We start from the raw sequence: 102,576 nt of genomic DNA on the forward strand, positions 1-102,576 counted from the left end.
GAGAGAGAGAGAGACCCCGAGTGTGGAGTGGGGGGCAGGCAGAGGGAGAGGGAGAAGCAGACTCCCCGCTGAGCAGGGATCCTGATGTGGGGCTTGATCCCAGGACACTGAGCTCATGACCTGAGCTGAAGGCAGACACTTAACTGACTGAGCCACCCAGGCACCCCAAGAAGTGTTTAGAACAGAGCGTGGTACATGGTAAACGCTCAGTAAATGTTATTAACTGCTATATATTCTGTCCTGGGCCTTGTTGTATACACACTTTTTTTTTCCCTAGATATTGGGCTTGGATTAAGATAAAGAAGGCCCTTTCCTCACAAATCTAGAGGGACGGATGAAATGTTAGATGGCAAAGTTACAATTTAAAACAAGTTCAATAGACTAAATGTAACCTATAAACTGTGAACATAACACTTTCAGAGGTGAAGGTCAAGGTCAGCTCTATGCTCAACAAAGTCCAGGATGAGGGAAAGGTGACCTAAAACCCTGTTACTGCAGGAAACACACAGATAAACTACAGAATGCTATGATGGTGTTGTTTTTTTTAAAGAACAAAGGACAAGGGAGATAGCAATTCCAGTCTCCTCTGGGCGCACCCCATGTCTAGAGGATTTTATTCCTATCTGGGAGCATCCAGCCTGTCTGCAAGACATCTTCAAGTAGGAGCATGTCCAGGGGCTGCCCGGATGGGGAAGAGTTTGACAATCCCATAGCTTGTGGGCCAGGTTCAGNATTTGTGAACATTTAGACAAGGAAATAGTTAATTGGTGCCCAAATATACCCTATTATATAATATACCTTGATATCCTTACACTACTCTATGTGTGTGTGTGTGTGTGTGTGTGTATGCGTGTGTGCGTGCATGCCCAGCACAGATTCCCTGGTCAGCTAATGTGAGATTCTCCATAGAATACCTACTCTAACTAAAACTTCACAATGCACATTAGCATATTAAGATCTCCATGGTAAATGAACTAATTTAGTTTCTTTAACCCAAGAACCACTCCTTAAAACAAACAAGCAAAGAAACAAAAAAACCCCAACAACCTATTACTGACAGCGGGTGTGTTCCATGAAAGACANGGAAACCAGGACTATTTAGCCCAAAGAAGGGAAGACTCGGAGGAGGCCTGTCAACCATTTCAACATATTTGACTGTCTGCCACGGGAAAGAGGGATCTGATGTATCCTTTGAGGCTTCACAGGGTAGAACAGGTCTGATGGTTTGAGTTACAAGGAGCAATTGAGAGTGGAATATGGAGATGAGCTAATAAAGAAGAGGCCTGGACCACCCCTTGAGGTGGCAAGCACCTGTCATTGGGAGACCCCCTACAGAGAGGAGATGACCCCCCCCCCGCCCCCTGCCCAGCACCTTGTGCCAGAGGAAAATTCCCAAATGGGGAGGAGTAACCCACTGGATGAGAATTAAGTTTCCCGCCTACTCTGAGATTCGCCTTTCTGTGAACAGAGTCTGGTAGGTTCGGGAGAAATTCCTTTGAAGAAAAAAAATTCACGAGTCTGTCTGGAGGGAAATGCAAGGGGTCTTTGAGAGTTGGTCTATNTTTTGGGAGTTGGTCTATTATTTCTGGAATGATGGCAGTGAAAGGGGCTACTGCCCACCCTCTGGTCTCAGCCTGCTGGCCGGTTACTGGCCTGTAACCTCTTTCATATCAGGGACAATGCCTCGGAGACAGAGCCATTTTCGGAAAAAAATAAAAAGAACTGAAGCAAGTCTATGCATTATATAGAAGGCAGGCACTTGTTTGGAGAGTTTGTTTTATTCTCTTCCCTTGGTTATTTTCTAAACAGCTTGGCAGCAGGACCTATTGGAAATGGTGTCTATGCTCCCGCATGTGAGTTTCTAAGCATTATAGGCACAGATGTTTTGGAAATCTAAACAGGCTGTCTGAAGCTGCTTTTTCAAGTGAAAGACTGTTTTCAAGTAATGTGGCAGTCCATTTGGATGGAATATTTAAAAAATATTCTGTGTTTGGATAAAGACCAGTTTTAACTCCTTGGCCTGACCATAACTTTTTCATGAAGATGATCAGAAGAACTTCTGCGCCGTTGAAATCTGGGGCACAGAGAATGGATTCTACAGCAAAAGAGAAGCCCCCACCCCCAAACCCTTTGTTTCCACCCCTGGAGGACCTTTCTCCTGACTTCTCTTTTTCAGGGTGGATTTAAATGGACTTAATAAGGCTTCTGTGCCTGAATGATAATACAGGTAGACAGAAAAACAGGGCCTGGGTCTTCAGGAAGCTTAGAATCCAAATCAGGAAATAGGTTTACCTGCACAAAGTGACTTGAGGTTAATTGTAAGGCAATTAGCAGATAAACAGGTCTGGCCACGGCCAAGGTGGAGACAAGCCATGCTCACCACCTCACACGCCAATGCAATTTTTTTTTTCTTTTGTAGAACGACTCATATGACGGCAGCTTCTTAGGAAACACAATTACAGAGAGAGGTAGTTCCCGAGTCTGTTACATAAATCTCAAAGTGCCACGGCTGAGACAACTGCTCTACTTGGCCTCTGCTCCTCAGGAGGCAAATTAGAAAGTATCAAGGAGGAGCTTGGNTTTCTTTTGTAGAACGACTCATATGACGGTAGCTTCTTAGGAAACACAATTACAGAGAGAGGTAGTTCCCGAGTCTGTTACATAAATCTCAAAGTGCCATGGCTGAGACAACTGCTCTACTTGGCCTCTGCTCCTCAGGAGGCAAATTAGAAAGTATCAAGGAGGAGCTTGGTATGAACTTGCTGGCAGGAGGACACGTGTACCTCTCACTTGGCTTTGAGCAAGAATGGAAAGTAGTGAGAGTTCAGACAACTTCATTGAGTAACCCCAGTTAATTCATGCTCGTCAGATGAGTTGATAGAGACTGTCATTCAGCATTCACGTTTTGAGTCTTTTCTATGGGCTAGTATCTGTTACACGTGCAGCACCTGACTGCAAGGGAGAATTCATGCCTGTGGAGGAGACAGATTGGTGAACACAAATCCCGACACACTAGATATAAAGAATTAACCAGGGTACCCTGTTTTCCAGCCACAGAACAAAAGGAATTCTGCAAGAACTTCTTTGCTTGTCAAGTCTTCCAATTGGAGCCTTGAAAAAGTCTTATTTTCTTAACTTCTAGTACATGGTGATTAAAAAGAAAGCATTGATAGGAAGGGGTAAACTGCATTTCACTGGGGGTTGGGAGAAGGAAAAATGCATATCTTCTTTTTCTTTTCTTTTTTTAAAAGGTTTTATTTATTTATTTGAGAGAGAGAGCAGCAGAGGGAGAGGGAGAAGCAGGCTGCCTGCCTGCTGAGCAGGGAGCCTGATGCCGGGGCTCGATCCCAAGACGCTGGGATCATGACCTGAGGCGAAGGCAGTCACTCAACTGACTGAGCCACCCAGGTGCCCCTTCCTTTTCTTGTAATGATGACCCATCTGCAGGGATTATGTAATTATTTATCCAATTCTCATGAACGTCATTAACGACAATGTTTTCCATGCAGTGAAAATTATGTAAAGGGAGGGAAATTGGATGTTAGACTCACCCTCTGAACCTGAAGGCCTCCTGCTGTGTCCCTTGCCTGAAGGACAGGGGCTTCAGTAAGGAAGTTGGATGTGGTTCACCNTGACAATGTTTTCCATGCAGTGAAAATTATGTAAAGGGAGGGAAATTGGATGTTAGACTCACCCTCTGAACCCTGAAGGCCTCCTGCTGTGTCCCTTGCCTGAAGGACAGGGGCTTCAGTAAGGAAGTTGGATGTGGTTCACCAGACACATGTACTCATTGCATTTCTTTTAAGATTGCAACACGATACAGCCATTCTCCCTTTTCTGTCAGGATTCTTCCCTCATGAGTTTCATTTCTTCAGAGAGTGTTGGGACGATAGCCCCTGGTTTTAGGCTGGACACGCAAACTTCTCTTAGAGCCTGTAGGTCTGTCTTTATTCTAGAGGAGACCATCCACCTGAATGCTGAGCATGCATTAGCATCTCACACAGAGTCTTTACCAAGGACCCCAAAGTATCTGGTTCCTTCTCGCAGAACTTTTCCCCTTTAAGTTAAAAAACCATGTCTACAACTTCAATTTCCTTGCTCCCAGCTGTCTGTCTGCACAAGAACTGATTATCGCAGTGAACAGAGAGCTTTGGGATGGGAGATCGTTATCTGAGCTTCTGTGAGTCTTTGTGGTCAAACGTGCCCCTAGAATACTGCAATGGCAAGAAGTTTCTTATCAAAGTCCCATTGCCTGGAAAACGTGGAGGCATCTTCAGCCTATCCTTCTTCTCTATCACCTATATCCCACTTTCTAGCAAACCCTCCTGATTTCACTTCTGTGGCGCCTGGTGTTTTCTTCCCATTGTCGCCACCCCAGTCCAGGCTGTCATCTCACCACTGTATCTCCATCCAGTCCCCTCTCTGCTGCTCAGAAAGCTACTGTGCTGCTCACCGCTGATGCCAGCCGTCCCACCTCCTCTTTCTGGCCTCCAATGCCCCCCGCCATCAACGCATCCTAGGCCCCTTTCTCACTGCCGTATTTCTCCTGATTCATTAACATGCATTCCCCACTCTTAAAAAGAAAACAGATTTGCCACCACAGGGATGTGACTTCAACTGTCTGATTTTTTTATTCTTTTAACCATTTCTATAAGAGATTATTTTTTTCTATGCCAAGCATGACACTCTGTGCTGATGAGTCAAAGTTCTATAAGACATAGTCCTTGGTCTCCAGGTTGTACTGTGGAGTATGAAAGATCTGGATTCAGATCTTAGCTCTGACATTCGCCAGCTGTGTGATCTGCATAATCTTTGAATCTCAGGTTTCTCATCATGAATGAGATAATGTGCCTGATTGACCCATATTGTTGGCCTTCCATAAATGTTGGGTTTGTTATTGTTGCTGTTATTGTTATTAATGAATCAAGTCACCCGACTCCTGGAATTGATTCATTGTAAAGAGCTAAGGCAGGAAAGAAGGACCTGGTGGGCCCCACCTGCGGTAGACAAGAGAACTGTGTTTAAAGTGAGCTATTCCCTGGTACTGTCATGAAATAATTGAGAAGAATTTGGCGGGAAATACCAGTTTGTTCTTGTGCTGGATCCTATTCTGGCTTGTGTGGCTCGGAGAGGCACGTTTACACTCAAGGGAGGGGCCGTTCTCCTAATCACCTGCCTGAGAACATCAGGAACACCTGCATTTACAGGATGTTTCCCATCTTTACACTCTGGGCTTCTGTTTCTGCTATGAAACATAGCAGATTCTGCCTGTGCTACAGAATAACTCTTCTGTTTCCTAAGGTCGCGTGAGCTCCTGGAAGGCAAGGAATCTTTTATTAATATTTATGCCTCCCATAATGCTATAGGCGTCGGTGCTTCAAAAGTATGTTATATATACTTAGCCTGAACTTCAGTGAGCCCCCATTGTTTATCTTGGTTCCAAACTCAGCCTACCGCCAGAGTTCTCCAACAACTTTATCTTCTGCTGTTTTCCAGGGCTGCTTTAGACAATCCTGTCTTCTTGTGGTCCTGGGAAAACATAGTGCTTATTGCTTTCTTGGCATGGAATAGAAAATTTCACAGGCTTTGGGACCAAGGACACCAGCGGCGGAGGCCAGTTCTGTCATTATTGGAGGTATGTTTTTGGGAGAACAAGCCTCATGGTCAGTCTGAGACTCAGTCTCATCTATAAAATGGAGAGCATAAAATGTAAACCTTCCTACAAAGTACCTGTAACATAATAGGTGATATATAAATTTTAGTTCCCTTCCCATTTTTCTCTGCTGTTTTCCCGTCTTGTGGAGATGCTATTTTCCTCTCTGCACCCCATACCCACTCACTCCCCCACTTCTTTTTTTTTTTAAAGATTTTATTTATTTATTTGACAGAGATAGAGACAGCCAGCGAGAGAGGGAACACAAGCAGGGGGAGTGGGAGAGGAAGAAGCAGGCTCCCAGTGGAGGAGCCTGATGTGGGGCCCGATCCCATAACGCCAGGATCACGCCCTGAGCTGAAGGCAGACGCTTGACCGCTGTGCCACCCAGGCGCCCTTCACTCCCCCACTTCTAATGGTGTGTTCCTGTCCCACCCCTGTCACAAAATCTTCACTTACTGTTCAGCTCACATGGATTTCTCATTCATTCATTAATTCGTCAAACATTCACTTAGCAGTTTCTTTATTGAGAACTTGATTAATATTGTCTTAGATTGTTGTCCAGTTGCTGCATGTATTTGCGACACATTTATATTCATATTTGATACATGATATTTGATACATTCCTATTTGATATATATCATAACGATAGACATTAGTCCCGCTCATCAATATTTCTGGTTCTCCTCCTTGTGGGCACACTAGGATCACACTTCTTGCCTCTTGACGTCAGTCATGACATGTGACCTGCTTTAGCCAAAAAGGTCAAGCAGAATTGACAAGTGTCACATTCAGGCAGAAGATGAAAAGTCAGTACAGATTCTCCCTCTTCTTCTCCTGCTTTGCCGCGACACTCCACAAAATTGTTGAGCCTCTGTTAACCTGGATCCCCGAGGATGACAAGGATCAGAGACTTGCCCCCCCCCATGACTTATGAAAGACACGTAGCATATATGAGCATTTAAGCATTGGTTAAGTTTCAGAAATTAGCCTAACGAGGTGTCTTGTTTCCTGAGTAAGACTAAGCACCAGGACTGAGACTTCACTTGCTTCTGTGGGTCTCGTGGTACCACTGGAGTATGGTGCACATACCAGGCTCTTGGTGTTGGTTAAAGGAACATGTTTTAATTCAGTCATCACACCTTAGGGTTGAAGGGATAACTAAGGTCACCTAATATCAACATTTACTTGTTTGTTTGAATCTCTTCCATAACTTTTCTGCCTGGTGCTCAGTCCATTTAAATAATTCTAGTGACAGGAGTCTTCATTCATTAAAAAAAAATTATGCTAGAATTCAGTCTTACGTTGATCGAAAACTGATTTCAGTATAGCATCCTTGTTCTCAACTACCTCTCAAGCTGTAAGGAAAACATTGGCCCATGCGCCCAGCAACTCACTGTGTTGGTGCAGAGGGGAGGGGTGGCTCCNTATTTAAATAATTCTAGTGACAGGAGTCTTCATTCATTAAAAAAAATTATGCTAGAATTCAGTCTTACGTTGATCGAAAACTGATTTCAGTATTGCATCCTTGGTCTCAACTACCTCTTAAGCTGTAAGGAAAACATTGGCCCATGCGCCCAGCAACTCACTGTGTTGGTGCAGAGGGGAGGGGTGGCTCCCTCTTACCTGAGAGAAGGCACATCAGTGAATTTCATGACTCGGGTTGAATATTCCTGTTCGAGAAAAGCCTCAGAAGGCCCCAGGTCACTGTGGAACAGCTCTTAAATATATTGCTGTGACATAGGCATCATGTGAAGGAAGGTCTTTCCTTTGGCCTCTCCCAAACTGCACAACACACTGGTGGGGGTTCGAGGCAAAGTGGGGGCTCTCTGTGGTTACAAACTGGGAGGACAAAGAATCACTATGTGGAACTCCACTCACTTATCCCACGGATATGATAAAGCACTCCCAGCTGATGGCCACAAAACCACGCAGAGCTGCTCACCTCATCAGCCCTGGCCTCGGCTGTGCTGCGTCTGGCCGCAGACCCTATGCTTTCTCCAGGGAAAATTCCATGATTAAAAAGACGCGGGAGGACCCACTTGCAAGGATGCTGCTGACGTGGACCTGAATAGAAGCCTGGAGGATGGTGATTTATTTCTCTGAGCTGCATCTCCGGGCTCTGCAGCCAGTGGCGGGCTCTGCAGAGGAACCGTGTGCTCCGCCCTTAAGAGCACTCGCAGCCTCAGAGCTCTTCCAGCGTCAAGGAGTTTAGAAAGTTGAAAGCTGAGCAGAGGAAATAATATCACAAATTAAATGGCTTTGAACCATAACAAAATGAGTTTTCCTTGGAAACTGTTTTGTTTCTTTAAATCAAAAACACAACCTCTCAGACTGTGGAGAAACACGACCCAGAGACTCAGGCAAGGTGGGCAGCCTGGTCCTCCTTTCTGCCCTTCCCTCGGACTTTCCCTCTGCTTGTTCACTCCAGGAGGCATGGGGCAGGGTCACATTGAAAGTGGGTGGCACGCAACTCCTTCGACAGTTGCACAGTCCCCAGAAAAGCATGTCACTTTCTGAGACCAAGAGATTTAGTTCTCTTCAGGACACTAGAAAGAGGAGAATAGAAAATATGAGGAATTTATTCAGTTCCTCCTCCAAACAATGACCTAACCTGTCAACTTCCCAGGCACTGGAAATGTGAAGAGGAATAAGACTCAGTCCCTGTCTTCAAGGTGGAAGAAATACCCATTCAATAAATAATTGTGTTTTGATACATAGATATTATTCATTATATATTAATATACTGTATATTTGTTACTAAATATTAAATATATTTGTTATAGATTTATAGCCCTAGAGCGGCTTTCTTAGGAATAATTCACATTGGTTGAGTGCCACTATGTGTCAAGAGTTCAATATTTCTCAATAAATCCAATGAAAGTAGAGATACCACTACTCTTCTCCCTTTATAGATGGAGAAACTGAGGCATAAAGTGTCTAAGTAAATGCTCAAGGTCACAGAGCAGGTAAGAGGTGACACCATCACTAGTACCAGATCTATCTGTTTCTATCACCAATGGATTTAACTGTAGAGTTATGTACACACACCTTACTTAACCCACCAAACAGACCTGGGATGTGGGAAATCATATTGTCATTTTACTAAATGAGGAAACGGAGGCAGAGATAAAATAATAGCCTGCTCCTCGTTTCATATCTAGTGAGTGGCAGAGCCAGGGCTTGGTCCCAGGTTTACGTTCAGCAGTTAAGCTCGGGAGAACAGTTTTAGGCAGCTGGTTAGGAAAGCTCAGCAGAGGAAATAATAGCAGAGAAGGAGCTTTTCATGTCAGGGAGACACTCAGCATGGTGCCTGGAACCTACCACAATCTCAGTAGGTGTTTGTTGAATAAAATTTAATTTGTCCTTTAACTCCGGATAAATGAAGAAACTGAGAATCAGAGAGGTAAGTGACATGTTTGAGTTTGCATAGCTAGTAAAGGCAATGAACTAAAACTGGGGAGTAAGAGGATTTTGCAAGAAGACAAGAACCTGGTTATTATAATGGGGTGAGGCAGTATACCTGTATTCATCAAGACGTGTGTGTGTGCACGTTTCTATAGCATCTCCAAATCTCAGTGATTGAAAAGTCCATAAACCAAAGGTCTATTTCTTTCTTCTTCTTTTTTTTTTTTAAGAGAGAGCTAGAGATTGAGCCCAGGGTGCGGGAGAGGGGCTGAGTGAGAAAGAGAATCTTAAGCAGGCTACACACACACCATGGAGCCCGATGCGGGGCTCCATCTCATGACTCTGAGATCATTCATGACCTGAGCTGAAATCAAGAGTCAGATGCTTAACCAACTGAGCCACCCAGGTGGCCCCTCAAAGGTCTATTTCTTACTCAGGCTTCAACCCTGTAGGTCGATGGGAAACTCAGCTCAGCTTGGTCACTCAGGAGCCAGGCTGACAAGGGCCCTGCCCTCTTATGATTCCACCATGTCTACAGAAAACTTGCGAGTTCACTGCAGCAGGGAAGAAGAGTGTGGAGAGCTGCACCCTGGTGTTTGGATTCTTCTGCCAGAACATGACTCACATCACTTCTGCTCATTTCTCATTGACCAAAGCAAGTAAAGTGGCCACTCCTAACTTTATAGAGGCTGGGCATTGTAATCCTCCCTTGCACCTGGAGTGAGTAGGGAACTGGAAATAATGGCGAACACTAACCGTGTCTTCTTCAGTGGCAAGTGGTTATGTGGGGAGACTCTGGAGTTGGACAGTTATATCTTTGAACTCCATCTAAGACACATACTTGCCATGTGATCTTGACTGAGTTAGTCTCTCTCAACTGCGGTTTCCTCTTCTGTAAAATGGTGACAGTAGTAGTAACATGTGAAGCCCTTTGTCCAGGGTCTGGCACAGTATAAGCCCTCAATAATGTTATCTACATCTATGAGGTCACAAGCACTTGGAAAGTATGGCAGTAACATTTGTGGCTTAAATAGTGTGAGCTGGGAGAGGGAGGGGGCAGCTATGAGGGCAACTAGGCTGGAGGCAGACACATCAAGGAGGAAGCAATTGAAATATTCCAGGCAAGAGATAATGCGGCTTACCACAGGGCAGTAATTGCTGGGAGAGGAGGAACAGGTTTGAAAAAACCAGAAGCTAAAACTGGCAGGATGATTGTTGATTCTGAGCTGCATCTTAAGGTTGCTTAACTTCTCTTCACCACCTTAGCAGTCCACAGGGAGTGAGGCACCATGGCAAAGCAATGGTATCTTTGGAAGCAGCGGTAGTAGGCGGAGCCCAATACTCCTTCTCTGCTCCCACCTTAGCCTGAGAAAACCTGGAGTGGGTGATGGTGGGGTGGTATCCTTAGGAGATGTCAGACTTCACCTAAGGCCAGAGGGAAAGAATACAATGGGATGAAGTTTCTGAGGATGCAAAGGGATGAGAGGAGGGTACCTGTGTTTGTTGGGACCAGGGATGAATAACATAGCGCCATGAATACTTATCAGTGGATTGATATGAAGCCACCACCCATACCCCTTGGGCTCTAGATCCCCTGAGGAGAGGCCAAAATGTGCAGATGTGAAGTCTGAGGGCTGCCAGTGCCTTGACCACAAGACCACAGTGTCTGGTTTCTCTGTGTGATCCCAGGATCTTGCACATGGCATAGGGGTCAATGTCTGATTAACGTTCATTAAGTTGGAAGGGAGATTGACTTTAGAGAAGAGAGCAAAACTGAAAAGCCCTCTTCCCAGCCAGACCTGTGTACTAATGTTGGACTGAGGACATTAGGCAATAAGTGTCTCCATCATCTGAAGCTGGAAAATGTGCAAGCTTGTTCTTGTAAATTCTTCTTCAGACATTATGAGGTGTGACTTTTATCATTGTTTGTCTTTGAGCAGGACAGGGAGTGTCCCTGAGCAGAGGGTTCCCTGGACAGCCTCCCTGACATGGAACTAATAGAGTTTCTGAGGAAAAGACCTTGGGAGTGAGCATGTGGAAGTCTCTCCATGTTGCTGTGTCTCCAGAACAGCCTTTCCTACCATGAACAGCTGTATGCTTGGAGAGTACCAATATCAGCCCATTCTAGCACCAGTCCGAGGAAAGCAATCACAGAAAGAGAAGCAAGTGGCTACGTCTGTGTCTGCAGCTCTCTGCCTTATGTCTTCTTTGATGCTTTCTGAAAAAGCGCAGAGGCACTTTCTTTGCTTGATCTCCTTTGGGTTACCTATCAGGCCCCTCTACTCCCTATGGGTAGTAACCTAAAGTATCATATCCTAAAACATAATTGACAAATATTCCCCCTGCCCTTACTATTTAACCCCTAGTAATACCCCATAGAGCTAGTATCTGTAGAACACACTCTGGGAAGAACTGAGCCACCTCTAGCTGTCTTTTCAGAGATCCAGTGATCGTCATTAACATTAAGATTTTCTGTTAAATAGGGGCGCCTGGGTGGCGCAGTCGCTAAGCGTCTGCCTTCCGCTCAGGGCATGATCCCGGCGTTCCGGGATCAAGTCCCACATCAGGCTCCTCTGCTGGGAGCCTGCTTCTTCCTCTCCCACTCGCCTGCTGTGTTCCCTCTCTCGCTGGCTGTCTCTCTGTCACATAAATAAATAAAATCTTAAAAAAAAAAGATTTTCTGTTAAATAAATCAAGATAATACCACATGTGAACCACCGAATGTATATGAGCCAACCAGTCACTGGTGTCAGATGAGTTAAAATTCTCCGTGACTTTTCAAGATTACAAGTTATATCTCTACATGGCTGCCAGGTCAATCTTCTAAAGTGCAAAAGGGACTTCATGGGCTAGCCATTGCCTACGGGATAAAATCTAGATTCTGGAGAACAATGTTCAAGCCTCATCACGAGTAACTGCTTTCCCAGCATCATCTCTTTCCTGACTCCTAAGGACATCTTGGACTCCATTCCTCCAGTTACCCAGAATCCCATGCTTCCCTTTGCCTCCCTGCCTTTGTAAATGCCCTTTTCTGTGCCTGGGACTTTCTTTTGTCCTTCTAGTGTGCTCCTACTCATTATCTGAGCCTCAGCTCAAATTGCCCCTCTTGTGGAATGCTCTCCTGGCTTCCTTAAGCAGAGTTAAAAGCTTTCTTTTACCTCATGTTACCTTTTGTCACATTCACATCTATTCCATTACTCACTAACTGGATTGTGTCTGGTTTTCCCACTAGACTGTGAGCCCTCCGAGGGCAAATACTTTGTCTTATTCATATTTTCCCTCCAATGTCTAGCACGTAGTAGAAACTTAATACATGTTTGTTGAGAGAATAGATGATTAAATGAAAGAACAATAAAAGTAGAGAACTTTGCTGCCTGGACAGATTTGTAGCTTGTGTTCAATAGTCCAGGAATGAAGGAAAATGAGCTTCAAATTGCTTGGTCACCAGCTGATATTTCTTACCAACAAGGAAAAACATTAAACAAGTGGAAAGCATTGCAGAATGATGTGATCCTTAAAGAGTAGTGAAACCCTTCAGAGAAAGGTATCAGGAAGGCACTTAGTGTTTCCTCAGGAAGGACTTTGTTTTTCACCCATATCAAAGTTTCTCTAGCTTCCATAGCTTCTCCCTCTTTGACTTCTTCCCTACTCTTTAAAGTACGTTCATACATTCCATGTTAAACAAGAGAAGAAAACAAGTAACCTCTAATCACGCCTGAAGTTCCACTTCTAATACCCATGATGAAACTTCTCAGGGTCATGATACACACAAAGTATTTTGACTTCCTCAAGGCATTTGACAATGTAGCTCATGGAATCCTTGCAGACAGGACGGGGAAAGTGGATTAAGGGTTTATGACAATCGAGTTTAAGGAGCACTGGTTATAGATTGAAACTAATCTGGAGGCAGGTCTTGGTGGCAAGCCAAGTGGCTCTCTCCCATGGCCTCATCTTCCTTTAGGCTCCCTGTTCTGCATTCCGTTCCAGCCATGTTGGCCTCTTTTCAGCTTCCCGTACTTTTTGGACTCTCTTCACCACTAGACCTTTTGCAGAAGGCCTTTGCCTCTGCCTGGAAACTTCTTTACTTTCACCTCACCTGGTTGGTCCCACGTATCCCTCACCTCACACATGAGTTCCTTCTCCCCAACTAGGTCAAAACCCTTTGTTATGATGCTCAGTGGCCCCTCCTATTTCTATTTGTAGCACTCCTCATGGCTGCAACTTTATTTATTTGGGGGTTATCTTTCTTCTTCACTAGACTATAAGGTGATGTTTCTTTTCCCATGTCTGATTTTCCTTACTGGTGCATTCTCAGTTCCTGTACAGCTCTTGGCTTGGATGAACAAATGAATGAATAGGAAAGCTACAGTCCAAGTTAAGCAAATGCAAGACCTGAAAGTATGTGAGAGGCTGCCTGGGGTCCAAAACTGACAGGAACAAGCAAACAAATATGTCCAGACAAAGTGAGTTTGCAGTGAATTCCTTGGACCAAGGTCACATATGTTGGCATTTCTTTTAAAACTCCAGGTTGGCCTGATTCTTCAAGTCACATCTCTCTGGAGGTTGAGAGAATTGATCAGTACGTTGGATCACCAGATCAGGCAGGATTTCAGAAAGAACACAAGATCAATGATGGTTCAAATCATTGAGCATCTCTTATCAGTCCTACATTCTATCCTCTAGGGGGAGCTCTAGGCTTCTCCTCCTCTCACCAGGTGACCAAAGTAGTAGGGGTGGGGCTCCTAATGGGAAGAATAATGCAATTATAAGTGGAGCTGGACCCAGCAAATCCTCTTTTATTCACTCCGTTCCACAGTTTTCTTTTGTTCTTGGTTTCTTTTCTTTTTCTTCCCTGCTGTGTTTGTCATCAGATGGGCTTGTTTGGATGAGTTCACACAAGTTCTACAACAGTCAGAAGTGCTCCAGTCCAGGTTGCTAGGGTGGGAGACATTATAGGGATGGGGAGGGGGGCAATGCTATACTTAGGAGTAAAGATCAAGCTTTTGCCTGGTGCATTCTTGGTACCTTTATGACTTAAGCTGTCATCATGATGAGAAGCAGCTGTTACAAGACATAGCTAACACGTCAGTGAGCCAGGCACCGTGTTAGGCTCTGTAACACCATGACGGGTTAGACATAGTTCCTACCCACAGAGGCTTTCTATCTCACCGTTTAGTCAGCCACACTCCTATGTTTAACCTAAATCATCACTGGCAGAAATGCAAGATGGAGGAGTTCTGGTTTAATAATAGTAAGAAAACAAAACACAACAAAAACCCAAGGAATTATAATTTACCATAAACTCAAGATGAAAATCTGGAGTGATGTGGCAGCTGAAAAAGTTTTTGTAATTTTAGGCTCCATTAATAGAAATATACTATGTGGATCAAAGGAGTTAATAGTCCCACTGTAATTAGTGCTGGTCAGTCCACATCTGGAGTACTGTGTTTCCTTCTGGACACCACATCTAAAGAGAAACATGGACAAATTAGAGTGTGTCTAGTTACGGCTGCCCAGGATGGTAAGGGGGCTGGAAACCCTATCATACACAGATAATTGAAGGACCTGGGAATGTTTAGGCTGGGAAATAAAAGACTTAGGTGGGAGACATAATAGCTATTTTCAAAGATTTGTCATACAGAAAGGGCATGGGCCAACTCCATGTGTTGTTACAGAGAACACTTCTCAGGGATAGCACTTGGGTGAACTGGTGGAGATGTTGGGCAAAGATTTTTTAGTTTGACACGAGGAGAAACTTTCTAGCATCCAGGCTGTCCAACAGTGGACTGGGTGTTCTCTTTTCTTAGCACTTCCCCTTCTTGTCTCCTTTTCTGCCTCTTTCCAAGAACTGGTTTGCAGGTTCTCTTTTCCTCCTAACGATCTCGAATCCTTGATTCTTCTTGGTCATGATGGAACGAAGACTTAGAATTTACTTTTGTGTGAGAGAAATGGTAATATTGACAACTGACACTCTGCTCAGTACTTTACAGTGGTGATACTGATTGCTTAAAGCTTAGTATGGAATAAATATAGTCGTCATTCCATTTTATAGAGGAAGAAACAAAGCTTAGATAGCTTGCTCAAAGTCACATACCTAGTGCTGTGGACTGAATAATGTACCCCTAAAATTCAGATGTTGAAGCCCTAACTCTCAGTGTAACTGTATTTGGAAATGGGGCCTCCAGGGAAAAAATTAAAGTTAAACGAAGTCTTAAGGGTAGGGCTCTGATCCAATAGGGTAAGTGTCCTTATAAAACCTCTTCCGTTTCCTCCCCCTTATGCCCCTCCTCTCTCTCTCTTCCTCTTCCCTCCATGGGAGGACACAGTGACAAGGCAACATCTATAAGCCAGGAAGAAAGCCCATACCAAAAACCAAATCAGCCAGCACACTGATCTTGGACTTCCCAGCCTCCAAAACCGAGAAAAATTAATTCGTGTTGCTTAAGCCATCCAGTCAATGGTATTTTGTTAAGGCAGCCCAAGCTGACCAATTCAGTCAGTAAATGGGAAAGTCAGGATTTGAACCCAGAAATTCTACTTTAATAGCCTATTCTAGCCACTCTGCTCTACTTGCCTTTTTTCTACCAAAACAGAAATGCATGAAAAAACAAAAAACAAACCAGGCAGATTAGGGGTTAGGACCTAAGTGGACTAAAGGAGTAGGATGTTTTTTTCCCGGTGACCAGGGGGCAGAGGTACATGGCAGAAATAAATATGTAGCTTGTGTGAGTGTGTTGAGGGCAGCGTTGCTTGGTGTGTGCTCCTGGACTTGTCACTTCTTCTACCTGAACTGTGCACAGTGTCTTTGTTAAAAGAAAACAGTACTCAGATCCACCCCATGGTCCAGATGGTCTGCACGTGTCACCAGGCTGAGCCTACTTTATTTAGTGGCATGGCCAGGATTCTGATGTAAATATTGCCTTCTTTCTCTGACACTCTCCCCTGATGCCACAGGGATCTGGGTACTCTGTTTTAATTGTGTCTTTATTGCTTTACGTGGGACGAAGTCCTTTATAATGAGTAAGACAATTGAAAAGCTCTTTCCTCCTAAAATCCTCTATGACTCACCAAATACACTCAAACCACAACTCAATAAAGCCATGATTAAAGTCTATGTTGAATAAATCTCTCAATGAGAAGAGTTTTGCGTGCTGTTACCACAAGTCATTCAAACCCTTTGATGTATGTTGGGCCCTCTTGCTCATAGACCTCTGTCCTATCATCACTTTCCCCAGCCATGAATCTTAGGCTCGTGTGATTTCTCAGTGGAGAAGAAGTCTTGTCTAATAGGAGGCACAGAGGGAAGGCTTCCTGGAACATGTGGAGAAAAACCAGAAAAGTGACCCAAATGGAAGGTAAGACTAGAAGAAGAAAATCAGCAGCAAATGGAAAGCTTTCCCAGCTGGAATCCTTGCCTGTGCTGAATCCATGGGCTGCTGGAATAAGTGAGCAAGACTGATTTAGAGGGAGTTTTGCCCACATTTTTGTCTTCTGGCTCTTGTTCTGTGTAGAATCATGTTGTGGGAAAAAAAAAAAAAACACAAAAATACAAACCATCCTTCAAACAGTGTCTGAAACAAAATTCTTTCCAGAGATAAATTTATATTTACCACCTGAGGCTGTAAGTACCAATAGCAAGAGGTTCACTGAGTTATATGAAGATACGATTTCTGGTATACACATACAACATTTTCTTTGATTTTATTGCTTCCAGCAACTATTAATTCAGAGTGAACTAACTGGCCATCTGTTGTGATAAACTTGAGGTGGCTTGAATTCTTTGCAATTTTTTTCCAGCAAAGCTCCTCGTAAGGCCATTGAAAGCCTCATTTCTTTGTGTGTTCATGATATTTTACTCAAAATCGTGGTATTTTTACTCAACGGGTAAAAGAGAGATTGTAATTCCAGCAGCAACTATCATGGATCCAGAAAGGAGCCACCTAAATAGAGAAGAATAGAACTGGCTGTCATTTTTAAATAATAGTCTTCAAATAAGACCGGACGTAAATAAACTGTATATTGCCCTTTAAGGGTGAGAGCCAGAGGTGGAAACTCCACATATGGCCATCAAGAGATCTGGTTTGGGGTTTTCAAATGCTTTGAGTGCCTCCTGACATGGTTGGGCCATGGAATTAATCTATTTAAAGCTGAAAGGAGACAAACTCTGAGACCGATGGGAGCTCCTTGCTGTACACACTTAACTGCGACATTTTTCATTTTTACAACCATTGCCGATAGCTATATCGAGTGTTATGTAAATCGTCCCAGGGAAAACAGTAAAAACAGCCCCTTGGGGAAATTTTAGGACAGACCAGAACGTCTCACACTGTTGAGGATGACTTTTCATCCCTCTGTTATCCAGATGAAGAAACTGAGGGTCAGAAAAGGATGGGAGCTTGCTCAGATTTATCTTGAGAGGGAGAGACTCTGTTGTGGTGCTTTGCTTGTCACTGACTCTGTTTCTGCAAGTAGGACCGAGCCCAGTACTGTGGGGCAGATGCCCCTTTTCTTGCCTCGCTGCTAAATACCCCTTTGAGACCTGACTCTTTCGACCCTGCCTTGGCCTCTGGGTTCCCTTTGGGACGAGTTCCTACATCTTCAGGACTTGGTTGGAGCCTCCCTTGCTTTCTTCCCAGGATTCTATGTATAAGTCAAGTCTGCCTCTTGCTGACGTCTCCCCATCAAGGGTGGGCAACTGTGCTGAATCAGATCCCCAGGTGATTCAGGTCAGCATTAAAGCTTGAGAAGTACTTCCCAGGGCAGGGTCAAGGTCAGGGGCATGGGCCAGGAGTTTGGAACTCAGTAGGGGTGGGATGGGCATGAGAGCAGGTCAGGACAAGCAGGGGGGTCGGGGGGAGCAAGGCGAGAAGCAGGATGGTTGCTGCCAACACCAGGGGGTGCCTGAGCCTGCCCCTTGCGCTGGGGTGTGGGGCGTGGGGATATATCCGGACTAAAGGCTCTATTCAGCTTCCTCCTTGAATGTAGGGGTCTGGAGGATAGGGACCTAGTTTACCCTCTGTCTCCTCAGGGCCTCGCATGGCACTTACACAGCAGAGATGGACAGCTGAGCTGTCTGCCCAACGAAATCGGTCCCTCAGCCTCTCCTGTCAGTCACACAGCCTGGGGGAATCAGGGTGGCCAGTCGCCAGCGAGTTTGCATTTCCCTCCAGGGTCTCCCGGTAAGATAAGGACATTCTGGTATTTTCTTTAGCAGAAACCACCCAGCTGGATCAGAGAGGGTCCATCATCAGAGCCCTTGAAAGCCCAAGCAGTGGCCAGAAGACCCAGACTCCCAGTCGGGTGTCGACCCGTCCACGGGCCACCTCTGCGCAACGGAAAATGGACCTGCTAAGTTCTTGCTTTTATTGCCGAGAAAGCTGGTGCCTAGCTGCTGGATCCAGAGCCCTGCTGTGGAAGGGAGGTGGGGGCTCCTGGCAAGAGTTAGCGCTAAGGTGCAGCCGAAGGAATGTGAAGGTCGTGGAGCCCGCTCAGGGGATTGCTATTGCAATCAGAAGACGGCCCAAGTCAGAGCTCCCAAGTCCTTTGAAGGGATGCCAGCCTGGACACATGTTTCCAATTATCATATGCAATCTTGAGACAGCGTGCAAGTTGCACTTTCATTATGTCAAAGTGAAAGGAATAGCAAGGGCAAGATAAAGGGGGAGAGGCCGCTGGCCCGAGACTGCGCTGAGCTGTGGCCACGAATGTCAGCCCCCGCGGCTAGTGGGCCTCCAGCCCGAGGCCTTCCCTGAAGCCAGGGGCTTGTGGTGCCCACTTGGAGGGCCAGTGTTTTTCCTACTTAGTTTGGGCATTAAGAAAGCTGGCTGATAAGGCTGGAGGAAGTTGCATCTTCAAGAAGCCATCTGACCAGCTCTTTGGCATTTGGGCTGAAGATGAAGATTTTGTGGCCAGCATACGAGGACCTTGTGTTCATCCACAGGATTTCACAGGGCTCTTCCCTGGATTTCCCAGGGTCTGTATTTGCAGGAGAAGCTAGTTCCTTTGCCAGCCTGTAGGTCAGAATGAGATGGCGCTCCTGTCTCTCCCGTCTAGGCTCTGGGCAACCTCTTGGGTGGGCTTTACATTGTGTGCAAATCTAGGAAGAGCCCCAGAGCAAACGATAATTTCATTCAAAGACTTTTCCCAAAGTTTTTGAAGTTGCTTCCTTCAGGAAGTCTTCCCTGATTTACTCTTTGCACAAACTGCTTATCACTGTTGCTGTTGTTTCGAATGTTTATCTGCACTGATTTGTATGTTCCTCTGTGTTTTTAAGTGAGTGTGTGGGTGCATGGGAGTGTAGCAGGTGCACTTCCCGGCTGCTTCGTAGCTCTCGGGGGCTCTCTTTGTATGTGCATTTCTGTGTTGTGTCTATAAGTGGGTATATATGTATATATAGTGTGCATATTTACGTGTGTCTTATACGCAATAATTTCCAGTGTGCCAGGCCCATACAACTCAACAAAGTAGGTTCTATTATTATCACCCACATTTTCCATATAAAAAAACTGAAGTGCAGAGAACTAAGATCATTTGTCTGATATCACTCAGCCAAGCTTGCGGTGAGGCCAGGATTCGACCGTGGCAGTCTGAATATGCTCATTGCCATGACACCAACCTCTGGAAGCTTTTTGGATGACTCTCACTCCGTGGCCTCAGGAAGGACCTTGTCTTTAACCCCTTAACCCATTTATTGCTGACACAGGGTAGGCACAGACAGGGCAGGGGGTGTGGAGGTGGTGCAGGAGAAGATGGGAATTAAATGCTGTCTTACCTGCTCTAAGACATTGATTGAGTGCCTATCCCATGCCGGATGCCAAGGAGAACACGGATGGAACGCATCTTGGATTTTAAGGAGCAGCCCGGGGTCAGAGGGAGTCTCTTCAGGCTTCTGCTGCAGGAATTTGATCTTGGCCCTGGACCTCCTGAGCTGTCTTCACAAACCCAGGTGAATGCCGAGAAGGTCACAGCTTTTTTGGTTGCAGACCCAAGTGAACTGGAACAACAAAGATCCCACGTGCTTGGCACATGGAAACTCTCAGAACCAAAGGTTTATAAACTTGCCAAAGGCCGGAGGAGTAAACACGTCCCGGAGAACTGTGGAATAGTCCTCTGACTGTGATGCATGCAAACAGAAAGCCCAGATTTCCCGCACTCGCCTTAAGGTGTTTTAGAACCCAGAGGCTTGCTCGGAGCTTGGCCACGTGAACGGCTTACTGCCGAGTCCCGTGCAGGCACATAGCAAGCTCTTAGTCATTGCTAACTGTCACTGTGAATATTGCCTGTGACGGAATAAACCCATGATGCATCCACGAAACTGTCCGTTCACGCACCTCCTCGCCTTGTTGAAAGCTGCTCCACCCCCTTCTAACATCCTCTAGGTTTCCGCAGCCAACTCGCTTCTCACAACTGAAGGGCCAGGTGCTTGTGCGTAGTTACATACTGCCTCCTAGAATCGTCTCTGGGCCCTCCGAGCAGAGTGCTACTCTTATCCCCCGTTTCACAGATGGAGAACTGGAAACTCAGAGAAGCGGAGCAACTTGCGTAAGGTCACACAGCCGAAGCAGAAGCCCCTGGCTTGTCTGACTCCAGAGCCCACGCCCTTCCCCGTGACGCTAGAACCTCTAGAACGTAAGTGGCCTTCCCGAGCCCGGATTCAAACAGAATCGGAAGCTGAAGAACTGCTGTTCTTGCTCCTGGCCTTCTGGGCCTGGCTGCGCTATACCCATACTCATATTCCATGACGTCCATGGACCAGATGGTTTCCTTTACCCGGTTTATACCTCCGCCAATAAACCAGTGTTTCGTGAGTACCAGTACAGTTGTTACTTTCCTACAATCAGCACAGGAATTGTTCCGTTGAGGATAAATTACGTTGCCTTACACTTGCATGGGACGTGGCTGTTTACTTTCAAAGACGAGGTTTTGCTTCGTGGTCACAACTCTGGGAGATAGGCATGATTATTTTCATTTCATGGCTGCAGGATCTGAGACCAAAGAGGAGCTGTGGCTTGCCAAGGCTCACAGATAGGAATGCGGGAGCGGGGCCTAGAACCTAGCGCTGCTGACACCGGGCTCCCTGTTGGTGGCATCACACCCGGCTGCTTCCTCAGTGCCAGGGGCCTGGGGGCTCCCACTCTTCCATTCAGGCCCGTGGAAGAAGGCCCGAGGACACCGCTGAGCTGGGCTCCTGTGATCTTCATAGCCCACACCTGCACTCACTTCTGCACCCCCATTCCTAACGTCCCCTTTTCTCTAAGGAGCAGAGAACACGTGGCCCAGGAGGGGCAGACCCTGCCCCTGTGTCCTCTGTCCCCCAGGTCTGGGGTGGACTCTTCTCCCATAATACAGATTATATAGAAGAAAGGGGTGAGACTTTGAAGAAGAACATTTCCGTATCTCATGGGGATGAAACTAGCTGTTTGCTGGCTGCTGAAAATCTGTCTGTCTGTGGTAGGTGTTTTGCGAGTGGCCGAAGCAGCTCTAGGGCTGGCTAGTGCCCCAGCTGGGGGAGGGGAGGTCCGAGGGACAGACCTGGAATATAAACCAGAGCCAAGCACCACAGCTGCTCTCATCTTCCAGAGCCAGGAGTTCCGCTTTGCCTGGAGGGCTGGGCTGTGTCAGGCTGAGGATGAGCCCCGGTCTGCTCTCGTTTTCTTTGGCATGCTAGAAGGAGGGCTTCCGGCGGAGGAAGCTGCCGAGGGGAGGGTGTCTGCTCTGACTCCCGGGGAACTGGGGGAACTGGGTGGGAAATCTCAGCGTGGAGAGCGAAGGAAGGGCTGGTGGGGTCCGCAGCTGCCGCCCTCCGTGGGACACAATGGGTGGTTTTGAGCTGTTGTTTCAACATGTTCAGGCGCTGGGCTCCCCGATGACCTGGGCCAGCTTCTCAGGGGCAGCCGGAGGCCAGAGCTCCCCGCGGGCATGGGGGCAGAGTCCAAGCCACACCACCCCCGGGCTCGGGGTTGTTTTTGGACTGCTCCTGCTCTCTTGGGCTGCGCTGATATCCCCGCGCACGGTGTGCAAACACTGCCTCCCACGCGGTGACTCGGGGGCTGGGCCTCCAGCTCCACGCCTTTGGGGAAGGCCTTGGTGTGAGTGGGGTAAGGGGGCCCTCCTCTTACCTGACCCTCGCCCTCCATCCTTCCTCGGAGTTTTAGAGGCTGCCTTCCCTCCAGGCAGGCCGGGAGCGTCCAGAATATGTATTTTAAATGTCCCAGCGGCCTGCAGTGCGGGGACAGCTCCCCAGACTCTTCATGCCCATGTAGCTGCTCACAGACAAAGCTTCGGGGCTGGGTGCTTCCGGAATGCCTCCCTCACTGCCTGCCCTCGCCACAGCCAGGACCCCGCAGGCCTGCCAGCCCCAGGAGGAAGGCCCCCAGAAATGGTCTGCAGGCGAAGCCAGGAGGGCTGAGGCCACAGGCACTGGAGGCCAGGGAAAAAGCCGCAGACACAGGCCAGTGGGAGGGCTCCCTGTCCCCAGCCTTTATCTGACCGAGTATCTCGGCACGCAACGTTCTGCTTGATGTTTCTTGAACATAAATCTTTACTCCAATTGCAGTAGCTTCGATAGGAGAAACAGGGCGCGTTTCATCATGCTTTCACCCCAATCAAATGTCTCCCTTGCCAAAGTGCTCTACGTTTCCCATTTGCCCTTTTTGGATTGGGTTGGGGGCGGGTGGGACAGATGAAGTTACAGAGGAGTGCATATGACCATTTGCTTTTTTTTTTTTTTTTAATCCAAGGGACCATTTGAGTCTAAAAACTAGAGTAGGCCTTTCACTCTGGGCAGGAAGGGTTGGCTAGGAAAGCAGAAATTCCATTTCAATGTTAAGTGCTCCTCTGGAGGCGGGGGGGAGGGGGGGGGGATGTGCCTTCAGGGAAAAAATAAAAACGTTACAGGGGAAGGTGGCAGCTTGAGGACAGGTGGAGCCCTGCTCCAGGTTGTCCCCTGGGGTCTCTCTGTCACCCCCATCTCTGGCCAAGACCTCTTGAAGTACTACTCAGTGTTGATGAATACAATCCCCCAAAACATGACTACTCAGGGTGTTGGGGTTCCTGGAGGCCCGGGATACTGACTCGGGTAAGCACGACACACCTTCCTCCTCTTTCTGCCCTGGGTGCCCCCTCCTCAATCAGGGAGGGGCAAGAAGTCATTGTTCCCTTCTGGCTTGGCTCACCTTTCCTCTGCACCTCCCTGGCTTTTGTGTTGGTTCTCACTCTGTTTACCTCTCTTCTCCCCCCACCAGCTAGTCTGCAGCTCCCTGACCCCTCCCACCTTCGGTCACTTGGGGAAATCCCCCAATTAATTCTTTCTGGGAAGATCTCTGGCCCCTCTGATTCTAGGCCAACATTGGGGCCAATGGAAGCTGCTGTGGGGCCATCAGTGGGTGGCAAGACTGTTGGAGGCCCTCATGTTTTCTCGGGTAATGAAGTCTTTCTGCAGGAAGCCTCTGGAGGACCCACCATTGGTCCTACGGCAATCTTAACATGCAATCAGATCTACTATGACAGCTCTCATGAGATTATTTCATTACCATTCTTCCAGACAGCATTTCAGCCAAAAACAGTTCTCCCCATAAAAACTAGCCAGGCTTATAGGCCTTTGGTGCAAGTCTCATCCTACTGTATTGTGAGTCCCTCCGGGACTCTGAGGTGGGGGACCTGCTTCTGCTGAGGCTCCATAAACTTCCCCGAGGCCCATGCTTTGGGGTGGTGGGCCAGGTAATCCAAGGATTAGGTAGCTTTGGCTCTGGAATGCAGAGCAAATTTGCAATCCAGCAGACTCCCCTTTCTAATCAGGTCCGGCTTAGGCGAATCTGTGAACCCAGTCAGCCTTCCCTGATGTTTGCAGAGCTGGCTGGGGTAGGGTGAGAGTGGCAGCCAGGGGATGCTGTGGGTAATTCACCCTGCAAGACTTGCAGATGGTCACCCTGGGGAAAATGACTGGAGTGCCAGCACACGGGATGCTTCTAAAAATTTAATAAATAATGACTTTTAAAAACTGTATAAACTATAAATTACCATGCAGTCCTTATAATTTAAAATAATTTACAGGTTGAGGTAGGGAGGGGCCCAGGAGGGTGTGGAGGGGGAGCTCGGGGAGGGTGGGGGCCGTCCTGCAGGTCAGGCTCTTCTCCCAGCCTTCCTGCTGAGCACGCACACGCAGGCTGTGTCGATCCGGATAAACCGCCAGGCAGCCTGCTTGCCGTCCATGGTCAGCGCCTTGACGAAGGTATGGGTCGTGGTACAGTATGAGTTCCAGTGCTTCGAGTCAATGCCCCTGCACCCGCTGTCCACGGGAGTGGGGTCCCGGCACTTGGTCTCAAAAAAGTACTGTTTGAACACACTGTTGTTAATGTTCACCTCTCCCAACACCATCACCTCCTTGCCCTTGATGTCCGTGGCGGTGGTCTTGTCCCCCACCCACACGCTGACGCTGTCGCACACCGAGAACTCCCCCCGGTGGAAGACAGGGTGGGACGACGACCGCTTGCTCCTGTGAGTCCTGTTGACCGAGGCACTGCCGGCCTCCAAGTCCAGATCCTGAGTATCTGTAGCCACAGGTGGGGGATGCGTGCTGAACAGCACGCGGGGTGAGCGCAGTCGCCGCTTTTTAAAGAGTTTGGGGTCCACAGTGATGTTGCGGGTCTGCCCTGCCACCCTGGCAGCTATCGCCCCCGCCGGGGCACTGCGGGCTCTTCGGAGGGCTGTGTCAAGGGAATGCTGAAGCTTAGTCCAGTGGGCTTGGGGGATGGCGTGTCCTGCTGGGACATGGCTCTCGGGATGGGGTTCTGCCTGGATGCCGATCAAAAGAGCTGTGATCAGAGTGTGGAACAACATGGACATTACGCTATGCACCTGGAAGGAAACAGAAATGGAGATTAGCCTACGGGGCACTGAGTTCTGTACCAAGGCAGTGTCTGGGTCTTGACCTTGCAAGGGGATCACAAGGAGGTTTGTTTCACCCGGGAGTCTAAGGGCAAGGTGACCCTGGAATTCACCGTGCAAACTGTGAGAGTGAAAGGGGCTGCTGGCCACAATGACATAGGACAAACAGGGCTGGCTCAGATGACCTGGAGGTATGGTTACGCCATCAAGGGGGTGGGCTTTTTCAGAAGGACAGAGCCCCTGAAATTCTGCCCTGTGGCACCACGCAAACTTGGCAGCACCCCATACAGGGTCCCTTGAGGGCTGTGCCTGCCAGCTTGAGGCAGCTGTGGCAGGCGGTATGGCTCTGACACCTGTCCTTAGCACTGTGTTGTGCCCAACGGCTTGACTCCCCTGGGAAGGCAGCGGGAAGGATTGCCGGGGACTTGTCTTGAAGCCTCAGCCCTGCATACACCGTCTTCAGATAGCAGCCCCGGGTCAGCTCGGAGATCTGGTGACCTGGAACCCTTGTTACAAATGCACAAAGCATCATTTTGGTGAAAAAGTGTATAGCTCTGGGACTAGCATTGCCAGCCTGTTCAGCCACTAGCCAGCACTTAGAAATATCAATGCTGATAATAGCTCCTTGTTGTGGGACATTTTAAAACTTTTCAAGTGCATTCATTTCTAATTTCTCATTAGTCTGTGACTTAGGTTAGGATTTATCATCTTTCTTTCATATACAAGGAAAGCGACCCACGGAAAATTAACCAACAGGCTTAAAGTAATCAGCACAACCTAGACTAGGAACAGAACCCAAAGCTGACCCTTTCGAAGCCAGTCTATCCTTCCTTCCTTCCCCCTCATTTTGTCTTTCATTCTTTTTTTTTTAAAGATTTTATTTATTCATTTGAGAGAGCAAGAGAGAGAGAGAGAGAGCACGAGCAGGGGGAGGGGCAGAGAGAGCAGCAGAATCCCCGCTGAGCAAGTATCCTGATGTGGGGCTCGATCCCATGACCCTGGGATCATGACCTGAGCTGAAGGCAGACACTTAACTTACTGAGCCACCCAGGCGTCCCCTTGTCTTTCATTCTTAAACATGCTTTTTCTTTTTATTATTTACTCCTATATGAGAATAGACCAAATGGCAGAAATCCATCTGTGCCTAAGAGGCAGTGCAAGCCCCTTTGAGTATAGGCCAGAAAGAGCTCCACACTGCATCAGAATTGCCCACCAGTGACCACCCCCAGGGCAGCTAACTATGGAGGGCCAAGTCACACCTGTGGATGGATATCAAATGTCACCTTCCCTGTGAAGCTTCCCTAAATCTTGGTAGGGTTAGAGGCATCCCCTAGAAAGGGTGCTCCAACTTCCTATTCCATCCCTTCACTTTTCCCCCTCCCCATTCCCATAGGTCATTCTGCACTGGATCTGGGGTTAGAAAACCTTGTTTGGATTCCCAGCTCGGCTACTTGCTAGCAGAGGAAAGTCATTTAATCTTTCTGAGCCTTAATTTCCTCATTGGTAAAAAGCGGGCAGTCACCACTGTTTCACAGGGCTGTTGCTAGGATTGAAAGGTACCCCGCATCTACTTAATTCCGAGTCATTCCAATGTCCTGTGGTCAAGGACTTTGTCTTCTTCAGTCACACTGCTGCTTGTTCACTGAGCTTACTCCTTTTACGCCTTTTCCTAGCACACTCATTACCTCGATTGGGCTTCTTTTCAAGCCCAATGATTTGAGCCTATCTCCCCACTGGCTGCAAGGTCCACCTGCCCTAGTCACTCCATCCTCGGTGTGTGCCTCTCTTGTCCTCCATGGCGGCTTGTGCATAACCCCATCACTTTTCCTAGTGCGGTGGATAATCGAGTACATGTCTGTCTCCTGAGAGCACTTTAGAAGCTGTGCCATTGGAAGTTATATATTTCTGGGGCCATGTGCATTACCGGCATACAGTAGGTCCTCAAAAAATATAAGGAGAATGAATGAAGCAGTGAAAGGGGATGGCCCGAGAAGCTCACTGCCTGCCTTCTTTTCGCTGTGGCCCATGCTTTCTTTTGGATTTTGGGGAGATGGCTGCATGCTGCATTCCTAATCTGTTTCCAAGTGATGCATTCTTCTCTTCAATACTGTGCTTTTTTTTTTTTTTTCAGCTGGAAATAGGCAGGTCTTTGGTAAGATACCAAGAATAAAACCACCAAATTCTTTTCTCTTGGGTTACTTTGAAAAACACTGGTGTTTACTCCAGTCCTCCAGCCGGCCACGCAGAGGAGGTCGTGGCACATCGGGGTTTTGACCACAGCTGGTTCTGCTGGCTAACGGTCTGGCAGGTAATTGTCCAGCCAACTGCTACAGTGAGTCACTACGGTTGGTTGGCAGCTAAGTCAAACCCCTTGGTTTGCTCCTTTTCTTTCTTCTCAATACATGGTATCTCTCATCAGATAGAAGAAGGGAGAAGAAACGAAACTGAAATTCATCCATTTCTATCCAAATTAGTAACACTTAGAATTTGGATAGGGAAATGGAAAAAGAAAACCGCTAAAATTGAGAGTTTTGATGGTAATAAGGGACATACTGCTCCCTATTTCCCATGACCAGAGATGTCCATGTCCTCCTCCAGTCTCCCCTTTGGTAAGCTCATCCTCTTCCAAGGAGTCCGCCGAGGCTTCTGTGGGATTGATGCCCATGTGGGGATCTCCAGCCCAACTGCTCTTTTGAAAGCCAGTTCTGAACCTCCAGCAAGTCTCCACGGATACTGACGTTTTAAACGCAAGGCATCCAAGCAAAAATCTTCACACCGCCACTGCTCATTTGGATGCTCACTCCCCGCCCTCCCTGTACTCCACGGCAGCAGCCCCATTGCGGGCCGCTCGACGGTTTAGGGCGGAGTTCCCCCAGCTGCTATCTCTTGTGAACATCTCCCAGCATTCCACCCTCCTAAATGGGTTTCTCCAAGCTTTTCCTTCATTCTGACACTGGAACCACCATCCCTTTGCTCCCCAGCTCCAAACCTCCGCTCATCGCCGGCCTCTGCTGCTTCCTCCTGGCCCTCCCCCCAGCCCTTTGCGTTCTGTTCCGGTAGGAACTCTTGAAATCGTACCTTCTATTCTCACCTCCTGTTCCTAGTTCAGGTCACAGAACAGTCTCCCAATGAATGCTCTGGACCCCCATCATTTTCTTCCAGTGCCTACTCTCCCGAGCACTGCTCTGATCGCCTCACCCTGCCCTGAGGGTCCGGTGGTGGGTGGTTTTCTGGGGAGCCAGGAACCTGGCAGATCGTGCCCTCCTTCTTCTCTCCTCCCATGGCTTGCATTCCAGGCGAACGGCATTGCCTGCTCTGTGCTTCCCCACCATTGCCCTTGGTTCTGAGTCTTCTATGCAGGAATGCTCCCCCTCACCCTCCCTGGGCCTTTTCTGCTCCCCACCTCTGTTGGTTGGAGTCCTTCCTGTTATCTTTAAGCGCCCAACTTAAGTACCACCTCCACTGCTCCTTCACTCCCCCATGTGACTGCTGATTCTTAAGGAACCTTCCAGCTTGGACATGCTCCGAGTTGAAGCAGCCGTATGGGCTGCTGCTCTGCCCAGCGTTCTGCAGGCTCTACTGGATTGACCTCACAGAGTTCTTTACGTCAAATGTGACTTCACGATTCACTGTCAGAATAACGCATGGTAGCGGAGGGCGTTTAATTACAGTGGAGATTTGCATCAGCGACAGATAGTTTCATTAAGATTTTTGAAAATGTTGCAAATATATAAAAGTTTTTTTTAATTGCCTCACCCATAATAGCACATGCCCCATAATCTTTTTTAAAACTTTATTTTTTATATTTAAAATAAACTTCCTGGGGTGCCTGGGTGGTACAGCGGTCAAGCGTCTGCCTTCGGCTCAGGGCGTGATCCCGGCGTTACGGGATCGAGCCCCACGTCAGGCTCTTCTGCTATGAGCCTGCTTCTTCCTCTCCCACTCCCCCTGATTGTGTTCTCTCTCTCGTTGGCTGTCTCTATCTCTGTCAAATAAATAATAAAAAATCTTTAAAAAATAAAAAAATAAAAAATAAAATAAACTTCCTAGCTTTTTTTAAAGTGAGAATATTGCCATGTCTGACATTTTCTCATAATGCAGTGACAATATCAAATATTTTTAATTTTATTTATTCATTTTCATTAAGTTTCTTATTTTAGTTCCAGTAAAGTTCATAGTGTTATATGAGTTTCAGGTGTATAATACGGTGATTAAACAATTCTATACATTGCTCAAGGCTCATCATAAGTGTACTCTTTAATCCCCTTCAGCTATTTCTTTTTGAATTAAATAAGTCTTCCTTTTTAAAAATCATCAATGGAGAAATAAAGAAAAGAAAAACAAGTGTGATTTCTATTCTAGTGATATAATGAACAAAGCACAATTAAAGGAACATTCTCTCCTTGGTTGATGTGAACCAGGGAGTGAGTTTTATTTATTTATTTTTAAGAACAACCTTTGAAGTCTTTCTCCCAAAGACATGACAGTCCTCGCCGAGGCTCCACTAAGCAGAGCCCCGTAAGCTGGACGATCAGCTGGGGATGACGCCGTTAGGGGCTCGCATGTGGGAACATGTTCTGTGTCACGGCTGAATGTTCTGTATTCGTCCCGCTCCTAGCCTGAGTGGAGAATAAGTGACTAAGAGAGTGTGTATGTGTGTGTGTTGGGGGGGTGCCTTTTATCCAGGACTCCCCAACTTTTGTGCCCTGTCTTGGACCAGTGGTACGGTCTGTGGATTTCCAGTGGTTCCTATGCTCCAATGATAACAGAAATTTCCTGCACCAGGTGAGTGATCATCACACAGACTTGGGCTGCACCTGGTGAGATGACGCAGCTGCTGGAGCTGAGCACCTGGCCCGCATCCTTGTGGCTCGGAGGGCTGATAGCGCCTGGAGGCTGTGCCCGTGGAGGTTCACTGTCCAGGGAGTGTGATGATTCCTGCCTCAGGCCGGGGGGTGCCTAGAGCTGTCAGTGATTCTGGGGCCAGAGATCGGATCAGGGAACCGAGGTCATTAGTGTTAGTGACGCCAAGTTCCTGTGGCTGAGGAAATCCAGCCTCCTCTTCGTCCTCCTCTATTCTACTTGCCACGTTATGGGAGTGTGTCGGGGGTCATTTTCGACGTACACTTGGCCTTGCTCTAAATGTAAACACACTGCTGTCTTCAGTTGGAAAGCCTGGGACACCCCCGGTTGTCAGGGCCTGTGTGGAGTGTGAGAGGCATTCTGTGGCTTCTCAAGTCCCCAGGGAGCTACCCCTGAGGCCAAAACAGAGAACAGCATCGGCAGGATAGAAAGCAGTGAGCGCCTCTGCTGGCCTCTCCCGGGGGAGGGTGGGGGAGAGATGGCCGGGGGCGGTGGGGGGGGAGCTTGGACTGGAAGGGACATCAGAGATGCTCGAGTTCAGAGGTTCTGGGCATCAGAATCGCCTGGAGGGTCTGCTAAACTGCAGGTTCCTGGGCCCCACTCCCAGAGTTTCTGACTCAGTAGGTTAGGGTGGGACCCAAGAATCTATGTTTCCGACAAGCTCCCCGGTGATACTGATGCTGCTGGGCCGGGGACTGCATTTTGAGAACTAGTGATCTAGTCCAATCCTTGAACTTGACAGAGGAGAGACATGGGTGTTGAGGAGTCTGAGTGACCTAGGGCTCTGCGGCTAGTGAGTGGCAGGCTCCGCGTGTGGGTGCTGGGCCTCGCTCAGCCTCAGCACCTTCCCGAGGAGAGAGCCCTGTGGCCGCACACGCTGGAACCCACGGCTACACTCAGTCACCAACATCAAAACGAGAATTCCATTCAACAGACTGTAAGGTTTACCTTCCTCATGCCACAGATCTGGACACTGGGGAATACCTGGATATTCGATTATTTTCATATTTGGTTTATCATTCTGGGCATCAGGTAGATTTGGTCCAAAAGTACTTCACGTGCCCATGAGAGAAATATGCAGCCAGAAAGCTCTAGAGGCACCTAGAGGCATCTGCAGCTTTACTGGGAATGGGATCTACGGATCTGATGTCTTAAGACACACATCTTAAAATGAATGACGGGAGATCGTAATTACCATCGTTATCGTTTATTGGGCATAAGTACCTCACTAACCATCACAACAAACCTGGGAGGAGGCCTTATTATTCCCATTGTACAGAGGAGGAAACAGAGAGGCAGTAAGAGTGAGTACCCCGATGTGGGCACATACCCGGAGGCAGTGGAACTCAGCGCTGGCCTCTGTCCCCAGATCTGGACTTCTCCCCACCCTCTGCTCCATGGTCCAGGGCGTAAGAGTGATCAAGGATGCTTCGTCTCACGAGGTTGCCTGCTCAGACAGACCAGGAGCTGTGTGGAGGGCCTGACTGATGCTCTCTGTCTATTTGAGGCCCTGTGTTCTGCTACTCCAGAGGGGGGCGGCTCAGACTCTTTACATGTCCCTGGAAGCTGTGGGGCCAGCTGAAAGCATGGGGGAGTTCTTTTCCAGTCGGACTAGGGAGGACCACATGTGCTGGGTCACTAGGACCCTCCCCAGACCCCTGCTGGTCAGCAGGTGATGTGACTTCCCTACTTCGGCCTGGGGCTCATTTCCAGCTGTCCCGGAGGCTCCAGAGCCAGGACCCTTGGTGAGGCAGAAGGCCCTCAAGTGCTTACCTCGGTGTGGCCAGGACAGAAAGCTGCTCCCTTGGAAAAGCCGTTATTGGGCCCGGACGCTGAGCTGAGCTTGGGTGCAGCATGCCATCCAGCCCCCTGGACTGCACGACCACGGGCCAGGACTCTGTAGGATGAGACAGCTGCCATTAGATGGGTGCTTCACCATATTTTCTAGCAGGTGGATAGCTGTACCGTAGGCAGGAGGGGACAGATGTGCCAATAGGACAAACCCCATTCCCTGAGTTCTGGGAATCAGCACCCAGGAAGGACCTAGAGTCTAGCTACCGAAATTGCCAGGGGCTGACCTTGCACGGACCTACGGTGGCACCTGCCTCCCATTCTTGTGCCAAAGCACTTGGTTTCTGCCTGGATGCAGTCCATGCGTCCCAGTGAGGGCTTCTAGTCCCACCCCAGAGTCCTGCTCCAGCAGACCCCTAACCCAGCACCAAAGTGGAAATTATTCTGTACAGTACACACATGCAGATGTAGTAGACCCAAGTTGGGACCAGCCTAACTTAAGATAAATTATACAGAAGAAAAAGTCCTGACAATTGAGAACAAGTTGGTACTTTGATAAAAATCCAGATGAGTTATGGTGGCAAATATGACAACCTGACCACTGGGTAGATAACAAAAAACTCTTATAGAATTGGGTTGTGACTCTTAGAGAACCATACCAAAAGTCACATTTTATATGACTTTCATATATATATATATATATATATACACACACACACACACACACACGGTACAACATATATATATGACTTTCGTAAATATATATATATATGGTACAATAAGAAAAAAAAACTATTCAAGTTTAGGTTGTAGTTCCTAGAAGCAATGGAAGTTTTCTATTCTCCTCCCCCTTCTATAAACCTTGTATATGTAAGTACTTCCTTCATTCATTCAACAATCTTTCCTGAGCACCTGCTATTTGTTAAGCACTGATCTGGGTGCTGGGGACCCAGCAGTGAATAAGACAGACAGGGTCTCTTCTCTTATGGAGCATACAGTCTTACATAAATAAACAACATATCTTCTGACTCTTTACATGTCATGAAGGAAATAAGCAAGGTATGATGATAGAGGGTGACTGCGGGGTGTAGCGAGGGGATCCTGTAGACACATTGCTCAGTGAAGAGTTCTTGGAGGAAGTGGTCTTCAGGTTGAGATCTGAAAGATGAAAAGGAATGAGGGAGAGAACTTTCCAGGCAAAAGGAACAGCCAGTGCAAAGGCCCTGAGGTAGAAACAAGTCAAAGATGCTGAACATGTAGAGAAATGAAATGGAGAGGAAGAGGGAATCAGGTCTACAAGGACATAGCTGGAGCTACGGTTTTATCCTAAGGGGAACAGGAAGGGAGTGGAGGGCTCTAAGCAAAAGAATGACATGACATTTTTAATGAATGAATGAATGAATGAACTATTATGTCTATTGTAGAACTTGTGAAAGATTGAATCCCCCTGCCCAAAAAAAAAAAGTTCTAGAATGACATCTGATCCTTCCTGTTTATATTCTCTTTCCAATTCTAAAAACCCCTTTCCACATCAAGTATTTTTTCCAGTATGGACCCCCACCACTTTTCTTTTCTTCCTTCAACGCCCTCTCATCTTGTACTACAGAAGCAAATGTCAATGAAGCCACCAAATCCCTAATCACACAGAGGAGGTAGAGGACAGGGAGGTAGAAAGAGCATCTGAGGTGGTTTTCCTGCTGTTAGAAATTATGAAATTAAGAACTGGGGTGTTTCCATTCTTCTTCCTCACCCGCTCCACTCAAAATATCCTTTTTGCCTCAGAAGCACCAGAAAAACCTTCCAATAATCAATTGGGATTCAAGTCTAGAGATGGAAATTTACCTAAACACCCTTTAAAAATGTTGGATTCTGTGGCAAAATACACTGTCATACTCTCTGGGGGTTGGGGTTAGCACTGGAGAGGGAGGATGGCATGTCCCCAGGGTAATAGGTGGGCCCCTGGGAAAGAGGGTCTGGATCCAGTCCACAAATTCTTCATCTGGGCATTTGGCCAAGACTGACTGACCATTAGACTGGAACCCACAGAGCTGCATCCTGGTCCAATTCACTCTGATTCTTGGGTAAATCACTTAGTACCTTTAAGCATCTCTGAGCTTCCTCCTCCACAGGACAAGGAACTGCTATGATGATAGCTAAGGTCTCCAGCTCTGATCACCTGTGGTTCTACAAGGTCAATTCATATTTTCTGGCCTGTATCCCTAATGGATGCTTTCTCCCACCCAAACACCAGAATTCATTTCTTTTCATTAATTAAACGGTAAAATTTGCAGGCCCTGTGCCAGCCACTACGTTAGGTGTTAAGGACACAAAGAAGAATGTAACACAATATATAACTTCTGAGAGCAAATAATCTAGAAGTGAGGAAAGGCAAACACAAGAACATGCATTTAAAGTGCAGTGTGATAAGTACAATGTCTATTTGACATGATATAGAAACCTAATCGAAGGAGGAACTAGTTTTATCTGGCCAGATTAATGGGAGACATAGGTTCATGGAGGATGTAACATCTGAACAGGGTTCTTAAGGATGAATAGAAGTTCACCAGGGAAGAAAGGAAGGAAGGAAAGGCATCACAGAGCCCCCAGAGGTCAAGACTTGGCTAGAGGTTCAACACAGCTCAAAGGGGGCTTGGGGAAAGGAACAGTGATGTGTCTTATACCCATACTGCTTATCGTAGTAGGTGTTTACGAGCTTGTGGAGCTCACTGCAGTGGCCTGCCCACTGACTGTTATTTCCTGTGTGACATAAAAGGCCTCCACTTTATCTCTATGGAACAACCAGGGAAGTAAAAATGAATTCTTTAGAAATATTCTGGATATTCCATTACATGCCAGGATGGCCTCCAGTTTCGATGATAAGGAGAGAGAAGGTCGATCTCAAATAAAAAATCCCACAACTTCTAGGCAGAACTGTCTTCTTGGGGGTTTGCTCTAGACCTGTCACAAAAAGTTCCCTGGCCCTATAATGCAAACTGGGCCAAGCCACTTTGGTGTACCAGAATCACCTGCCAATCTAGACTCCTGAGAGCTATATTTGAGACACTGTCTAGCATCTCCTATGCCTTTGACCAAATAGATAGTTTGCTGCTGGAGAGAATAATTCCCTGCCCAGAATACTGAAACACCAAATGATTTTCATAGATGCTGCTGTCATTGTGTTTAGTCTTATGCTAGTGAAGGTTGGGGCTCTAAAATTAAATCTGATTTAAATATTACCAATTTCTAATGCAAAGATATGAGGGAAAGCAACACAAATGCTTATCTATTTTAAAACCCTGTCTGTTCTCATGAGGTAATCACTTAATCAGATGGCTCTCACCCTTTTACAAGTGCATGAAAATAAAGCCAAGCTCATTGCAGACCCATGTTTTATTCCTACTTCCAGCACTTGGTGGAATACTCTTGAAGTCTGGTGTATCTCTCCTAGATCAGGACAACCCTAGTCTGTCAGGGTCTCATGTTTAAGGCAGTGATTCTCAAAGTGTGGGCCATAGAAGTATCAGCAATAACCCAGAGCTTATTAGAAATGCAAATGCTTAGGCTCCACATAGACCTAGCAATGCTGAGTGAGACCCTGTGTTTTAGCAATCCCTCAGGTGATTGTGTGCACACCTAAGCTTGAGAATCATTGCTTTAGAGGGTCTACTCTCCAGCTCCCCATGGGGTGAGGGATCCAGGGTCAAGCAAGAGGGTCAACCCAGAGTCAGTCTACTACTGTGGACTGCCTGCTTGATTGGAACTTTCCATATTATTGTCCATCTTATGTCGAGACCATGACCCCAGAACCCCGGACCAACCAGCCTTGAGTCAGCTAGAACTAGAGGTCCTTCTGAGGACAGCCTGATGTTAAGCCTACTTGAATATCTCTCTGCTGTTGCCTGCCTCCGTATCCCCTTCACTTTTTTAAGGTCTCAATGCGACCTTTTGGTCAATTTCAGTTAAGAAGCTTAGACAATGGCAAACTGTTGAAAATCCAACTTGATATACAGTTTGAGGAAACTAAGCCTCTGCTGGAGAGTTAGCAGGGAGTGAGCGGCATCAGCTGCAGCAATTGCAACCTGCTAACTGTCAATCAACATCCTGCAAAGTCCTCCATGCTCAAACTTTGTGGAAGATTTCACCTGCCTCCTAGCTTCCCCTTTTTGCTGCCCTCCTCCCCCCAAATCCTCTACTGCAGTGGCTCTCCACCCCAGCTGATCCCCGGAATCACCCGAGGAGCTTTCCAAACTCCTGACAGCTGTCCCATCTCCAGAGATTCCAGCTTCACTGTTGTGGAGTGCTGCCTGGGGATCATTATTTTATAAAGCTCTTGAGATGATCCCAAGGAAAAAGCCGGGGCCGAGAACAACTGCTATACAGGATGAACAGGAAGCTTGACATTGTCTTTGACTGAGCTAGCAATTAAGAGAAATTATCAAGAAATTAATATATCTCAGAAAATGGAAAGTGCAGACCTGGTCACATTTAGGCAACAAGAATACAGCTTCCAGACTCTCCACCCTCTGCCCGGCCAACTGTCTAGATATAATTGATGTTCATGAATTGGAAGGTTTTCTTTTTACTCCTTGCATGCCGCTTAAAATGTTGTTTGGTGGTTGGAGCTATGGGTAGCTTATTATTAAGCCCAGGGATTATGTGCTGGCGATTTTGATACCAAAGATTCGGGGATGCTTGACCAAAAAGACCTCTTGGACCATTCCTCGCACGTACTCGGAAGCAATGAATGGCTAGTCCCAAGAGCAGCTTGAGCACATCAAAGATGCCAAAACAACTGGTGTGAACTGCAGCTTCCTTTCTCCTAGCTTCCACCTGCCAGAGTTCTGTGCTGGGAAAGCTCACTGGGGATGTTGGGCGTCAAGGATGTGTAGTTGAGGGTATAATAATAATAATAATAGTTGGTGCTCTTGCTGTGATTTTCACTGCTGTGATCATTCCGCCTTGGTTCTCTCCTTTCTCTGGTAGTTCTTACTCTGAGCCTGTATGCAAAACCGAAATTTGAAGTCTTTCATGTTGTAAGTCTGTTCTTCTAATTTTTAGCCTAATCAGAAATTTTCCAGTATGGAACATGACCGCGAGGTTTGCTGACTAGAAGCTCTTTTTTTGGGGGGGGGGATTCAATTTTGGCCACTTAGAGACAATTTGATGTGTTTTAACTATTTAGTGGTTTTGGCAAGTCCAATAGGAAAATGGCGCATCTGGCACCAAGGGCTTAGGGAGACATCAAGGTTCAGCAAAACTGCTGTTCTTTTTGACTGAAAGTTTCAATGCTAACAATTCTAAACTGTCCTGCCACGTTTCTCTAAAAGATAAATGGTCCTCTGGCTCTTTGGGAGACTCTGAGGTAAATTACAAAACCCCAGCATTTCTCCAGGGAGTCAGGCAGCTTAAGGAAGAAACCACCGAAGTTGGCTGACCTTGAGCTTCAGAATCAAGGAGCATTTGCTACAAATGTGCATGGCCTCTTGGTGTGTGTTGCTGGCCACAAGCAGCATGGTATTTACCTGGCTGGATTCATGAGCTGTGCAATGCCAACACCGCAGAGAGGCTTTCAAAGCGTGGGTAATTAGAACATCAACGTGGTGGTAGGAGATAAGACATTTAAACACACAGTAGCCTTCCATTACAGAGCTGAGGGCAGTGCACTTTTGCAAGAATGTACTGCTAAATAACAGTCCTTGTACTATAGCCCATCGGCTTAGTGAGACTAATGATATATCTATAATCGACATTTCAGTGCCAAAAACAATCCAATCGTTTTTCAAACTTCTCTGCAACCCTAAGAAAATATCTCCTTGGTTCCAACTGGCTGATCCTTAAACCACAAGAAAAAGATCCATTTCAGCCCTGCTTTTGGCCTTTCCCTGCCCCCCGTTCCCATACTTGGGACTAAGAGCAGACAGAAGTATTGGGGGAAAAGGACTCTCAGGTTGGTTGGAGTCAAAGGTTGTTTTCGATAATACCAGCACCTAGCGAGGTTTCTAACTCGGTGTAGACCTCGGGTGACCACCTGGGAAGGAACGCATGAATGAAAACAAAACCTTGCTGGTGAATGCTAACTCGGATCCAAGCCCTTCCTTCTACTTGCTTTATAGGATTAAATGTCCTCAGCTTCTCTTGAGCTAGCCTTTTCCTCTCAGTGTGTGGTATGTTTTCCAAGCAATAGGTCAAGCAACGTTACAGCACATAAGTCTATAATGCAATTCAGATGTCGCTTCAGAAACAAAGACAAGCTAAAGGTCTACAGTTCTGAGACAGACCGAGAAAAGTCCAGGCCTAACAGACACACAGTGCTCTAGGGCTTTTCAAAAGGCAATTGGTGAGGGATAAGGCACAAGCTATAGGACTTGAATGTAAGGATCCCAGTAAAACGTCACCTTCACTGGTCCATGACACACACTCACCCATGAGACACCCACACTTGTCTGTGAGACACTCATTCATTTGTGAGATACCCACACTTGTCCGTGAGACACCCACAATTGTCTGTGAGACATCCACACTTGTTTGTGAGACACACTCGTCCATGAGACACACTTGCCCATGACACACCCACACTTGTTCATGAGACACACTCACTTGTCTGTGAGACCCCCATACTTGTCCGTGAGACACCCACACTTGTCCGTGAGATGCACTTACTGGTCCGTGAGACACTCATACTTGTCTGTGAGACATCCACACTGGTTTGTGAGACACACTTGTCCATGAAACACACTCATCCATGAGACACCCACACTTGTCCATGAGACACACTCACTTGTCCGTGAGACACCCATACTTGTCCGTGAGACACACTTGTCCATGAGTCAGGGCCATTTCTGTTTGAGCAGCTGGACCTCAGTCTCTGCAAACATGGCCGCAACTCAACCACCCTGCATCCATGAAAACCTGGATCACGGTAGCCAGCACCAAACACATCACAAGGGGAAACTGAGTCCCAAAGATGGGTCGGATGCCTTCCCATACCATACCACTCTGGAGTGACAGCTGCCACCTTGTCTCCAGCTCCCTCACTCTTCCGCACTGACATTTCCTGGCTTGTCTGCTGACTTCACACTCAGAAAATCTGACTCAAGGCATAAAGAGATAACTCAGCCCAGCTTTGCCCAGGCACGCAGCACATGCAAATCCTATGTAACCCGAGGCTAAGATAAGAGCTGGAAATGAAGAATTTATTTCCATGTGTGTGTTTGTCAGGGGGCTTTATGCTGTTTTAGCTACTTCCTGTGTACGGCTTTAACCATCCCAGGCCCAAATAGGTTCCTACCACACGGTAACGTATATCCCTGATGGGGGATGTCGGAGCGTCACTGGAGTGGCTAACTATAATGAGGGGCTATTTGACGGGCATTTTCCAGCTTATTTGAAGGAGTTTCATCTAGCTCTTTCATTATCTTAGGAGAAAGGTCAGGGGAGATGAAAACCTGCTGTCCCTTTGAAAGTCCCTTGATTCGCATATAATTATATTCCAGAACATTCCCAATCTTCTAGTGTTTCTTCTTTTAGGTTTTATTTGACCATGACATCATGAACAAAAGAAAAAACTCGGCACTGCTGCAATTCAGTCTGGAGCTAACAAGAGACTCACAGCACGCATCTGTCTCTGGGGACCCAGAACACTGTGGGTAATTGGAAATTCCAAAGATGAGGGCAGTTTCAACCACTCGATCACCACACACGTGCACACACGCATGCGTGCACGTGTGCACACGCACACACCCACACCCCAGCCGCTCATCCTGCTGTTTCTAAAGAGGTCAATTTAGATTTAAGATCTGAAGAACTACAAACTAATTTATTTCAGAATCTCCGTTGTGATTTTACATAACGACAGACTGTAAAGAAAGGGCCACCACTAATTCTGCAGTCTGGGTGCTTCCCTTGACAAACTGGCCTGCTGACACACTGAGGCCTGGGGGTGCTTGCATTTCAGCCCTACCCCTTATCAGCTGTGTGACCTTTAACAAGTGCCTTAACCTCTCTGTGCCTCAGTATCTCCCCTCAAACACCACAATAATTCTATCTTGCACATTGGGCTATTGAGAGGATTAAATAGAATGAGCATTTAGCCCAGTGCCTGGCACCTAGTTGATGCTACGTAAATATCAGCTATTCTAATGACTATCATTAAATACATCCAGCTAGAATCAAGCAGTGGGTTACTAGCAGGCTGGGTGTAGAATGGAAAGCAATGCCTTGTGTCCATCTCATGTCCCATGTCTGGCTGTCTCTGGCAGGAAGGATCCTGCTGTTTGTCCCAGTCTTGGTTGGAATGGCTGGCCAGGCACATGCTCAGTGGCCCCGTCTGAGCAAGTGTAGAAAGTTCCATCTGCAGCTGCAAGATGATTATCTGCAATCACTCCAACAAAAATGCTGAGTAACGAACTGAAACGTTTGTTTTTGGAATGATCTGTTTTCTTCAGCCACGTGGCAGTCAGAGGGAGGAAGCTGCTCCAGCTATGACAAGGGTTTGGGGAGCACAGCGCTCTTTGGCCATCACAAAAACGTTGCCAGGCCCTGTAGAGTTGATAGCATCTTTGCTTAGGGTCATAGCTGCCTTACAGAGAAAGTGAATCACAAGGAGAATACAACGCGGAGGTATCCTCGTGGTTAAATTGATGCTCAGGTATCCGAGGGATATGGAACAAATCTGGGCAGCCACTGGATTGATGACTTCTTGAGATCTTCAGGGTTTTTCTAACCACGGGCTGTCCCAGAGTAGGCACTTAATGAATGAATATTGAACAGAATTGAAAACTCTTTTCCCACAGCTGCACCGGTTTATTCAAAGTAAATCATTGTTTCCTATTATATTGGGAAATAACAAGTGGTCCCAGTTTATATTCCTGGATAACTGGTGGTAGAAGCTTCACTGAAGGAGAATGCCCCACTGGTGGGCTGACAGGTGCAGTGCTGAGGAACTAAGTGTCTTAGCTCTCTGAGGACCCTCATCCCAACTCCGTTACCAGCGCTAAAAACACACAGGTGTTGTGCAGAGCAAACTCCTGATTTCCAGCTCCCTCATTTCTCTTGTCCAGAATTTATTTGGGGAAAGCTATGCTCCAACCCAGCCACTGGTTCTATTGTGCAATCTAGTGGGATGGTAATCACTTCATTGTTTAGTTACAACCCAGGAAAAGATGAAAAAAAGAGAAAAAACCAGAGCACACACACACAGAACGAGGGTGGAGGCTGTGTGATGATAATGAAAACCATTTGTTAGTACTTCACTCCTTTCTCTGTGAATCCGCCGGGTTCCTGGCACCAGGCCTCTGTCTATGCAGGGAGCTGCACCTCTCAGGCCTTCCGGGGACTCATCCGCCATGAGTCCCCATGGCGGACGTCCAGTCTAGTCTAGTCTAGAGTGTTGCCCTTTGTCCTCAGGAGGGAGGGCACTTGGACTGGCTGTCCCAGCTCCTTCTGGGCCCCAGCCACTAGGCCTGGCTCCAGCTCTCACCTCTGTCCCAGGGCACCTCCCCAGCCTGTGGAATTGTGCATTTACTTCAGCTGTTTTTAAACACTGCCTGAGTCAGACTGTGGTCTGCTCTGTGCAAGAAGGGCTCTCCTCTGTGCCTACACTGTGTCCACGTGCAGTCCTGGCTTTCTATTTAACTGCTTCAACTTTTCCTTCTCTCCTCGGACCTCATCTCCATATTCCCAAAATACAGACTCAAACTATTTTTAGGGTAAAAAAAATAAATAAATAAAAATGTAAAAATAAAACAAAAAAATTTCAACAAACAAAAACCCCCAAAGTCACAACCAGTAGAACAGTGTGTATCTATCTGCCTCAGCATGTCTGTTTTGCTTGAGTCGTCCCCAAGAGAGGAATCATCTCGAAAGGCACAGGCTGCAGTTACAGGCTTGGACCTGTGCACTTGAGCGCATTAAGTCCTAGTGCGTCATTGCCCACTTCTCTCTGTCCACTTCTCAAAACCATCACAGCATTTGTCCCAGTCATGTCTCTTATTCAGACCCATGGAGCATGGCAGCATCTTCTCAATCCCCTCTGCCACCACCACCGCCATGACCACTGCCTCCTCCATCACCATGACCAAGACCATTGCCACCATGACCACCACCTCCTCCATCACCACCACCACCACCACTGCCACCATGACCACCGCCTCCTCCATCACCACCACCACCACCACTGCCACCATGACCAACCACCACAACCACCAAAGGCTTAAAGAACCTTCTGGAGTCAGGGAAGTCTGGCCAATGTTCCCCAACATCTCCTCTTAGGCTTTCAATAGAATCAGAGGAACCAGAAGAGAGCCACGCCTGGAGGTCATTTATTCTCTCCAGAGTAGTTAAATGAATTGTTTAGGTCCATATAACTTCCAAAGGAGTGGTGAATAGAGCTGGGTCTAGAAATCAGTATTCCTGCTTTCCTGTCTGTTCCATTATACGTTTCCCAGCACCTATTTTGAAAGCTGCTTTTTCCCCCTCTTTCTCCTGAGATTTTGTTGTTTTGTTGTTGCTGTTATCTTTGTATGGCCAATAATGTAGACAACAACATTATTCAGTTTCAACCTTGATAAAATCACCTCAAAAGAGGAATATCTATGATGGTCCCTAGGACATTATATACAGACACAGACACATTCACAAAGGTAAATAAGGAATTATGTACCTTGGTCCTCCAAAACGAGGCAGGTTCTTCCATATGCCTAATGCATTGTATTAAGGATAGGTGTACAATTTTTGCCAATACCTTTAAGGATTTCTATGTCCTGACATCTGAAGACAAGTGGATTTTGTGTTTAGGCTCCTGAAGGGACAGAAATCTCTTCCTGACCCCTCCCTTCAACCTCCAGAAGGAGGTACTCCTCCGACTAGTCTGACTCCGTAGCAGTGATTGGCTCCCACTTGTAAGAGGGGAGTTTCCTGTGAGCCCACGTAGGGCTCTCTCCCTGCCTTCTGTGCCAGTAGGAGAAGGGGCCCGCCAGCTGTCCCAGGGGGAGGCTTGGCCAACTCCCTGGCATAGTGAGTACATCAACACTGGAAATTTGAGTTTGTGCTTGGAGGGGGTGGGTGGGAGAAAAGGCAGGGGTGGCATAGAAATACCCCCAAAGATTCCCCTTAGGCCTCTCCAGTAGGCTGTCTGAGAGGCATTAATAAAGATAGAATTAGCTCTATGTTAGGTGTAAAATTAAATGTAATGTAATATGATGTATTAAAGTATGTTAAGTATTTTACTCTCACAAACTGTGGGTTAGAAGTGAATACACCTGCTACCACTAATAATATGGAACATTTATTGTGTATTATGTGCCAGACACTCTACTGAGGGCTTTCCATCTTTTAAAATACTTACTAGAAATCTCTGAGATCAGTATGATCCCCATTTTACGGATAAGGAAACTTAAACTCCGCATGAGGTGGAAAAGCACAAGGTGACACTGCGTAGTGGATGGTGTGACGCACAGGGGCCCAGGCCTCTTGCTCTGTGGTGCCCTCCTCCACACCTATTCTAGATTGCTCACAAATCGGACCATTCAAAGGAGCGAGAGCTTCATCCTCTGGGTTTTGTATTGAGTATTGATTTCTCCTTCTGTGATGCAGGTAATGGACAGGTAGAATGTAGCTATTCCATTACTTCTCATGTATTTTTTTAAATTTCTGAATTTACCTAACTGCTTTTGAAAATCTAGTGCTGACATCTATAATTTTCTAATTATAAAATACCTAGGCTTCTCCACTTGTCTGTCAGGAGACTCTCCTTGTTTACAACCTTGAGGGAACCCACAGACCGTGCTCTGTCCTCACCGAAATACTCTAACCACCATGAAATGGACTCTGGAAAGACCAGCTATTCTGACAGAAAGGCACGCACAGGGGTGGGGCAGTCGGTTAAGCATCCAACTCTTGGTTTCAGCTCAGGTCATGATCTCAGGGTTGTGAGATTGTGTTCCCATCTGGAGTGCAGGGTCTGCTCCAGATTCTCTCTCCCTCTCTCCCTCTGCCCCTACCTCTGCTCTCTCCCTCTCAAAATAAGATAAATAAATCTTAAAAAAAAAAAAAAGAAATGGAGGCAGAGAAGATGGATGCTTAGAATGTGCAGTTGTTTTCTTCCTGAGTAATTTATAGACATTGGAATGTAGCCATTCCACTCACTTTCATACATTTTCTGGATACGATTTACTCTTAATTGTGAGACCATGAATAAAAGCCACAGGCAAGACAGGAACTACTCACTCTGGGCTGGGATGTGATTCTCTGCTGGTTGGCTTTTTGGGTGTGAAGACCAAGCCAGGGGCTGATGGAGCCAAGTGGAGTCTGTTAATATTTCCATTCATGGACATGCAATAGAAAACCATCTCATACATTTACAGGAAAACATCGAATATAATATCGTTGTTGAGCTTAATCAGAACCAGAGTAAAATTCCAGTCACTAAGAATAGAAACTTACCCTAATGATTTCATTTTTAGTCCAAAATATACAGTGTTTTCTCTGCCTGCTCTGTTTGTCACTTTCTAAAACAAGAAATTACCAAGCTATGACTTTGGTTTGAGGGATGGGTAGAAAGTAATAAACACTGAACAGAAATGCAAAGAGATCGAATATCAAGGGTCCTTGGAGGATGAGCGTTCAGAAGTGGATTCAGTCTGTGAATTGTTGACTTTATTTCCCAGAACTGTGTGTGAATTACTCAATCAGGGCTCAGTTGTCCAGGCCGCATGCTCTCAGCAGTGAGTACTTCATACAACCGAAGTCAATCAAAAGGCAAAGAAGAGGAGTTGAATTACTACCAGTGTTTTTTGATTTTTTTTTGTTTTTTGTTTTGTTTTTTGTGTTTTTTTTTTTAGGCAGACATGGTTGTTTTCCTTGTTAGCAGGTGAAATGGTTTTTTTCCGAGGTGAATGAGAAACTCCCTTTATGGAAAAGAGAATACCTATGAGGACTCGTGCTGCTATGTGTGCACCAGATCAGGGGTTTCCACTGGAAGCTCTGGGGTGAAAATCTGACAGTCTTTTTAGCCCACCGGCCCACAGCCTCCAGAAACCCTCTTTAAAAGACACAGGGTCTCTGTCTTCTTTTAACATCTCAAGAACAGCGTGAGCAGGAAAGTACAAATCACAGGAAGGCTCTTCAGCAGTGAGCAATGGCTGTCACCTACAGGCTGACAGTGACATTTTGGCAGACACATCAGAAGGGCACACACTGGCCATGAATTAAGCGGCTTGGCCAAATCCCCACAGGGCACCATGGGGGATCTGAATAATGCTGGCACCAGGATGGGCCTGGCTCTGGGGCTGAACCTGCTGTTTCCAATTAGGGGCCAGCCTGGGGCCGAGCCCAGGTCAGGGACAGAGGGAGAAAACGCCTTTCTCATTTCCCATCAGCTGGGAGCCTGAGGGGTGTTTGTGGCATGAATAGATGAGTCCTGGACAGATGGTATCAGACCAGCCAAACACCTGCAGGACAAACTAAGTGAGCTGGGATTCGCCCCACCCTTAGGAAACCTGATGTCATTATCGAGGGAAACTGAAGAAGCAGAGTGAGAAAGATGGAGCCACAGCTGACCTTTGAACAACATGGGGGTTAAGGGCACCCACCCCTTGTGCAGATGAAGATCCACACGAAATTTTGACTCCCCCAGAACTTAACTACTGATAGCCTACTGTTGACCAGAACCCTCACCGATAACATCAACAGATTAACACACATCTTGTATGTTACATGTATCACATACTGTATTCTTACAATAAAGTGAGCTAGAGGAAAGAAAATGTAGTTAAGAAAATCAGAGGGAAGAGAAAATATGTTTATAGTGCTGCACAGTGTTTATGGAGAAAAGTCCACATGCAAGCAGACCTGTGCAGTTCAAAGGTCAACGGTATTGTAAGAAGCAATCGAGAGAGGAACGGAGTGGGCAAAGCAGAAGGAGGGTCAAGAGAGAGACCCACAGGGCAAATGAACAATAGCAAGGAGACGGAGAGTGGCCTGGAGAGGAACCAGAGAGAGCAGGAGATAGAAGAAAGAGAGAGAGTGACGGAACATTCCGAAGATGGCCTCAGCCTCAGCTGTCGTGAGGTGGAAGGAATCCCTGCCTATAATCGCAAACAGACTTTCACTCCTCAGCCTAGAGAAAAAGCCCAGGCAACAGGTAATCAGAGCCATTTATAATTAGCAAGTCCCCCCCTCTCTGAAGAACCCAGATTTCACTGAACTGGCTTCTGGTAACCTTACAAGATAATCCCGACGATGTTTCAATCAACAGTCCATTAGAATATGATTTTTGCTGGAAAAATTCCAAATTTGAGCCCAAACCCAGTGATAACATTGCCTTGGCAGAATGACACAGTGATTTCATTCCATAGGTTAGGATAAGGCCACATCCCAGGGTACACAACATCTTCAACACAAAATCCTTCATCACAGAGCCGCAGTGCTGGGAGGGCCAGACTGGCCCTTAAAATAAATGAGATTGAATGACCTCACCATTATCAGATTCAGAGAAAATGACTTGGAAGAGAAATTGTGAGGGAAAAGGACAAAAGGACAATATCAGGGGAATTGGGGCTTCCCATTGATGCTTAGATCCAGCTGGAGTTGGTTATAGTGTAAACTTTGTTTAATCAAATCCTCTGTCATTAATAAAACCCCAAACCAAATCCAAACACAGATAAATGATGATGTACTTGGATTTCACATTGGTTTGCATCATTGCTTCCCCAGGTGCCATCCATAAATCTGGAATGCAGGCTGCTGGAGCTCGAGCTGCAGAAGAGACTGGCTTGGGGGTGTGCCTCCACCATTCCGCTGGTGCCCTGCTGTTTCCCTGTTTCTGGGCTCAGGCAGTCTGCAAATGGCGGGGACCACAGCCCTTCCCTCCTCTGCACTGTAAGCATTAAAGGCAAACCAGGAAGGCGAGGCATCTGGAAACCACTCCAGAACAAAAGTGACTGGATGAATGGGAGATATTACAAATTCAGGAAGGCTTTCGAGGGGAGAGGGAGAAGAGCTGCTCTCCATTGCTCCAGGAGACACAGCTGGGATGAATGGGCAGAACTGGAGGAGAAGCAGGTCCTCCCTCCACACGAGGTTGCTCCTGACAGCCAGACAAAGGGATGGGTGGCCCACTGAGCTAGAATCCCCTGTCATGAGCCATGTTCAAGTCAGGCTGAATAACTGTAATGGCTTCTCCTTACAAAAGCATTAAACCTGTGTGGATTCCGTTATAAGCAATCTGAATGACTACAAGAGGGAGGGAGGGAGGAATAAGGAAAGAAGGAGAGAGAATGGATAACAATTTAAGAGACAGTGGTTCTTCACATCATTCCACCAGGTGAGCACATGAGATGGAGACCATTCTTCTACCAGCATTAGTTCCCACTGACCTTTCATTCTGTGAGCCTGTGCGTGAATTTACCATCAGGGATTGGTATGTTTTAAATGGGATGGCCCCTTTGCAAGCCAACGACTTCACCTGGTGCTCAACCAGAGAAAGACCCATCTGTTCTCACACTGGAGGAAAACTAGCTGGTTGGACTTATTGGGGGCATTATGTTATTCTCCAATGTGGGGTCTTCCTTAGGGTTTTTTTTTTTAAGATTTCATTTATTTATCTGAGAGAGAGAGTATGAGCAGGGGGAGAGAGAGAAGCAGAGTCCCCACTGAGTTGGGAGCCCAACATGGGGCTCGATCCCAGGACTCTGAGATCATGACCTGAGCTGAAGGCAGTCACCAATTGACTGAGCCACTCAGGCGCCTTCCTTAGGGGTTTTTGAAAGTCCATCTGGCCACACTTCACAGATCTCTTGCATGCTGACTTTAGAACACAGCCCCCGCATGAAAGCAGCCAGGCTCTGATAGGAATGCGGAATGCTAGAAAAGGGTCCTGTTGGCAGGAAGGGCAGACAGCTGGCCTTTAACAGAAGGTGGGTGATGGGGGGAAGTCTTCAGGTGTACTGAAGCAATTAGGGTAGCCCCTGAGCTTCCTTCACACTCAGACAAGACCCCTTCCATATACACTTGAATTACTCATCTGTCTTAGTTGTGGCTAGTAACATATGTAACTGCTCCTTTAGAAAGCCTGGTTTTGTTATTATAATAAAACTAATTTTAAATAGATGCACATGTTAAAGACAGACACGGGAAAAACCACTAGAAGGAAATCCAGCACATGTGAGCAGCGGTTGAGTTAAAGGGATTATGTGTGATTTTTATTTTTTATACTTTCCTACATTTCCCAAAATATTTTCTAAATATTTTGCAGTGAGTTGCTGATCGCTTTTATAATCAGAATGATGTATTGCAAAACTTNTTGCTGATCGCTTTTATAATCAAAATGATGTATTGCAAAACTTTGACAATATTATATTTAAAACTGTAGAAGTGTTCATAGATTTTATCTATGAAACCCCACTTTTGAAACTTGATCCTAAGAAAGTGATCCTAAAAGGGAAAAAATTATATTCATGACTTTTTTTTCCTAAATGATTTATAACTGCAAAATCAGAAGCGAAGTATTCTTCGATAATGGGGTAATTAGCTATACTGTGCAGAATCTTTTTTCAAGAATTTCTCTGTAGTCACTATCTAGGAAAACTGTGAAGACAATAAGAACAGAGGGGACGCTTGGGTATCTAGTGTGAAATGGGGGGGGCAGGTTAGAGAAGACGGTGCATGAAATCACTGTATCCAAGGGAAATCCCATGTGGACAGACCAGGCCTGGAAGTAAATACATAAAATGAAAACAGTTGTACTGAGTGTTAGAACTCTGGGTGATCTCCTTCTCTTCTCCCCCATATTGCAAATGGTTTATAATGTTGTTTTAATGCCTTTATAATGAAAAGAAAGTCCATAAACCTTTCCATATGTTCTTTCTGTAAACCCCTCAGGTGTCAGGCAATAGCAGACACGCTCCCATGTCAGTGTTGCCCCCATGGTGCCTAGTTTGGGCTTCTTCATTGTGCAGTGGTCCCGTCAGTGTCGCTGACTAAGGCCCCAGGCTCATTCTATGGCTTTGGGTAGGTGGGCGTCGGTCGGGGGCACACTCAACCCGTGAGAGCCTCTTTCTTTACTCAAGCTATAGTTTTATCACGTTGAACAGAGAATAAGAAACACACGAATGGTTCCAATGTGTGTGGACACTCTCCCTATATTTGGTAGTTCTTGGGCATGAATGCAAAGGCTTGAGGAGTCAGATTCTCCTTTAGTTATTGTTGACTTAGGCGGTTCCATCCTCCGAGGCTCACATAAGGTTTGGATAAAGTGTCAGCTCCTGATTATCTGTTCTATGGAAGGAAAACACTGGAAACAAACCACCAAGCTATTTGTTGTGCACATCATTTGGTTGTGTTCACCCTAGGCTTGGGGTAAGAGGAGGAGGAGGAGGGGCAGTGGCCGGAAGAGGAAGGGAGCTATTAACATTTAATAAGCCTGCCACTTGCTAGGTATTATACTAGGGGCTTTTCGGTGGCTGCTCACTTACACTCATCAGACAGACAAGAGAACTGAGACTCAGAGAGGTTAGGTAACTTGTCCTAAGCCACACAGGCTAGAAAAAAGAATTATCTAGTTCCAAAGTACAGGGAGCATTAGTTTCCATTCTCTGGGCACATCCTAATTGATAATCCGCAGAATTAAAAAAACATCTAGAACTGATTTTAACAACCGGGGGTCCTTTTATCATCCGTGGTTCCCAAGCAGGGATGGTTTTGACCCCACGACCCCACACCCAGGGGGCATTTGGCAACACAGGGAGATATTTCTGGTGTCATAACAGGGGAAGGGGGGAGGTTGCTACTGACACCTCGTGGGTAGAGGCCATGAACGCTGTTACACATCCTATATGCACAAGACCACCTACCACAACAAAGAATCATCTGGGCCAAAATGTGTTGAGGTTGAGACGCTGTGCCGTATCCTAATAGAAGCCAATGTAACTTATCCCCACTACATTCACTTCCTTGCTCACTTATGAAATGAAATCTCTGGAGTTCTAAACAATTCTGAAATGCATAAAGCATCCGAGGGGCTGTCTGTTGACTGATCATACAATTAGGAACCACTCAGCATATGTAAATCAAATAAATGTGCATAAAATCTAGACGACAATGCCAAGTTTAAATCTAAAATTTATGAAGGGAGTTTACAGTGAAATTGCCAGCAAGAAATTAACAGCTCCCCAAGTGTTACCGATTGTGGCTAACCCTAATCTGTATGAAATTCTACGATGAATAGCTACACATTCACTTGAGTCTCAGGATTCCCATACATAAAATCAGAAACTTGGCTGTTTTCCGATTACAAGGTCAAATCACTAAATTTTAACACTTAAGCGATGTCTATAAGCCGAGAGTAAATTGCTTTAGTTTGCTGTGGCCTGCATATTTGGAGGGGTAGGACACATTAATTTTGTTACTTCTACGGCATTAAGACAGCTTCTGGAAAACGAGAGCCATGAATTATTCAATATTCTTACGGTTCACCGTAATTTTGTAGACATAGGGTTGTACAAATATTTGACAAAGACTCTTAGACACTTTGCAAAATTTAAAAGGACTAAGGGATCATCTAGCTTAGTCTTTGTTGTTTGTTTTCATTTGGTTTAGTCTTTAATCAACTAACTAGTGTTCATTGAATAGTGGGTCTACTGTGTCCAATTCCATGCTCAGTACCATAAATACTAGACAAGGATAAAGTATGAGCTTTGCCTTCAAACAATAAACAACATAGGGGAGGAGATAAGACCAGTGCACAGGAAATCTTTAGCGTGTAACTTGAGTTCTAAATTGTGTTGTATAGACTGTCAACAGCAATGCGGTTCAGAGAAGACTGTAATCACAAGAAATTGTTGATATTTATCTTTCCCATTACACTGACAGCTACCAGAGTGCAGGGACCTAGACACTTTCATCTCTGTATCTGTCTCAGTGTCCAGACAGAGCCTGACCTGGAGAATCCACTAAATTAACATAAGCTTAGGAAGCGAATGGATGATCTGAATAAGAAGCAGACCTTAACCTCGGCCTTGAAGTCCCAGTTATGTCTAAACCAGTGTTTCCCACCCCCAGGATGTCCAAAGAGGTTTGGTCAAACAAGGGTTCCATGGTCAAATGCATTTCAGAATTGTTGGGCTGGAAACAGCTTTCTTTATCAAAGTATTCCAAGTGCCAATATGCACTGGGAATCTCTGGAAGAATTCACTTATGTGAGGTCAAACTTACTTGATCGTGGAAACATTCTTTTTGCTGAAGATTTGGTAACATAACTTTGGATCAATAGACCAAAAAATCCACTTTGAGAACAGTCTACGCTATCCAAAGAAAATGGCTTCTTGAATTGCCCACTGCTTTGATAAGCAGTACAATGGAACCTCAAAAATTAGGATTTGGAGATTTTCTAGAGAGAGGAAAAAGGAAGTCTTGTCTCTCTAAGCCAGGCCTGTGTAAAGGGTAGACCAGGATATTTCTTACGTTGCCCTTAAGGAGTTTTGTAAGTGGCCTCAGCAGCCCTGGTTTCTTGAGTCCTGCTTTGGCTTGTTGTTAACGGCTTGAGCCCTGGATGCACATTTTTCAAAAATTTGGATGAATCTATTCTTAATATTCCCAATGGGCTTGTACTTTTATTTTGTAAATGTCTTCTGCCCTGAACTGCTCAATTGGGCTTGATAAATTCTCAGCAGATTGCTGGCCCCAGAGCCCGAGATGATCTGGAGCAGCTGCCGCTTGTTTTCCTGCAAATCTGCACTTGCTTTGATTTCGGTGGGTTTCCTTGCACAGTTTCCAATTATAAGGATCACTTACGGGCACCAATCCACGAAAAAGGTAAAAGTAAAAATACATAGCATATTAAGTTTCTTTACCTTATTAAAAGCTTTTCCTTTTTTCCCTTTCATATACCTTTCAAATGTATAGTTGTTTTTCCTTTTCTCGTCAACTTTCGAAACAAGCCGTCCAGATCCCAAAGGGTTTTTATTAAAAGACAAAGCAGTTTAAAAATAATTGATAGGGAACCGGAGGGCTGAGTAACATTCTGCTCCCACCAGGAGAAAACACAAGCAGACAGTGACACATTTTGTGAATTATTTCTATTTAAACATTTGAGCCTGAGGATACAGTTGAGGCAGTGCGAAATCCATTTTCGCAAGTAGCTTTGATTTTAAGATAAATTTGTAAAATGATTCCTAGTACATTGTGTCATGTTCTATCCCAACGTACAATCTTGAATTTTGTTTCTGGATGCCTTCCAAAGGCTCTGGTTGTTGGGAAGGGGCCTTACCACAGCCTCACCGACACGAGGGCCTCTGGGTATGGGTCCTGAGGGCGGCATTACAGAAAGACCCCCGTCCCTTCCCCGCAAAGGTACGCAGGCGACTTCAAAGCCCAGGAATCAAAGCCCAGGAATCGAGTTGTCAGTTTCTGTGGAAGGGTAGCGGAATAAGACAGGAGCGCAAAGCCTGGTGTGTCTGACTCACCGAGGTCTGTCTGCATGGTGCTGCGGCGGCCGTGTGGTTTACCCTTCCCCTCCAACACGGACCCCGTGACCCTCGTGGCTCAGGTCTAATCAGCCCCTTTGGTCACATTTGCTTCTGCTGCTTTCCCCAGAGCTTGGCTCCGAATGCACGGGCCTGGCCAAAGGTCGCTGCAGAGAGCTGGGCTGTGTCTGCACCTCCCTGTTTTCTCCATCACACAAAGCCCCGTTTGTGTGTGCCTTCCCCCCAGAGTTGCTGCCCAAGTTCTAATGAAACGCTGGGACCATCTCTCAGGAAAATGAACAAAGCGTTTGGGCAAAAAGCCTCTTGTAGATGACATGAACTGGATTTAAGTCACATAATTTGTGGCTAGTTGGTTGGCAATTGTTCAATTAATTCAACAAACGTGTAATGAGCACCTGTTCCGTGCAGGTGTGCCACGCTTGGAACCACAGGAATTACAGAGGGGAATAAGGTTGGTCTAGTCGGGGTCATAAGAGAAGTATGCAAACAACTAAACAGAAACACAGAATCAAGTATATTGTTGAATCACTTACACAGCAAATATATAATGAGCACCTAATATGTGGCGAGGCACTGCTCCGGATACGGAGATACGGTAGTGAACAGAGTGGAAAAGTTCTCTGCTCTCAGGGAGCTTAAATTCTAGTAGGGTTAGGCAGAGAACTAAGAAAAAAAAATAGCCAAGAATATGTCAGTCGGTGGTAAGTGCTGGAAAAAACAAAGCGTGGCAAGGCTTGGGAACTGTAAGTCGGGGAAGTGCTAGTTTGGTCAAGGGAAGGTCTTCCTGATGAGGTCTTTCTCTTACAAAGAGGCCTGTGTGAAGTATGGGAGAGAGCTATGAAGAAATGTGGGAAGAACATTCTAGGTAGAGAAGATGGCCAGTGTCAAGGTCCTGAGGCAGGAACGTGATTGGTAGAGAACAGCGAGCGTGCTGGGGCAGAGTGCTCACCCAGGAGAATGCAGAGGATGAGCTCTGAGACCCACCCATGGCCAGCTTTCCTAGAACTTTATGGACGCTTGTGAGGCTTTGGACGTTATGCTAAAGGAAAAAAGAACCCATTAGAAGAGTTTGAGCAGGAAAGCAACAAGAGCTGATTTATTTTTAAAGGAGCACTCTGCCTGAGCCTGCACCATGGACAGCAAGAGCAGAAGCAGGAAGACAGCTCAGGTGGCACCTGTCATAATCTGGGTGAGAGGTGGTGACAGTTGGGGCTAGGATAGCGATGTATGGGAGACAAGTGGACACTCTGAGCGACATATATGGAAGGAGAGAGGCAAATAAATTCCGTACTGGGCTTTGAGGTGGAAGAGAATCAAGGATGACTCCAAGGTTTTAGCTTCCACTGGGTGCAGAACATCGGGGAAGGGGCAGGTTTCAAGGGCAGAATCAAAAGTTCAGGTTTGGACATGTTAAATTTGAGATCCCTATGGAACACACAAGCGGAACATCTAAGTAGGCAGCTGACACAGAAATCTGGAGCTAAAGGAGGAGGTTAAGTGCTGTAAGTGTACGTTTTGGAAATACCTGGCTTTGGAACGTGTCTGGGATAAGGAGCCTGGAGAGCTACTACACTGACGTTTATTATGTGACTGGACTTCTGATGTTCAATCTTCTGTGGAGGAAATTAAACAAGTCTCCTCTCTCTGAGACCCTCCTTAACCCCTGCCCTGCCTCCCCTGGTAAGCCTCTGGAAGCTTCCTGAAAGCAGAGACTGTCGTATTTAGCTTCCTATCCCTTACACTGCGGAGCACATACCTGGCACATCAGAGGCCAAAAGCCATTGTTGAATTGGATTAGCAAACCATTTACCAAGTACCTACTACGCGCCCAGGGCTGCGGCGCCTACTGTGTGATATTACTAGTGGTATAAGGCACAGGGCGGAGTCAGTGTCATTCTACAATCAGCCGGTAGAGAACCCGAGACACCATCTGTCAGAGGGAGGGAGGCACCAACTATCAGGGCCCCAGGGTCCGGTTTGTGATGTCAGGTAAGTCATCCCACCTCTGGGCTCAGCTTCCCCATCTGTTAAATGATCTGGACTGATCATCTCTAAGATTCCTTGTGGTGCTAAATTCCAGCCTCACCACATGAGGCTGGAGGGCTTGAGCTGGGCCCTGGATATTTGTTTCACGCTCACATCCATTTCAAATGAGATGAATTCAGAAAAGAAGACCCTCGATATCTGCTCTTTTGCCCACTTATTTTCTGCGGTTCTTGGTATTATCTTTAAAAGAAAAGGAAAGTGAAATGTGTGTATTCATTTCATTTAAACAAATTCAGTTTATTTTCATATAAATGGCTAACAATAGCTAAAATTCATCAAAAATCTGGTATATGCTGTGGATTGTAAATACTTGAAATAGATGATCTCGCTTAATGCTCATAAGAGTTCTATGGGTGCAGTTGTCTGCTTTGTGCACAGAGGATGAAACTGAGGCTGCATATATATATTATATATTTGCTAAGGCAAACCTCAAAAATCAACCAGCTAACCAACAAACTCACACCAACTTAATGTTCTACCCAGATTACATAATTTTAACCCAGAAAATCTCAAAGAAAGTCAATACGACTTAGATTAAACTTCTAAACCTTAGAGCAATTGAAATAGTTTATTACCTAGCTAGAATTTCAAGATAAACTTATCTTGAAGGACATTGCATTTAAAGAAAAAGATCTCCTCATAACCTCAGGAAACCTTGGAAAATTCTTTGGGGATTGAGTGGAATTTTCTCAAACAAGTATACAAAATTCCAGATATGCCATCTTGTTTTTTGTTCTAATCCCACCTACTCAGAGATAACTAATATTAACATTTAGAGCACATCCTTCTAGAACTGTCTGTGGTTTTCAATTTTTTTGTACTACTTTAGCTATCCAGAAGTACTTTTTTTTGACCCAGACTTGTGCCCTCAGAGTGTGCGACAGAGAAGAGAAGGCCCTTCTTTCTTGCCCAGTTGGTAAAAACGGAGTTTCACACGGCAGTGAGGAGAGGGAGGCATGGCTCTTGTAATTTTCCAACATGATGGCGCTTGCGTGGAGGCACCATCTGTTTGCAGGGCAGCTCTGAGGGCTGGACATCTGATTTCAATAAGCCTGGAGAGTGGTTCCATCCTACAGCACATTAGTAGGCAGTCACATCTGCTCTATTTCCACAATCCAGAAGCCAACGGAAAGTTGGTCTCGTGGAGCCTGTGGTCCAGCTTGACAAGAGAAGACGGTAGTTGCTGTTGGGTCCGGTCCAATCCCTGTGGAGGTCAGGTTTTGACCCAGAGCCTTCTGGAGCTCAGAAGTCAGGCTAGTATTGTTCTTTATCATTAGTTGTGTTGTCTCAATAGGAAAAAAAAATCTATGAAGTCTGGATGCAGAATTCTCAAGTCTGGAATTCCTCCCACGTATGGAAAACAAGACTCACTCAAGGAAACAATGTCACTGTGTTTGTCACCCACATACTTTGGGATCTGACCACAGAGAATAATTCGCACTTTATCTGAGCACTCTTCACCTGGGACTGTCAAGGAGCTGCCACCCAGTGGAGCCAGTCAGGAGACCCCACTCAGGTGACTCTGGCAGCAGAGCCAACACTCGGTGCTCACTGTATAACTGGAAATGCAACCCTGCCGCTGGCAGGAGCCCCATGTTTTCTGTGATCTCTGGATAATTATCAGCAATAAGATGTTTTATTTAACAATATTTAGACAATGAGCATCATAACATCAACATGTTAATTACTTCCATGTTAATAAGGAGAGACTCCCTTCGCCTCTAGACAGCATGCATCTCGGGGGAGTCAACCAATAAAACATGCGTGGGCTCCAGGAGTCATTAAGTGGGCTACACTGGTCCTCACCTTTCCCTCTCACAAAGGGGGCCTCTCCCCTGTCCCCCACGCCTCCTGCCTTCCCTCTTCTCAGCCAGATCATAGGGAGCCACCGTGTGCATTAGCCGAGGGTGCCCTTCTCTCAGGCAGATGCAGCCCCCTGCCAGTGGGAAGGCTGCATCTGCAGAGTCCCCCCCACTCATCCCCATGGCTAGACACCCCATACAGTACACAACCTGCACAACCACACCAGAGTCTGTCCACTGTCCCCACCACCGATGACTCGTCAGGGGTCCGCTGCGGACTTTCTCACTGACTCACAGCACCCAGGCCCGGACCCTNTCTTACTATCTATCTGCGGGAACATTCTGTAGGGCCAAGTCCGTGGGAGGCAGGAAGAAGCTGTGATGCACAGGGTGGATTCTGTTTCGAAAGCCCAGTCCCCCCTCCCCCCCCCCCCCCCGCTTTCCTGCATTACTGGGGGTGGCTCCCCTGGAGCCAACCTCCTTCCCCACTGCTTCTGTGATCTCCGGCCACCCTCCCCTTCATGGTCTCCTTCGTACTCTGAACACACAGCACCGACCAACACAAGGGCTCTGGCAGCAGCACCTCCCCACCAGCCCGGCAGGCAGCCCCCCTGCTGGCCTTCCACTCACACTCTCTCTCCCTGGGAGGCCTCTCTCCCTCCCTCCCTCCACGCATCCCTCCCCGCCACCCTTGGCATGCAGCCGGAGGATCTAGAAGCGAATCCGACACTAGGTGTTAGTAGCTGGTAATGCTGCCGTGATCACTTTTGGTTTTGCTTTTAACGGAAGCCTCCTGGAGACTCACTGCCAACCCAAGCAGTGGTGCCTGGAGTGTGGCTAGGGGCAGATGATGCTGGGGGGTTTCACAGGCCCCGCTGAATCACGCCTGTTCATAACCAGCTTTCACAGTGAATCCTGGCTAGGAGGCTTCCTGGTGTCGCCCAGCTTTCAAAGCAGATTGGAGGTCCAGGTGGTAAATAAATGGCTGAACTTTCATAGCATAGGGGGTGCTTCCCCAGCAGGGGCCAACTGTGGTAGCCACTGGCCCCTGCTCTGGAACCGGAAGGGAGCAGCCGGAAAGGGATTCTCTCCATCTCCAGTGCCCAGCTTCTTTCCCCAACCAGACCCCACGGCTACTCTCTTCCTTTGGGATTCTCCATCTCACAGCCCTGACTGCCTTCCTCACATGCACCTGCACCACCATCCACAGCCACTGCTTGCTCCCTCGTGTTCTTTTTTTTTTTTTTTTTTTTAAGATTTTATTTTTATTTATTCGACAGAGAGAGAGACAGCCAGCGAGAGAGGGAACACAAGCAGGGGGAGTGGGAGAGGAAGAAGCAGGCTCATAGCAGAAGAGCCTGATGTGGGGCTCGATCCCATAACGCCGGGATCACGCCCTGAGCTGAAGGCAGAGGCTTAACCGCTGTGCCACCCAGGTGCCCCTGCTCCCTCGTGTTCTGTCTGCACAACAGACGCCATACGCGGCATGCGCACACATGCACACGTGCCCTGGAAACGAGGTGTTTCCCCTGCAAATCCTGTCTCCGAGATGCCCACCCGTCCTTGCTTTCTGCTGGTCTTTGTAAGGACCCAGAACTCACTTTTTCTTCTGGCCACTCTCCTCAGAGAATTGGCAGTGGGGGTGCAAGGATAGCAGCATCGGTTGTTCTAGAAGCTTGACTAAGTCATATATATGGTGAACGCTGACCTGCACTCACTCAGTGTTTCCTGTGCCCAGAAACACTGGGAAAAGGAGCAGTGGTGCCATCCCCTAATCCCCTTCAGCCCCTGGTTCTTGTGCCCTGAGCAGCCCAAGTTATGTTAAGGAAGAACAATGTCAGCCCAGCAGCCTCAGCCAGGCTCCGAATTCCTGAGGGGTCAAAGCCTGACTTGAAATCTGCCCAGCCAAGTGTCTCATACAGTGCTGGGCCCGCGTGGGTGGTTGATAAAATATCATTAGATGGCAGGGGGGTGACGAAGACCGCAAGAATGGGCTCTTTCTTGCTTGCTACTTGCTTGCTACTAACTTGCTGGGATGTCCTGGATCCCAGGAGAAGCCAGATGGCCCAGGGTCTGAAGTAAACAGCCCTAAGGCCCAAGTAACTTGTTGACAGTGCCTTTCTGGGAATAGGCTCTTTCTTCAAGGAGTTTCTCAGGAAGGGGGTCGGGCGTTCGGCCAGAAGGGCAGGGTCTGTGCTACCCACAGCTAGGAAGCAGGTGGGATATACGGAGCCCATGGTGTGTTGGTAAAATTGGGTCTCCGAAGGGAGCGGAGTCCCGATTTGTAGCACCTATTGCTTTCGGTTGAGTGAATACTCCCGCCAGGGCCAACTGGAAACTACTAGGGTGACCTCACTGAGTGTGAGCCAGGAAGAGAAGCTTACTGGGGAGCAGGTGTGAGCCTGTTGTGAGCCAGCCCCAGCCATACCACCGATCGAAGCATTTTCCTGGACAGGGCAAGAGGACTGTCCTTTATCTTGGGAGCATCTCCCCTTCAACCCCTGCCTACTTCGCAGATCTCAAACGAACCTCAAATGCCTGCAGCAATCTTTCCTGCCCTGCTAAGGCGCCCTCTCTAATGGCACGTGGATCTCTTACCAGAGTAGAAACTCCCATTCCTTTGTGGGACTGTTGATCACTGTCTCCCTGGCTAGGCTGTGAGCCCTGCGAGGGAAGGAACTGTGTACAATTGTGCCCCCTTGGATCACCAGCGCCCAGTACAGCACCTGGCACAAAGTTAGTGCATAAGAAACAGCTGCAGACGAGTGAAAGAAAGAAAGGAGCTGAGGCCTGACCTAGGCTTTGCTCCAGCCACTGTGATCATCCTCTAGAGGGTTCATTCTCTAGCCTTTTGGTTTTCTTTCCTTTTTTTCCCATTCATATATATATCATATATATGATATATTTATAATGATATGTTTATATTGATATATATGATATGTTTTATACGTGTTTATATATATAAGTATATATATATATAACAAACACTGCAAGACTTCAGAAGGGTAGTGCATTTTCAGATGTTTGCAGCCATCTCAGCAATGTGTCCACTTTTTTGTGTGGTGTGTGTGTGTGTGTGATGTATGTACGTGTCCATACGTGTTCACATGAGTGTGTGCATGCCTGTGTGTGTCTGTGAGAGAGAGAGGAAGGGAAGAAAAAAAATCTTATAATGAAATGTTTTTGTTTCCTTTTCATGTTCAAGGCTACTGGGTCATAGAAGAATCCATCTGACAGCCAGCTCTGTGGTATTAGATTCATTTCTGTCATTCTTTTCCCAAAAGGCTAAAAGCTTCCTTGGAATTAAAAAGGGAACTAAGAAGTGCCAATCAGCTCATAAGTGCCTGTGGGCAGGACTCAGTTGTAAGCATCCCCACTGCCCACAAAAGCCCAGAACAGCACAGTGCACACAGCGAGAGCTCAGGGATGGACACCTGCTGAATACTTAGCTTCGAGACAGACCTCACCTTGGTAGTAAGAATTAGTCTTCATTACCAGTTTTGGTGGGAACAAAATTCCTTCCATGTTGACATGCTTGCTTTGGGACACATGGATAGAAACAACTTCAGAACATTTTACTCATTTTGGTAGTTTTGATCATAAATGAGACAACTTAAAATTTACTTCTCCCCAGAGTCTAAGAAACGTAGAAGATGCTTGTCTCTGGGGTTTCTTTTCTGTCTGGCTCCAGCACGTTCTGGCAGAGCCAATGGCAAAAGCTAAGTTCGGAGCCACTTTTCCCTTTGCTAGTTGCTGAATACATTCATTTCAGGGGCCAAGGCTCCCTTGCTTTTGTGACCGTCCCAGGAATGAGAGGTGAGAGCCAGATAGGACCACCTCCAGGCCCCTGGTAGGAAGGGAAAGGGGTTGTTCCCTGTCTGTGCCTAGCATGCCATTGCCTTTCCATGGGACAAAGCCACATGGAGGCAGTGAGGAGTGGATCCCAGAAATCTGTGGGAGTGATTTTTAGCTGGCTGCAAATGCCCCATGACAGGAACAGACCCTGGGAGAGCTGTCCTGGTCTAAATTCTGGAATAGGGCTGAGGAACTCAGGCTGTGCCTTTGTGTGTAGAAGCTGGACCCGAGGAAAGGGTTGGTGGAGGAAGTCGTATGGGGAAAACGGATCGTGATTATGATAACAACAGCACTAAACTCTTTGAGGCTTATGTGCCAGGTGCTCTGTTAGCCAATTTGTAAGCATTATTACCCCCATCTCGCAGACGGCATAACCGAGGCTCACGCTACAAATGAGAGATAGATCACACTGACACTGTGACACCGTTGTCTTCCTTGTCAAGGGATTTAAGCTCCATTCCCTTTCTCTCTCACTGTACAAAGACCTTAAGCTCTAAAATATTTCCAGGAGTCCCTGACTGATACCTGGAATTTAACTTTCCAAGATTTTAATAATTCAATGCTGTTTGAGGGACGCCTGAGTGGCTCAGTCGGTTAAGCGTCTGCCTTCGGCTCAGGTCATGATCCCAGTGTCCTGAGATAGACCCCCATTGGGCTCCCTGCTCAGCAGGGAGTCTACTTCTCCCTCTGCCTCTGCCCCTGCCCCTGCCCCCCACCTGTGTTCTCACTCTCTCCTCCTCTATCTCCCTCACATAAATAAATAAATAAAATCTTAAAAAAAAAAAAGAGAGTATCTGCTATTTGAAGAGGTTTTATGTGCCAAATACTGTGTGGTTACATACATTCTGTCATTTAACCACTACTTTATAGAGGAGGTATTGTTATTATTATTATTATCCCAATTTTACAGTTGAGGAAACTGAGAATCAAAGGGAGTTTATATGATGTCCTTAAAATCACACAAACAAAATAAATAAAGTCACACAATAATTAGGAAGGAAGGCCCGGGGCCAGCCTTTTGCTCGCTCTGTTGTCTGCGAGTGGCTGGCTGCCTTCTGATGGAGCGAATGTGATGGCTGCTAAAAGCATTTGTGCCTAGGATAAGCATCAGTCTGAGCCCTTATCAACCATGTATTTCTCAGTATGATGAAGGGTCAGAGGTCATCTTTTGATGGAGAAGTCTGAAAGCGTCAAACCTCTGTATACCAGGAAGGGATCTAATGAAGGAAGGGGTCCCAGTGACAAGGTGGCAGACAGATTCTCTGAGGGAGCAAGGAAGAGAGGGTCACTCGGCTGTTGCACGACTTCCGAGGTGATGTGACAGACAACCTCATCACCTTCGCCCCAAGGAAGCTATGAGACCACGTCTGTGGGGAAATACATATTTCTGTGGACTGAGTCAGGGCTAAATTAGACATTAGGGTAATGCGACACATCTGAATTTCATCACCATTACATCATCCTTTAGACCTTGTAAACGTTCATAATGATATTTTCGGTAGGCTGGAATAAGCTGTCTCCATCTGAGGTGTATTACTTTAAACCTACATTTAACAGACTAATAAAATGAGGTGTTGGCCAGCTAATCCCCTGTAGTCATATCCTCAGAAGTATCCAGAGAGCAAAAGGAACCAGAGTTATGAGTAAGTGTCCTGAGGTAGCTGTGAGGGTACAGACCCTGACCATACTGTGTCACTTGGAGATGGGGGGACGACCAGAGCTGTATATTTGGGACCAGGCACTTCCCTCCCACGGGAGACTCCATGATCCATTACCTTGGCATTCCGAGACCTTAGAAAATGATCCATGGTCTGAACTGACCCCCTACCCCTGCCTCAAGAACTGGACATCAACATCCTTATTGTTAGGTGGCACAGGGGGCTGATCTGGGGACGCGGGGAACATCTACTCATCACCTGCCATGTGCTAAACACAGACTGACTTTACATCATCACATGTGACATTATGGGAATTACTTTTCTTAACTGGAGCATAGGACCAATGTTTGACCCTGAAGACTATCTTGGAACCACGATTTGCATAATTCCCTTATGTAGTATCAACTCAACACAGGTCAGTGTATCTGTTCAGGTCCCAGTCTCTGCCAGGCTGTGTGGGATGCTTGATTTCACCCCTCACTGGCCTTCCCAGTGCTCTAGGTCCTACTCAGCCCCTCACTGGGCCCCTGGAAAATGTTGGTAGAAGACCCCCTCCAACCCAGTTCCTTCTCCAGGAATGACCAGTGGCCCTTCAGGATGAGCTGAGCCAGAGATTTTTCCCTGGAGTTGGCTACTCTTCCCTCCCTCTATCCTGGGCTCTGCTTCTGACCAGAACCAACCTGAGCTTAGATTTCTCCCTCTTGCTCCTGTTTTTCTCCCACTCACCTTCCTTCCCTGATTCCTGTCCTCAGTTACACATCTCAGAGCCCTCCAGCCTTGCCCTCTGTCCTATTGAATATTAAAGTTCACATCCAGTTCTGGACTACAACAGCTCCCCTGTACATTTACCACAGGAGGCCAAGCCTCCAGAGCCCTGCTCCATCTGGGGCCCCTTAGCTGAAGGGGACTCCACAAACTTGCAGCGCAGCCCATGTCACGCCTCTTCCAGGAAGCCTTCCCTGATATGCAGGATCCCACTGATGTCCTTTCCTAACCTTCTGTCATAATCCATGTCTGTGCCATACTCATCAACTTGATTCACTCAACAAACACCTATTGAGCTCCTATTATGTGAGGCGCACTTGAACACAACAAAGTTCCTGCCCTCATTCTTATGTTCCTGTGGAGGAAGCAGATAATACAGACACAAACAAATACTAGAACTAAGTACTGGGAAATAAATAAAGCATGGTAAGAGACTACAGCCTACTGGTGGCAGGGTTTGGTGGGGGGTAAAATAGATATTTTAAATTAGGGCAATCAAGGGGCGTTGGGGTAGCTCAGTCAGTTAAGCATCTGCTTTCAGCTCGGGTCATGATCTCAGGGTCCTGGGATCAAGCCCTATGTCAGGCTCCCTGCTCAGTAGTGAACCTGCTTCTCCCTCTGCCTGCTTCTCCCTCTGCCTGCCACTCCCCCTGCTTGTGCTCTCTTTCTCTCTCTGTCAAATAACTAAATACATAAAATCTTAAAAAAAATAATAAGTTAGGGCAATGAAGAGGTCACATCTGACCAGACCTAAATTATGAAAAGTGAACCATGCAAAGAAGATCTGTGGGCAGAAGTTATTCAAATAGAGGAAATAGCAAGTGCAAAGGCCCTGAGGCAGTAACCAGATTAGCGTGCTGAAGATATAGCAAGAACGTCAGTGTGGCTGCCACACAGCAGGCAACGAGAGGAGTGATGCCGGGTGTCAGAGAAAGGGTCGGGATCCAGATCATAAGAAGGCAGGGTTTCTCCCATTAGGGTTTCAACCCTACTGACATTTTGAGCCAGATAATTCTTTGTTGTGGGGGACCATGCTGTGAATGTAGGATGTTTAGCTGCATCCTGGGACTCCACTCACTAGATGCCAGTGTCACCACCCCCACCCTCCCTTGTGACAATTAAAATCTGTCTCCAGATGTTGCCAAATGTCCCCTGAGGGGAAATCACTCCCAATTAAGAACCACTGAAATAGGGCCATGGCAAGACTATGAGTCCATAGTGTGAAGCCATTGGAAGGTTGAGGCCTGGGAAATAATGTGATTGACATCTCTATTTTTTAAAAAGATTTTATTTATTTGTTTTATAGAGAAAGCATGAGCAGGGGGAGGGGGAGAGGGAGAGGGAGAGAATCTCAAGCATACTCCCCACTGAGTGCAGAGCCCACTGTGGGGCTCCATCCTACGACCAGAGACCATGACCTGAGCTGAAACCAAGAGTGGATGCTTAACTGACTGAGCCACCCAGGCCCCCCAGGCATCTTTAAAAGGGTGCTCTGACCACAGCTGGGCTAAATAGCTGTGAAGGAAGAAGAATGGAGGCAAGGGGCTGCATGAGGAGGTTCCTGTAGTAGTCTGGGGGAAAGGTGACAGCAGTCTCGACCAGGCAGTGGTGGGATGGTGAGCAGTGCTTGGATCCAGAATTTATGTTGAAATCAAGACTCACTGGTGGATGGGAAGTGAAAGGTGACAAGGAAGATAGAATCAAGGATGATTTCTAGATTTAGGGTCCAGACAACTGTGGGGATAATGATGTCATTATCTAAAACGGGGAAGACTAAAGTAAGACCTAAATTTGTGATATCCAAGAGGATGTGACGGTAGCCCCTAAGAGCTGGGAGCCCAGGGGAGAGGTCCGCGTTGGAAACAGACACCCAGAAGTGGTATTTAACACCTGGGAGGATGAGATATCTCGGAAGAGAGTGATACAGAACGGGAAGGAGCCTGGACTGAGCTTCAGGGCACTCCAACATTTAGAGTCAGGAGAAGGCAAAGCCAGCCAGGGCAACAGAGAAAGGAGAAGGGACATGATGTCCCTGAGGCATTTGGCCCGGTAACTCCATCAGCCCGGTCACCAGTCGGGCAGCTCCTTAGACACAGCCATTTGTGTTCAGTGTCAACAACCCCTACAAACCCAGGTTGGGGCAAGCAAACAGCTCAGCAGAAGTCACCGTGTTTAATCCATACTAAGAAGTGCTATTAGTCCCATTTTCAGCAGACGGAACTGAAAATTGAAGAGGTACAGTAAGTCACCGTCGATCACACATGTTTTTAGCCCCACTCCTGGACCTGGAACCCTGGAGAGTCTGATTCCACATTCACACTTTTTCCACAGTGCCCTTGGCCTCTTGCATGAGGGGCCCGCTTCATGCCTGGCACGGGCTCTGTTCCCATCGTGGCAGGAACAGCTCATTTCTGCCCAGGCTTATGTGAAATGCTTTCACGTCTGCCGCTGCATTTGGTATGGGCAGGAGGGAGCTAGGATCACTCACGCAGGGCAAGTGACTGGCAGGGTCCCCCCACCCAACCAAGGGCAGAGTCAACACCGGTACCTGGACTCTCGGGCTACTTTTATGTCTCTCGTTTTACCTTTTATCCCCATGGCCAAGGTGCTTCCCCCAGTGGGCAACCATATTCAACGCAGCCCTATCCGGTACACAGGGGCAATATCATCACTCTCATTTTATCAGATTAAGACTTGGAGGCTCAGAGAGGTTCTGTATTTTGCCCAAGTTACACAGCTAGGAGAAGGCTGAGCCAAGGGTAAATCCCTGATCTCCTGAATCTCAGTATGACTGAGGTGAAATAAGTCTTTCCTGTCCGACTTAACCGTTTTTTCTTCCTTATATAACAACTCTCCCAATCCCTGAAAGAAATAAACTACAGACAGGTTTGTGGCATTTTCCCAAGCATGAGTTTGCCAGTCAGAATTCTGTAATAGGTCCATAATGGGTTCGGAAGTTGAAATGATTAGGAGGCGGACATTCTGTCACGAGCCAATTTGAATTCTTCTTTTGCTTAGCTGGAAAGATCCTTTAAAAAGAACCTCTGAAACGGAGTTTTGCTTTATGAAGCCCTCCACTTCCTGACATGTCCCGCTCTGTTTCAGAAAAATTAAAAACAACAACACTTAAAAGCCCTTCCCCCTCCCAAATATTTTCTTTCATTTCCAAGATACAGAGACGCTGACACGTGGGCGTGAAGTCTGGAGTCAGGCTTTGGTGTCTGACCTCCTCAAAGAAGAAAATGAAAACATTTCTGGGTGTTCACACTTTCCCCAGGAAAGGACAGACACAACGCTCTTGAACCCAGATGAAAAGAAAGGTAATTCATTTCATGCCTAAGAAACATTCTTGGTGGTGTGTCATGTTCTGGGACAATTGATTCCATTTGTCATTGCAAGTTTCAGAAAGGGTGGAAATATGCTCTTCCCCCCCCCCCTTTTGGACACAGAAAAAGTCAGCCAGCATTTGTTTTTTCCTCAAAAATGAAAACGACAACAACAAAACCAGGTGCAACGGTGATGTATTTCAACGGGCTCTTGGCTGCCTTGCTTGCAGTCCTCTCAACTCCAGCACTTGGCTCCAGATAACCCACCTGCTTGGGGGAAGGGAGCTGGGTCTGGTGCGCAAACGTCCCTCTGTGATAAACGTTAGTTACAACGTGCAACTGACCTGGTGACATTAATTTTATAGGGAATAGCAGAATGGGTGGCGGAGAGGAGAGAAGAATATCTTAGAGAGATGAAAATTATCCCTAGAACCAGGTCCTCTTTCTCCCCTTCTGCCCCACTGCCCTGAAACCTCAAATAGAGATGTCTTAAGTGCCCAGAAAGGAACGTTAAATCTTTGGTCTGGACAGGAACTCAGCATTTGAGGAGATGTCACTAATAATCCTCTCTGAGTCTTAGTGGTGAAAATGGGGCCCAGTGGGAGGGCATTTTATGAGGAGAGCGTTGGAATGAGCCCCAGGGGAGCGCGGAGACACACAGACGAGGGGGGAAGGCGAAAGTTCCACGTGAACAAAGAGGCAGGCAGTTTGTCATCACTGATCTGTCTTCAGGGCTGCATTAGCGAGGCTCTCAAGAAAATTGGGACATGTCACCTTTGCGGCCCCAAACCAGAATCTTGGCATGGGTCACGGACCCTCATGTACATGTAGCCTCCGCTGGGAAGGGAAGGTCTGGGGTCAGTGACAGATTGTGGGCTGGGGCGAGGGTGGAGATAGGATTAGGGTTTGGTTTGCCTGAAGCTGGCCACTCCAGTGTCCACATGAGGAGACTTTAAGCTGTTCATACCAGGAGAGAAAGTTTAACCCCCCGCATTGGGCCAGCCTGGAGCCTCGCTCATGAGAAAATGTTAGGCTCTCTGCTCTGGGCAGGACCTTCTTTAGAATTTTGACAATGTCAACATTTTAATGGCATCTTAGCTCTGCTGCCCTTATAAAAATATACTAAAGGGGAAGGATGTGATTTGTGGGAACAGAAGCTCCTTCCAGAGTCACTGCACCCACACTAGGACCAAAGCATTTATCCTGGTCACAAGGCCAGGCAAGGCAGTGATACCCCTCCGACAGCTCCTGGTGACAGAGAAGGATGTCTTGTGCCCCTCGGACAATGATGTCATGGTCCCAAGTGGGGAACAGAATCACCAGAAGATGACTTTGCAAGCATGAAATGGGAGAAAGGTGATACAGGAGCTGAGAACGAAGACAGGAGATGATTGTTGCTGTCTCTTTGCTTGGTTTGCCAGAGAAACAGCAAAACTCAGGGATAATCACATTTAGGGAAGAAGTCATAGTTCTGATGGGGCTGAGTAGTGATTAAGAAGGAGGAGGAGGAAGGAGAAGGAGGAGGAGGAAGGAGAAGGCAGATGCTAATAGCAGCTCTCACCTACAGAGGACCCCTTTGGTGTCAGGCACTTCCTACAACTTTGTCATTTAATCTACACAAGGGCGCTATGAAGATGGAACCCATGTGACCTCACGGAGGAGGGCAGTGATGCTGTGCGCACTTAGGTCACCGAAGATCACACAACTGGGAAATGAACTCCCAGTTTGTCTGGCTTTGGAGCTATGCCCTTTCCTAAACCATGCTGTCGTCTATACCAGGCTTTTAACCTTTTTCAGTGACTCACGGTGAAAAAATTCATTTTCCATCATGATCTGGTTTGCACATATGCAGGGTAAGCACATATACAATGAAAACAAGTTTCATGAATACTTTTCCTTTGCTACATGCGACGCATTCTGATTTTTTAACAATTTTATTCTAATCTCTTGCATTAAAAGAGAGAGAGAGAGTTGTACCACTAAATTAGTTTCGCATTCCCTTAATGGGTCTCAATCTGTACTTTGAAAAACACTTTCCTTTTCTCTACTCTATGGCGTTGACTTGAAATGTTTTTCAACTTCCTGCTTGATCTTGCTGGATGCTGGGCAGCGTGTTTGCTTCTGAGGCACGCTGCTAATTGTGTACTCTGGACCATCCCTCTGGTGGAGGGGTCATCATTAATCAAATATTTCAGAAATTACAAATATCTGACAAAGCCGTTTGCTTGGAAAAGAGTCAGTCCAGGAAACCATCCAGAAAACATAACCGCTGATCTCAAGCACCAACTAATACAATATTTTAAAAGCAGCTGATGCATGTTTGCAAAAAAAACTCTTTTCTCTGCTTTTAGAACCTAAAGGACTCATCCGCTTTCATGGGGCAATGCACGCTGGCCATCTCACAATAAAGTCAAAGGAAGGGAAACAGGCAAGGTGTTGTGCGGAATCCATCCACCCACCATCAAGAGTACTGTTGCCCTGCTTGGGTTTTTGTGAATACACCTAGGATCTGAAATTAGAATGCTTTCTAGGGGAGTGTGCATGTCTCCACCCTGGTTTAGGATTTTGGGGACAATTCTGTTTCGACAGCTAGGGACAGTGACAGGGTTGGTTGAATCAGATTTAGGTCATGGAAAGTGAAGTCCAGATCAGATGGCTCAGCGCGAGTCAGCCCCGACGAGCCGTGGACTCGGTGACTTCACTCCGAGCAATGTGCACACTAATTGAGAAAACATGTTACCGTGATGGCCTCATGCAAAAATCCAGATTTACGAATTTTTTTTTTTATTCCTAAGAATTCCTTGAATATTTGCCGTGCGTGTCTATACAGCCTCCTGGAGTACTTTTCCTTCTTCCTGAGTGGAGTTGTGTTTTTCTGCTGTGGCCCGGGTCAGATTTTGAAAAGGGTGGGATCCTGACCGAGAACAAGTAGGCACGTGGCCAAAGGCCTTGGGCAGAAGGAGGAGGAGGGCAGAAGAGGAGAAAGATAACCGACACCTTCTGTCCCTTTCCTGGGGCAGAAAAAGCAACTGAGATCCGAGTCCTTGAAAAGCAACCATCCACAGAGCTCAGCAAGAGATCCTTTTCCTTCATGCTTGTGGCCCTGCATTCTGAAGACCCTTTGGGCTGGCCCAATCCCCCACCCCGACACCCCACTCCCAGCATTACAAGCAGAGCTCAGACTTCCGGGACACTCGCAGGTTCTGGGCTAAGTTTGGACTTTCCGGCATTCTCTTCTCTCACCTCACGACTGCCCTCTGCGATTGACATTAGGATTCCTTTTTTACAGATGAGGAAACTGAGGCATACAGGGATTAAGGAACATGGTCATAGAACCAAGAAGAGGTGGAGCATGGATCTGAAGCCAGTGCTGTCTGATTTTGTGCCAGGGCTTCTTCTAACCAACCCTGCCCGCCTGCAGGACACGGCATCTCCAGGACATGCCACCTCCAGGAAGCGTCCCTGGAGTGCACCACATCATTCAGACCTCTCCCATCCTGTGGCTCTTACAGCCACCACATTAGCACTTCTTCCACTTGTCCCCCTTCTGATGTGCTCTCCACTGCTCCAACTGTGTTAATCTAAACGAGAAGATAAACAAGCCTGCGGACACATTCTGTTTGGTCTGCATGGATGTTTGTGAAGTGGAGAAATTACACATTCAGGCTCCAAGTTTTGACTTTCCTTGAAAAGTTGGGAGATCTGGCCACACTGGACATATCATCCTGCAGAGCAACAGAGGGCCTGTCCCCTTTCGATGGGGCATACTCTCTGTAGTTTACTGTGGTCCCCACCAGCCTCTGGACTTACTCCACTTACATTAGCTGATGAGCCCGTAAAGCCATTTTAATTTTGACTGCTGAGCAAGCTCCTTGGGTGGGATCATGACCTACCTTTATCATGAGCCATTCCCCCCAACCCCAGTGCCCAGTTCCCCGGCTAGCGTGTTAATAAAGACGCTCACTTGGGAGAAGGAAAATCAACCTGATGGCCTGATATCTGGGGGACCTACCTCCCCCAGTGGTGTGGGGACTGTCCCCCTTTAACCGAGGTTATATGTGGTTCAGACAAAGCTGCTCAGCCACAGACCCTGGGTACAGGGGGCACAACTGCCCTGCTGTTATAGAAAATCCACTTCCCCCTTCTTCTCTTGTAAACTTGGTAAGATACATGAAATCCTAAAGACACAAGTGGTTGGAGAAGGAGGCGTTGGTATGTGGGGTAAGGAACCGAAACACTCTTAAAGCTGCCAGTACAAATGGCCATTCTCAAGAAATGCCTTATTTAGAGAGCTCTGCATAACACTGCTGAAGTAAAAGTCTTAGGAGAAGTTTGCCGTTGGAAGAAAAAATCACAGGAGACTCTCCACGTGTCTCCTTTCACCCAGATATTATGAGGCAAAGATCACTCGGAAAAGAAGTGTTTGGTGAAAATTCTATCAAAATGAGAATGTTAATTACAGAAGGGCCAAATATAGGTGGGTAAATTCCTAGAGAAGCCTTTGATGCTACCAAAAAGATTTCGTCTCCCAGTGAGGCCAAGTTTTATATATGCAGAGATATAAAAAGTGCAAAGATGAGATCGTGTGATCTGAAGTGGAAAAGCATGAAGGGAGACCTCCCCATACTGAGGGAGAACACGAGGAAGGGGAACTCACACCAGCAGAGGGCCTCTTGTGTGCCAGGCCCGTGCTGGTGTGTGTCCCACTCAACACGCACGACAGCTGATGCAGCAGGTACTCCTGTTCCTCCTGTTTCACTGCCAAGGAGCCCATAGGAGAGATGCCCTCCTGCTGGGTGATCACCCCCTTCCTCTTAGCCACCTAGTCCAGCATCTGTTAGGCAGTGAGAGCCCAGCATGGCTCCAACTTCAAAATCACTGTCCAAAAGGGACCCTGCGTCTCCTGGCATCTCCCACACATGGCAGGGGGTCCACCTCTGGTTATTGACATGGATGAGGTGGTAGCCTAGTGCGTCCACCACCGAGCCAGACGTGCTCAGGGCCAAACACAGGACAGCAATTCCCCAGACTGAAATGCAAGTCACTTCAACCATGCCTCAGATCCAGGAGGAGGTGACACAGGCCCTCCCTCGCCCCCCAGCCTGGGTTGAGCTCTCACGGCTTCCACCAGACAGTCGGTCCTCCTCGGGCTCACTTGGGAAGAGCATGCGGTAGGCAGACACAGGATAATGTCACCAACCCGGGCTACTTGAAGGAACAGCCAAAGGAAATGGGATGGGAAAATCAGCCCATCTGTACCGAAGAGCAAATACTTTGTGGTTATCGGGAAACGAGTCCAGTAGTCGTGGATCGTAACTGCCATCGACGTGGAATGGCTTCTGGGTGCAGCTGGGGCCGTTCACTCCCACTGACACGGGAGCCAGGTCCTTGAACTTGCAGGCTCTCCACCTGCACAAGCCATGCCGGGCGGTGTCAAAACGTCTCATCTGCTTAGCCTCGTGGTCAATTCTCAGGGAAACCCTGACTGTCTGACTCTGACTAATGCTACTACTAAGGAAAAGCCTCTCTGCATGTGAAGGAGGTTGGCCCAACTCTTGGGCAACTTCAAAAGCACCGCTGCTGGTCCCACTTGACAGATTGCATCACCAGACTGTTTTGAGCCTCGTTAGAGAATCTCCTGAAGTCTCCTATGTCCTTTTCTTCCCCCTCATTAGGAATCAACTCTGAACTCTGCCAGCCCTCCGGCTTCAGGAGTGTTCTCTCTCCTGGTACTTAGGGGTGTGTAGCAGGCAGGTGTTTCTATAGTACCCTCCAAAGATAGCCCTCATCTTGGCCCTTGGCACTAGGAATAATGAACCGCTTCCATCTTTTGTCCTATGGTGAGAGTTTGGGGCAGGGTTAAGAATGACGTGAGCTGTTCTCCTTGAGAATAAATCCAGTACACAAACCACCTTGCCCGCATCCCACTGCTCGCTGACTTTTTGCAATCAAATGTCCCATTTCGGATTCCCATTTATTCTCACAGCTTGGGCACGGTTGTATTAATTTGATATCAACATGTCCCCATGTTGATTTAAGTGAGGGCAGTGCTGGAGAGAGTTCAGCTTCTATGTGCTCTCATTCAGGGAAGGGACCTCCTGGGGCCAAAGTGAGATCCATTTAGTAAAGGAGGGAAAGATTCCCTCCCAGAGCTGTGGACACCCGGGGCAAGCAGTCTGCTGGTGTTTTTAAGAGCATATGGCCGAGAAAGAAAGCTGCCATGCTCTAATACCACCTGTCCCTTCCTCCCACTCTTTCTGGGTTTCTTTTCATGTGGGTCATTGGTAGTCACACTCCACTGACAAAAGGCAAAGAGTGATGCTTGGCGGGACCACAGCACTGAGGTTCCTGCCAGTGGCCTCCTGGAGCCTGGTATGCTGGTTCTTGGAGATGCAGCCCAGGGCTGGACTTCTGAAGCCCCATTTCAATGATTCAGTAATTGATGCCCTGACAGTAGGGCCTAGAAGAAAGGCCCTTATCGGTAATTTCCAAAGGAGGTTTGACTGGGGACAGTATTATCCTTTTAATAGGCATTTAGCCATGTGTGGGGGCAGGGGGTGCATTTTTGGTTATCACCATGCTTTCTGGCACTTAGGAGGCAAGGTAGGGGTATTAAACTTCCTGCGTTAGTTAAGTAGGTCACACTTAACCAAGAATTGCCCCCAAATGCCAACAGCTGCATTGGAAAACACTATTAATTCAATACAACAGTCCTATAGATTGGAAAAGTGAAGCCTGACAAGTTTAATTACTGGTTCAAGGTCACGAAGATTTTTCTCTCTCCTGTCTCTCAACTCAGGAAACTACCATGGGATATTTGCCCAAAGTACAGCAGAAAAATGTAAGGGATCATCTCAAAGTTTCTATCCAATTCTACTATGTCAAAGTCTGAGGCCAGCAGTCTATAGAAGCGCCTCAAAAACATGTAAGCAGACAATAGAAGAATAATGAAAACATGAGGATGCACGAGAAACTCTTCTTTATTGTATGTTGTCATTATTCTGGTCTTGGCCAATCATTGTGGCTGAAGGTCTATCCTCCTTGGCTCCAAGCCTCCTCCTTGGCTCCTCGGCTCCGAGGAAGGACAATTCCATCCTCCTGCACACCCAACCAAACGGCCAATGCCTGGGCTTCTCCAGCTGCATTTCTGCCTCAGGACCACCCTGGTGTTACTGCCCTTTAACGTCAGGATGTGAACCGTCTGTCCACTGTCAACAAGCAAGGTCCCTGGGAATGGGTTGGGAAGGCTCTTCCATCTACATTCATTTGCCTGATGCCACCACACGTTGTTCGGTGGAATTGGTCCATCACAGAGTTGATTTCTCAAGACTGGCTAAGCCTGAGAGCTGACGGTGTAGCTGATGATTTGCAAGATCAGAGGTGCCAATCAAAGAAAGAGAACTCCTCTGGGAACAGGGGTTGTTTGCTCAGAGATACCCAGAGATTTTAAGGGAATCCTCAGCAAACCTTCCACTGGCCCCTGAGAGCAGAGTATCTGCTGCCAGCAAAGGTCTCCGAGGCCTGCTCGGGACCCGGAAGTCCTTCCAAGTTCTTACTGGGAGAAGATAAATGGCTGGGGCTCTGGTCCCTGGTCTTGCACTGATGTCTGCTTGGGGGCCTGGCCTCGCCCCTGCTCCGGGCACAGTGGGGAGAGCAGTAGCCTGTCTCCCTGTAATTTCTCTGCAGCTCCGATGCAGTTACGGCTGCAACAGGGCCGTCAGTGAATGCTCTGCAGTAGTGTTTCCAAGTGAAGAGGTGAGATTTTCTCATCAATTTAATCTCAGTAATGATGAGAAACTTCCCTCAGGCTCCAGCCCTGCCCTGCCATGCCCTACCCTCCCTGCTGATGTCGGCAGCTGGGGCCCCCTTCCTGGCCAAAGCACGGATTTCGCCATGGAACAAGAGTGTCAGGCCTCCCTCTGACCAGCGCCCCCCCCCGCCCCCCGGCTGGGGGAGATGTGGGGTGGGCCACAGGAGGAGGCAAGAACCTCACTCTTTTGAGAAAGGCTGAGGGTACAGAGGGAGTCACCAAGACTAGGATGACTGTCCTGAACGGACCCAGTTTTCCCGATTCGCTAGCAGGCCTAGGCTGCTTCAGGGTAAGATGGCTGCCCAGGGAAGGCGTGGTCCTCGCAGCTGGTTACAAATCCTCCGAGGTGCTCCTACAGTTCCACCAAGACATGTATCCCCACGCCCCAGAGACCTTGGCTTCCCGGTTGTGGTGCCTCCTAACATTTTCCCCTTCAAGGCTGCCCTTTTTTTCACCTGCATAAAAATGTTGGGAAAAGGAGAAGGAGTTTGGCAGCATGTGACCTTAACCCCACCCCCTCCAAGGACCCAAATACAGGAACACGCACTTCTGTTAGTCAATGCCAGCAGCACCAGTCCCAGCCCCCAGATCACTCCTCCCCACCATCGTTGCCCAGTCCCGCAGTCCCCTCTGAACCTCTGGGAACACTGCCCATCATGGATCACACTGCCCATCATGGATTGACATTTGGGTTGCCCAGGCTGACATATGACTTATTCCAGAATAAGACCCACAGAAGGAGCCCATCCAGATCTAATGTAGACTTTCCTCTGCAGAGGGAGAAAGTTTCAGACGTTCAGTAAGAAAAGAAAAAAAAAAAAAAACAAAACAAAACTGTGAACACTGTGCAAGAAGGGCTGGTAGGACCCAAGTGCTACTGCCCTTTCTGCACTGCTTGGAGAGGGAGAAGTATTTCCCCTCCAGCAGCTGAACTGACAGCTTCCAGAATCTGAAGACCCTGCAAAGAAGTCACTGGTGGGCCTTCCACCACTGTCTGAATTTGCAGAATGCAGCTGGCCATGCACGTGTAGGGGAGGAGGGGGCTGGCAGTGGCAGTGGGTGCGCCCAGAGGATGGAGCCAGGACAATTAATCAAGTGCCTTTTCTCCAGGATTTCCATTGGCCTCGGATGACAGATGGGGCAGAGACACCCAGGAGAGCACTATTTTGGTTTCCAGCTGGGAACGTGCACTAAGTTTTCCTTAATACCCACAGCACCCAAAAGGCTTTGCTGTAATACACTTTAATGCATGAAACACCCATAAATTATCCTTCAAACTGTTACAACTTCCAACCTGGAACAACTTGGAAAAACCAGCCTAGCAAGCAGGATCTTTTTTAATCTCTCAAGTCACAAGGTAAGAGAAAGTTCAAGCAGAAAACACCTTCCAGGAGAATCTCAGAGATTTTTTTGAAAGAAGGAGATTTGTAATCAAACAGAGCTAAGCCACTTGTTTACATTGGCTCAAAGATGCCGATTCCTGACCCCTGGATCCTCTCTCTGCCTTCCCTCAATCCTTGCCGCCTGGACCCATGGCGCTGCCCGCCCCAACCCTCCACGCCGGCTTCTCCTACACCTGGCAGCAGACAGCTGGAGGTGAGACGTGTGACCCAGGTAGCAGGGCTGAGCCTTGGCGACCTCGGTCCAGCGCCGCTCCTTGGAGGTCCCCTGGTGCGCAGGCTTCCTCTGTCGAGTCCCGGGGCCCTCACTCGAGTCTCCCACCGCTCCAGCAACGCGCAGAGGAGCCCGAAGAGAAGACCCTTACCCGATTCTCTGCAACACTTCTAGCGCACCCTGCCGGGTTCGTCCCCTTACCTGGGGGCGGCGTAGCACTTTCCGGATTCGGCGCACACACCAGCCCGAGCGCGCTGCGCACTGGCCCTCCGCGGTGCAGACCACCGTTCCGCCCGCCCCGGCGCGCCCGCAGCCCGTGCATCCCTCTCTCCAAGCTCTTTCGCGCTCCCTTACTCTCGCGCTGTCCCCTTCCAGCCCTCGAACTAGCAGTCCCTGGCAGCGCCGTGCGGCTACTGCAGGCTCCAGGTTTGCCTCCCCGGACTTGGGGACATCGGGAGACCGGGAACTCTGTGACCAAAGAGAGAGAGCGCTGCTCCCCCCGACTCGCCCGCCTGCCCAGGCTCCCGCGCTCCCGCACCCATTCGGGACACTCCTCTCACGGCTGCACTTCAGCCCGCGGGAGCCTCGAAGGTGCCCGGAGATCTCGCCAGACCGGGATCCATGCACTCTCTCCCAGGGAGCCCAGCCGCGCTAGCCCGCGCCCCTGCCCGCGCTGCGCCCCCTCTCCGGGCTCGGCTCGGGGCAGCCTGACTCACCGCTGCGCACCCCTCCGGCTCCCAGCGCTCTCTGCTGTGCATGAGCGCCGAGCTGCTCTAACACAAGCTTCTTGAATTCTTAGCCCCTCCTCCCGGACTCCTGAGTCACTCACTCCAAATCCTTCCCCCCACTGCAACCCTCCCCAGCCCCGGCTTCGGCCCCGCACCTGCTCTGGGGGGCGGAGGTGCCGGGCTGTAGGGGGTCCTGGGTGCTAGAGGTCAATCGCTCCCGGGAGGACTGGGAGGGTTCAAACCTCCAGAGGTCAAAGGCAAACGCACGGAGGTCGGAGGGGCCGCGAGGGCAAAGCCTGGACGGGGATTTTCTGGGGGCACCAGGAGGGGGTGCGGGCTCCGGACTCCGTTGGGTCCGCGGGCTCCGGACTCCGTTGGGTCCGCAGGCCGTTGTGGGCGGAGTTGTCCGGAGCTCCCCGCACCTCCCCACCCTTGCCTGGAGCGTTGCCTGCAGCCAGCGCTTCGGGGGTCCTCCCGACGTCACGCTCGGTGCCCAAGGCTTTGGCTGCCTCTGCTCCAAGCAGCGAGAGAGAAGACCTCGAGAGCTTTCGGCTTGGGACGCCACCCATCGCCCCGGGAGAAAAGAGCACCCACGGGAGCTTGGCGAGATGCAGTTGCCGGGGCTCCTCCAATTCAGGGGAAGGCGGCGGCTCTGAGAACCAGAACCAGGTAATAGGCCCCCAGGGCAGGAGCGAGTTGATGCAGGGACAAGATGCGGGGACAAGAGCTGGAGTACTTAGGCGGCAGGACCTAGACTCAGGGCTTCAACTTAAGGGCCTGGGTTCCAGAAGCTTCCTTGCTGGGGTCACTGACCCTCTGAAATTGTAGGCGAATTTGTATGTCTGTGTTGGATGCGTGCATTTTTCTGGGTAGAGGGTCTGCAGCTTTCTACAGTTTTGCAGGAGTTGTGTCACTCTAAACTGATCTAGGCAGAAAGAGCCTGATGCCCTGCCTTAGGCCCTAAACAAATTCCTTTTTATCCTCACAGTGCAGACTTCAAGTCAAGCTGGATCTCTGGGCTGTCTTTCCAAGATTTCTTGGGTTCCTGGATTCAGAGCCTTACAGGGAACCTCCTCCGGACCTGTGGCCTGCCCTTTCCCACCCCAGCCCCAAACTAGCAAGGCAGATTTTTCACCAAGTGCGCATCATTAGGGGCGCCTGGGTGGCTCAGTCGTTAAGCATCTGCCTTCTGCTTAGGGCGCGATCCTGGGGTCCTGGGATAGAGCCCCATGTCGGACTCCTCCGCTAGGAGCCTGCTTCTTCCTCTCCCACTCCCCCTGCTTGTGTTTCCTCTCTCGCTGGCTCTGTCAAATAAATAAATAAAATTTTTAAAAAAGTGTGCATCATTAATTGTAAGGTTCTGGGGGATCAGTAGGTCTTTGAAAATTCACACCCCAACTCCCTCTGGGGTGGAGCTCTTCAGATGTCTTCACTTCATCCTTGAATAAATTGTATGCTGAACCCCCTACCCTGTTTCTGATGCCACAAGGAGAAACAGATGTAGGGAGAGAGACAGAGAGAGGCAGAGACCCCCTTTCTGTTGAAACCATGCCTGCACAATTCAGGTAAAGGTCACCTTCAGGTACTGGGATTTAGGGAGACACAGGGGTGGACTTCCTGTTCTAAGTCCAAGAGTGGCCCTTTACCCCCAGCGCAGGTCACTTGAGCAAAGTCAGGCTCTGCTTAGGCACTTCCAACCCACTTGAGGCATACTGGCCTGAGTCCTTCCCTTCTTTCTGTTTGTACCTTTGCCCCGATACCTAAGTTCACTCCATTGATGCACACTGAGAAGGATGAAGTAGGAAGAAAGCCCCAGAATGGAAGGTCAGTCTTAGATTTGGGATGACCTCGTTATTTCCCAGCAAAGGTTCTTCCGCTTCTGAGTTGTTCAGATACACACTGGGGGCTGAACACACTTTGAGGGCGGGGGCTGACAACTGGGGACACCATAAATGGCCTTTCTTCAGAGGTAGCATCAGAGTCTGGGTGATGCATGAGGAAATTTAGCATTGTCAAATAAACAAAGGGATTTCCAGACAATAGGACAAATTCATTCATCAATCGGGTCCTGTAGAAACTTGTTGGAAAGCACCAGCCCTAAGTCTTACCTAATAGCTGCCTGCGAATTTAGGGATGAGGTTGAAAATTTTAGAATAACAGAATTTGGTTGTTGAACGCAGCGCTTTTGTGTGCAAACTTGTGGCGTCACCCAGAAGGACAAAGGGATTTGGGGCACTTGTGGTTCTCTTTCATGTGGTGTGTAAGAGGGAAATCTAAAATGATGTAAGCAGAATATAAGCCTAGATGCCCCACCCCCCCAAATTGTTGATTATATTCTGATGGCACATGTTGGTTTAATAAGAACTCTTTCCATCCCTGACTAGCTCCGTTTCTGTCCCTGAACTTTAAGGATCTCAAGTAAATAAGAACACGGAAATAACAAAAAATAAACACTCCAAAGATCACACCTACTGTGTCCCATGCCCTGACTGTGAGACCGCCCTGATCGGAGAGCTCGTGCTCTTGTGGGAGCTGGATCATTAGGCCCTACCTGTGTTTATCACAGTCTCGCCAGGTCCTAGCACAGCTCCTGGCACACAGTAGGTGCTCAGTAAATGCTTGCTGAATCCAACAGTGGTCAGAGCTATCTGCGGCTGCCAGACAACCTGTTCACACTGCAGTGGTTTCCGGCAGGTTGCCGATCAGGCCGGCCTTGGCCCAGAAGCCACAACTAGGTGTGTCTTCTCTTGCCTCTTCCACTTGCACGAAGGGCCTCCAAGGGAATGTCCTTCTCCTGGGTCACTGAGACAAGGACTTGAAGGCCTGACCCGCTACAGGAAATGCAAAACCGCTGAAGGGACAGCGGGTGGAAGGAACGGTGCAGACAAGCAGAGGATAAGAATGTTTTTCTGTACTCGATTTTCTCGAAAGAGCTTTTTATCTAGGGTATCAAAATAACCAGCAGTGGATGCATTTGCTGCCCCGGAGGACAGACGTGGTGCGCAGCAATTGTTATTTCTGAGGCTCCGGGAAGCTGCAGCCATCGAGGCCTCATCAACAGGGACCCTGAGCTGAGCACGAAGCTCCTGCCTCACCCTTGCTTCGTTCCAGAAGCCAGGACAAAGTGCACAGGCTATTTAAAACCGGGAGGCTCGGCAGCGATCTGCCAGCACTGATGGAATTGCCGGATCTGCTCGCAAGACGTGGGCAACAGAAATATTGTCCCAGTTGCTGAGGGAAGTGGTAGCTGCAGCTCCAAGTCAGGTTTTTTTTTTTTTTTCCTTCCTTCTAATCAGAGTGGAGAAAAACTTGAGGAGAGAAAACGTTTTGTAATGCTGACTGAGACGACGTGGCCACAGAATCAGAGATGATCGCTCCTGCCGCCTCATTGACACAGGAGAACGCAGGGGCCCCGGGAGGGACAAGGGCTCCGCCAAGTACAAATGGCCAGGGGCAGGCCCAGAACTTGGCTCTGGCTTTCTACCACCCTCTCTGAAAGAGGCCTGGTGGGAGACCTCTGCCCCCCGCCCTCGTGGGGAGGCTGGTGAGGGAACAAATGCGGGCCAGGGTGCGGACAAGACTCAGGGTCCCTGTCTTCTCATGGTGGGGCATCCCTGCCTGCTCCTGGGCCCCGCCCCTGGTGTCCTAGGATCTTCCGTGTCTTCATCTCTACAGGGTACTTGTGGACATTCGCTTGCCTCTTCCCTCTCAAAGAAACTGCGGGCCCTCCTGCTGCCCAGTCACTGGATTTCTCAACTTCCTTCCACTATCAAATTCCTCAGCAAAGTGATCTACACCCACCGTTTCTTTGGCTCCCCTTGACTTCCTGCAATCTGGTTCCCATCTTCTTCCCTTCCCCTCCCCTTTCCAGTACCGAACTGCCATTTTCTCCTTAAAGGTCACCAGTTGCAATAACAGCACCGCCACCAACATAATAATCGCACTGTTTCTTAAGCGCGTGCTGTGGTTCCGGCCCTGGGCAGGGCATCTTCCCGGCTCAATGGGTAGATATCATCTGTTTGTGAATAAGGAGGCTAAAGACTAAGGAGGTAAGTCTCTCGCTCATCCTAAGTTCCTTGGAGGCAGTGGACTGGCCACGTAGAGGTGTGAACAAGCTCTTGCTGCTTAACTCCACTCCTCCTCCAGCCAGCCCAGCTCAGCGGACTTCGCCTGTTCTCCGTCTCCGCTGTTGATGACTTCTGGCACCTAAAGCTTCCTCTGAAGGCATCTGTGGCTGTGCTGTCCTGGCTTACCGTTGTCCTCTCCGATTTCTCCGTCTGCCCTCGGAATGCATGCGCTTTCGTAGCTCATGCCTGGGGTTTATAGTCTTCCCCACTCTCAGTCCTCCTCATGCTATAACTCTGAACCCAGCCCCTGCTCTGACCCTTGCTCCTTTGGTCACTAGCCTTTTTTGAGCATTCCTGTTTGCAAAGTGGTACCGAGGTGCTTGTTTTAGTCCATCTGCCCAGGCACTGGCAAAGCCTATGCAGCCTCTGACCCTCCGCATCCCCATCCAATGTCTTTGGTCTCAGCTAAGCTGCCAGAGCCCCCCCAGGGGTCATCACTGGAGCCTGTCAGAGAATCTAGTGGGGCTCAGGGTAGTTCGGCTCTTCTCCAGCAGGGGCACCGCAGCCCAGGAGAGCTGGCAGCCTGGAACCTGGAAGATTTAGCTCATCCATCCCATCTACTCTCTAAGGTCCTGTGACCTTGGGAGAAAGATCTATCCCCTTTCAGCCATGATAACTCTCATTCCTTGTAATTATATAACTAGATAGATCAAGTAAGTCACTTCGGAGCACCTGCTGGCTGCCAGTCCTGGTCTCGGTGCTGGGAATTCAGCAAGGGAACAAAACAGCCTCTAGCCACGTGGCACTTAAATTCCAGTAAGCGACTCCATCCGTCTGATAAATATTTATCTAATGTACGTGGTATGCCAGGCCCATAAAGAGGAAGTTGTGATCTTGGTGAGCTTGGTTTGGAAAGGGGGGTGAGACATAGAGAGACCGGCAGTAATGATGCAGGCGATGATCTCCTTAGTGCAAAGAGAGCGGAGCAAGCCTCCCGGCGGGTTGGAGTCTGTGCTCTGCTCTCCTGACCCAAACAGCTGTGAGCCTCCAACTTCTGACCGCTTTCTGTCCCCACAGGGCCTCCGGTGACCCCATGGCCACCACGCGGACAGTAAGCTCAGGTCTTCATTGGTGCTGTCTTCGGACACCTCCGTGTTGCCAGAGGGGCAAGCCCTCGGTGCTCCTCCTGAGCCTTCCCCGCCCGCCCAGTGCTGCCCCAGAGTTTTCTTCCAGGTCCTCCCCACGTAGACACTCACTACTGGTGTGGGCCATTCCTGCTTGGCCACCCCAGAGATGTCCCTGGGTCAGGGACCCCTCAGTGGTCAAATTCTGCCCACAGAGCATCTCAGCTACACTTTAGTGTCCCGTAGTGTGATGTCGACAATGAGGGTTCTGTGGTGCTGAGGCAGGGAGGAGCCAGCTCCCGTGGAGGGGTCTGGGGTAGGTGGGCTCTGCTGCATTGTGGGTGGCTCTCTGGCCCCTCCGTGCTCCAGCCAAATGCATTCATTACAATCCTGTTCTGGGGCAGGATCTGTGTTAGATGTACGGAAACAAAGATTCAGAAATGCTTCATGCTGTGTATGAACGTGCTAGCCACTGGAGAAGCAGACCCAGAAACTGATAAGAACTAGCCCAGGGAAGATATGGAAGCTCAGGGGGTGCAGCATTTGACTAGCTTGGAGCTTCAGGGACCCCTCATTCTTGCCTCATTGCATGAGCATCAATTCCATAGTCCTGAAAATGACACGAAGCCCTGGGTCGTCCTGCAACCTCATGGCTCCTCATCCTCCTGTCTTGCTATGTCCTTCTCTTTGCTATCACTCCATCCTCGGCCAGTTTTGTTTGTTTTAGCTCATTTAACAAGCTGCTCCGGCACGTCTGGGTCCTATATGCCATTTCCAGGGCCTCAGAAACAGTCAGCCCCCCACCTCCTTCTTCATCTGACCCATTTCTCTTCCTTTGAGACTCATCTCTTAGAATCTTAGATGACACTTCTGATGGGGTGCTTTCTCTGGTCCCCCAGGGAAAGAATTGGTGCCCTTTTCAGGTACTTCTGTAGCATTCTGTAAGCAAATGCTCAATAAATATTTGTAAAGGAGGTATTGTCTGAGCGGCACTTTGAAGCATGAGAAAGAGCTGGGGAACAGTGCAGGGAAGGGCATCATTTCAGACAGAGGAGAAAGCTTGAACTAAGGCGTGCAAGTGCAAAAGAGCACAGTGCATGCAGGAAGCTACAGCCAGTTCAGAGTCGATGAGCAGGACACTGCGATATGGAGCCAGAGTAGTCACGGATGACGAGGGCCTGGATTATGGAGGGTGGGGTCAGGTGCAGGGAGAACAACTTGGGGTCCAGGCAGAGTGATCATCCCTCTACATCATCTCTGGTGAAAAACTAGGGAGTTGGGGTATTGATCCACCAATTCCCATTTAAAAATGGTTGAAGGTGATTTCAGAGGAGGGGAGAATAATCTTCCGTCACTACTCTCTGCCTCCGGGGCTTCTGGAACACACTCCTGCATCCAGAGAAAGCCTCCAAGTGCTTACAGGAAAAAGCCATGAGCGTGCACCACAATCGTGGGGTGGGAGGGAATGGGCAATGGCACCAATACTTTATACCACGTCCTCAGCCTGATGCCCCGGAGTCTTTCATTCTCTCCTCCCAGTTTGCTCTCCCAGTCTCCTAGGATAAAACATGAAGTTTGATCCAAGTGAACAATGATGATGGCAGCCTGAACGGGGCACTGGGAGCTGAGCAGAGAGAGGAGACACATTCAAAACGAATACAGGGGGGAAATCCGTCCGGATGTGGGGAATGGTAGAAGGCGGGGTGAGGGAGAGAAAGAGGTCTCTTGCATTCACCCTGGGTTCCCAATTTGTCTGACTGGTAAATGGTGGCACCAACTGCCAGCTATGGAGATGGGTTGTTTGAAGAGGGAGCCTGTGGGAGGGCCGGGGCACAGAGCTCTTCAGTCTAGGATTCTATGGGATCTGTGGAATAGTCAGGGGCATATGTGCAACACGAAAGTCTGGGGGTCAGGAAAGGTGTTAGGGCTAGCAGTCTCAGCACACTGCACGCAGGCTGAAGGGAACCAGCAGCATTATCTCAAAGTCTCCACTGCCGACTTCCCGACGCCCTGCCCTTCCTCCACTGTGTTGGTCCCAGGCCCGCCTTGGGGCATCTCCCAGAGGCCTGGGCCAGGGAAATAGGCCACTTCTTCCAGCAATCTCTTGTTCTTTCCTATCTGTTTCAGTAGCACTCACCCTGCACCCGCCACATTAGGGACAGGCACAAGAGTGGGCCTACCATCCCCACTAAACTATAAAATCCTGCCAACTCTCAATTCCTAGTACCCATCGTAACACCTGGAGTATAGTAGGTCCTCAATAAATGCATTTGATATGACTGAATAAGTTGACGCCCAGAGAGCTTGAATAACCTGCCTGAGGTCATACAGCTAGTGAATAACTAACCTAGTCTTTTGGCCTATCAAGCCCATGTCCCCAGTACTACACCGCATTGACGGATATTTGGGGAAATTCCTAAAGAACCCAGTCTTGGGTCTCTAAAATCATTTTTGCCTGCATGGCAGAAGCTAAGAAGACTATACTGCTGGATGTGCTGGCAGGCTTCATTCCACTGTAACCCTTGGCCGTGGGGTTCCTTTAGCCCCACTCTCCCCGCTGTCGTCCTATTAAGGAAGCAGCAGTTCGGACCCAGCAGGGAGTTGCTGGGACCCCTTTCAGGTACTAGAGGTGTGCTTCCTCAGCATGGGGCTGCAGGCTGCAGGGGGACCAGGTGTGAGACACGTGTCACCTTTTTGGCAAGAATCCATTCCAGCAGGACTTCACTTCTGCCAAACTGTGAGTCTGGCAAAAATTGCCTCCCCCTGGGAGCCTACCAACCACCCTCAGGTCTTAATCCTACTCTCAGGAAGTGCTGGGGATCCTCACGGGCACCAGCCTGAGATGCACCGAAATCTGTGGCTCGTTCGGGGACGCCTACCATTCGGTGGGCGGCAGAGCTCATTCTAAAGGGGAAGAGCTAACTTGTAGATTGAGAGAAGGAGATACTTGGGGAGACACAGGGTCTGGAAGGGGGGCGGGTGGAGCTGAAGTCATTTCTCATTTGGTCATAAACCAATTGTACAGATTTCCATGGATGAGGCTCTTTTGTCTCTGGACCTTCACACACGCTCTTTCCTCCTCCTGGGACATTTCCCCTGGTCTGCATTCCCTTCACTAAGCTGACCCTGTTTCTTCAATGAGGTCTCAACACCGGTGACTTTGGAGGCAGCCTGACTGCTCACCTCTGGGATAGGCTCCTCCTCGGTGGCCCCATCGCCTCCACAGTATCCACACTTGATTATAAAGTCCTGTCTGCTTCATTGTTCCCCTTCTCTCTCCCCCAACAAGCTTCTCTCTGGGGTGGCATCCCCAGCCCTCAATGCTGCCCGCACACAGCAGGTGCTCCGTTCTCAATTGTTGGTTCACTGCAGGTTTACACGTGTGCTCTTCAACTCTTTCTTTGCATTTCTGGGGATGCAGGTCGAACATACATAAGCACAGTTTGTCCTTAGCTTACACCTCTGCCCGAGAGAAGCAAAGCAAGCCGGGCCTTTAGAACCAGAAAGATCTGGGTTCATTATTCCAGTTCCTTCGCTTATGGAGCCCAACACCTGTAAATTAAAAATGATGGGTGCCTATCAGGCACAGGAGAGATTCTGTCTAGCAGTGCTCAACACAGACCCGGGTGTCTCCCCTCCTCCACGGCACCCCCACGTGCACCCGCCCCGTGCATGCACGCCCTGGCAGGAGTGAGCTGGATGGATGGCAGCAGCACACGGGCGGACCGGACTGAGGGAGACTCGAGTGCCCCTCATCACAAGGTCAGAGAAAGAGAGGCTGCCGGACGCTTGGGGACAGCAGGAGGCGAGGCTGCAGACCGGAACTGGTCTTCTCCTGGCTCCTAGCTCCTCTGGGCAGTAGGACGTCCTCGGGCTGTCTTTCCTCCCTCATTCTGCAAGCCTGCAGAGATTTTTTTTTCCCCCCAGGAATGGAGATTCATTTATCGTCATTCTAATTTTAAAAGTTCCCCATGTGCAGAGATGACTTTGATCTTCAGCAGGAGTTTATTTCTTCCCATTAGCATCACATTATACAGTCTCGGACGGATTAATCACAGCTATTGTTCTACTGTTTATTCTACACGCTGTATAATTTTACTTTCAAAATGTTATTTTAATTAAGAAGGAAGTGCATTAGGGGAAGACATTTTCCTGACAGACGGGCTTCTCTGGCCCCACCAAGCAGGTGTATAACCCTGCTGCCTGCAAGGGTAACGTCTCCAGCAAGGAGCTCAGGGAGGAAGTGAGTCCTGGCCTCCTAGGATGTGATGGGAAGACTGGGAATACCTTGGTTGAAGCTGAGTTATATATTTTCCAAGAAACTTTCTTCTTTGGCTTTTTTATATGCATTTGTATTACGCGGTGTAAAACCCTAAATGTGTCTGGCTTTTGATAGAAGGCTGCATAGACATAGACATTGGGCCTGTGGCCTTCACTGTTTCTTCCTCCAAGGTCTGAGTCCAGCCTGTCTTAGCCACTTATCATCTCTGTGACCTTGGGCTAGTGATTTAACCTCTCTGAGCATCAGATTCCTCAAAGGAGGGAGATCCCCATCAGGGTTGCCTATGGAAACTCCGGGAGGTTTACACAAGACAGTGAGGGCAAGGCACTATGGGATGTTTCAGGGCAATGATAAGTGCTCGGTAAAGGGATCAGTATTGATTCCACAGATACATTTCCTTGTGCTCAGATCAAGCTAGGGGTGACAGGAGGGGAGAGGCAGTCTTCACCAACCTGACAGTTTTGCAGAGGGCCCACCCCAGTTTGGAAAAGAGTAACCGCTTTGAAACCACAGAATCCAAAAACACATTTTGACTTCACCATTTACCCTCAAGTTCTGGACCCGGAGCCAGAGACCAACCCAGTTGGAGCAACTTGTTCATTTTTTTGAAAAAGAAAAACATTTTGCGGTGAGGGGAAAAATGCCTGCACAAGCGTCCTGAGCAGCAGAGCTCCCGTTTGACGTCGTCCCACTGGCCTGAGATAAAATAAAGCAGCTACTTCGCTACCGAGTTCCTGGGATGGGTGAAGAGCTGGGTTAAAGTCTGCATCTCATGTGTGCCTTGGTGTGGATAATCCCAGTTCAGGCGTGTAGTGTCAATGCCAGTATCACCCTGTCAGTCCTGACAGGTGTCATTAAGGGGACAAGCAGGCCTTTTCAGACCCCATTGGAACTGTGTCTGTGTTGTCACAGGAATAGCAAATTTTGAAGGACGCCTATCCCTAGATGGAATCCAGAAGCCATCAGACCCCTGACCAAGGAGCTACAGAAATGAAGAAAAGGGGCACCTGGGTGGCTCAGTTGGTTAAATGTCTGCCTTCGGCTCAGGTCATCTCAGGGTCCTGGAATCCAGACCCCTCTCAGGCCCCCTGCTCAATGGGGAATCTGCTTCTCTCTCTCCCTCTGCCCCTCTCCCTGCTCATGTTCTCTCTTTTCTCTCAAATAAATAAGTAAAATCTTAAAAACAAAAACAAAAAACCCTGAAATTCCTAGAGAGTAAAACTGCCGTCCCCACTTGGAATTCTCTATTAGCTTCCATCAGAATAAAGTTCAAGGGATAACCACAATTCTTTTGTTGCATTGGAATTTTGTCATTTCAAATCCTGGGCACTCTGAGATCAGATATTTGGCTTTTTTCCCCTCTCTGCATCGGCAGATCTGAGTACACACAGTACCCGGCAGAACTACCTTCAATAATAGTCGTTAAGCTGGACTTTGAGTAAAATGATTCCAAGAAATGGGCCATTGTTTGGGATCTTTCGTTATAGAGAAATCTTTATTGTAAAGAGACTCAGCCACCATTCTTCAGTATGAACAGCTGGGATCTGTTAGGGTGGAGTAAAGGTATAAATGGGGGTAAAAACTAAAGACAGCACACATGGCATTGTCATTAATGGCATTTTGAGTGCAGTTAATATATGAAACAGGCCATGTGTCCAGAAGCAGTGTACAAAGTCACATTGTTCCAAGAGTGGCTTTAGCAATCTTTCCAAACTCCTTGCACGTGTGTAGGGAAAGAGGGATCGGTTTAACTTGGAAGAAAGGGAGCTTTACCCAGGACATCAAGGGCAGTATTTGCAGGTTTCTCAACGGAGGAATGAGGCACAGATTATGCCTTCTTATGGGGGACATTTCCTTTCCAATGAAAGCAAAATCATTGGAAATACTCTTAGTTAACATTTGTATAGGCTTTGATATACTTTTCAGCACTTTTATATAGTGCAGATACTCGTTTGCACTCTAGAAACAAAAGTCAGTTAGCACAATTTTAGTTTATTCTACACATTTTTCTAATACCAGGGCCTGGGAAACATTGCAAGCATCCGTGGCTTCCAATGGCTCTGAAAGTTGCCACATGGCCTCTAAAGTTGTCGGTCTCTTCAGGTCATTCTTTACCTTCTTCTTAGAAGAGGACATTCAGGTGTAACCCTCCTTGCAGCCCCTTACCATTCTGCCCCTCATGGGAAGTTTCTGCTCACTAACTACCAAAGGAGGTGGCTTGGCTTCCCTCGACCCCAGGGTGGGTCTAAGACAAAAGTCGCTAAGGGCGCCTGGGTGGCAGAGCGGTTAGGCGTCTGCCTTCGGCTCAGGGCGTGATCCCGGCATCATGGGATCGAGCCCCACATCAGGCTCCTCTGCTGTGGGCCTGCTTCTTCCTCTCCCACTCCCCCTGCTTGTGTTCCCTCTCTCGCTGGCTGTCTCTATCTCTGTCGAATAAATAAAATCTTTAAAAAAAAAAAAGTCGCTAATAATGGCGTCTTCCAAGATTTGCCAAAGTCAGAGAAGGGTTTTACTGTTAATGGTTTCAAATAGCTGTTTTAAAAGGTAGGACTAATAATAAAAATCTAATAAAAACTATAGTCAGGCACTTTGCAAATATAATGCATGACATAAAAATGCATAATACAAATGATTCTAGTCAGCGTGCTAGGAGACAGTGTGCTAGGATATGAAGAGGCGTCTTGGCACTGTCTGTTTTTAGCTGTGCCCGACCCATGGGGTGCAGCTCCAAGAATGCTTTGCAAGAAGAATGGCACAAAGCTGGCAGGGCAGGAAAATACCAAACAGGACTGAGGTGAGAAGGGACTTGAATGTGCTCCATCCTTGGTAAGTCTAAGTGTCTGACACACTCACACATGAAGTTGAACGGGATGCATTTTTTTTTTCAGTGTCTCTTAATAGTTTTCTTTTCAGCCTTGCTCTTTGGTTCAGGACCAGCAAAGTCAAGGTCAGTGTGATGGAAGGATTTGTAGCCTTGAAGGAAGATGCTCTTGAGTCCTGCTCAGGACTGGTCCATGCAATACAGGGATGGAGGGACCGCTTCTTTTACATAGCTCCCCCTCTCCTCCCTGCACCCCTCCAAGACCGAAGTGCGGCAGGTCCTCCCTGCCCAGGCGGGACAACAGGCAGGGTGTCAGGAATCCTTCTATTTGGATCTCGGCTTGACTCTAATTTCCTCCATGACCTTGGGCAAGATCATTTACCTCGCCGGACCCCAGTTTCTTCAAATGAAGCAAGAGGCTTGGGCTAGATGGTTTCAAGAGTGTCTCTGAATTGCAAGTTGCTAAAATAAATCAATCCACATTAAGCAGCCTCTCTAGTGGGTATTTTCATTTTGAAATAAGCTGCCTGGAAAGGGCAATGCTTATCCAAGAGGAATGACTGTTTAATGGTAAAATTTCAGGCTCTGCCAAGTGAAAAACAGAGTTCTTTTCTTGAAACGTGTGTGTATGTGCACACACATTCGTGTGTGTGTGTGTGTGTGTGTTGCATGGAAGGGGTGGTTTGAATGGTGAAGAGCTTTTTCATCCTTCTAGTTGCCCACACCAAAAACGTTGGGGACATCGCTGACTTCTTTCTCTTCCATCCAGTGTCCAGTTCATTAGCAAATCCTACTGGTTCATTCAACTTAAGGCACCTAGAATCTGATCACTTTTATCTGCAGTGTTCCTGAGGGTCCGTAGACCATCACCTTTATCTCTTATCTAGATTGTAGCAATACTCTCTTAACTGCTTTCTCTGCTTCCAACTGCGTCTCCCTTCAGTCCAGCTGCTGCCAGAATGATCCCACCAAAAGTCAAAACCCTCTTTCAGAATCTCTGTTAAGTCCCTTTGGGCTAAGGTAACAAACACTACCAAAGCTTCGGTGGCTTAACCCAATGGAGCTCGTTTCCCTTCCAATCAAAGCTTCTGCCTGAAAGTGACCACATCACTCCTGCTCCCATTTTGTTGATGGAGTAAGTCACATGGCCACACATAGCCTCGAAAGGACGGGAAGGGCAATTCTCTCCTGCGGCCGTAAGGGGGAAGACGGGAAATATTTGGCAGAAATATAATGACTGTCATAGCTCCCCATCTCACTTGGAAAATATCCCACGTCCTCATCACACCATCGAGGGCCCAGCAAGGGTGACTTCCAACCCCATTACCTCTCGGTCTCACCTCATCCTACTTTCCTTTCCCTCCACTTCAGCTGGCTGCTTCACAGGCAGACCCCCTGAGATATTGGGACTTATAATAAGAAATGTATATTTCATCTTGGACCAGCTCCTGGCACAAAGCTCTTCAAACCCTTGGAATTTCCTGTGATGAGAGTGATAAAGGTGTCTCCTGTTATGTTAATGAGGTGACTTTTGGACCACACCTAAGGATGGGGGCTGGCTGCCAGGAGAAGCAAACAGTGATTAGAGGGGTGGAACTTTCAGCCCCACCCCCTGACCTCAGGGGCAGAGAGAGGGGCTGGCGGTTGAATCCATCACTAGGGGCGGAGGATTTAATCTATGGTGCCTGTATAACCAAGCCTCCCAAAAGGAGCGGGTTCGGAGTGTCTGGTTGGGTAAACACGTGGAGATCTGGGGAGAGTGGTGCACTCAGAGAGGGTCTGGAAGCTCTGCCCCTTTTCTGCATACCTTGCCCTATGACCTCTTCCATCTGGGTGTTTCTGAGTTACATGCTTTTGTCATAAACTGGCAATCGGGTAGGTAAGATGTTTCTCTGACAGGCTCTAGCAAACTAAGGGAACCCAAAGAGGGTGTCATTGGAACCTCTGATCTATAGCTGATGGGTCAGAAGCACAAGTAACAACTTGGATTGGCCATGGGCGTTTGAAGTCGGGGCAGGGGACAGTCTTGCAGGACTGAGCCTTAGCCTGTGGGATCTGTCACTATTGAGCTGACTTGGAGGACACCCAGCCAGTGTCCGAACTGCTTGGTGGTGTGGAACTCCCCTACCCCCCACACTGAAACTGGGCGCAGGACTTTCACTCGCCCTCAGGGCCTTTGCGCTTGCTGTCTGCTCCTTGGAAGGCTCTTCCCCCAGGAGTTTTCAGAGCTCACTTCCTCAATTCATTCAAGTCTTTGCTCAAGCGCTCCTTCATACTGAGGATTTTCCTGACCACTGTCATTAAAAATACAAGACACGCTCTCCCACACATACACCCCAGCCTTTCCTATCTTGCTTCCCTGTTCTTTTTTTTTTTCTGGATTTATCGTCTCCTAATATAACATGGAACTGACATTTATTTTCTGACAAAGAGTAATTATTGCGAGTTGATCTCTGTATTACTCGGGTTCCAATCCTCGACGTCTCTACTTCCTAGCTAGTGACCTTGGGGAGGAAACTTGACCTCTCGGTGTCTCAGTTTCCTCATGTAGATGTCAGGGTTAATAATAGTGCCCACCTCACGGGGCGGTGGTGACGGTGAAATGTGTGAGAGCACTGGGAACTGGCAAACAGCCATAGTCCTTGCTATTCTGATCTGTTGTCTGTTTGGCTGCCATTGGCTGTCAGCGGCATAGGACAGTGAGTTTTATCCTTTTTCAGCCCTGGCCCCAGAGCAACGTCTGGCAACAGTAGGCACAGCATAAATATTTGTTGCATGAACAAGTGAGTGACTGCTTGAATGACTGGCACAGCACGCTGGGCAAGCAGGCCAGGACTTACTCTACTCTGGCCCGCGCATGACCCTCAACACTCCTGGGCCTCAGCGTGGGGGAGGACTGCAGAGGGGCCAGCCCCCTCCATCAGGCCAGACTGCATGGGCTCAGGGGCCCTGCGACACCTGCCTCTACAGGCTTCTGGGGACTTCCTTAGGTATAATGATGTGTGATGGGTGATGCGGTTTCGTTGTATCGGGAAGCGTCCTGCTGCACTTGGAATCTGAGTATAAAAATGGATCCCAGAGTGTGGATGAAACCTGAGCCTGACCTGTAATGGTGAACCCTTCATTTGTCAGCCTCGGCTGTGGCCTTGAACTCTGCCCTCTGCTCCCCTGGTGCCAGGTATGCCTGTTCCTATTGCAAATTAGCCACTTACCACTGTCATGATTTGTCTCCAGGGTGTCCCCTGGGGGGATCTCTGAAGGTCCAGCAGCTGTCCCTGGGCACAGAGTAGGGGCTCAATACTGACTTGCGAAATGAATGAACCAACAGACTCAGAAACCCACTGGGTGGAAGGCAAGTTTCCCTCTTAAGTAGTTGCAAGAATTTTGATTCCCTCAACTGTGGGAAATTGCAAAGAGAGCTATCAGAGCCTGTTTTTTTCACTTGTAATTGGACAAATTAATTTAACATCAGAAACCTGAAGTGTCTTAACGAGGAGCATCTGGATTCCTGGGGATGTGGTAGCGCGATCCGGTCCAGCACATCAGGCCTTCCCAGGTGGGTGGCTGCCTGAGGGAGCTCGCAGCAGCCAGCGGTTTCTCGATCTGCCCCGTGCGGGTGCACTGGAGCTTTCCTGGTGGAACGCGCCTAGGGTTACAAAGCAAAGTGTAGATACCGAGAGAAAATTCCTGGCAGTGAGGACACACCAGGGCGGTTCATGTTTTTAAATGCATTACATATGGCAGTGTTTGTGAAGGGGGGGACGCAGGGAGAGTATCAGGTGCGGTAATTCTGAGTTCTGGACTAGATTCCTTTCGCCAGCGTCTGATTCCGCGGGAGGCCTGTGGGGAATGTTTTTCCTGTCTGCAACTCTCAAGCTTCAGGCCCCAGGTGTAAAAGGTTGGTGGGATGCGAACATGTTTGTGATTGATGGGAGATAAGAAGGGAGAATCCCTTGGGTCCTTTCTTTTCCACCTCGGAACCTGGAAGGGCAAAATGAGGGCGGACTTGTTTGCCCAGAAGGGTTCATGGTTTGTACCTCACTTCCTCTCTGGCTGGGTACCTGCTCTCGCCCCACCCCACCCGTGCCTGTTCTGGCCCCTCTCTCTCTTTGGGAGGGGGGGGACGGGGAAGAGAGTTGTGCTGTGCTTGTTTGGAGGTTCAGCCTTAGGAATAACCGTGAAGCTGGTGAAACCTACCTGTCCTCATACTGTTCTATCCCCTTCCCAATCCCTTCACGTCTTGAAAACCTGTGTGACCACAGCAAATTCCTTACTGCTCCTTTTCTTTTCTTTTTTTTTTTTTTAGGATTTATTTATTTATTTGAGAGAAAGAGAGGGCATGAGCCAGGGGTTGGGGGGGGTGCAGCTGGTTCCTTGCTGAGCAGGGAGCCCATTGCAGGGCTCCATCCCAGGACCCTGAGATCATGACCTGAGCCAAAGGCAGATGCCTAACCAACTGAGCCACCCAGGTGCCCCACCTTACTGTTCTTAAATGTGAGTTTCCTCATCTGTAAAATGTCATTAATGAGCATATGCCTGTCCATCAAGTTGGTTGGAGGATTAAATGAGGTCGTTCCCCAAATGAATGAATGATACCATCAACATGGCTTCTCAGCAAAGGCTCTGACATCACTAAGGTCAATGTTAGTGGATTTAAGCCAGCATTTCCCGGAACAGTCACCTTTGAACTTGAGGAATTAAGTAGTGTGCCCGCTAGGGAATGAGCTTTGGCATCAGGAGAGCACCTGGGGGGAGATGTTCCTTGGGGTGATGCAGGTGCCCCCAGAAACCCTGCTAGGATGGGAGTTACCTGCTCCTTCTAGGAAAAGTCTTCTCTGCTTCCTTCCTGGGAGGGCACAGGGATGGTGAAAGTAAGTCCTTTGCAATGTGCTCCTCCCCCTCTTCGTGCTTGAAAAAGAAACTTATTATACAGTGGCCGAAAATACATCCTCGTGTCCTTGTTGCCCTACTTTCAGATGTTTATGTCAAGATCATGTTCATAAATCCCAGAGCATTTCGGCTAGAAGACAGTGTTCTTAAGAGATTGCCACACATGCCCCTGGCCGAAGGAAATCTCTGAGTTCCCAGCCTATTCAAGAGAGAACTCCTAATAAACACAACTTATGTTCTAGTACTGATTAAATATCAGCTTTTATCAACAGTTCAAGCAAAATTTCCAAGTCGACAAATCAACAATCCACACACAGTCTATGCCTGCTTTGGCAGCTGTCCTTATTGCTCCACCACATGGGGTAGGTGTTGCCAGTGAACTCTGTTTAACTTGCTGGAGCGCCCTGCAAATCCGTGCCATCGAGATGCACAGGGGCCTGACCATTGATCCAGTGGAAACAGTATTGAAACAGAATTTTGTTTGTTGGCTCAGGGAGCATTGGCTCCTGGAGTCTTTCTGCTGTCAAGTCACTGGAGGGCCATTTGTTTATGGAATTTGTTGTCCGGGGAGGAACATAGTCTGGGGAAGTGAATTTAAAGAGATTTAATCCTCCAAGGATGGACTCATATGCAGAAAGATTGTTGGGGAAAAATAATTCCTTCTTCTGCAGGTACTGCTATGGGGTCTGGGTATGCATGTGCACTCACGCGTGTGTGTGAATACTACCGTGGCCTCACTATAGAAAAAGCCAATAGGCCACAATCCAACTTTACAGTGAAAATAAAGAAGATTTTTCACACCATTGATGAATTTTGCAGTACCCCTTTAAGGGCCCCAAACTGGAAAACACAATCCTTTGGTCTCAAATTCAGTTCCTACACATGATTTCAGGAATGAATGTACAGTGAAAGGTGAGGCACACCTGTATTTATTTAAATGGAACACATCTCTTTAGGATCAACCAAACCTTTGCTGAATCCGAGGCCCTGAGTTTGGGAGATTAAACTCCATAAGATATGAATTTTCATCGTAACAAACGCCATCTTTTAAGTTATTATTTGGGATAAAACATTTCACAGCTTGATGATAAACAGCATACTGGATTATTGATAAAAGTTGGCCTTTTCTTTGCTGGTGTTTGTCTGTTCTCTTGTAGTATCACTCTTTCCTTGTCCTAGTGGTTTGCTCTTGAGATCTAACTGGGCTCCGCTAGCCTATTGTGGCAGGATGTGCTCTTTGTGTCCTCAGCACCCACACCCAAACTGCGTTCCTTAGTGGGGCTGCATCCGGAGAATCAGGGTGAAGCATGTGGCCTAGGCCCAAGGCAGGTGGCACATCACATTCTGTGGCCACAGAGATTGGTTCACAAACGGGCGTGTGGCCCCATCAGAGCCAGTGAGATGTAATGAGATTTTGCTGGGAATTCTGGGACAGGAGGAGGTGCCTCCATGGAGGTTCCCTTCCATCTTGAACCTGGAAACCATCTTTGTTTCACTGGGGCACGAGCTTTTCTGAGAGCCTGGGGAGAGTACAGAAAGCTGAGATACTGGGAGAGAGAAATAAGCTAAGAATGGCAGCTCTGAACCCCTATAGACAGCCATGCCTGAAGCTAGACCTGCATCTTCGTCAGCCCAGGCTATCACAAGCTACCATAGACTGGGGGCCTTAAACAACAGAGTTTTATTTGTCACAGCTCTGGAGGCTGGAAGTCCAAGGTCAGGGTGCCAGCATGGGCAGGTTCTGGTGAGGGCTCTCTTCCTGGCTTGTATATGGCTGGCTTTCTTGCTGTGTGCTCACATTGCAGAGAGACAGAGAGAGAGAAAGAGAAAGCTCTTGTCTTCTCTTATGAAGGTACTGATCCCATCATGAGGACTTCACCCTCATTACCTCCTCTAAACCTAATTAGCTCCAAAGGCCCCACCTTCAAATAACATTACAATGAGTGCTAGGGTCTGAACATATGAATTTGGGAAGACAGACAGCAATATTTGGCCTATAACAACCTATCTCTACACTTATAAGTTATGTGGACCTATAAATTAATATTTTTCTTAGACTAACAGTCTGGGTTCTTTATCCCTTGTAGCTGAGCTTGAACTGATAGAGAAGTACATCTTGGAGACAGATATTGTCAAACCCCACCCATTAAGAATGTCCATTTGTTCCAGGATTAAAGCTATTTCTTTCTCCTCTACCCCATTTTTCTTCTCCTCCTCCTGAGCACAGGTGTGCCCCATATTGGAGCATTGTGATTCAGAGTGTTCTGCGCTCCGTTGCTTTGCATACCTGCTTCCCAGCTGGGAGGGCACTCAACCCATTGCTCTAATAGAAAGGCTACGAAATGATTTAGACTAAGCTCTGTTTTCATTTTCCTCCAGGTCTTCCTCCACTGTGACTTCCACAATAAATCCTCATATACCCCAAGTTTATTTTGGGCTGTAAATGGTTCCATAGAATCAGTCTCATAAAGTTTACCATTACCTGCTGTTTTTCAGACTGTCTGGAATAAAAAATCTGGGCAGCCAGAGAGCAGTCTGATGCTCTAGAGTGTGGCAGTGGACAGCCATGTTTCTGTTCAAAATATTCCGACTTTGAAGGGCCGTTTGTATATATTGGTCACTAGCTAAACTTTGGCGGCCTCTCCGGTGGTGGCTCCCACCACGGGACCAGAGTCTCCGCAGCCACTGCCAGTCTTGTTTCCAGGGTGGTTGGGGAACCTGGGAGGCCTCCGACCATGGACTCTGTGTGTGCTAAAAAAAAAATATGGCAGGTGGTGAAAAACTTGGATTTTGAGGTCAGACAGACGTGGGTTCCAAGCCCACCTCCGCTATGGAAGCTTCAAGTCACTTAACTTCTCTGAGTCTTATTTTCTTCATCTGTAAGGTGGGAATAATAATAATATAATAATAATAATAATAATAATTACCCTACAGGACTGTTGTCAGGATTTTTAAGTTCCTCAAGCACAGTCTGACAGATAAGCACGTAATAGTTTGCTCCGTTCTTCCACCATAATACGATGGGCCAAACCATGGACATCCCAGCTCAAGACCTGGCTCTGCTCCTAATCCCTATGGCACTGAGTGAGTCTGTGTCTTTTTCTTTGTTGTGGTAGCAGAAACGACATCCTTACTGCTATTTTATAGATGATGGGAACATTTAGAGACTTGGAGAAAGCCACGTATAGGTAGGTAGTGGAACTGGGAATTTAATCCGGCTTGAAAACTGAAGCCAATTCTATCCATCCATCCCCTGACCCTTCCACCCATCCATCTACCCATCCCTTTGTTGAGCAAATATTTGAGTATCTACTCTGTGCGGGCAGCATAGTAAGAGATTAGGTTACAGGGGCGCCTGGGTGGCACAGCGGTTGGGGGTCTGCCTTCAGCTCAGGGTGTGATCCCGGCGTTGTGGGATCAGGCCCCACATCAGGCTCCTCCGCTATGAGCCTGCTTCTTCCTCTCCCACTCCCCCTGCTTGTGTTCCCTCTCTCGCTGGCTGTCTCTATCTCTGTCGAATAAATAAATAAAATCTTTAAAAAAAAAGAGATTAGGTTACAACAATGAAGAGGGAGCTCACTGGTCTATGGAGCTGTTTCCTTTCTTCCTCACAGAGCACACCTGAGGCCTACATGAGGGAAAAAATATGAAAGCGTTTTGTCGAGTATAAAACACAGGAACATGTAAGATATTATTATTCTCTGTTCAACATATTGGTGGCATTGGCCATGCAGTAAGGTTTCCCTTGATGCTGATTTGAAGTTGAGAAAATACCCAACATATAGACAAAGGGGGTGGGTTAGGAAAATGCACAGATTTTAGTTCAAATCCTCAAGCTCTGAAAGAAGACTTGGCTCTGAACCCAGATGTGGCCCCAGGCAAACTGCAGAGAGATCCCTGCCTCTGAATCCCAGCGCCCAGGGAGAGATTCTGGGCTGTGTCTCTTCCAGTGTCTGCCTGTGGCCTGGGACCTGTCTCATTGCACCTGGCCTTCAGATGGATGCTTTCCTTGGATGCTGTGCCCGTTCTTTGTTCTGACATCTGCTTGGGCCCTGAGACATCTCAGCTCTTCTCCCTGCCCAGTGCCAGCTCCCAGAACCAAGGACGGACTCACTGACACTCTGCCTGTCCTCTAAGACAGTTTAAACATTAGAAAGGAAACCCAACTGTGAGAAAGTTGCACTTAAAAAAAAAAAAGTACCTTTCATCTGACCACACTACTCATTCCGTTGACATTTAATTGACTGCCACGGGGCTGCCTGTCAGTGGAGGAGGTCCTAGACGTTAGGATACCCTCCCTGTGTGTTGGCTTATGGACACGGGGCTCCCAGGGAGCATCAAAAGAATGATGGGGAATAATCTTTGACTACTGCAGGCATGACCTCTATCTGCTCAGGATGAGGCCCTGGGATCACTTGGTTTTGTGGTCAAGCTCATGCTGGATGGAATCCAAGGTGAGCCATCTGTTGGGTTTTCTATTTCTGCCAGGTGGACTCCCTCAAGACTTCCCCACGCTACCCTCCGAGAGGACTGAGTGCCCTCTGCGTTCTGGCCGGCCTTCCAGCGGGTGCCAAGCCCCTGTGTGCTTCGCCCTGCCGTGAAGGAGAATGGCGCGCCAATGAGACCTTGCTGCTCTCTGCAGGTGGTGGGCCCAGAGCCTTGTATTTCAGGTCCTTGAACGCGGAGCCGGAAGCAGGGCGGTGTGGCCCTTCTTGGCCAGGCCCGTGGTGCCGTGCTGCCCAGCATGCCCCATGCGATTGCCGCCTGCAGGGCCGAGCAGCTGCATCCTGCTGCGGGCCCGCCTCGCCGCCCCAGGGCCCTGCACGCGCGTGGTGCGACTCCTGGTGTTTCACCATGTCCCCAACTGGAACCTGTGCAAGCCTTGTAATATACGGCTGGGAAAAAGAAAAATGAACGTTCCCAGTATTTTTCCCATTCCCATTCCCTCTTCTACCAAGAAGACCTTAAATGAAGAGGGGAGGGGAGCTTCATACCAGAGGCAAGTTTGCAGTGAGAATCTCTGAGTCTATTTTCGTCCAGTACCATCTGGACACAAATCAAGAATCTAATTTTTCCCACTACTTTCTCTTTTTTTTTCCCCTTTGTACTTTAGCTGACTCTGAGAGCACAAAGTCTGAAACCAAGTCTGGACCACAGAATTCCATTAAAATATAAAGAATAAACAGAGAAAATGTCAGAGTTCCATGGATGATTTCCCCCACCTACAGTGCCCATGGCAGCCAGAGCCCCGGAGGCCCTCCTTCGAGGACCTTCTGGAGGCAGCAGGAGGTGCAGTGAGAAGCAGGGTGAGAATGGCAGTGGCTGGCCCCCTCCTGTGCCGCCTCGCACCTCAGGCTGTGGCTGGAGTGTGCTCTGAGCCCCAGGGTGGGGATCTCGGTCCAGCCATGTGATAGTCATTAGGCAACCTCCGGGAAGCACCCGCAGCCTACCAGTGCGATGAGCTCAGCCCGCCCGCTCCCTGCAGTGAGGCTGGAAACCCTCGCGGCTGAGCGGCATCGCCCAAGGGACAGAGACCCTTGCTGCAGGCTGACATAGCACCCCGCTCCTCCTGTGTCCTGGCCTGTTTTCCCTTCTCCAGGGCTGCCACACATCCTGAGATACCGGTGGGGTGGATTTTCTTAACATTCTACTGGGTGAGGGTTTCATGCCAGCGAAGTTTGGGTGGAGGGTCAGGTTTTCTTTAAAGTCATTGGTGCCAGACAACTTGGCTTGAAAAGGAAGTACCTGAAGTTCTAGGCTGGATCTCCTGTATAATAATAAACATATTGACTCAGGAGTCTGGACCTTGGGAATTTAGCCTTATGCTCTATTGGTTCATCTAGCAGAACCAGACAGATGAACGTGGGGCTTTGTTTTTTTGTGTTTCTAAGAGAATGTTCCGAAAGCAGAAAGGGTTGGCATAATCTGGCCTTCCAGTCTTATTCCCCTTGCTGGATGCCTGGATCTCCCTTATGCACCTGCTGAGGTGGGAGACTGCTTGTGGAATACCTGGGCCCATGATATGCCCAACTCATCAGGCTGTCTTGGGCAGGACACTTGCTTCTTCCAGGATGAAGAATATCAGGGAGCTCCTCATTGGCCTGAGCCTCTTGGAAGAGGCGAAGAGCCAGCTGGACGCCTGGTGAGCCTCTGGCTGCCAGCAGGACAGATGTATCAAGTCAGGTTTATGGGAGAAGTTTTCCCAGACTGCTATGTCCAAACTTCTGTCCATCCTGCTATAACCTCTGCAGTTAGATGGATGAAAACCAGGCCAGTCCTGCCTTGAATTAGAGCTGCACAGATAAGAACCCAAAGAAGAAATTAAAGGAGTGTTCTTTTTACACTTGAGCAGAAAAACTAGGGACTGAAGGGAACTCAAGAAAGTGGCGTCTGAATGAGATTTGGTGACAAGATAGCAGACGAACACAGGGACATTTGCTCAGGGGAGCTTTACTAGAATGTCCCATGGTGTACTGGACCTGGGACCTTCTGGATATAGAAATGACCATAAAAAGAAAGCAGACAGATTCCCATGCAGAAAGAGTGACCTCTCCTCTGAATTCCATGCTTGGAAAAATACTTATTTAAAGGAAGAAAAAAAAGTCCACACACAGCAAAACCTGGCTTATTTAGATGATTTGGCCAAAAAACATGGCAGAAGCTGAGCCAGGAGAGCATGGCTGCAAAGGGCACGATGTTAGGTGGGAGTTCGTTGTCTCCTCTGAGCCCACGGCCCTGGAAGTATGACACTGAGAGACCATGGGTGTGGAGAATTCTGTCTCATTTCAACCAATCGTGTTGCAAAACGTGATGAGTCATACTGGGTCATTCCTCTGGACTAGAGCAGCCTGGATGGGTTCTTTGGAACTAGTCAAGGCAATCCCAAGCCCTGCTTTGGTCTCTACCATAAATAGCAGGTAAGGGAGCAGGAAAATACTTGCTCATAGGACAGTCATCAGGGAGAGAGCTGCTCTGAGGAACAAATATCAGATCAGGCAATTTTAACACAGTGGATTGTAGAAGCTGCTATAATAAAAAAGTAGTATTGATGAGATACTTTCACTCTAGATTTTATATGATAGCTGCTATAAATGGTCCTAAACTTGAAGAAACCTATCAGTAAGAATATTAAGAACTTACATATGCTCTTTGTTTTTTATTTTGCTTACTCTACTTGCTAGCTTTCCAATTTATATTTAAAAGACAGTTATTGTATTTCTGATTAGCTGGGATAAAAGGAATTTTCCTCTATAGAACTTCTAAAGTCATTTATTTTGAAATTTTGAAAATTAAAAAAAAATTTTTTTTAATTACCAGGATGCCTGGGTGGCTCAGTCAGTTAAGTGTCTGACTCTTGATTTTGGCTCAGGTTGTTATCTCAGGGTCATGAGACTGAGCCCTGTGTCATGCTCTACACTAAGCCAGGAGTCTGCTTGAGATTCTCTCTCCCTCTCCCTCTGCCTCTCCACCCACTCTCTCTCAAATAAATAAACCTTTAAAAAAATTTAAATTACTTTAAACGTGTAGAAAAAGTTACAAAAATAGTACAGAATCCCCTTCCCCCAGCTTCCCCTAATGTCACTATCCTATATAACACTAAAACATTGATCAAACTAAGAAATGAACATTGGTACAGTACCATGAACCAAACTAAAGACTTTGTTGGACTGAAGTCCTTTCTCTGGCTTGGGATCCAAACCAAAGTCCCATATTGCATTTAGTCTCATGACTCCATCTCCTCTAATCTAGGATTTTCTCAAAATTTCTTGACTTTTACAATCTCAACATATTTCTAAAAACGTCTTATTTTGAGAAGAATAAACCTGCAGTCGAGGCGATAATGCAGAGAGATCCCTGTGCACTTCACCTGGTTTTCCTCAATGGCAACACTTTGTATAACTATAGCACAAAATCACAACCAAGAAATTGACGTTGATATAATCCATGGACTTTATCCAGATTTCACCACTTTTATATGGATTTTGGTGTATATGTGTGTGGTGTGTTTAGTTCTATGCAATTTTATCATGTGTGGATTTGTGTGACAACCACCAAAGAACAGTTCCATCACAAGGATCCCTTGTGATACACAAGGAAGGAGCCACAGTGATCTCCCTGCCTCTCTCACTCCCCAACCCTGGAAACCTTTCATCTGTTCTCCATCTCTAGAGTTTTGTCATTTTAAGAATGCTGTGTAAATACAATCTTACAGTAGGTAACCTCTCGAGATTGTTTTATTTCACTCATTATAATTCCCTTGAGCTCCATCCAAGTTGTGGTGTGTATCGATTGCTTTCATTCTTCTTGCTAAGTACTCCATGGTAGGATGTGCCCCAGTTTATTTAAGCAGTCACCTGTTGAAGGACATTTGAACAACTTCAACTCTTTTGAAGAGCACTGGTTAGTTTTTTGTAGGGTATCTCTTGATATGAGTTGGTCTGATGTTTCTCATGATAAGATTATGGCATTTTTGGCATGAATACCACAGAAGTGATGCGCCCTTCTATTGTTCATCATATCTAGGAAGTACCTAAAGTCAATATGGCTTATTACTAGTGATATTAACCCTGATCGGTTGGTTATTTGGTGCCTGCCATGTGTTTCTACTCTACAGTTACTGTTTTTCCCTTTGTAATTAATAAATATCTTGAGAGAGGTAGCTTTCCTTATTAGAACTTCAATAAATAATGAGGCTAATATTACCTTGATCCCCAAACCAGGCAAAGACCCCCTCAAAAAGGAGAATTACAGACTGATTTCCCTAATGAATATGGATGCCAAAATCCTCAACAAGATCCTTGCTAATAGAATCCAACAGTACATTAAAAGGATTATCCATCATGACCAAGTGGGATTCATACCTGGGATGCAAGCATGGTTCAACACTCGCAAATCAATCAATGTGATACATCATATCAACAAGAAAAGACTCAAGAACCATATGATCCTCTCAATTGATGCAGAAAAAGCATTTGACAAAATACAGCATCCTTTCCTGATTAAAACCCTTCAGAGTGTAGGAATAGAGGGTACATTTCTCAATCTCATAAAAGCCATCTATGAAAAGCCTACTGCAAGCATTATTCTCAATGGGGAAAAGCTGGAAGCCTTTCCCTTAAGATCAGGAACACGACAAGGATGCCCACTCTCGCCACTATCATTCAACATAGCACTAGAAGTCCTTGCAACACCAATCAGAAGACAAAAAGCGATCAAAGGTATCCAAATCGGCAGAGAAGAAGTCAAAATGTCTGTCTTCGCAGATGACATGATACTCTATATGGAAAACCCAAAAAATCCACTCCCAAACTATTAGAAGTTATAGAACAATTCAGTAATGTGGTCAGGATACAAAATCAATGCCCAGAAATCAGTTGCATTTCTATACACGAATAACGAGACTGAAGAAAGAGAAATTAGGGAATCCATCCCATTTACAATAACACCAAAAACCATGCGTTACCTTGGAATTAACTTAACCAGAGACGTAAAGGACCTATATGCTAGAAACTATAGATCACTTTTGAAAGATATTGAGGAAGACATAAAAAGATGGAAAAATATTCCATGCTCATGGATTGGAAGAATTAACATAGTTAAAATGTCCATACTACCCAGAGCAATCTACACTTTCAATGCTATCCCGATCAAAATACCGAGGACATTTTTCAAAGAACTGGAACAAATAGTCCTTAAATTTGTATGGAA

At 47.7% G+C, this 102,576-nt stretch overlaps 1 protein-coding gene across 2 annotated transcripts; it reads right to left on the bottom strand.

The window, feature by feature from the left end:
• Positions 1-24,072: 24,072 nt before the first annotated feature.
• NGF (nerve growth factor) lies at positions 24,073-75,740 on the bottom strand. Of its 2 annotated transcripts, none has more exons than XM_019806032.2 (3): positions 75,673-75,740; positions 31,583-31,706; positions 24,073-24,916 (listed from the first exon to the last, which is right to left on the bottom strand). In XM_019806032.2, the coding sequence occupies exon 3, from the start codon at positions 24,902-24,904 to the stop codon at positions 24,182-24,184; it is 723 nt and encodes a 240-aa protein (XP_019661591.1). In that variant the 5' UTR covers positions 24,905-24,916; positions 31,583-31,706; positions 75,673-75,740; the 3' UTR covers positions 24,073-24,181. The 2 variants fall into 2 exon arrangements, with proteins under 2 accessions (XP_019661591.1, XP_002925357.3); XM_002925311.4 differs by lacking the exon at positions 75,673-75,740 and adding an exon at positions 75,158-75,241.
• Positions 75,741-102,576: the final 26,836 nt, after the last annotated feature.

This window comes from Ailuropoda melanoleuca, chromosome 2, assembly GCF_002007445.2.
Source record: "Ailuropoda melanoleuca isolate Jingjing chromosome 2, ASM200744v2, whole genome shotgun sequence".
Lineage (NCBI taxonomy): Eukaryota > Metazoa > Chordata > Mammalia > Carnivora > Ursidae > Ailuropoda > Ailuropoda melanoleuca.

Coding starts and splice junctions, on each gene's coding strand:
- NGF (XM_019806032.2), bottom strand. CDS start 24,904: ATGTCCATGTTGTTCCACACTCTGATCACAGCTCTTTTGATCGGCATC.